At 42.6% G+C, this 144,179-nt stretch overlaps 1 protein-coding gene and 1 pseudogene across 2 annotated transcripts; one reads left to right on the top strand and one right to left on the bottom strand.

Annotated features, from left to right (window-relative positions):
• Positions 1-45,756: 45,756 nt before the first annotated feature.
• Positions 45,757-113,825, top strand: GTF2H2 (general transcription factor II H2). 2 transcript variants are annotated; one of them, XM_086525062.1, is made up of 6 exons: positions 45,757-46,106; positions 111,518-111,725; positions 111,843-111,979; positions 112,059-112,425; positions 112,520-112,556; positions 112,660-113,825. In XM_086525062.1, the coding sequence occupies exons 1-6, from the start codon at positions 45,837-45,839 to the stop codon at positions 112,874-112,876; spliced, it is 1,236 nt and encodes a 411-aa protein (XP_086381188.1). In that variant the 5' UTR covers positions 45,757-45,836; the 3' UTR covers positions 112,877-113,825. The 2 variants fall into 2 exon arrangements, with proteins under 2 accessions (XP_086381188.1, XP_086381187.1); XM_086525061.1 differs by having other exon boundaries at positions 111,518-111,979.
• Positions 113,826-118,688: 4,863 nt separating this feature from the next.
• Positions 118,689-130,828, bottom strand: LOC147445602 (uncharacterized; annotated as a pseudogene).
• Positions 130,829-144,179: the final 13,351 nt, after the last annotated feature.

Here is a 144,179-nt window from a genome sequence, read left to right as displayed (position 1 = left end):
TTACAATGCATATGGGATCTCTATTGGCCACATGGCAGCATGGGACCCATCCCCCTCCAAGAGTTTTCATATGTTCCCCAAAAACCCTAAAAAACAAGTGGAAAAAATATGACTTTTTCCTTAAACTTCAAGCTGCTGCAACTCTTTGCTCACGTGTCCAATGCCCCCAAGTGGTGAAATGCCTCTAGAAGCCAACAAACCTGACTCCAAGGCTAATTCTTGTTGCATCTCAGTTTTTTTGGGATCTCCGTCTAAGGCTGTAAAAAATGAAAAAATCCATATGGTAACTTCTCCCCGACTTTTGGCACCAACTTCTGACTACAGTATCTCAGCCCTCGTGATTCTGTTTGATGAGATGTCAATTCTTTTGGCTAACCCCATACAATGCACATGACATTTAAAAATTGGGTCGAGGCTCAAAATCTCCCAATTGCATGCTTTCCAATGCAAGTAATCTGGCCGATAACTGGTCCCGACTCAATTGGCCATAACTTTTCCTCTAGAGCTCTGATTGACATCCATGAAGATCGGCATGCTGCACAACTTAAGTTCTTCAATATTATCTGCTAATACCAACTCTAGCCATCTACCCCCATCTACCTTGCCCGTTGGGGATGTGCAAAGCTTTCTAACTTTGAACCTCAAGATCTTTCACACCTGGGCTTCATTTGAGGATCCGTTTGGACCAGCTTCTATAGCACTTTGAACACTACATTCTGAGGCACTAACACAACACTTTAGACACTTGGACCTGCCATCCAATTGGCCTTCCTTGGAGCCTTCTTGGCCCAAAAAACCACATTATACATGCATTTCCTTTGGACTCTACCTGCCCAAGCCTTACATACCAACTTAAACCCTTGGTCCCACACTTGTAGGCATCCATAGTCTTGTGTAGCATACTTACTAGCTCGAACCAACTTTGCTTGCATCACCGCAATTTCTAGATAAATGTTTGGGTCATTGCTCAAGTAGAGGTCTTGTTCAAAGGGTCATGGGGTGCCGATGTATCTATGGATGCTAGGAGATGTCATGGCTTGGCTAATATATTACACTCACCATTGTGAGTCTTGCAAAAAAAAAGTCTTCAAGCTCTCCAGTTGCAAGAAGCTTTTCATTTTCTACACCCTTCATGTTTGCATTTTAAATGTTTTTTTTTTGTGGCAAAACTCACAATGGTGAGTAGATTATATTGACATAACCAATAAATTACAAGTTCTAACCATGCTTGTGGCAAGGCATGACATTTCAAAGGATCACAGATACATAGCTAAGAGGGGATCCACCCCATGAAAATGGATGAGCCCACACTTTCACCCATGCAAGTTTGTTAAAGTGACACCCATGGTCTTGTTCTACTCCCCAAAGTTCATCTCTTTTCCAATGGTGAGGATCATCCCCCTGCTTTCTTAGATTGTCTTTGTATACTTAGCTATTTCCATGGAATATTTATCTTATGGTTAATTGTTTATTTTGCAAGAAGTTGCCGTGAAGCACCCTTCGACACGCTGAGGGGAGAAGTATGGGTACAAGCATGGACTTGTGGCTCTTTTGACCTAGCTTCAAAAGAAGGGAGAGGCCGTCAACTGGGAGGCATTACCATGAGGGTGACATCTCCCATCTATGCTTTTTTATAGTTATGGTCATTATTGTATTCATTAAATACAGTTTGAGATGCTTATGCTATGGTCGAGTGACAAACAAGTGAAGCACAAGTTTTCTTTCTTAGCCTTTGCAAAGTTCTCTTGGTTCGACCTAGGTCCTGGTGCAACCCTCTTTTTAAATAGTGGTTTACCCTCCTTATTAAACGGGAATTTTCTATTTCCTTTTAGAAAATGCCATGATACCCTCGTCTCTATGGACTTGGGCTCAGTCTGAGTGGGATTAGTATTGTCAAGCATGTATTATCTTCATAAATTGTGCAAACTTAATTGCTTTCTTCACAGTTTTAGGTGCACTTCTTTTTATTTCTCACTTGAAGTTTCTATCTAACCCCCGTATAAACCCTCTTATTTGTGAAATTTTTCTATCCCTTGATGTTTAAGGATTAATGCTATGTACTCTACAATGTAAGCAAACAAAGGCCTACCCCATTGCATAGCTTTGTCCCATTCCTCTTAGTTTTTTTCTAGTTCATTTTTAGGGAGAAATTCTTTCGCAAAAGTACTCTCAAATTGAGCCCAATCCCTTGGAATCTTTCCTAGTGCCTTCAGACTTATCCACCATTTGTAGGCGCTAACTAGCATACTAGGTCTACTATCATGAAATGCATGTGTGCTACTTAAGACAAGATATCATTTTTCATCACATAAGAATGGAATAGTAGAAGTGAGTTCCCAAATCAAATGTTGGATGTTGAAAAGGTTATCTCATCATTAACTTCCAACATCAAATGACTTTACATAGGTTATAATTTTACAATAAGAGTTAGTGTTGCCAAGTCTAAAGAACTAAGGCTCGGGTTACAAAAAGAGTCAACTATACAAAAGGAATATTGTTGCAGAGTTTGTTAGCAGCGGCTAACACATGCTACACCAATTATGCACCAAGATGTGGATGTGCTATAGTGCACAATCTTTCCTTTTCATTGTATAGGGCCTTGGGCTCATTTAGGAGTTCCAAAGTTGTATAATTTTAGGCTAAAGAGCTCAACTTTATCCCATAGTTGAAGGGTTTGAGGCCCAAAGCTATAAAAGAGCCCTATGCTTAATGACAAGTCATTCTTGGGTGAGTTCCCCTCTTTGTAGAGTGGATGTTCATGAGGCTCATGGGCTTTCCATGCCCATGTAGCTCTTGATTTCTAATAATCAATTACACGTTCTTTCTTATTAGTCTTCTTTGTTTGATTATGTGGAGAGATATTATTAGTGTGATGGTAGATCTCCTAATTCCTTTTTTGAGTTAATCTATTATATCCACACCATTGGCCATGGTGTGTGAGGGCTATGCCTTCCTTCTCTTCATCTCTCTTTACAAGGTGTGCAGTTAGTGTGCGTGCATACATAGTCGCATTGAAGGGTTGTGCCAGAATGGACACACTAATGTGGAGTAGGTATGTTAATTGCATGCTTGTGTAGTTATGTGATTAAGAGTTGTGAAAAGAGTGATTGATGTGAGAGGTTAATTTCAACCACATGATTGTGTGCAAGTGATTAGTAAGTAGGAATGTGTTGTTGATTAGAGGAAGCCCTTTCCATGGCTTCTCTCTATGATGAGTAGAAGGATCCATTGAATCCTCTATGTCTATACATCCTAGGCTCGTGCTTCCATGCCCTAGCCAGGTTGCCAATCCACGATTTGATAATTTTGTGGGTTGCGATTAGGTCGTGCTACAACGCCTCCCTACATTTGGCGCCATTGTCGAGGATCGATAACCTAAGCTAGTGAGCTTAAGATGTGTAGAATAGAGTAATTTCATTACTAATTTCTCGGTTTTGAGTGTGTGTAACTCAATTTTGGTTTAATTTGATGATGTTAATGTTGAGTTATGAATAGCCCAAACCCCCAACTCCACCCCCAATTTCACTAATTTCATGCTAACCCTTGCTAATTTCTCTTCTTTCCATGCTAATTTTACTAATTTCATGCTAATTTTGACTAACCTTGCTAGCCTAACCACTAACATTTGAAGTGTAAAGTATGTGAAATCCCCTTGCAAGAGGTAGAATCATCACTCCAATCAAGTTAATTGTGCTAATTTAAGCCTAAGTGCAATGATGCGACTTCACATGGAGCAAAGGAATAGCTTGAAGTGTAATTACGATGTAAGTGCACTCACTCACTTGTTATGTCAATTTTTGATTGATTAATGAGGTTCAATGTTGTTAATCATTTGCTAAAATTAGGTGTGTAAGTGTAACACAAATTGACCTACACTTTGTACCTAATTTGATACACTTGGAATGAAATTGATAGTCAAATTGTGACTAATGAACTTTGTGTGTATCCAAATAATGCTTAATTCTCATCGAGAATTCATGTGTGTGCATACACCAAAGAGGGAAAAAACTGTCAAAAATTTCAAGTGTGTGCACCTAATCGTGAATGTATGCATACATAAAAATTGATGGAATTGATGATACATGAGTATGCAATCATGTAAATGATGAGTATGTGAGGCTAATTCAATCATTCGATAAGCCTAATTCCAAGACCGCTTGATTTTCAATGATTGATGGTCAATTAGGACACCTAAATGATTTTTTATTATGAAATTTGCATGAAAAGTGTGTGCAATCATTAGGTGTAAGCCTAAATGCATTGCCTATTGAGTCAAATTTGAATTTTTGTGCTTAATTTTTTAGTGCATGCATTGCTTGATTGGATCAAAATAGTGTTATTTTTTAAGAAATTAACCATGCGTGCAATCAATTATGCTTGATCGAGCTTGCAATTTGAGCATTGCAAGGGGGAATTGATGTAATTTTTGCATAAAATTTTGGCCTAAATTTGGGTTTGTGTGCCTACTCAATGGCATATACAATCCAATGCTTGAATGAATAATTGGTAATTTTTACCAATTATGATGATTAATTTGGCCAAAGAATTAATATGTGTAACACAAATTGTCTTGAAAATTGAGTTATGAACATGGAACTATTACATTCATGTGTGTGCAACAAAATCATTGTGTGTGTAATGCACCAAAGAAGGAAAAAATTGCCATCTTGAAGCACACACCTAAAAATACACCCATAAAAGCGTGCACACAATTTTTTGATGACAACATACCCACTTGTAGACCTTGTACCCAATATCAGCAGCCCTTATTGCAAGGCTCACCACGAGCTCATTCACACACACACACAAGCACGCTCGTGATTACTGGCCCCACCTTGCCGTTGTTGCATTCGCTGGCCACTGTGTGAAAACTCCACAAAAAGACACACACACACACACACACACACACTGCTTTGTCGCTTTTGGTGCTTGTCAACTTGACTCGGTGCTGATCGTAGGATCCCACCTACTCACCAAGCCCACCACTTGCCTCAGGCGCTCGATTTTTATGCAACCATTAATGCAAGTCCACACCCACTTTTGGCAGGTTTCACTTTTTGTTGCCGTTTTGTTTGCTTTTGCCTCTGTTTTTAGCTTGCAAACAAAGAACATATACTCCTATCACATGGAGTTTGGCCCACAAAATCAATATTCTTGGAAGTTAGCGGTGGCTTAACCTCTCCGTTATAGCCTTTAGTAGACCCACCATTAAACATACACACCAAATTGTTGTGACCTCAGTAACCAGTACCAGTAACCAGTAAAGGTCAAAACCAAGCGATATGAGACCTTAGGCAGTCACTCAACCCCCTATGCGCCTGGTATTGACCCAACTACAAAGGCGTTCACCAAAGGCATATCAATAGAGGTCATAACCAAGCGATGGGAGGCCTTGGACAGTCTCTAACCCCCCTATTCTCCTGGTCTTGACCCCGCTGCAAAAATGGTGTTCATTTTAAAAAAAAGGTCATAACCAAGCAATGGGAGGCCTTGAACAGTCTTTAAACCCCCTATTCACCTGGTCTTGACCCCACTGCAAAAATAATGTTCATTAAAAGAAAAAGGTCATGACCAAGTGATGGGAAGCCGCCGACAGTCTCTAAACCCCCTATTTGCCTGGTCTTGACCCCGCTGCAAAAATGGTGTTCATTAAAACAAAAAGGTCATAACCAAGCGATGGGAGGCCTTGGACAGTCTCTAAACCCCCTATTCTCTTGGTCTTGACCTGCTGCAAAACTGGCGTTCTTTAAAAGAAAAAGGTCATAACAAAGCAATGGGAGCTCTTGGGTAGTCACTCAACCCCCTATTCGCCTGGTCTTGACCCAGCTGCAAAACTGGCATTCACGAAAGGCGAATCAAAAGAGGTCATAACCAAGAAAAATGAAACCTTGGACAGCCACTCAACCCCCTATTCACCTAGTCTTGACCTAGCTAAAATTGGCGTTCATACTATTTGGTCCCACTTGTTTCTCTGATATAAATGTCACGTGTATGAAGACATTATGAGGACTCCTTTGCATAGTTGAACTTCATTGCACAAAATGTTTTGACTTATGCATGATCTAGTGCTTTGCTTAATTGAAAAATTCTCTTTGCACTAACTGAAAAAACTCTTGGTGATATGTTTGGGCATCTTTTGAGAGTTACATTGCACATGCAATAATGCTTGATCGAGACATTCTATGTACTAAAATTTGGGCTTGGCATTGACTGTGCATTTTAGTGCTTGCTCTATATGAAAACTCCTTGCATAGCACTAAAAGTTGAGATTTTGTGAATGATCATGGGAAAGCTGTAAAATTTTGAGCTTGTGATTGACTGTGAATTCCTTGAGCGCTTATGTTGAATTTTCAAAGGCTTAACAGCACTAATGATTTGAATTGTTTTGAAGCGATGTGGACGAAGTGTGTGATTTCATTGATCCAAGAAGGGGTCATCATTGCAAAAAATTGCAAAATTTGGCTGTTGAGAGCCATTCCAAATTCTTTGGATTAAAAGTTGTATAAATGTAGCTCATAGCTTGGTCAAAAGTTAAAATGTTTCCATTTGAGCTAGTGTTTACCCAAATTTTTTGGGAGCTTTCAAGTACAAATTTGGCTATTAAGAGCCATTCATTTTCATTTCATCAAGTTGCATTCATCTCTAGCTCATAGATTGCTTCTATAAAAAATTGAAAAATTTCATGTGAGCTAGTTGTTAGCAAACTTTTTGAAAAGTTTTTAATTATAAAATTTGGCTATCGAGAGCCACTTCATTTCATTCAAAAGTTGCATTATTTTTAGCTCTTGACTTGTTTTTAACCCCATATTTCATTGAGCTAGAAATTAATCGACTTTTGAATCATGCATGGGAGTTGGTAAAAATTGTCAAATGTGCTTATGTAGAAGCATATTTTATCTCTCATTGTTGTTATGTATGCATAAATTTGCTACTAAAGAGCATCATGTGCATAACCAAAGGCATTTTTTTCCCTTGGATTTTTTCCCTTTGGCAAATTCGGGTATGCAAGACCCTAGCTTTAGGGTTTCAATAATGTTTTTTGTGTGCATTTGGCTTTCAATAATTGGCTCTTGTAACTTTTGTTTACACTAAGCTTCAAAAAGTTTATTTTGCAAATAAAAAAGATCAGGAGACTTCTCTACACAAAGGATGCTTTCTCAAAGATGCACAAAGAGCATGAATAGGTGTAATCCTTCCATGATTTTGCTCTTGTTCGTCTCTTCATTCTCTATGCTTGGATTAAGTAAGACAGGGGTGACTACAGCCTGAGAGTCCACCACCTAACCACCCTTCTTGGCCCTTTGCCCTAGTTGAACTCCCTGTTCCACACCGCTTAGCCCGGCCCTGCCTTATCTAGTCCGGCCTTGCCGGTGTCCTGACATTACTCCCCCCTTAAGAAGAGTTTTCGTCCTCGAAAACAAAAGTGGGAAACTTCTTCTTAAGAACACTAATGTTTTCCCAAGTGTCACCTTCTTCAGGTCGGTCTTTCCACTTGATTAAGGCTTGTTGTTGTACGTGATGACGTGTACGCAACTCATGATAATCAAGAACACGTTCAGGTTCATGCGGTAAGGTAGGAGGTTCAATGTAATCAACCAAAATCTGTTGGTCAATGACATTGTCGTCCCCATGTAACCGCTTTCGTACACGGCTTACATGAAACACCGGATGAAGGCGAGAATGTGAAGGTAGTAATAGTTTGTAGGTACGGTCACCTACTCGCTTGAGTATTTTGAAAGGCCCACAATATCGAGGAGATAATTTAGGTGTCGATCCAATTTTCAGACTTTTTGAATGTTCTGGCACACGTAAAAATACTTCCTCCCCTTCTTCAAAGGTAACTTGCCGACGTTTCTCATCAGCGTATTTCTTATACCGATCTTGTGCTTGCCGAACATTCTGACGAGCAAGTTCAGCATATCCATGTGGTCTTGGAGAAAATCTTTACCCTGTTGGAGTTTTTTAGCTGCCAACCCCACCGTAACTGGTGACCTAGGTTGAAACCCGTACATGAGCATGAAAGGACTAAAACCTGTTGTGACATGCTTAGCACTGTTGTAGGCAAACTCGAGAATAGGTAAGTATCCTTCCCACTCTTACAGTTTTTTGTTGACGTATGCTCTTAGCACATCCTCTCGCACCTAGTTAACTCGTTCCGTTTGACCATCCGTTTCTGGATGATCAGCTGTACTGAGGTTTTAGTTGTGTACCCAATCGTTTAAATACATCTCTCCAAAAGTGGCTATTAAACTTGGGATCATGGTCACTAACAATGTTACTTGGCAAACCATACCATTTGTATAGATTGTCCACAAACAACTTGGCTAGTTCTGGTGTCTTAACCGTTGATTTGGTTGGAATAAACTTACATAGTTTAGTCAACGTGTCTACGACCACCCATACTAAGTCATGACCTCGTATAGTGGTTGGTAAACCTACCATAAAATCCATAGAGATACTTTCCCATTTTCCATTGGGAATCTCCAAAGGATGTAAGAGTCCTCCTGCTTTCAGGCGCTCTGCTTTGTTAACTTGACATTTTTGGCAGTGCAAGATATAAGCTTGAACAAAGCCATGTATACCTGGCCAATAAAACTATCGTCGTACGAGAGTATAAGTTTTTCTAATCCCCGGGTGCCCTACACTTGGACTATCATGACATTCATAAAGAATTTGGCGCCGAATGTCCGTGTCCATCGGTACAAAAACTCTCCCCTTATGGAGTAGGTACCAATTCTCGATGGTGAAATGCTTCCATCGCTGTAGTTCATCACTTGATAAAGGAGAACTAGGTGTGGAGGTTAACTGTGCACTAACATCATTGGAGTGAGAAGGATCCCTCTTTTGAACATGGCTCCATACTTTGGAATATGATTCATCATGCTCATATTTGCCCTTGAGAGAATCTAAAAATTCATTACGAAGTTCCGTGAACAAGAGCGAATTGATCTCTGGCATTCTACTTAGAGCGTCTGCCACTACATTGTATCGGCCTTTGCGATACCTTAGCTTGGTGTCATATTCCTGAAGGATCTCGGTCCACCTGGCTTTTCGACCCTTTATATATGTTTCTTGTGTAAACCATTTGATGCTTTCATGGTCAAACACAATCTTGAATTGAGCACCATACAGATAATGCCGCCATTGTTTTAAGGCCGACACTATTGCATAGAGTTCGCGTTCGTAAGCAGAATAGTTCTACTAAGCTGCATCGAGCTTCTTACTTTCAAATGCAATTGGACGTCCGTCTTGTAACAGGACTGCTCCAATAGCACAATCACTAGCATCCGTTTCCAAAACAAATGGTTTCAAAGGATCTACAATAGCCAATATAGGAGTTGTAGCTAATGCATCCTTGAGTGTATCGAAACTGTGTTGTTGAGCGGATCCCCACTGAAAAGCTTTTCCTTTGCCTTTAAGTTGATCCGTCACATAGGAACAGCAATTTGAGCATAGTTTTTAACGAACCTTCGGTAAAAACCTGCAAATCCTAAAAATATCTGTAATTCTTCTAGATTTTTAGGAGGAGGCCATTTTCTGATGGTATCCACTTTGGATTGATCCATGTATAGGCCATGAGCTGAAATAACATGCCCTAAATAATGAATTTCATCTTTTAGAAAATCACATTTAGACTCCTTGGCATATAACTTGTTTGTACGTAACAACTCAAACACCTGCCTGAGATTTTGTAAGTGCTCTTCTTCAGAAGCACTATAGACTAGGATGTCATCGAGGAAAACAATGACAAATTTGCCCAAATATGGCTTCAAAACACTATCCATAAGTGTCATGAATGTTGCGGGCGCATTGATTAACCCAAAGGGCATCACCAAAAACTCGTGTCCAAACCGTGTTCGGAATGCAGTCTTAGGTATATTGGCAAGCCAAATACGGACTTGGTGATATCCTGACCGCAAGTCGATTTTTGTAAAAATGCGAGCATGAGTTAGCTTATCAAATAACTCATCTACTCTTGGCAATGGGTATTTGTTCTTAATTGTAACCGCATTTAAGCCCCGGTAGTCTACGCACATGCTCATACTGCCGTTCTTTTTCTTCACTAAAAGGATAGGCGAAGCCCATGGTGAAGAACTGGGTTGTATAAACCCTCTGCTAAGGTAGTAAGCAAGCAGACGTTCCACCTCAGCAGCCTCTGAGTAACTCATACGATAAGGTGGTTTACTAATAAGTTTACAACCTGCAGCCACGTCAATGTTATGTTGTACTGATTGTGTCGGCGGTAATCCTGATGGCAAATCATTAGGAAATACATATTGAAATTCCTTTAATAATTTTTGTAATTGACTAGCAATGTTTGCTTGTGTAGAATTAGCAATTGGTGGAATAGAGGATAGAGAATCATGCGACATTGAGGAATGTTCAACAGACTCAATATTAGAAAGAAAATGAGACAGTGAGTAACACAAGAAAACCTGATCTATTTCATTATCAGAAATGAGTTGCATAAGCTCAATGGTACAAATCAGTGGAAGGTATATCCTTTTCTCCTAACAACAACACATGTGCGCCATGGGATTCAAACATCAAGCTGTTGTGCTCATAGCTACGCTTCAGTGATGGTCCTAGGCTATGAAACCACTCCCTACCAAGAACCACATCCGCCCTTTCCATGTTCATAACCTAAGAATCCAAACAAGTAGAGTACCCTTGTACTTCTAATGGAACAGCTCAGCATTGAGTATCCCATATTTTAGTATCATGTCCATTCATCATTGCTATCTTGTAGCAGTGGGTACTCGGAGTTTGAGGCAATTTGAGCTTTTTCACCAATCCATAATTGATGAAATTGTGAGTAGCATCGTCATCTACCAAGATGTGCACCTTGTGCCCTTGCAGATATTCGTGCTTATGTACTAACTCATGTGGTCCAAAGGTTTGTTGCCACATGGAAGCTGTGAGACAGCATTCATGCACCACCTCAATGTGTGTTGCTTCCACTGTGGAGAATTTTGAGGAAGACTCAAGAGGTAGTAGTTGCACCATGTGCACTGCTTTCTCCTTCCCCTGAGCAGCAGTTTTCCCCTTGGGACAATCCTTTTTGCCATGACCTCTTCCTAAACATTGAAAACATAACTTCTCTTATTTGGCTTTATCAAAATCCTCAGGAGAGAGAGGACCCCTGGACCCCTTGGGTTTTTCAGATGCATCTAAATTAGCGACTAGAAATTTTCTTTTATTGTGCCCGTACTGAGTGCGTGCATTACCATGTATACTAGCAGGCACGTTACTATTATGTGTTTTCTTCTCATCAGGGTCATCATGAATATGTGCTTTCACTATGGCTCCCTCAAAGTGTTTTAGGGTCTTGGGTCTTGACATACTTCTTAAGCTCGGGTGTTAGACCTCGTATGAACCCTCGTACTTGTTGAAAGGTATCCAAGCCTTCCAACTTGAGGATAACGTCCCGATAGTGAGAGATATATTCAAGGAGTGATAGGTATTGGCGCATCCAATTCCGATCGGCCTCGTTTGTAGGCAAAAATTCCTTGCTAAACATTGCTTCAAAGGCTGCCCAACTTTGTGGTATGATGTTCTTCTCCTTGAGAGACATCCACCATTTGTAGGCCTTGCCTTCCAGAGTTAAGTTCGTCTACAGAGCTCTGACTGCATCTAGAGTACACCGTAAGGCGTGAATTCCATCCCATTTGCTGAGAAAGATGTTCACTACATCCTTATTGTGGTCTCGTTCTTCGCCCTTAAAGACTGGTGGTTTAAAGTTCTTTAACAAGTCATCCACCTCTTTGGCAGTGAGAGTATGCAATGTATCATTAATTGGGCCTTGCCCTTGTGTGCCAACGTGCTCATGCATGTGGGTGTCAGCAGGACTCTTAGACTGCTGATGCATTAATTGAATTACTAATGTGGAAAGTTTAGTAACATTTTCATTTAAAGCTTTAAAATTTTCATCCATGACTGTCATGCGTGTCTGAAGTACACGAAATTCTTGAATATCGAGCAACTCATAAGTATCTTCTCCTTCCATAGCGTCATGGTTACTCTCCTTGAGAGGATCCGGCCGCTGGCCATCATTGGTAGGATCAAAAGTACTTTTCTCAAAATTGAATGTCATATTGATATCCGAATCCATGGCTACACAGTGTGGTGAAAGAAGTACTCAGAAAATATACTTGATATTGGGAGCACTCGCAAAGTATAGTAGCCGTGCTAACTCCGTCAAAATCGAGAGTAGTCCGTCGTATATGCTTTGAAGATGCCGACGAAAACTTGTAATTGTTTGCTTTGAAACGTCGTTGACAACTGAATCTTCTCGAAGGAAGAAATTGCAATAGATACTCTTCCGAAACTTCAACTCCGTCAAACTTTAACTTCTATCGACTTCTGCAATTTCTGTGATTTTGACAGTTTGCCTAGAATTCCATGGCCCCTTGCCTATGCATGTGTTGGATCTCGGCCGACAACCGTCGAACACCCTAGCTTGTGTACGGTTGTGTGCTTGGGTGGGCACACACCCTAGCTTGAATTTTTTTTAGGAATTGCCCAATGCCAATGGCCTGTGGGCGCCTTGAGTGTGAAAAAACAATGCCCTGTCGATTATGGCGACCAAGGCAGTGCCACGAGGGCGAGGGAGAGAGAGAGGTCCGTTGGTTGCGCTTTGGGCGTCACAGCAGTGACGTAAAATCCTCCCCTCCGAAGCGCGCACCCACCGAGATAAGACACACCGCCTATGGCGGAGGTCGAGGTCTCCTCCCTCCTGGCACAAGCGGCGCTTCTCACACTGTGGGACTTCGTTGTCTCCCTTAGCGGGCAGCTCTTCACGCCCTCAAAGAGAGGAGCATGCAAAAAGCTCCACCCCCTCTTGCCCAAAATAGACCATGCTCTGATACCAATGTAAGACAGGGGTGACTAGAGCCTGAGAGTCCACCACCCAACCACCCTTTATATAGGCATGCCCTTGGCCCTTTGCCCTAGATGGACTCCCCGTTCCACAGCCCGGCCCTGCCTTATCTAGTCCGGCCTTGCCGGTGTCCTGACAGATTAAGTGAAATTTTTCTTCTAAGCTATGGTTTTTTCATGTTCGAGAGCTAGGCATCCTAAAGTTTCAACACTTTGCTTTGTGAACATTAACTCATCAAAAAATTAGGTTTTATATGTGCTAATCATAGGTAATTGGCCTTGACCTTAGATTAATGTAAGATCATTTCTCATTAGTTCTAGACTCTTAGTGATAGTCTTAATACTCCATTCATTTTTAACATGACCTAGGGCTATGATTAGGCTTTAGTCCTTTAGTCCAATTGCCATTAGCATCTCAAGTTGGAAGCAACAAAAAAGTGCTAAAAAATGAATCAATGAGGCAAAAAAGTGTCAAGAAAAAGTAGCAAAAATATTACTAAACACATGAAAAAGAAAATTTATATGTTATGTTGTGTCTATGTGAGGGCTAGTGCCTTATTTGGCACTTGGCTGGCGAGAGGAATCACCTTGGCTCGCTTGGTCAAGGCCCTAAACCGATGCCCTGGGCTGATAGGGGTTAGCCGTCGCCTTGGTAGGCTAGTAGGCTTTTGGAACACCTGCTTGAGGGTTCAAGGAGCCAGGAGTCGCACCTAAACTTGACTTGGGGTGGTAGCCTTGTGATGTGTTTAGATTTTTTCAAAATGAATGACAAAAAACAAAACTTCCATGAGCTTCAAAAAAGCTGTGACAATGTACTAATAGATTAGGAGCTTTTTTTATAGCCCGTAGACATGATAGACTTGAATGATTTATTAAGATTGTTCACATAGCTTTTAGGTTAGTAGGTTTATGAACTTGCATTAGCCTAGGGTCATAATTGATTGCTTCTGGTTCATGCATAAAACTGAAATTTCAAGTGGTTTAATCTTCACTATAGTTTAGGTGTCTTTTTTGCTTTATGTTGTCTAGTTTTTTACTATGATTGACCCATCTTTTTTGTGCTTCATGTTTTATTCATTCTTGGTGGCCTTTGATGCTCATTACTTGTTCTTATGTTTTGCAACTCAACATTTCTTCCATGGACTTGCTTTCTACCATGTCACCATGTCTTGCTTCACCGGCACACGAGGACGTGTGCCAAATTAGGAAGGGGGGAATGTTAGCAACGGCTAACACAGGCTACACCAATTATGCACCAAGCTATGGAGGTGCTATAGTGCACAATATTTCCTATTCATTGTATAGGGCCTTGGGCTCATTTAGGAGTTCCAAAGATTTATAAGTCTAGGCTAAAGAGCTCAACTTTATCCCATAGTTGAAGGGTTTGAGGCCCAAAGCTATAAAAGAGCCCTATGCTTAATGAGAAGTCATTCTTGGGTGAGTTCCCCTCTTTGTAGAGTGGATGTTCATGAGGCTCATGGGCTTTCCATGCCCATGTAGCTCTTGATTTCTAAAAATCAATTACACTTTCTTTCTTATTAGTCTTTTTTGTTTGATTATGTGGAGAGATTGTATTAGTGTGATGGTAGATCTCCTAATCCCTATTTGAGTTAATCTATTCTATCCACACCATTGGCCATGGTGTGTGAGGACTGTGCCTTCCTTCTCTTCATCTCTCTTTACAAGGTGTGCAGTTAGTGTGTGTGCATACATAGTCGCATTGAGGGGTTGTGCCGGAATGGACACACTAATGCAGAGTAGGTATGTTAATTGCATGCTTGTGTAGTTGTGTGATTAAGAGTTGTGAATAGAGTGATTGATGTGAGAGGTTAATTTCAACCACATCATTGTGTGCAAGTGATTAGTAAGTAGGAATGTGTTGTTGATTAGAGGAAGCCCTTTCCATGGCTTCTCTCTATGATGAGTAGAAGGATCCCTTGAATCCTCTATGTCTATACATCCTAGGCTCGTGCTTCCATGCCCTAGTCGGGTTGCCGATCCACGATTTGACAATTTTGTGGGTTGCGATTAGGTCGTGCTACAATGCCTCCCTACATTTGGCGCCGTTGCCGAGGTTCGATAACCTAAGCTAGTGAGCTTAAGATGTGTAGAATAGAGTAATTTCACTACTAATTTCTCGATTTTTGAGTGTGTGTAACTCATTTTTTGGTTTAATTTGATGATGTTGTGCAAGAAATTGATGTTAATGTTGAGTTATGAATACCCCAAACCCCAACTCCACCCCCAATTTCACTAATTTTGTGCTAACCCTTGCTAATTTCTCTTCTTTCCATGCTAATTTTACTAATTTCATGCTATTTTTTACTAATTTTGACTAACCTTGCTAGCCTAACCATTAACATTTGAAGTGTAAAGTATGTGAAATCCCCTTGCAAGAGGTGGAATCATCACTCTAATCAAGTTAATTGTGCTAATTTATGCCTAATTTGATGATTTGAGTGTTTGATTTTGACCTACAAATGGTCAATTTTGGAGCCTATTTGATGGTGCACACACTTGTGTGTACAATGATGCGACTTCGCATGGAGCAAAGGAGTAGCTTGGAGTGTAATTACAATGTAAGTGCACTCACTTGTTATGTCAATTCTTGATTGATTAATGAGGTTCAATGTTGTTAATCATTTGCTAAAATTAGGTGTGTAACACAAATTGACCTACACTTTGTACCTAATTTGATACACTTGGAATGAAATTGATAGTCAAATTGTGACTAATGAACGTTGTGTGTATCCAAATAATACTTAATTCTCATCAAGAATTCATGTGTGTGCATAAAGAGGGCATACTTTCTACTTTTCATGCCAGGGACGAGGGTGCTTGTAGTGAAAAGGCTCTTTGCTCTTGGTCCTTGCTTTCTCATTTCACTCTTCTTCTAGGTCAAATTCCATTTGTTGGCAACAAACCTCAGCTCATCTCAAAGCCTCTAGCTTGTTGCTTTTGATCTGATGCAATTTTTTGATGGCTGCATTAGAAAAGGCATCAAATCGGTATTAAACACATGATCAGCAACATATCCAACCCAATCATCCATTTGCGGCCAAAGAAAAATATGGGGCTTCAAAGTTTTTATAATAAACTATTCTCTCCGCTCATTAGTTTGGTGTTGTAGCTTGGGAGTAATGAGCCAAGCTTGTTCTAGGTTTTTAAACACTTTGTAGAAACTACCATCAATTATAAGTAGTTTTTAGACATTGTACACATGATTGTCCCTCTAAGACAAGTTTAAGTCTTTCAAAAAATAGAGGTTTATTGAGGACTTACCAAGGTTGCAACATGCATTTCTCTTCAAGGAAAAAACGGGCAATCCTTGGCACGTGCAATTTCAAAACAGTCTTGCAAATATTCATGACTTTATGATACATGCTTGTGCTCCATATATACATAGAGCTAAAGGCACTAGTCTAGGAACCTATGGCTGTCCTTGTGACAGACACAAGCTGCATATCCTCTACATTGTATTTTTTCATTTCATATGCATATGCACGGAGCTACTTTCCATAGTCTCTATAACCCACACCAAAAGACCATTGAGATCAGGTAAACAAGCCCAATTTTTATCAGACAGTTGCTTAGGCACCCATATTGGGTCTGGTAGAGGATATCATTTAGTATATGTGACATCGCTAGCTGGGTGAACATAATTAAGATACTCATGAATTCTACGGCATGCTGTGAATAGCACTTGAGTAGCTTTTCAATCTTCATTTTTTGTCTTCTTAACTAACTAGCTTTGGAAACTCGCCATTTTGGTACTTTTTGCCATTGCATGGCTGCATTTATATGAGGCAAGGCAATTTATGGATATTTCTTTTCCTCTACAACAAAACAATGATACCAAGTACCACAGATGTTGCTTGGAATTTCTTCAGTAAGCTGCTATCACCAATATCCTGCATGTCCTCTATGTTGTTAGTCTTCAATGTTTCCCCTAAGGCACTAGTCATTGTCTGCTAAGAAGTTTTCATTGTTTTAGTTGTTGCAGGCATGGCCAAAAACTCATCATCCTCTACTGTTTTGCTACTCACATTACCGACTTCCTCTGTTGTTTTCATGCCTATAGCACCAAAAGCATGTTGCACTTGATGGGATTCCACGTCCACTCCTTCATTCATTGTATCCAATTGACCACCCTTCTCAGTTGAAGGGTTCTCATTTTTAGCCTTTCCCATACCTTTGTTGTCATGCACGCTGCCCACATCATGGCGATCATGTATAATATGCTAACTTTGTATGTGGCTTAACATACCATGCATGCTAACTAACATACTCTCTATACTATATAGCATACACAATATGCTAATTAACATATAACTGAATATGTTATATTTGCTAGATCATATCCTAGTTAGTACAATTTTATGCCAATGTGCATAACCAGTATGCTAACTTGTAGACCCACAATACTAACTAGCCAACCCAATATGCTAACTACCATACCCAATATACTTTCTAGCATACTCCTTTTGCCAATTAGCACACCCAAAATTCTGACTTGCAATCCTAGTGGACTAGGTAGTATACCCAGCTTGCTAATTAGCATACCCAAAAACTTGCAATCCCAGTGTACTAACTAGCCAACCCAATATGTTAACTAGCATACCCAATATGCTAGGTAGCATACTTAGTTTGCTAATTAGCATACCTAATATTCTTATAAGTAGATCCAATGTACTATCTAACCAACCCAATATGCTAATTAGCATACCCAATATTCTCATTAGCATATCGAGTATGTTAACTAGAATACCTAACATTCTAACAAGCATATCTATTGTGTTTACTAGCCAACCATAATGCTTACTAGCATATCTAGTGTACTAGCTGATAGCCTAGTATACTAGCCAACCCTAATGCTTACTAGCATATCCAGTGTACTAGCTGACTAGCGTAATATGCTAATTTATAGATCCAACACTAATGCTTACTAGCATGTACAGTGTACTAGCTGACTAGCCTAGCATGTCCAGTGTACTAGCTGCCTAGCCTTGTATGCTAATTTACAGGTCCAATATGCTAATAAGAATACCATTATGCTAACCCAAATGCTTACTTGCATATCCATTTTAATAGTTAACCAATCCATTATGCTAATTAGCATATCTTGTATGCTAGTCCACGATCCATTATGCTAATTAGCATATCTTGTATGCTAATCCACATAACCAATATGCTAATTAGGATACCAGGTATGCTAACTAGCATACTTGATAATCTTAAAACCAAATTCAGTGTACTCACTAGCCAACCAACCTAGGATGCTAATTAGCATATCCAATATGATAATTAGCACACCTATAATTCTAACAAGCAGAAGTCTAACATTGTCTTGGTGTGTGGTTGTCCACATGTATATCATGAATCTCTAAAGAGCTCTAATTTTGGTAAGCCCCATTCCTAGTCCTTGGTGAGGAGGTATCCACAATGGAGACAAAAAGTACTTTCTACTCTTGATCAATTTATGCAAGGTTGACAAAAAATCACTCCCTAATGGATGCATCAATGCTCTATCGAACACGTTTTCTACCGTTAGACAGACCCTATTTTTCAACTCATCGTCTCCATACAAACTATACAACTTTATGCCTTTGTTAACATCATCAACAATGATATTGTGCATGATTTTTTAGAAGTGTGGCTTGTGTGGTCTTTCAAATAGTACCCAACCAATCCTTGAAAGGTATGCATATTATGTTGTTTCAATCCTCAACACACAATAAATTTGCTCTTGATGGGCTCATTTCACCCCATCTCAAGTACTTCTTGATTTTCTTGTTTATAGCAATAAGGACATCACCCATAGTCCGACAACCTCTCAACTATGCATATACTAGCCATCGTTTCATTTTATGTCGACAAAGTTCAAAGAACTACATCCAAGATGAGGAGGATCAGTGTTGGTAGACAAGATTTTTGAACCCATTAACACGACCTTGGAAGTTTTCCAAGGACTAAAAAGTAGGAAACATTGAATACTAAATGGAATAAGCATCCAACACAAAATAAAAAATGGAACCCATTGGGAATTTAGCAAAGGACGAAACAAAACCTAACCAGATTCTTTAGTTGAAAATGATAAACCTAAATGGATAGTACTAGACAATGAGGAAGGGCTCAATGGAATCCCCTTAGTGGAAGAAGATTGGTCAAATCACATACAAAGAAGAGTTAGAGAGGTAAACAATGAAAGCTTGACTAGCCAATCAAAGAAGTTTGGCTAGACGGACCACCCATGGAGCTAGATGGACAATCTCTATATGGAGATTGGGGACAAGAATGGTCAAGGTTTTCAAAAGCCCAAACACTCAAGACATTACCCTCATACTTGGGAGATAATGAAGAAGCATCACTGGTATGCAAAACTACAAAACTAAATGCGACAAAGTAGACAATAAATGTGGAGAACCTACAGTCTATCTGCAGACTATCATGCCAACAAGATTCAATGCACCATAACATTGGGTGAGTTGTTGAATATCATGCCACATGTATGGAAAGATATGCAAAGCACTTTAGAGAAAATGGTTATAACATGACTAGCGAAAGAGAGATACAAATAGTTGTGCATAGAAAAATCTCGAGATAAACTTGTCAAATCTATTACTATGAACAAGGTGGGAGGTTATTATGAAGGAAATAAAGAAAACATAACTTTTCCTATGTAATATAGCGATGTAACCACCATGGTTGTACTGAATAGTGGGGCAGGCAATGCCACAGCAACAAAAGGAGTCTGGGAAGCCTGGGGAAGACTTGCAATTAGGTAGACAAGAATGAAACCATAATTAGCAGATGGGCACATCAAATGACCCATAGGATTTCTAGAAAACATGATAGTTAGCTCATGCAGGATTAAATACCAACACACATTTGCCATTATAGATATCGAGAAAGATTTGAACTATGAAATCATTTTGAGATGAACTTTCATGAGGCAAATAGAATTGATCCAAGATTGGAAAAATGATTCTTGATACCTGAAACAATCGGATCAATTAAACACATAAATCTAAAAGATCGCTCGTACAAGGATGTCCTATAAATACCAATCCAAGAGCTTGATTTAGAAACACTGACTCGGAATAAATTACCATCATGGTTGAACAAGGACACACCTATTTGGATGTGTGGAGCTTTAGCAAATGGTACTTTACAACATGAGGATCACATCTTGGATCAAGAAGTAAACGATACCAACTATGTACCAAAACCCTTTCGTGAACATTTATTCAATCCATTTGAGTGGAATCAAATATTTGCTACCATAGACGTTTGTGTCAACAAGCCCACAATGACCTTTATTATGTGATGAAGAAGGCTACACCATTTTTCCTATCCAAATGATAAATATTATATAGAATTTTGATCGAGTTGTTTACACGTTTCTTCCTTGTGCAAATTCTTTGTTGCCCAATGCTTCTCCGGGCCTTCTAAAATCGTGTTAAGGAGGACACATGTTGGAGACATGTGTCCTCCTTGTAGATGTATATACATGCTAACATACAATGATTTATGGTTGAAATATGGTGTAATGTATATGGTTTATTGCCTTCCTCTTTTTGCAAAAAAGGTGCCTAGTGGAAAGAGTTTGGAAGGTGTGGACATTGAAGAGGTTGGAGAGACAAGTGATGATAGGTTGTTGGACCTACTCTACCGAGTGAAGCAACTATCAAAGTTTTTCTATGTCAGGGAAATATTTAATGTTCTCTTGAATTTGAGGGCTTTCTTAAAGGCTTCAACAATGAAATTCTTGACTATCAAAAGTTTTTACTAACCTTTCAAAGGAGCACACGGCTGGCAACTTTGTACACTTTAATGATATTTTTACAGCAAGTAATTTAACAAAGATCACAGGCTCCAAACAGTTGGCATTACTCCAAGATGAATGGAAGAAGGTTCATAACCCTTGTGAGTGGCATGGAAAGTAAACTTGCGATTGAAGAAATTGCATTTTTGTTGTTTTTAAGTCTTATTCCAATAGAGGAAGGAGAGTCTAGGCCCCTACAAATCACATCATTTGTGAATGATAAATATGTTAAAGAAACACTTGAAGATTTAGAGAAGAAATAAAGAAGCTCCAAAGCAAAGGGATTTTGGATGTGGTATAGTTCAAGGCAAGGAACATCACCAAGGTAGAGGAATCCACTCATATTATAGAGGAAGAGCTTAATCCCTTGTTGTGCACATCAACCATGTCCACGTACAAGATTAACACTAAGGAGTATCTGCTACTGCATGATATACAAGATCTCTTTGATCTAAGAGAGGAATATTGTCTTTGCTATTTTGGCAAAGTGGGTAGAGCATGATAAAGGCTTTGTGGACTGCAACACACCCTATGCATTGTCATTCCTTGATATATAATTTGAAAAGTTCATTGATTAGTCTCATGCTAGAGAGCACGTACTACATGTTGTTCAAATATATGAAGAGCAAGTGCTTCCCACAGAGGAGGAGCTCCAAAAACTTCAGAAAAGATTGAAGGTTGAGCATATAAGAAAAGAAGTTCCAAGAGAGAGCAAATAGAATAAATAAGCTTTTCCATTGACCTGTGGAAAGAGGACCTTTTTGAAGATGATGAACACCCTAAGGCAAAATAATATTTTTGTGAGTTCATAGTTTAGGCCAATGATACTTTGTTTCCTTTAACTAGTTTGAGATTTTTTTTGCATAGATTAATGTTGTGGACCCTAAAAAGTTTCTGGACTTTGGACTTGAAGAGAGATCAAAGTTTGGTCCACCACATTGGGAAGCTCAATGAGGAGACAACAGCTATCTTCCATAGGAAGTTTTTTCAAACAACTTCGCCTTACTTGCAGTGTTGGCTTTGTCAACTGTGGTAGGTTCACATGCAATACGACATGGAATGGAAAAAAACATACCTCTTGAAAAGAAAGAATCCACTAGAGTTTTTGGATTTATGGGCTCAAGAAGTGCATATTTTGGCACTATGTCTAGTTATGTCCTTGCCTCTTTTGGTGGATATAAAGAAGCAATTACAGGGTTACAAGAAGCATGAGTACTCAAAAGGGGGGAAATGAAAAGCCTGATGTTGGCTCAAGCAATCACAAGTTCCCCATTTGATGTCTTGCCTCTCGCTAGTGGAAGTCATTGTAAAAACCTTTCATTTGTAGATGATCTACTATATGCATCTTTCTTTTTTTGCATACTCCTCTATATAGTTGTAGCAATAGCAAAATTGTCTAAGAATTTTTTAGCTTCTTGTGATCTAGTTCTGTGCCATACTTGTCTAAAAAACCGTTGGAGTACTTCAAGAAATCTTGGAATGAGCTGGATATATTCAAACAACTATTCCAGACTGGTACTTAGAACTAAAAGATGTTAAGTTCAGAAGATTGATTGACTGCTGGCAAGCAACACTGGAATTGAAAGAATTTACACTGGTCCTGAAAGACAAGACACTGAAGAATGAACGGAAATTGGAATTGTATTTCAGACATACCAAGTACAATGGAATGTATTTAGCATACTAAGGCTGGCTTTATCATTACAGGAGAGCAAGTGCACCAAAATGATTACAAAAGTATCATTGGTTTTGGAATAACGACTAACAGGATTCTAGAGAGTCCAAAGCTCTACAAAATGAGTAATAGTTCCTATTTATAGGCTATTAGGCTAGCGTCCCTGACTGACTGTGCACTATTAGTTACTGCGATAACTTTGATGATTACTATTCCTAGAAGCTTCCTCCGCCCACCAGTCCTCCTTATGGGTGGTTCCCGCCTTATACATTCCTTCCCACCTTTCTTGAATTTTGGTATATAGCAAAATTTTCAAACTGTGATTTCCATATTGCTTCCCAATTGCCTTTGGTGTTGTCAATAAGGTTTGCCAATTGCTTGTCGTTTCATTTGTATTTGAAGAGCCAACTATCAATAACGTTTCCTAGTTCCATGTTGCTTTGGGCTCCCTTTTGCAACTAGCCTGTCTCGTCAAGCCTGCACCTTCTGTAGCTCAATAATCTTGTCTTATACCACGCATTCCCTGCATCCATAACCGCCTCCTTGTTAACACCCTCAACCTAAGCAACAATGGACTTCCTTACCCAAAAAACCTTCTTCTTATCAGGTGCCTTCTTCCTCATAAAGGGTAACTAAGATGCTTCAAAAATAGTGATTCCAACATTGCCCTTCTAAATCAATATGAACAGTGCCTCTTGCTCCCAGTTGGTCCTTCCTGGCTGTTGTCATTTCTGCTTCATAAGGTGTCAATGCATCCCAAGTCTTGGTGTCAGCATCATACAGAGTGCGTTTGCCTTTTGTCAGATAAGTTCTAGCCAGTTGTGACAATATGAAGCCGTATGAATCCATCCTTGAGGCAATGGTTGGTTGCACTTGATGCGGGCTTCAAACAAGATCTCTGCCATTTCTTCGAATTGTGGTTCAGAACTTGCCTTATTGGCCAATTACTTCTCTAGAATTTTAGAGGCCTCAATTGTGAGTTGGAGCAACTAATTCATGATGCGAATAAGCCTTTTGATTTGAACCTTCCATTGACCCATTAACATATGAAATCGTCGCAAATCCTCCTGTAGTTCACTGGCTATAGTCTTCTGTTGTGCATCATGAACTACTCGATTCCATGCCATCCATTCTGTGGAGACCTCTTCATTCCATGTGCGGAGTCCATCAACTATCTCTAGATATTTATGTTGATCCATTGGTTTCGTATGAGGTGGGTACAAGGCTAGAAAAAATCGAGATAACTCAGCTTCCTTAACTAGAATGGCATACATCAAGGCGAGAGAATCAGGAACAAACTCCAGGAAATTGAACACTGTTTGATTTTCTTGTTGCATCATTTTCCTTGTCAGCCAAACCAGATGAAACAAGCTTTTGAGACGTGTCTCCTATTCTCTGAGAGACATTCTGGTCTTCAGTCCCTTGCTACTAGCCTCCTTGCACTCTACATCTGAATGAGTACCTCCTTCAATTGACCTTGGATCTCCTTCATGCATTGATCTATCATTGCCAGTGAGGTCCCATTTTGGAATCCTTTCTAATACTTACACACATGCCAGATGATCTAGAAACTGACAAATGGCTTGGTCATGGTAATTGGCTGACTTCCAATCTGCAACCATTCGTCGAGCTCCTACATAAAGCATTTGAAAACGCTCCAAATTTGAGTAAACTGAGTCATCTTCCAGAAATTGGTCAATCTGAAGTCTTTTGGCCCTCCTCGTACTCTTATTGAGTGCTAGTAACTCACTTGATCTAGTGGGGTCTGATTCAGAATCAGTGATGAGTAGTATAGCTTTCCCTTTATGCATAGTTGACGCCCGTGGATCTTTTTGTCCTTTTTGTGGTTGTGAGTTTGTATAATCTTGAGCGGGTGGATCAAACTTCTCTGCTGGATTTCCTATTGTTGAATTTGGAGGTGCATTACCTGTTGATGTCCCCCAAGCTAAAGTCCCAATGTTGTGACCGCCTACCCCATCTTCATTATCATCATCATTTGGCCGCTTTTGATGGTCTTGGCCCTATTCTGTGTCGTCCTCATCTTCTTCATCATTGTCCTCCTTGTTCTTTTGACTTTCAATGAACTCAATGATAGCTTCATTGACCAATGTAGTGGTACACTTTTCTGCTTTCTCTTGGAGTTCAGTCTACACCTTGTCAATGAAGGTTTCCAGATCAGAGAGATTTAGAGTCAAATCCCCATTCTTATCCACAATCTGCACAAGATTGTGGTAGATGTATTTCTCGGAGATTGCCTTTGTTGTCACTTGATGTGTTTTGATCACGTCCTTATAATCGGGCCTTTTTGCTTCCAACAGTGTCTGATAACGATCAACGTCCCTCAAGCATCTTGTTTAGATTCTTGCATGATCATGTTCTCCTGAAGAAGTTTATGAATTTTCTTTTCAAGTGCCTCCTTCTCCCTTGTGTATTGTTGTTCTTGAATTTGGAGAGCTAGATGATCGGCTGCCCAACTGGCCTATTCTTCCTTGAGATTTCCCAGTTTCTCCTGTGCCTATTGCAGCTCTTGTTTCAGTGTCATACTGACACTGGAACTGGAGGTCTGAACCTCCATAATTTGGCCAATGGCATTAACAATGGTGTTCCAACCAGATTGGATTACGGCTGCACAACCTTATGTAATCACCTCCGGATCTGTATGATCTGTTTCATAAGCTATGACTGGAAATGGGTACGGCAGGGCAACTCTATCTGGCTTCTTTATAACTAGTCATCCCTTAAGAGGTGCCTTCTGTAGCCTTTGCAATCCATTGAGCTTAACCACTGCCATAGTATTGTTTGATGGTGTAGAACCGCTGCCTGATGCATGGTTGGCTTCTGGAACTCTTGTAGTCTCAGCTGGTTGGCTAGCACTTGGGATGCCACCAGTCTGCATCTGATTCTTTGATGGCATGTTCTACTCATTGGTCTTCTATGTGGCCACAAGTCTCTAAGTTCGTGCCTTAAATATGTTGATTAAATCCATTGTCTTTAGCTTTTTAGCAACAGAACCAAATTCTGTATCAATAGTAACACGTTTTTCCTTACCCTTACCTCTGTCTCCAAAATGTTGTGGTGGTCCTTCTGCTCTTTGCTCAGTCCCTTGAGAAGCAGTGGTTGTTTCTTCTGAATCTAAAGTAATATTTGTGCCCTAGAAGCTTCACCCTTTCCCAGATCATAGAAACAGTGGTAGGGATTATAAGTTGGCTTGCCCAGTACACAAACTGCCAGACACACCATGCTTTAAACACCATCCTAGATTTGGCCTTGACAGTCTATTTTGTAACGTTGTTCTACAAAAATTGGGAAATATTGATGTTGGCTTTTGGATTTACTATTTTGGCCAATAACATTGCAAAAAAAAAAAAGTATGTCGGGTTGTTTTCCAGGCTGATGGTTTCTGCAATAAACTTGTATACTGCGGTGTGTTCTAGTGATGCCACTAGAATCCCTTGAGCACCATCTTTCCTCTTTTTTGTGGTCTGGTCATCCTCTTGCAAGTACTGACTTACCTCCTCAGCAGTTGTTGGTGTTTCTTTATGGTCATAAGGGAGCTTGAAAATTTGGGCTAAGTCACCAGCAATGAGTTCCACTATATGGCCATGAATGATGACAATGCTCTTCTCAGCCTTGTATGTGGTAAGCACTTGTTGTGTGATCTGTCCATCAAATGGAAGTTTTGCAGCCTCTCTAATCACCTCTAATCCCCACAGTTTGAGCAATCATTGCTCTATTTCTTGGAATACATGCTTTGCGATTCTACTATGTGGAATGAGTCCAAGTGACTCATCAAGACTTTATGTATGAGCAGACATTGTGTCCATAGACTCTGTCATGTAGTGAGACCTAGGCTTTCTACCCATGCAAGACTCGGATGGAGATGTGTCTGTGGAAGAATACTTACTTGTTGTAGAAGTCGTGAAGGAGTCATTGAAGGAGTAGTGTGGGGTGTTGGGTATAGTCAAAGTTGAAGGAGTTCGGTTTGGTGAAGACGAAGCAGGTATTTGCAGGTCGGGTAGAACTTCTGCAGGAGGAGGAGCGAGTTGTGCCAAAGGTCTTGCCATAAATGCTCCACTAGCCGCCCGCCCTTGATCTTTGCGCTCTACTTGTGACATGTTGAACATGGATTGACTTGTTCGTTGAATCATTACTTGAGAGATACACTTTGGGATTTGGTGCAGCTTCCAATGGCGACTGACTGAAGCTTTAAGACATTCAGCTAAAACTTTAAGAAGTTCGTTTTTCTAGAATTGAACTGATTGGATGATGGGTGTTGGGACTATTTCTAAGGCATCTACTAGTATTGGTTCCCTGATACATAGAACAAGTCCAGAAGTTCCCCCTCTGATTCTACTGTTGGTTCTAGTTTTGGTGCTTGCTCCCCTGAAACCCTTTCTGTGCTAGAATAATAGAGCTTGATCTTAGCTCCATTGTACACTCCTCGTAATAGTAGGCCTGACAAATCTTTGAGTCTCACTGTACCGTTTGAAAAGACCCAGTCTACCTCATAGGTCCTGACCACGTGATTTTCAAATTGGGTTTCTTCAGTCCCAGCTTGGACTCGTAAAGTAGAACGAGGTCACCTCTCTAAATTCTCGGACCTTAATCCTACTATCATGCCAATTCTTCCTTCTATGTTGCACCACTTATTGTTCTAGTACAGCCCTTTGTCTAATCTCATCTAGTCATAACAAATCGTCCAATCTTTGCTTGAGGTTTTTGTTGAAATCCATTCCATAATCAAATGCCAATCTTTAGCTTGGAATCACAAATTCCATCAGTACAACTGCTTATGTGCCATATATACTAACTTAAAGGGAGTCATTCGGGTTGTGAATTTGTAAGCAGTCCGGTAGGCCCATAATGTCGTCTGGAGCTCGATATCCCAATGATGTGGCTCTTTGTAATAAACAATTTTGGTGAGAATTTTTTTGATGATCTTATTACTGCTTTTAGCTTGTCCATTGCATTTGGGATAATAAAGTGTGGACTTCCTTTGTTTGATTGAAAACATACTCATGAGTATTTGTATTGTGTCATTAATGAAATGAGTGCCCTGGTCCAACACTATCTCAATGGGACAACCATACCTGCGCATGATATTTTCATAAATAAATGAAGCAATTGATTTAGCAGTATTATCTAGTAAAGCTTTTTCATCCACCCATTTGCTGACATAGCAGGTGGCCATAATGATATACTTGTTCTTTTTTGGGAGTGATATTTTGAATGGCCCCATGAAGTCCAATCCCCATTTCATAAAGATCCCTAGTGGAAGAATTGGAGTTAACCATGTTATATCAGATAATGTGGGTCTACCCATTCTCTGGTAGATATCACAAGTTTTACAAAATGAACACCAGTCATCATTGACTGCCACCATAGTCCTGCCGGAAGAATTTCCTTATAGGTGATGTAGGAGGTCACTTTTTAGTAGATATCACAAGTTTTACAAAATGTTCTAACACCAGTCATCATTGACTGCCACCATAGTCCTGCCTGAAGAATTTCCTTGTGTGATATCTACTAAAAAGTGACCTCCTACATCACCATCATCATGCACCTCAGTGATCACTTGCATTCGTTCTTTCAAGCGTACACATCGTCGAAGTATCTCATCGATTCCCAGTCGGTAAAGAGATTTTGCAATAATAGAAAACTTCAAATTCCTGATGACCATTGCTTTTTCTTTTTCTGGGACCAATCTTCTGGAGATTTCCCTAGCTGCAAGAAGTCATACACTTCTTGCCATTCTGGATCTTGATCCTCTTCAGCCGTACTCTAAAATAATTCAACATCCACTAGTTCATCTCTTACAGATGTATCAAAATACCCTTCAATACTTCTAGGAAAAAAATCGGCTCCACAGTGTGATTTACCAGGTTTATAAAAGATTTTGAATTTAAATTCCATTAAGAACATCATCCACTTGATTAATCTGCCATGTATGATCACCTTTTTGATTAAAAAACAATAGAGCCTTGTGATCAACATAAAAATGGAACATTTTTCCCAACAAATAATGAACGAACTTTGTTGCACCGAACAGTATTCCCAGTGCCTCCCTTTCTATGGTTCAATATCCTTGCTTAGCTGAACTGAATCTGCGACTGGCAAAGTAGACTCATTGCCATTTCCGAAGCGTCAACATGTACATGAAAAATAATATCCCAGTTGGGTTGGTGAAGATTGGCTTCTTGCTGATCGCATCTTTCAAGCATTGAAAGATTTTTTGACATTTTTTAGTCCAGAGGTAAGGCTTTAGCCGCAAACATATGAACAAACCTTCGATAAAAATTAATGCATCCCAAGAATGAACTCAATTCTAAAACTGTGGTTGGTGCTTTGGCTTGCTAAATACTCTTAATTTTATCTTTTGCCATCTCAATGCCATTTGAGATAATGTGTTCCAATAGTTGATCATTCCAAACCATAAACATGGATTTGAATGGATTTAAGCATATTCTCTTTTCTTTGCATCTTGCAAAAACCATCTCCAAAAACAATATATGCAAAAACTCATTGAAGATCTCCATCATACACCTCTGAAAATTTGATGGAGCATTATATCTTCATTTGAAATTTAGAGATCATCCATAAATATGGCCAAAAACTTATGCAAAAACTCATTGAAGATCTCCATCATACACCTCTGAAAATTTGATGGAGCATTATACAGTCAGATTGGCATTACCAAATACATAGATGCTCCCCATTCAGTGATGAAGGTCATTTTTGCTCTGTGTTCTGGTGCAATCTTCAATTGGTTATATCCATTGTAGCCATCCATAAAACTGTACATCTCATGTCCTGTAATTTTGTCTAACATCATATATGTGAACGGCAATGGAAAGGGATATTTAATGCTCTGGGCGTTTAGTTTCCTATAATCCACACATACCTTGAGATTGCCATTCTTCTTCAAAACAAACACTGTAGGGAACAACCAATTGCTACAATAAATCGAATGATCAGATGAGATATGTCAAAATTATAGATCGAATCCACAAATGGTATGAGCAGAGCAAGGCGCTCCGGGTGGCCTTGAAATTTGTGCTCAATGAGGCAGAACAAAAAAGCATCGTGTTTAAATTAAAAATTATCTTGTGAATTTTAGAGGCATGATGAGTCAATGGTGGGGCCAAATTAGTTTGCTGATCCAGTATGAAAATGAATTGTTGCAGTTATTAATAGAGGCCTCCAAGATACGTGAGAAAGAATTAGCCAGTAAAGCCAACTTTGAACCTCGGTTCAAAGATATGGTTGAAGGACCATTCAAAGCCTACATCAAAGCCAACCAACTAGATCCAGTAGGGTGAATCCACACAACCTCCATATCTCATAAGCTGGAATTGATGAGGCTCACTAAGGCAAGAAAACCCTTTACGACCATGATACAAAAACGTGGAATGCTCTCACACCATACAAAGTGGAGATGCTTATAGAGCAAATAGACCATCTAAAAGAACCACTGCTTCTAGTGCTCAAGGTCAAGCTCAACTAGCCTATTGGGAGATCTTGTACTCCTTTGTAATCCAGCACGCAATGCCATTCCAACCGTACTTCTGACTTCATAATTTGAATTTATCGATTCCAATTGTCTTGTTGTCCAACATTTGATTCTACTCTTATAGTTTCTTCATGTTCATATGAAGTTTGCTTCTCTTTGTCCCATATGAACTGATTTGTTCTTTGAAGTTCTAAATTGGAGTTGCTATCGAGTGATTAGCTCATTCAAGACCCAAACTCTAGTGCTCGAACAACTATCAAAACCATCTAAAGGATGTGCTTCTAGGCCAAAAAATGTCAGCAACAGAAGCTTCTCTGAACTCCTTGCAAATTCAAGTTATAACTAAGGGTGAGGCAAAGTACAATTCATAGTTGTTATACTTCTAACAAAGCCAATTTTAGCACAACAAATTTCTCTAAATTGCTTGCAAATTTTGGTAAGCAAAGAGTGAGAATGTTTACTACGTAGAATCCTTGCCACCCAAGCTTAGACATCATATCTTATCAAAGACACAGAATGTAGTGATGCACTCTATTGACTTGTATTGTGCTAGAAAGTTTGGCATTCTTTGGGTATCACAAAAATCACATTGTCCAAAAACACTCATCTTCAGTCATGCAAACTCCCACAGTATTGGATACCCATGAAAATGCCATCAAGCATCAAAAAAGGCTTCTTAGATTTACCAAGTACCACACAAGACACCACACAGAGGCCTTCTTATATATCTTGTTACATCATGTTTGCTTTTGTAGAGAAGTCGAACTACTATCCCTTGAAAATTTAGCAAGCTCATCTTTCTTGGAATGTCAAACAAGGAATCTGATCCAAAGCAACGAGGACCTAGAAGTGTATATTACAGAGTGAATGCTAGTCTCTGACCAAATCGATCGGATCATCGGTATGATCATATAGAAGACTGCATTGCAAAGACAAAATGAAACAATGACAAGCTGGACAATAGACGATGAGGTAACCACAAATTAGCATCAGTTGAAGTCATTGGCTATGCTAAATGAGTTCATTGGTGTTGCCAACTCAAAACTCACTATGGAACAAATGCACATATATAGGCGATTGCTAACTGTCACAAAAGGATTACACAATTTAACGTGTACGCCTAGGAGTGGCAAGACACATTTGATCAGATATTTGACATATAAATACATCATACAAAACAAGAATGCTATACTCATTGCATCGACAACAACAAGATTTAGCAGCATAGCATTCACTCTTCATTAACACTTCAACTAGAACTCTCTATTCATGAGATTGATTACAAATATATCGATATAAAAGAGGCAAATGTAATAGTCATTGATGAGCTCTCCATGCTCACACAAACGACTTTTGATCTTGTTGTTAGTCAATGTAACAAGCCGTACACTACTAGATCCCTTCAATGAAAATGCATCATCTTGCTTGGCAATCTTGCCCAATTACCACTAGTATGCACTCATGCAAGGGGATCTATGTTACAAAGGTCATCTCACAAGATCTATACATTGACTACACACAAATTTCTATAGCATGTCATGCTCCGTAAGACATGCCATGGATCCTGAGTTGCATAATTTTCAGACCATTACACATGAAAGAAAACAGTGTACATGAGATTGACTCCACCTTGGATGCATGTATTGTACATGAGTGAATGTCCTTGACGACATCAACAATTCCACTATGATAATTTGTACTCATTGATGATTAGACATCCAAAACTAAAACACTATTGTGTTAAATAAGTTGTAGAGCCAAAATGAGATTACACAAGCCCTTGCTTATTTTTACAAGTATAGTACAATCCACTACTATATTTGTTGTGTACAGGACTAATCAATGAGATCATAAACAAATTGAACATAGATATAGACATGCCCGATGACCTCATGAATGCAGAGGATGAAAATCGATTGTTAGCTACAAAAACAACCACCAAGCTCTATATCCTTGAAATGTTGCACTATGTCTATGACATTGCCCTCGACAACCTAACGGACATGATGAACGATGATGCAAATGAAGTTCTCTTGAACTTTAAGAAAGAGGTCAATGAGAAAATGCCATCCATCTTTACAAAACATGATTTGAAGATCTTGATCCTTATTCCTACATCAACAACCAAAGCCAACATATAGTTCATTTTCATTTTACCTTCTATCAATTTTGCTTCTGTCATCAAATTTCACATTTCACATTCTGTCTCACACTAGCCTCGTCTTTATTGTACATAATAGGACAAGAACCCAATGTTGCTGCTCAAACACAACCATCCACAACAAGAAGCAATGACTATCGACTACACAGTCTACTTTATCACTTGTTGACCAAACGGGTGCAAGTACATGGGCATCACAAACAAATACAATAGGAGAAAGGCATAACACACTAGAAATCTACCTTCTAAGATGCGTAATGATGTACTGTGCTACCAGCCATTTCATGAAAACCTTATTTTTGAAAAGCTCTCTACTTGTAGAAATTTCCATATCCATGTAACACGTACTCTAGAAAAAAAATTCATCCATAGATTCAATAGCACAAGGAGAGCACAAGCTCCGTTGGATATAGCAATTTGTGAGATCATCTAGTACATTGCAAAAAATACACGTTCTTGAAACAAGAAGAATAGAGATTACTTATTCTTCTACTGTGTATGCCACATTTTAAATTAATGTTCAAAGAATACATTTTCTTTTTCTTTCAATGCTTACCCCTCATTGACTATCTTCTAGTGTTAATTAGGCTGATGCTTTATGAGTAATTTGCTCAATACTTCAAGTCCAATAAAAGTTAAAATCAAGAATACGTTGTCTTCCACATGGCTCACTTAAAATTACTGATGTGATAATCTACTTTTGAATTGAACATCCTTTCAATTTCTACTAGTCTTTACAGTGTGTTTTTTACTATCCACTAAGTTAGCTCTTTATAAACAAGGTGAAAGTCCACTATGGCCTTCATAATGGCTATTGAAAATAATTTTATAATAACTAGCTCGCACGACCCGCCTACGATGGGTCTCGCTCGCTCTTACCAATAGTATACAACAATAAGGTCTTCGGTGGTGGCAGTGCCTCTGACAGTGCCTAGGCATATCCTACATAAGGCCTACATTTGGAGGAGAGAGAGAGAGAGAGAGAGAGAGAGAGAGAGAGAGAGAGAGAGAGAGAGAGAGAGAATAGAATATAAGTTTTCATAGACACGAAGAAAGGACGTATCGTTTTGACAGAAAGGACGCATCGTTCTATCTTGTCTGTCAAAACGATGCGTCCTTTCTTCGTGTCTATGAAAACTTATATTCTATTCCCTCTCTCTCTCTATCTCTCTCTCTCTCTCTCTCTCTCTCTCTCTCTCTCACTCAGTTTCAGCTAGATAGGAAGGCACAAAGAGATGGAGAAGTAATGGTTTGGTCTCATAGGTCATTTTGGCCTCTTGAATATGTTCATATATCATTTCATTTCTCTCATGTGGCAATCAACTTCATGCATCCTACAACATTAAAACTCTCTTCTTCTTCTTCCTCCTCCTCCTCCTCCTCTCTCTCTCTCTCTCTCTCTCTCTCTCTCTCTCTCTCTCTCTCTCTCTCTCTCTCTCTCTCTCTCTCTCTCTCTCTCTCTCTATTCCAGCTTATTTCTAGCTAGTAGCACATCTAGCTTCATTTTATATTTTTTTGGTACCTAGACATGGCATCATATTCACATTAAGAAAAAAAATAGAGTATAGATAGGAAGACACAGAGAGATGAAGAACTAATGGTTTCGTCTCATAGGTCATTCTGGCCTCTTGAATCTGTTAACACTAAAATGGTAAAATAGGACACTTTTATGTCCTTGGATACTTTTCTGTCTTGTTAAGTGACCATTTTTCTTGAATTATTTGTAGAGTATGAAAATGAATTTCCAGGTGATATATATCCACAAAAGTTGCCTTATGAGCTTTAAAAAATTTGATATTTTTTATGGAATATCGATCTCACCATTAACCTTACTCTTGCACAACATTTTTGAACCTAAACTATGTGAAAAAACGGGTCCTGCTTTTGGATTTTTTTCAAAGTTTTGCAATTATACCACTCTAAACTTCATGTTTGTGAGGTTTAAATTGCTAAAGGATAGCCTTCATAGCTCTCAACATGTTTTGATGCTTCTAGAGAGAACTAAGTGTTAAAATTGAAAGTTATGATCAGCTTACAAGAATTGCATAATCCTATTTTTTGGCCAAAATTATCACTTTTATGATTTTTTGGTTGGCTTTCTTAATATCAAATGCAATTTTGATTGTGTAAGTGGCATGTATAGCATAAAGCTAGTCGTCCTTGAGTTTTGGGGGACCTAATAGGCTATAGAGCATAGTATATGATGATGGTTGAGTCTTATTATTGCTGAAAAATATGAGACATTTTAGTGTAGCAAGTATAGCTTTCTCAATATTGCTAGTTTCTTAGGCCAATTGCGTGTATTTTGTAGGTAATAACCATAACTAGTCATAAACCTGAAATTTGGCTAGCTATCGAGTAGTTTCTATGGGATTCTAGGGGTCATAATGATAAACCCAATTTTGTCATGTTTACTGTATTTAGCACTTCATCATTGTCCCCAAGGTTCCACTTAGTAAGGGATCCATTATTCTTTTGACATGCTCCATGGATCCTTTTGAATCCAAAGGCCCAAAGGGAACTAAAAAAACATGTATATAGTGTTTGTGTTGAGCATGACTATAGAAACTTTGATGATAGGTCCGCAGAATGGAAAAAATGCAACTTTTTTGTACCTAGTGAGGCAAAAGCAACCATATGTTTTGATCACCAACCCATTGAAGTTAACGGGGCATTTTATCTCGTGTCCTACAAAAATCCCCACTCTTAATGCACTGGTCCATCAACTTTGGAGGCTTGTTGTGACCAAGAGATGAAAAAGTTTACAAGTTTCTCATTTTTGCCATATGTAGTAGTCCTTGAACTATAAGCTCATGAAATGATTTTTAAAAAATGAGTGGATCTACTATGGTTTTGGAAATTTTTCCAAAACCCTGAAAGGACACTTTTATGTCATGTTAGGTTACCAAACTAGTGTTAATATATCGTTTTATATCTCTTATGTGGTAATCCACTTCAAAATTTGAAGCATCAATAGGAGTCTCTCTCATATGCAGCTCTCTCTCTCTCTCTCTCTCTCTCTCTCTCTCTCTCTCTCTCTCTCTCTCTCTCTCTCTCTCTCTCTCTCTCTCTCTCTCTCTCTCTCTCTCACACACACACACACACACACACACACACACACACACACACACACACACAAAATTCCAGCTCAGTTCTTGCTAGTAGCAGTTCTAGTCTCATTTTTCAATTTTATGGTACCTAGACATGGTATCAGATTCACTAGTTTGTAATGGTTTGGTCTCATAGGTCATTTTGGCCTACGAGACATGGTATTAGATTCACTAATTCGTAATGGTTTGGTCTCATAGGTCATTTTGGCCTCTTAATATACGTTAATATATCATTTGATTTCTCTCCTCCTCCTCTTCTTCTTCTTCTCCTCTAGCTAGAACTAACAAGAGTCTCGCTCGCTCGTTCTCTCTCGTTCTCTCTGGGCAATTCTCTCTCTCTCTCTCTCTCTCTCTCTCTCTCTCTCTCTCTCTATGCCTGGCACAATCACGGGCAAAAAAGTCTCTCTCTCAGTCTCCATTCGCATTACTTGATGTTGCAGGGCACAGTAACATGAGATGTGCAGCCCCATGACGACGCTCACACACACACACACATGTCTGAAGGATTGATGGAAATAATAAAAGTAGAGCTTACATAAGAAGTTACTTGCTTGGTTGGTGCAGAGCTGAGGGAGGTCGAACTGCAGAGGTCTCTCTCAACGTATGAGGGCACACGATCTCCTGCATCATGAATCTGTGTGTGTGTGTGTGTGTGTGTGTGTGTGTGTGCAAGCACTTCCAAGTAGTAACATGAGACGTGCATCAACGTGATGTAGAGCTGAGGTTGATGTAAGTTACCTGCTTCGTTGGTGCAGAGCTGGGGAGGTCGAACTATAGAGGTCGTTGAGGTCCTAGGGATCTCTCTCTCTCTCTCTCTCTCTCTCTCACACACACACACACACACACACACACACACACACACACAGAGCTTTGCTATCGAGGCAGCTCCCTCGTTAGTAGCATCTCTCTCTCTCTCTCTCTCTCTCTCTCTCTCTCTCTCTCTCTCTCTCTCTCTCTCACCCAAATCCGAACTCCGATTTGGGTGATCTATAGCCTCAATCGAAGAGCACGAAGTCCTCTACGCATTGATGTAAAGACAGAAATTTTCAGAGTTATGGAAGGCGTTTCTGTAGCAGCATTTTCGAAGTGAACAGGTTCAACAAAATTGATTCTCGTCTCCTATTTTACATACAATGTCTTCCAGCACTCGCAAGGGTTCTTCTTCTTCAACAAGGTCCACAACCATTGTGGAAAATGATCCAAAATCTCCTAAGTGTGGAGATAGCAACACAATCACCCAACCAACGACATCGGAAACCATGATCATGGCGTACTTGGTATCATTGCAAGAGACCGTAAACAAACAAGGCGAAGACTTACGAGCACTTGCAATGGAGAATGGCACACTAAGGGTACTTGTGGTTGAGAATGAGAATCTCAAGAGGACACTTGAGATGCAAACAACACGTTTGATGCAACTTGAAGAGGAAGTCAAGGAATGTAAACGCTCTCTTGTGGACTTGAATGCTTTAAAGGAGCGGATGAGCAAAGTAGAGCATGACCATGTATTGAAAGAGGAGAAATTTGACACTATGAGCCAGGATGTATGCGACATGAAAAATGTATGCACAAACAAGTCTTGGGCTGATATATGTGGTAGCAATGTGGTTTCTAATTCCTCACTCATGCAAGCTATGGTTCAAACAAAGAATCTTGAGAATGTGGATGTGGAAGAGTTGAAGGAACGGGAGCGACGTTCCAAGAACATTGTTATTCGTGGAATTCCCGAAGAGAAGTTAGAGACACCTCCTTCTCTTGCCATTGTTATTGAAGATTTCTTCAAAACCCACTTTGGCATGTCCGGAGTTATGGTCTATGGAGCACATAGAGTGGGGAAGCAAGGAGCTCCTCGCTCGGGAGAACGGCCAATTGTATGCACCATGCCGGATGAGACCAAGCGAAAGATTATCCTTGATAATAGTTGGATCTATTTGAGGGATACAAAATGTTTTGTATGTGAAGATCGCACTATTAAGCAACAAAATATGCGTCGCAAGGCATATGAGGAAAAGAATAATAAAAACAAGGAGATCTCTCGTGAAGAAAATGTGCCCAAGGAGGAGGCAAGTCTCTCAAGCAAATAGGGATGCGTGACCTATGAGACCGAGTTACAATTGAAAATATGCTTTTGGAATTGTAATGGATACCCATGGAATGCGGGGGTTGGCATTGATGAACTAACAAGCAAAGCCGATGTTGTACTTCTTGTTGAAACTTGGGAGCATGATACACAAAGGATTAACGGCTTGGAGGATTACAATGTACATTCATTGATGTGGTCAAAGAATCTCAAGCAACGAAGAGGACAAGGAGGGTTAGCATGTATGGTTAAGAAAGGATTGGAAGATTTTGTATCAATTGTGAAAGATGACAAGTACAAACGTTATGTATGGCTGAAAATTATGACACCAAAAAGAGCACCCATTTTTGTAGCCGGTTGCTACATTCCTCATCATGATTCTCCCTTTTATGCTTGCATGGATAGAGATCAACCATTTTCTGATTTGGAAGAGGACATTGCTTATTTCAAAGGTAAAGGTGATGTTATTGTATTTGGGGATATGAATGCTCGCACAAAAACATTGCAACATGATACTCAACAATTTGATATGCCATACATTTCAAGGGAGTTGGAGGAAGTTCACTTGTATGATCGTACTTCAATGGATGAGAAAGAGCCGGATCACTATGGAAAGTTACTTTTACACATGTGTAATAGCACGGGTATGCTCATTGCCAATGGTGTATCTTTGTGGAGTGGAACCAATGGATTTACGTGTAGAAGACATAATGGGGATAGTGTGATTGACTATATGCTACTCTCTGAAGCCATCATGTATCGTATAAAGAGTTTTATGTTTGGTCAATGGACCCCGGAATCCGACCATCGCACTTTATGTATTGACCTTTCATGTGGAGAAGCAACTAAGCATGATAATCTCAACCAAAGGAAAGAGAAGTTATCACTATGTATGGATTTCAAACGGGCACCAATGTACATTGAAATGGTTGAGCAAAAATTATGGATGACAAAGCTTCAATGTGATGCACCATTGGAAACTAAATGGGAAGCTTTCAAGAAAGCTATTTGTTCTTGTGCGGAAGAATGCTTTGCCATAAAGCATCTCCATGGTATCAACAAAGATAGATCACGCAAAAGGTGGTTTGATAAAGAATGTCAAGATGCTCGAAAGTCCTTGATAAAGCTTGATGCAACTATGGACAAAGACAACTATCAAAGTCATTTGCATACATACAAGGCATTGATTCAAAAGAAGAGAAGAAGATGGGAAGTAAAGCAACAAGAATTTCAAGTCCAAGAAAAGGCACATGCATATGGAAGATTTTGGAGAAACTTGAGAGGCAAGCGGGTTGAGAATTTTGGTAACTTGAGTCTAGTGGATATGTACACACATTGTAGGCAATTATATGAGCAAGAAAATATTGAAAAAATGCCATTTTATGGTTCACTCCCATGTATGTCGTCTTTTTTTACTATTGAGGATGTATGCGGTGGGCTTGAAAAGTTGGCCACTCGCAAAGCGGGAGATCTTCAAGGTATCAAGCCGGAGATGATCAAATGGACGGGAGATTTTACCCATGAGTGGATGTGTGATATGTTCAACCTTGCACTTCAACATGGTATGCCTTATGATTGGAGTACTAATTAGGTTAAGCCTTTGCATAAAGGAGGGGATGCAAAGAATGTAAGCAACTACCGGACTATAATGATTGGGTCTCTTATGGCAAAGTTGTTTGGGTGCATAATGGAGATGAAATTGAGTGATTGGGCTGAAGAGAATGACAAGCGTGCAAAGGGACAAGCGGGTTTTCGTCGATGCCATAGCACCATTGATCATCTTGTCACTCTTCCTGTTCTCATGGAGGAAAGTCGGTTGAAAGGCAAGCGATTGTATTGTTGTTTTGTGGACTTTAAGAAAGCCTTTGATATGATTCCACGTAACAATTTGTGGAGAAGGATGGAAGAACTCCAAGTGCCAAGTGAGTTTATGCTTGCGGTTTCTCGAATCTATTCGAAGGTGATTTGTCAATTGCGTATGAGAAGAGAAATTTCAGAAATTTTCGTAAGCACTATTGGGGTTAAACAAGGATGTCCATTGTCACCAACTCTCTTTGGTCTATGCATCGATCAATTGGAACAAATGGTACTTGACTTTATGCAAGAAGAAGGCATTGAAGAGGTCACTATTTGCAATGCGGTAATCATGCTTTTGTTGTATGCGGATGATGTAGTGCTTCTAGCACACACTTTAGAAGATGCACAAAAGCTTATGGTTGTCCTTGAGAACTTTTGCTTGCATAGTGGGCTGATTGTAAATGAATCCAAAACAAAGGTTATGCTTGTGAAAACTAACCATAAGGAGAAGCCATGCATTGTGTACAACAACGAGACACTTGAAGTTGTTGAGAGCTTTAAGTACCTTGGCCTTGAGGTTCCATCCAATCACAAGTGGCATGAATGTGCTATGCGTCGCTTGGAAGCGGGAAAGAGAGCATATTATGCATTTGAGAACATGTGTAATGCGGGAAACATCAAGTGTTGGGTTCTCAAGAAGTATCTTTTTGATGCATTGGTGACACCGGTTCTTTTTTATGGAGTTGAAGTGTGGGGCGGGAGCATCTCAAAGTCTACTTGGAAAGAGTTTGAGAATGTCCAAAAGCGTTTTCTTACAAACTTTCTCCAAGTTAAGACACAAACACCATATATGCTCCTACTTCTTGAGTCGGGATCTCTTCCAATTGAGGTTATGGGCATGGAAAGGGTTGTGGAGTACATGATAAAGATGCGTCAAAACCCCTCACATCGACTTCCTACAATTGCATGGGAAGCAAGCAAAAAAGTTCAAAAGACACATAAAAGCAAGATCTTGAGCATGGGATGGATGCAAGACATAAAGAAGTGGTTTGGGAGATGGGATGCATTACACTTTCTACATGATGCTTCAATTGACTCTCAAGTGAATGAAGCTTTTCTACAACGCCAATGTATTACGGCTTGGGAGAAATCCGGTGGGTCACGCTTCATACATTACACCACCTATATTGCCCCCAACTACAAAACCATGTTCTTTGCTGAGAGAGGAAACCGTACTCACACTTACATGCTTGAACCTATTCCCTTGTCCGCGATACGCACTATCGCAGCAATTCGGCTTAGCTCCCATTTCCTTCGATGTGAGATAGGGCGCTGGGGCAATGGAGAAGAGTCAAATCGATTGTGCACATTATGCTCACTGCAAGTTCGAGAGTCTGAGTACCACACACTACTAGAGTGCTCAGCTTTTGATCACATCCGAACTTGCTTCTCTCACATTTTCAGCCATAACTTAGACCTACACACTTTCCTCTCCCAGCCAAAGTGTGGGCTCTCCATTGCGACTCTCATCACTACAATTTTGGAGCATCGAGAGTCACTCATCAGCCATACACATACTACATCACATGTAACTTTGGTCCCATAGGTCATATTTGACCTCCGAGGACGATAATAAAATCTCTCTCTCTCTCTCTCTCTCTCTCTCTCTCTCTCTCTCTCTCTCTCTCTCTCTCTCTCTCTCTCTCTCTCTCTCTGGGTTAAGCCCCTCCACCATGCTTTGGAGGCTTCAAGAAGCGGGCGACTTGGACAAAAACCCTTGCAAGCATTTCTTTCTCCCTCTTTGTAGCAACCGGCTGAGCCCCTCTCTCGTGCTCCGGAGCCTTCAAGAAGCGGACAGCTTTCCATTTTGAAACTCGCACGAAACGGCAGGCGGCTCGTAATTCAAAGGTCAACATCACTTCAATTTCTCTTTCCTTAAGCCGGATAGTAGCCGGATGCAGGAGCGATCGCCATCTGGCAAGGGGAAGACCCGAAATCCCTCCCCGCTTTATAATAGAATAGATAGGTTGCTTTGTGAGAGAGAAAACAAGAAAGTGACACTACATTTTAAAACACTTTTTTTCACAATAGAATATTACATTTTTTGGAAATAAATATATGAATGAATTGTTAAGATTACAGTAAGTTTGTAAATAACCAAATAAATAAATGAAATAAATCTTTATAAAATTCTTAAATCAAAAGACTCTTTATCAATACTTTACATTGTGAGATCAAACTTCTATGAATACACTTTTTTATTCAAAATGGTGAATGCAACTCTAGAAAATATCGTTCAAAAGACAATCATTTATTTTCATTGCAAGACTTTTAAGATCCTTGGAGACACTTGTCAAGCCATAAAATTTGAACGACCTTCACCCATAGTGCACTAAGGCCTTTAGAAGGCTAAAAATATGCTATTACTTCAACTCTGTATAACCTACATTCCCTTCCACATGGCTCACTTAATATTAATATCTTCTCATACCTTGTTACTTGGTGAGCCCAAGGTCCTTTTTCCAAATAAGGCCACCGTATTGAGCCACTTGGATTAATCTTGAGCATAGACTCACTACAACCTCGCGCGAAGAGAAAAAAAAAGCATTGCGATCTTGCTCGAAAAGTAGCAGCGCTGCTTCAAAATCTTTGCTGATAATAGTAGTGCAAGGAGATTCTACTGCAAGGAGATCATCAACACAAGGAGATTCGAGCACAGAGGAGAGCAAGCAAGAGCGTCGGCAAGGTATGTTGTTGTACTGCACTACATCTCTATCTCTCTCTCTCTCTCTCTCTCTCTCTCTCTCTCTCTCTCTCTCTCTCTCTCTCTCTCTCTCTCGGTAGCACGCCCAACAACAAAAACTCAACCATTGAGGCTCGCGTAAATGGAGTCATTGAAGATGGGGAAAGCAATGATGGTGAGGATAGTAGAGACGACTTTGCTCGTGCCGGTGTAGCAAATGACTATGTTGGTTGGGGTTGCGGGGAAGGGGACGACGAAGCGGTTGATGATGGGAGAGAAGATAGAGGCGGAGAGGTAGTATTGGCCAATAGGTTGGTCTGCTGTGAGTATAATGTTAATGGTTTGTGTACTTGGCTTCGATCTCCACGACAGTGAGGGTATGGCCAATGACGCCCACGTACATGTGGAAGTTGTATCTACAATTACAACAATGATGAGTGATCGTGCAGAGCCTGGGAATTGAACCTATGTCGTATTTCATTTTTATGATTGTACTTGCCGTCGACCAGTTGTAGAGAGAGCCCCAGGCTCGCTATTGATGGTAAGAGCATCACGCAACCAGATTATGTGAGCACTCGCCCTATACAATTGGAGTTTAAAGAATGAGGTGCTAGCTAGACACAGATCACACTCAGTTGTCCATCTTGGTCATAGCCAGGGCAGCCGTCTAGATTTGGGCTGGTAAGGTGAGCAACTCCATCGACATAGCCAGTAAGCTATCCTAGACTCTATTGGTGGTGCATGTAAACCACCGACTAGAGAGATCAAGGGTTTTCCTCCCCATGCCTCACGTAAAGGAGTGAGTGAAAAATGCCACCACTAAAGATCTTCGTATGACTATATCAATTTGTGTAGTATGATGGAGTTTTGAAGCTCTCTTTTGCACATCGTAAGAGGCAAGGACTGGAAACGCTCCATGAAGAGGAAGTGAGTCGTGACCTATCACTTACTCTTCTGGTGCAAATGTGGTATAGCTGATGTGATGTGTGCATATACAACAAGCTTTGCAACATTCATGGGTATGCCAGGACCACCACCTACAATGACTCTATTCTTGACATGTTTAGGTTTCGTGATCCTTGTATGTCAGGAAGGCTCTTATGCCTCTCCTTGTCCAAGTCTTGGAGGTTTGTGGTGTCTCCCATCGAATCAAACGATATCAATCACATGTGGAACATCACAAGTTGATCTCAATGATCAATTCAAACATTTCGAGTCAAACGACATCAATCACATGTGGAACATCACAAGTTGATCTCAATGATCAATTCAAACATTGAGGCTTTTCCCTTGTCATGTTTAGGATTTCTGTAGTGCTACTTGTACTCTAATATGGTATTTTTGACAAATTGTACTACATCTCTCAGCCTCTTAGTGAATCCATGCTTTACAAAGCCCTTGTGAGAAAGGCTCCTATGCCTCTCCTCGTCCAAATCCTAGAGCATGCAGATTGTAAGATATGTCCAAAATGGTTTTGACCTCGTGAAACACAGCCTTGGCTTGCATGTGGATGTTTTGCATAATGCCACAAGCCTCAAGGCGCAAGCAAAGATGATTGCATATATGGAGTGTGGATTTATCTTTGCATAAAGTGAAAGCAACCCTATGGATTTTTATCGAGCAGGGCAATTATCGTATTCTAGCAAACGTTGTTTTGATGTTGGCTTGCCCAGGTGCTCGGTGAGATGCCATTTGCATCTGGTGCAACTTACGCTTGTCTACATCACTAGCTGGGCAGATTTGTGAAATATGCTTGTTACATCCTAAAGCACTAATCCATACAAGTTGACCAGAGCACTAACAAGAGACTCGAGTAGCAGTCTTGTTGTGACTTGTCTCAACCAGGTCAATGCCTTGTCAAATAACAAAAGCCTTCAACATGCAAGAATAGGTTATCTCAGGTTAGTCATGGCTGCTTCTGAGCACCATTCCTGATTCTCATGGAGCAGCTGGGTTGAAGCCTTTCCACTTGCATTTTAGACACGTTCTCTAAAATGGGGAGATGTGGAGCTTGGATGATTGACCTTTGAGCGTGAAATAGATTTAGAGAAATGTAATGCTACAACATGTGTTAGTGAGTAACATATATGCAACAGGTTGCTTGGAAGCAGCCGAGATGCAAGGTAGTATGGGCTTCATAAAAACTAGTAAATATGACAACATCCCCGCCACTCTTTGGCTCTATTTTGAAGATGAATGATATCGAGCGGAATGCCACCCGTATTAATGCCCATGAGCGTAACGTAATAGTGGTTCGTCAGCTGTGTGTTTGGACTATTAATGAGCGGACTGAATATGGTGCCTTCCGCTATGGGGACACCGGCCTCAAGATGCTTATTATCATGTGGAGTTAGGAAGCACAATACATAACGCGATTAGTGAGCAAGGAGGCAAGAAGACATAATTGATGACCGAAGAAGCTTACAACACACACACACACACACACACACACACACACACACACACACACATATATATATATATATATATATATATATATATATATATATATATATATATATATATATAGAGAGAGAGAGAGAGAGAGAGAGAGAGAGAGAGAGAGAGAAGGTAATACCAATCAGAGGACATAGAACATAAAGTTACATCTGCGTGTTTTTTGTATGAGTGGCAGGGAGGACATGTATTCAGAGCACTGCATGTTCCAATTGCACAAGTGCGACTCCAGCGCGACAACACTGCAAGGTTCGTTATCTGCATCCAATTTTCCATGCGCTGCGTTTGCTTGCGCAACACATAAACGCTACGGGGCACGACACGTCTTCCGTTTCTTATAAATTTTTGGAGAGACCATAGTGCCAGCTCTCCACCATACTTTTGTATGGCACCTCTGTATGACGTGCACTATATACTTTGCACTTTCAGTCTGTGACATTTCATTGCAAGATGATTTCTTTTTTGTAGCTTGACTCAAATATCGGCCTGTACTAGATTGGACAATCGAAAAGTAGTTGTACAACATTGCAGGTCAGTAAAGCACCTCATTTATTGTTGCAGTTTATTCATGCTTGACCTATTTACTTGTTTTAACTTTTTTCGCATTACTTCCTTTGCTTCGATTTCTTTGGATCTCGTTTCAGATTTATACACTCAATGTCGATGAACATCTGTACATGTTAGTTACACACGCAACTCTTTGCATACGATTGCTAGCCAATGCATGTGATGTATTACAATAGTGAATACACAAGTAGTGAATGCATGTGGTGTATCACAGTAGTGAATTCACCGTTTCTCCCATACTAGATGTCAGTATGAAGTTCTCAAGACCTAGACGATTATAGTCCAAGCATCAATAATCTAGGGAGCAAAATGTAGCCAACTTGAAACTAGCTTATCGTCCATATGCTAGGTCATGGTATACCTCACATATATAGCGATAAACAAGGTTGACAGACACATAAAATAGACACTCTTGCTGTCCTCACTTCTGTATTATTATTGGACTCTTTTTGCCATTGGAGCACCAAAAACAAGACTTAGTAGCAACATTGCATCTACCGTCCATTACCATTTCAAGATACCAAACCACAAATCAACATTATCCCCCTCTCTATTCATGAGATCGATGAGCAATACTTGGACATAAAAGAGGTATATATTATAATTATAGACAAGCTACCAACCATTCGATGAAAAATTTATTTTTGAAATACTTTTTGTTTGCAAGAATTTACATGTAGTAGGTATACTAGAAAAAACATTCATTAGTAGACATAGTCGTACAACCTCACTTGGATATAATCTCAACTGTAACCATCCCTATTATCACTAATAATTGATGCACTTAACTTTGTCTCCTCCCATAAAAATTATAGCATTTTTCAAATGTATATCCCTTACACGCAGTGCCACCCTTGCCAGATCAGTCATGCTCTTGTTCCCTTCAGTGCTAGATGCTAAATGTCAATTTCTATATGTCCTCTTATATTCTATAGATGTTGTATAGAAAGGCCCACCAAGCAGACAGGTTTCATATCCATTGGAACTCTCCAACAACAAATGCGAGGGTTTTTCAGGTAGGAACTTCAATCTATGGCTTCCCGCCGTCCTTACGCCGAAGAGGACGATGCGGATGAAGACAACGATGCAGAAGATGGTGGGCGAGGGCGGGAGGCTTGGGAGCGTGCATACGCAGACGATAGGTCCTGGGAGGCTCTTCAAGAAGATGAGTCGGGTCTCTTGCGACCTTTTGATAAAGCTGAACAGCAGCGGCAACACCGTCGTCGCATCCAGGCGGCTGTGGGTACTCGCATCCAACGAGGCATCATTCGCTACCTCTATCTCGTGATAGATATGTCTCGGGTAAGCATTTGTGGATTATTTTTTCCATCTGTACCACGACAGAGGTTGCGCGCGCACACACACACACACACACACACACACACACAGAGAGAGAGAGAGAGAGAGAGAGAGAGAGAGAGAGAGAGAGAGAGAGAGAGAGAGAGAGAGGAAATGAATTATTGATGTCTTTGAAAGGCCAAAATGACGTATGAGATCAGAAGTTACCAGCAACGGATGGGTGATACAATTAGGTTGTGATAGACTCAATAGAAGGTAAGCCCTTGTAAACTAGGGGGCAAAATTGTCAGACAGGTTGTTGCCACCTCAGCGTTTAATTTCCTCCATGGTGAAGTATGTAGGGGATGCGTCCTCTCTCAAGCAATACCACTCTGTACTCTTTCTGTATACAACACCTGTGTGTGTTTTTGTAGGTCTTGGATGTTTGGAGCAATTCGCTGAAAGAGCACAACTGTTAGTGCTAGGATCCATTCTGTAAACATGACAAATCACATTCATATTTACAACATAAGCTATTGGAAGTGGCAGCGGAAGATGGATGGATTCCCTAAAAACTGCATGACCCGCAAATAAGGGATCAAAAATGGGAAAAAATAACTAGTGTGCCATGATTACTTTGCCCAAAGCAATTCAACTCAATTCATAGTTGTTCATGAGTGTAAGTAATGGTATACTTGCAGTAAAGCACTAAAGAGTGAAGATTTGGGCAAATTTTTGATAGAAAAGTTTGCCTGAGCGGAGTACAAGCGTCAATTGTAGGTTGACACATGTGGGAAAAGTTTGATCAAGTCGAGATTTGCAGAACACCTGAAGAATGATTCGTTTGATGAGATTTACTCGTGATGGCGAGAGGCCATTGATTCTCCTCTCAGATCGTGAGGAAAATTGAAAGACAAACGAGTGCAGAAAAGCGGAATCTGTACTCATAGAAAGAGCTGGATTGAACTCTTGAAAAGAAAAACTAGAGGACCACCATAAGACAAGCATGAGAGTTACAGAGTAGCAGCCGAGCGCAGAAGAACAGGAAAGACGAAAGTAGGACTCGTATCAGATTTTGTGGGGACCGCCTACCTCGATCAGATAAACGAAAGTACCAAACTTTGTAGAGCATGAGGCAAAGTGTGAGACCAGGAAGCCCTCATCTTCTTTGATGGAGAAGCCAAGGGCAACTTCAACCGAATTGGCAGCTCGGTTTGGAATGACGTCCAAGGAAATGGGGCCATAGGCCGAGGCTAGTCTAGCGGCACCTGGACGGGATGTTGCCATTACACTTGTCATTGGCGAGCTACGTTTGCATTGTCAAGTGTATTTAGGACACGAGGACTTTTACATCATGCCTTTGGAAGGGTGTGACGTCCTCCTGCTCGTGCTACATTCAACCGCATGATAGATAGATTTTTCAAAGAGTACCGATTATTTGTGGGCACTTTCTTTGACGACATCACTGTCTTCTCCATGAGTGAGGTAGAGCACACACACCATCTGTTACAAGTTTTTCAGAGAGTGCGACAACATAAACTGATTGTAAATGCGTGCGAGAAGTACACTTTCAAGGACACATCGTCTCAACAGAAAGTGTAAAGATGGACCCGGCAAAAGTTGAGACTATTTGTGATTGATCCATTTTGAAGAATGTTTCATGAAGTTCGAAGCTTGTTGGGTTTCTGCTCCTATCATCGGTGGTTCATTCGTAAATTTACAGAGGTAGCTTCTCCTCTGCATGTGTTGATTCAGAAAAGGGTTCCTTTTACTCGGGGTCAGTTAGAGGTTGTAGCCTTTCAGACTCTCAAGGAAAAGTTGACAACCGGACCACTATTGGCTTTACCAGACTTGCAAAAGCCCTTTGATGCTTACTGTGATGCAGTTTGGAGCAGTCTTGGTGTAAGAAGGCCATGTCATAGCTTACGAGAGCATGATGTTTTCACGTCCTAAACGGATTGCACAGATTTATGAAAGAGCTTTTGACAGCTATCCATGCTCGTACTCAGTGGCGACATTTTCTACTCGGAGCCGACTTTACCGTCTTATCAGAGTTTATGCTATTTTTTGTCGCAGAGGCAGCTTTCGGAAAAGCAGATGAGGTGGGCTAACATCGTGTCACTATTTCATTTCGAGATAGTTCATGTTCAAGGACAAAGAATTTAGTGGCAGATGCGTTGTCTAGAAAGCCCTTGGTTCTGGCTACTGTGATGTATCATCGAAGCTTCGAGGATATGGTAGATCAGTACGCCATAGATCTTGATTTTGCAGATATCTTTTACCGGTTACAAAGTGGAGAGACAGTTGCAGGCTATTCCATACGGGATGACTATTGGATGCGGAAAACGAGTGTGTGTTACAGAACCTTTGAGGGAAAAGGTTTTGACAGAGTGCCATTGTCCACCTTTTTCAACCATCGCAGCATAGATACCACCTTGAAGGGTGTTGATTGTTACATTTATTGGCCGAGGCTCAAAAAGGATATGGACGAGTTGGTTCGCAATTGTTTAGTGTTGCTAATTGGACTATTTTCTTATTTTTAATGATTAATCTCTTTTTTTTAGGATATTTTATTGTGTGCACTAAGAACTGTTAAAAGATTGTAGCTACAAGAACTGCCATCAAGAACGGACAACTCTGATGTGTCATTTGATGGGTGACGGTAAACATCGCGAAGGAGTTTCCGTAAGTTCGGTGGAAAGGGCCGGGTTACGAGTGCCCCTGATGCGTCACATGATGGGTGACGGGTGCATCAGTGAGGGGGCATCCCTTAGGCTAAGGAGGAAATCCGAACTGAGTAAGAAAATAGGCGTAAGAACGCAAGCACAAGAATAAAGATGGGTTCAATGAAGCTTTTTACGAAAAGTAGGAACAATCGCAGGAAGGCAGACGCTTTCCCGCGAGGAATCTATGTTTGCATTGCATTCGTGCATGTGGTTGCATGGAGGGATGCCTGGGAAGTGTTGTGAAATGCATTGGTTTTAACTTATAAGGTTTTATTGAGTTTTTGGGCAGGTTCAGACCAATTTTAAAATATGCTGGCCGCCCACTTAATAAGTGGGCAGCCACTTAGAAGATAAAGCAACGGGAAGGCCCTTCACGGGAAGTACGGCTTCACGCCTAAGTCACTTACAGGAAAGTACGGCTTCACGCCTAAGTCCCTTACGGGAAAGTACGGCTTCGCGCCTAAGTCCCTTACGGGAAGGAACGGCCTTGTGTCCAAGCCCTTTACGGGGAAGCACGACCTTCGGGTCTAAGATTACAGAATGGAGGGGTTTCCTTGGGTTCTCGTGCTTGTATAAGAATTCTCCCTGAATAAAAGAATACTCTTAACGGGGGGGGGGGACCAGCCCATCTTCTGGTCCCCAATACTGTGTCGATCTTCTCCCTTCTCTCATGTTTTCAAAGAATTATAATTTTCAGATTTTCTAAGTGCTCGTGTACGCTCCCGTTTTGTGACAGTGGTATCAGAGCTCGGACTCCTCTCTTTCTCTGCAAAGAAGGACGATTCCGGGAAGAACGGGAAGAACCATGTCGAGCCAAGGGAGAAGCGTTGAAGAGGAGCTTCAACAAGTGCAAGCTTAGCTTGCGGAGTTGCAACAAATTTTACTGTTGCCAGACATCCAAAAGCTTTTGGGCGGAATGAAGAAAACGAATGGAACTGATGCAGTCAAGCATCCAGACAACACTGTTGGCTTGAGATCACAGGAGGCAAGAGAAGAAGAACGTGCCGAGGTGCACAAAGGATCTTCGGATCGTAATGAACGGCCTACTCCAAGGAAAGGCCAGGAAAAAGCGCTCTCTTTGCTAGACGAGAGCAAGGACATCTCTATCTCATCTCCATCTTACTCTCCTGATTATACTTCTACTTCTCGATCATCTCGTCAGAAGGAGGAAGCCGCTACTACTACTACTCTTCATCAACCTAAAGATAAGCCTCGATTCAAGAAGCATGGTCGCAAGTCTCAACATCTCATGAGAGTCTTCAAATCGGGCGACAAGGACATCAAGTTCGAAACCTACAATGGACGGAGAGACATCTCCAAAGTACTGTCCTTCATCAGACAGTTTGAAGTCGCCTTTACCAATGGGCACTTCATAGAAAGATCCAAATTACGCCATGTGGGGATGCACCTCAAGGAAACGGCAAGTAATTGGTGGCTAGCCAAGATTCTGGAAGGTTCTCAGGCCAGAACTTAGGAGAGCTTCAAATCTGAATTTTATGAACAATTTCTTCCACATGACTTCTAGCAGGACATACGGAAGGAATGGGACTGGCTTGCCCAGAAGGAACATGAAAAAGTAACGACCTATGTGGACAAGTATTGGTCTGTTCTTCTGAAGGTCACTCCCTTCATGAAGATTGCCGACGAGGAAAAGAAACGAAAGTTCGAAGCGGGTCTCCAACCGCAGCTTCGAAAGAGTATGAAGGTGTATCCGCATGATACTCTTCAGAGGATGATGGAGTCAGCAATCATTGTTGAGGATTTGCACTCAACTGGGACGCCCAGAAAGATGGAGCGTAGCACTTACTGTGCAAGACAAAGAGGGGTCTACGATGACCAAGGGGGCCAAGGAAGAAAACGTCCTCCATCTAGAGACGATGATCATTCTAAGAAGCCAGAGGGCACTGGCAAGCGAACTAAGTACCTTTCTCCTACTCAACTTCAAACTTTTAGAGAGGAAGGAAGATGCTTCTACTGTGGCGAGAAAGGACATATGAAACCGGATTGCCCGCTAAAGCAGCAACGGCAAGAACAAGCCTCTACGAGGCAAGAGAAAGCAAGGAAGGAACCTGCACCGCCAAGCTCGAACTCAATTCCAGATGTTCAAGGAAACACAGAAACGGAGAAAGGGAAGCGTCAACTTCTGAAGGGTTGGGGATCTTTGAACAACCAGCGAGTATTGATTCTTTATGATCCAGGATCCATGGATAACCTCATCTCCCTGGATACTGCGGAACGATTGTGCCTCACACCGGCTCAGCTTGGCACACCGGTTACATCCGGATCGGCATTCGAGGGGTTGACAACCAATGCAACTCCCGTGCAAGGACAGCTCAATCTTCGGATTGGCAAGTACAAGGACCGCGAATCATTTTTGATGGCACCCATCGAGGGATGTGATATCATCTTGGGTATGCCATGGCACTTTCACATGACACCTATTCCCGATTATGTGGAAAAGACCCTCACTTTTGATCATGGGGGTAAGAAAATAAAGATTCAAGCTGATGTAGGAGATTGGCAGTTCCCAATTGTAAGCCATATCTCCATTAAGAAAGAAATGAAGAAGTGTGTTTCTGCTTACTTGATTTTTGCAAAGGATAAATAGTAGAGACTCTCTCTCTAGGCTGGAAATCAAGCGTCTTCAATTTATTGAAAAGTACAAGGATTGTTTCACGGAAACATTTCCTGATGAACTCCCTCCGGTACGCCCGGAAGATCACCGCATAGATCTCATACCGGGTAGCTGGCCTCCCAATCAACCCCCTTATCGGGTAAGTCTTGCTCAGCAAGAGGAAATTTTGAAGCAAGTCAACGAGCTTCTAGAGAAAGGTTAGTACGGCCAAGTGCTTCACCCTACTGCTCTCCAATTCTACTGGTGCAGAAGAAAGATGGCACGTTTCGAATGTGCATAGACTATAGGTCTTTAAACAAGATCACAATCAAGAATCGCTTTCTGATCCCTCGGATTGATGATATACTTGATAAGTTGCAGGGTGCAAGTGTCTTTAGTCACATAGACTTAAAGAGTGGGTATCATCAGATACTGATCGCCCCTGAGGATGTCCATAAGACTGCTTTCCGCACAACCTTTGGACTATATGAATTTTTGGTAATGCCTTTCGGCTTGACCAATGCTCCTGCGACATTCAATCGCATGATGGACCGCATTTTCAGCCCGTATCGAGCTTTTACGGGAGTATTCTTTGACGACATACTCATCTTCTCTAAGTCAGAAGAGGAACATCGGAAGCACTTGGACTTAGTGTTTCAAGAATTGCGAAAGCATGAGTTGCATGTGAATGCAAAGAAGAGCGAGTTCTTTCTCTCAGAGATACACTATCTCGGCCATATAGTCTCTCACAATCAAGTGAGTATGGATCCTGCCAAGATCCGAGTGGTAGAAGATTGGCCTATTCCCACTACGGTACATGATGTACGTAGCTTTCTGGGATTATGTCCATATTATCGAAGGTTTATCCGAGGATTTGCTCATGTAGCAGGACCACTTCATGACTTGACAAAGAAGAAGATTCCTTTCAGATGGGGATCGAAACAACAAGGAGCTTTTGATCGGCTCAAGTACTTGCTAAGCCATGGACCTATTTTGATAGTGCCTGACTTAAGGAAACCATTTGAGGTTCACTGCGATGCTTCAGGCGATTGCATCGGAGCAGTGTTAAACCAAGAAGGCCATGCAGTGGCCTACGAAAGCAGACGGCTTAAGGATGCAGAGTTGCATGCATCAATCTACGAAAAGGAACTCACGGCTGTGATTCACGCCTTATCCAACTGGAAGCACTATCTTCTAGGAGCGGATTTTGTGATCAGGACTGATCACTAGAGTTTGCGGTATTTTCTTACGCAAAGGAAACTATCTGAGAAGCAGATGAGATGGACAAACTTTTTGTCTATGTTTCACTTCGAGATCCTTCACACGGCTGGGAGTAAGAATGTGGTCGCAGACGCATTGTCTAGGCGGCCAAGGGTGAACGCTATCACTTCGGTGTATCACCAAGAATTAGAAGCGCTACCGGATTTGTATCCGAATGATCCAGACTTCTCCACCATTTGGGAAAAGCTACATCGTGGAGAGAATGAGTTTCCCTATTCCATTCGGGACGGTTGTCTCTACCACCATCAGGCCATATGTGTGGCGGAACCATTAAGAAAGAAGATCATGGATGAAGCACACGCTTCGCCTTATGCGGGTCATCAGGGTATTATCCCTACGACCTTAGCAATGGAAAGATATTTCTTTTGGCCTAGCCTTAAAGCAGACATTGATAAGTATGTCAGGGAATGTTTGGTTTGCCAAAAAGTGAAGTATGATCGGCATAAGACGCCTGGGTTGCTGCAACCTTTACCTGTGCCTAATGAACCTTGGGAGAGTATTGCCATGGACTTCATCATGGACCTCCCTAGAACTCAGACTGGAAATGACGCGATCTAGACCATTGTGGACAGGTTTAGCAAGCAAGCACACTTTATACCAGTCAAGAAAACGATCAAAGCAGATCATATGGCTAGGGTCTTCTTGGCACAGATCTTTAAGCTTCATGGAATGCCTAAGTCAATTGTGAGTGATCGAGATCCTCGCATGACAGGAAATTTTTGGCGTGCCTTGATGGATAATCTTGGTACAAAGCTGAATTTTTCATCTGCCTACCATCCTTAAACGGACGGGTAAAGTGAGATAGCCTTCCACAGTATTGGATATGTTAAAAGCTTATGTGTCAGAGCGGCAATCTGATTGGGAGAAATATTTGCCTCTTGTCGAGTATGCGTATAACAATACCATACACTCATCGACGGGGAAAGCACCTTTTGAGATTCTCTATGGTAAGCCTTTGCTTCCACCCATCCTTTTAACTAAGGATAAGATCTTTGCAGCAGATGAATTTGTCTGGGATTTGGACACCGCCTACAGGCAAGTTAGGAGAGCTATTCTACGCTCTCAGGAAAAGCATAAGAAAGCTATAGACAAGCACAGAAGGAATCTAGACTTAACAGTCGGACAGTTAGTCTTACTCAAGTTTGAGAAGGCAAGACTTAAGAAACAAGCGTCTCATAAGGGGAAGGTGGTAAAACTTTCTACTCGTTATTATGGGCCGTTTAAGATCACTGAGCGAGTAAATGATGTCACGTTCCGATTAGCGCTACCGCCTAATTGGAAGATCCATAATGCTTTCCATGTCAGTTTACTCCGGCCGTATGTGGGACCGCCTCCAAGCCAGCCTAGTGCTGAGGAACCTCCTGAGGTTGAGGAAACGGAAGAAATACTCCAACCGGAGCAGATAGTAAGTCATCAGGAGCGGTCTCTCAAATCCGGAAAGATAACACGGAAGTATTTGGTTAAGTTTAAGAACTATTCGAATCTAGATGCTCGGTGGATGACGCAGGAGGAATTAGCAACTTATCCCGAGATACTGGAGGTATATGTCCAAGCACTACAGTTGAGGTCAACTGTTTAGAAGCCAGAGCGATGTTGCTAATTGGACTATTTTCTTATTTTTAATGATTAATCTCTTTTTTTTAGGATATTTTATTGTGTGCACTAAGAACTGTTAAGAGATTGTAGCTACAGAAACTGCCATCAAGAACGGACAACTCTGATGTGTCATTTGATGGGTGACGGTAAACATCGCGAAGGAGTTTCCGTAAGTTCGGTGGAAAGGGCCAGGTTACGAGTGCCCCTGATGCGTCACATGATGGGTGACGGGTGCATCAATAAGGGGGCATCCCGTAGGCTAAGGAGGAAATCCGAACTGAGTAAGAAAATAGGCGTAAGAACGCAAGCACAAGAATAAAGATGGGTTCAATGAAGCTTTTTACGAAAAGCAGGAACAATCGCGGGAAGGCAGACGCTTTCCCGCGAGGAATCTATGTTTGCATTGCATTCGTGCATGTGGTTGCATCGAGGGACGCCTGGGAAGCGTTGTGAAATGCATTGGTTTTAACTTATAAGGTTTTATTGAGTTTTTGGGCAGGTTCAGACCAATTTTAAAATATGCCGGCCGCTGTAACCGGCCTGTTCAATCCAAAAAGGGCGGTAGACTTTACTTTAAACCTTGATTTAGCTTTCACCCATTATTAGTCGTCTATTTTACCTGTACTTTCAAGACACAACAAAGGGGAGAGGGATACAGGCTGCTAGATTGCACCTGTATGAGTAGACGGACACCAGATTGGCCCCTAACTTAGGCGCCCCTTTCGGTATTTCTTTATTGTTCAAAAGAGGGAATAAACGCTGTGGTTCCCTACAAGCTGCCCCGCACAAACTCGGCTGAATTTCCACTGTTCCAGCCTGATTTCGGCAGCATAACTGTACTAGAACCCTTCACGGTCAGTATTCCCACGCATTGACTGACTTTCCCGACGCCTACGGGCACTTTGCAAAACCTGGCGAGAATCTGCAGCACGCTGAATTCTCTGTTTTCAGCCCTGAAAATGCGCCAGATCGCCTGTACAGCGGTCCCCTTGCGTCCCCGAACCTCCTGGGGGTATTAGGGTCCGTTTAGGGCCAAAACCCTAAACCTGCAAAAATACACAGCAGGCTGTAATTCACTGTTTCGGGCTCCGTTCTGCGTGCCGGTCGCATCCCTAGCAAGTCCTCGAGCTCCCGCACCTGTAGGGCTACTTGCCCTTTGAATCGGACGAGATTTCTGGCGTGAAACCTCTCCGAATTCACCTGTACCTGCGGGGGGATTAGCCGCTAGCTAATCCAGTACCTGTGCAAGAGGCTCTTGCCTCGGCAATCGCGCATGAACCCACACAACTGTACATTGGTCAAATGAAAAGCCCACTAGAGGGGCATAACATACTGCCAAAGGGGAGAGAGAGGGCAGTGCGTAGCGTGCAGGGCATCACTCCTGGCACCGCACTGTGCATAAGAGGGAAAGCAAGCACTCCATAGCTCTTAACCTGTGACAGAGACTTGCAAAATGAGCCTCCCAGCTATAAATCACGTTTTTGCCTTCTCTATAAGTAGTAAACTGGCCTCAAAGTGCCAAGTGTCACTCATTTGTGCGTTTTCCCGCTTTAGACCCTCGGGTCTAAAAATATCTCACCTGCAGCCTCTGTTGACTTGGCCACAGAGTAACAAAATGATCCCCATGTCAAACTGCACGTAATGACGCGAAGACATTTTCAGGTCCCAAAATAGCAGTTCCCTAAATTTTAGGAGATGCTGCCATTATATCTTTCTAGGTCATCCGACCCTCTTTGTACACTGTGGCCACATCCAAAACTGAAATGTAGCCTCTGTAGCAAAGGATTCCACTTTGGCTAGTCAATGACCCCACTTGGCTAACCATAGTCCTTGTCCAACCTTAGTGCTCTCTTGCCCTCAGGCCTGGACTCCCTCTGGACAGTTCCACACTAGCTATGCAATGCAGGGCAGTTAGATTTCCCGAGGGGTGTTTCCAAAAAGTGAAAGTAAATAGATAATAAGAAAGAAATCAACAAAAAGGATAGATAGTAGTCACACGCTGGTGACATACCCCCCTCTTGAAATCTCAAACGTCCTCGTTTGCATCTATGTCGTCCATGCTTACTGTCAACACTGATGTATTCAACACATGTCGACACATATACGACACATACATGCTCATTGTCAACCCTGGTGTATTCAACACCTCGTCGACTCATGTATTGCCTGCGTGTGAACCCTGTCCCAATGACATAGTGGTAGCTTCGCACTCTGCCATTGCTCTGAGTCACTAACTTTCCAATGACAAAATGGTAGCTGCACATTTTGCCACTGTCTTATAGTACACGTTGGATCCCGTAACACTTTCGAGCATACCCAAACCGACAGTTTAAGAATGCAGTTACACATGTACTCTTTAATAGAAGCAATCACTGTATCCTTGACAGACTGACAAGAAATACTCACTTCTATAGCACTAACCAAACTTTTGGACATTCCATAAGAGCAATTGCCAAACTGACAATCTGTACAGCTCTAACATTCATGTAACAGGTATTTCATTTGAGCTCACTTTAAATACCATGTACATCATTTGTTTCAGAAGCCATTGTCACACTGACAATCCATGTAGCTTTGAAACTCAAGGGGTCAAGGTAGGTTGCAAATCGAAGGCTTCCAGGTAAAGTGATAACACAGTTGGTGACTCTGCAAGTTCACCTTCTTCCATCCACTTAGCATCCATTGGTGGATAGTTTCTGAACTTTACCAAGTAACGCCTAGCAACCTTGCCTTTCACTTTCCTTTCTTTGTGTGCCAAAATCTGTTCAGGGACCAAGATCTCGTCAAGTTCCTCGACTTCCGGCTGATCTTCAGCTGGCATATCTTCTGGCACATCACCCACATAGGGTCTGAGAAGACTCACATGAAACGCATTGTGAATCTTCCAACTGTCAGGCAATTTCAGCCTATATGCAACATCACTGATTATGTCGCACACTTGAAAAGGCCCATAGTAACGCATGCTGAGCTTTGGAAACAGTCTTTCCTTGCCCTTCATCTTCTTTAACCTTGCCTTTTCAAACCGTAGAAGCACCCAATCACCAAGTGAATATACCACTTCACGACGGTGACGATCAGCTGCTTTCTTTTGCTTTGCCTGAGTCCTTTCTAAGGCCACTTTGACCTTCTTGTACATTTCATCCATGTCTTGAACATACTTATCTGCTTCAAATATCTTGTCCTTTGTATGCAGTATGGGAGGAACTTTCTTGCCACCTTCAACTATCTCAAAAGGTGCCTTGCCAGTTGATGAATGCACTGTATTATTGTATGCATACTCCACCAATGGCAAATACTGCTCCCACTTTCCTTTATGCTCTGACACATAGCACTTCAGCAGATCTAGGACAGTAGAATTTGCCTCTTCTGATTGCCCATCTGTTTGAGGATGAAATGACGAAGAGAATTTGAGTGTGGTGCCCATATTCTCAAACAAACCTCTCCAGAACAAACTTGTCATGCGTGGATCACGGTCACTAACAATCGACTGTGGCATGCCATGATACTTGAAAATATTGCTCATAAACAAGCGTGCCATCTGATCTGGCTTTATCTTCTTCCTGACAGGAATAAAATGATCCTGTTTGCTGAATCTGCAAATAATGGTCCAAATACCATCGTTTCCTGTCTGCGTTCTCGGAAGATCAAAGATAAAATCCATAGCAATACTTTCCCATGGTTTATCTCGAATAGGTAGTGGTTGCAATAACCCTGGTGCCTTTTGCCTGTCAAACTTGACCTTTTGGCATATTAGGCATTCTCGCACAAAGGCATCCACATCCCTTCTCAATGTAGGCCAATAGAAGAATGTCTCAACCGCTTTCACTGTAGCATCGATACCACGATGCCCTGCATACGGTGGGACATGACTCTCTTCCATAACTTTGCGTCGCAATGGCTTTGTGACACACAATCTGCCATGCATCATCATGAACCCGTCTTTAAGAAGATAGTGTTCATGACGTTGTCCATCCATTAGTTGCTCGAAGACCCTTGCAAAATCTTCATCATTTGCATACTGTTCTCTGATATCATCAAGTTCATGATGATAAGGAATCGACACAGCTGAAATTTGTGGCTTTCTTGACAAGGCATCAGCCACAACGTTCTTCTTGCCTTCCACATGCAGAATCTGAAAATGGAACATGGACAAGATATTTGCCCATCGCATATGCTTCTCAGATAACTTTGTCTGTGTCAAGAAGTATCGCAAGGTCTGATGATCCGTTTGGACAACGAAATCTGCACCTAGCAGGTAGTGTTTCCAACTTAAGAGCGCATGAATCACAGCCAGTAACTCTTTCTCATAGACCTGCATGGTCATCTCTGGCCCTTGCAAAATTCTGCTCTCATAGGCTACTACCCTGCCATCTTGCATTAGCACAGCACCAATGCTACTACCGCAGGCATCACATTGGACCACAAATGACTTCCTAAGATCTGGCAACACAATGACTGGATCCGAAGTCATCTTTTCCTTTAAGAGATTAAAAGCTGAAATCTCTTTTTGTGTCCATCTAAAGGTGACTGCCTTCTTTTGAAGAGCATGTAAAGGTGAAGCAATCTCAGCGAAATTTCGAATAAACCTTCTGTAATAGGAGCATAGTCCCAAAAAGCTTCGGACATCATGCACCGTCTTCAAATTTGGCCATGACTTGATCGCTTCAACTTTTGCAGAATCCATTCTGACACCATCCTTTGAGACAATGTGTCCCAGAAAGTGAATCTCTTCCAGAAAAAACTCACTTTTCTTTGCATTGATGAGCAACCTATGACTGCGTAGCTCTTTGAACACAATGGCCAAGTGATGCCTATGCTCCTCTTCATTCTTTGAGTAGACTATCATGTCATCAAAGAACGTACCAACAAACTGCTGGTGTGGACGGAAAATTCTGTCCATCATCCTATTAAACGTAGCAGGAGCATTTGTGAGACCAAAGGGCATCACTAAAAATTCGTAAAGGCCAAACGTTGTTCTAAAAGCAGTCTTGTGCACATCCTCTGATCTAATGCGGATCTGATGATACCCACTCTTTAGATCTATCCTGCTAAACATAGCTGCTCCTTCTAATTTGTCCATAATATCATCAATTCTAGGTATAGGGAACCTATTCTTGATGGTATTCTTGTTCAGTGCACGGTAGTCGATGCACATACGCCATGAGCCATCTTTTTTCTGCACCAACAATACTGGAGAACAGAATGGAGATGAACTGGGCTGAATCAGCCCTTTTTCTAACAGCTCCTGTACTTGGCCCATTATCTCTTTCTGCTGAGCCGCACTAACCCTGTACGGAGGCTTATTTGGTGGGCTACAGCCTGGCACCAAATCTATCGCATGGTCCTCGGGTCTCTCTGGCGGTAATTGAGACGGTAATGAATCGGAAAAACAGTCACTATACTGTTGTAAAAACATTGACCTTTCTTTATCTAGCACAGATAAATTTGATTCATCACAATCTGACACTTCACGTGCAAAAACCAAGTACGCAGAAAGATGCTTTTTCATTACAGAAGTAATAGCAGAAGCTGATACAGTAGGAATAGACTCCCCTTTAAGCTTTACATCCAGAATGTGAGTCTTTCCCCTGCTCTGTACAGTGATCTTTTTGTTGTAGGCATCCATGATTCCCTGTACACGAAATAACCAAGGAATACCTAACAACACATCACATCCGTCCAGTGGCATGATGTAAAATTCTTCAGCATCTACATAGGACTGGATATGTAGACGCAACTTTCCAATGATGGGTGTCACAGCCTCTGTATGGCCAGGACATGCCAAACCTGCCTCTGCTGTATACCCCATCTCTTCAGGTCTGATTCCCAACTTTGAAGCCAATTCTGGGGAAATAAAGTTGGCTTTGGCACCTGGATCAAAGAAGATAAGCACTGTTTGATCCCTAACCTTTCCCCATGCTCTGCAAAGCTCACTTGCATCTGAATTTGGCTTGTCGCCCACCATATCTGGCACTAGACCAGCCATGGGCTTCTTTCCCTTCCTGTCCTCCTTGTCTTCAGAATCAGCTGGCCTTTTCTTTGTAGGACAGTTGTAAGCAATGTGGCCAGGCTGCTCACATATAAAGCATTTGTTCTCTGTCCTCAGGACCTTCTTTTGCTCTTCTGACTTGCGAGGAAAACGTCTTTTCCATTTCTTTGCTGGTCCTTTTTCTGATTCAGCCGTAGCTTTGTCTTTCCCTGTGTTGGCCGACTCCTGAGTCCCTTTAGGAGCCTCATTGGGAACGTGCTTCTTGGCTGAATTTTTCTTGCCTGATCCTGCCTTGACGCCAGTGTTAAATTCACAATCTTCTCCCTTGAGCAAACCATTGCCAGTGTTTGCTACCTCGATGAGCTGCGTCAAAGTAGTGACTTTGGTCTTTGTGCAGTATTTTCTCAATCCTTTGGGTAGGCCACAACAGTATTTTTCTATCTGTTCTGTCAATGGCACAAACCTATAGGAAGTTACTGGAAGTAGAGCTTTCCAAAACTTCCGATTGTAATCATCCAGATTTCTGCAAGTGGCAGCATTAAGCTGGTGCCATTCTGTCATGACATCTGCTTCGAAATCATCAGATAACCATGCTGCTGCAAAAATCTGCTTGAAGTAAATCCATGTGGACGGAGCTTGCCCTTGAAGCAATAAAGTTGTCCACCATTGTCCCGCATTCCCTGTCAAGAAAGTGGCTGCCTTGCGGACCTTTGAAGCCTCTGTAAAGTTTCCCCCTGCATAGGCCTTATCAAACTGCTGGAGGAATGAAAGAGCCTTCTTCCTGTCATCAAACCCTGTAAAGGTCGTGAATGACACTCCTTTGCCACCTTCTTTGTACGGAGTTGGCCTCTCCAGCGGCGTTAAATTGTCATATGGAAGTGACTGAAACATGGGAACACTATTAAGGTTCATCTGTGTTCCTTGGCCGCTATTAACTTGACCTGGAAATGCCATATTTGGCTGCTGATTTGTAATTCCAGCCATACCAAAACTTGCTTGTGGCATCCCAAATTGTCCCTGAGTGCTTTGAAACCCTGGTTGCATACCCATGACACTGTACATGGGGTTAGGCATCATCGTTTGAGCACCCCCGAACACTGTTCCTGGCGTATAAAACTGATTTCCAGGTGCATGACCAGCCATGCTTTGGAATACGGATCCACCTCCAAAATAGCCAGGGTGTACTGAAGGTGGTGGGAAGACCTGTTGCATAGCCTGTAAGTTGCTTCCCTGCCCATTAGAACCAGCTATAGGCTGCTGAAAGGTGGCGGGCTGAATTGGTACAGCTTGAAAAACTGGCATCTCAGCCACCTGTTCTTGCACCTTAGGCACAGGTTGTGGAGACTGCATGTTCTCCGTCAAGTGTACAGGTGTTTCCATTGACTGTGCGGTATGAATCACCTGTGCTCGAGCCTTAACAGGCTTTTGAATATGATCCAGTGACCCAACTTGCTGAGACGGAACAAGAGGTTGCAGAAAGGCTAAAAACCTTGGGTTCTGCATTACTTGTGTGAACATAGCCACAGCAGTAGCCAACTGGGTCCTGAATATATCATCATCAGTCTGTGGTGGTCTTGAGGACTCACCCACTTCATGTGTCTGTTGACCCTGTGAAGAGGAAACCTCTTCAGTCACATCATCTGGTCTGTCAGCCATAATTACAATTCCCTGTGTCTGGTCTATGATCCCCTGTGTCTTCAAGCCCAAAACTGACCAAGGCTCACTTCTATGGAAAAAAGTGATTTAATCCCGTCGATGGAACCATGTAACCGGCCTGTTCAATCCAAAAAGGGCGGTAGACTTTACTTTAAACCTTGATTTAGCTTTCACCCATTATTAGTCGTCTATTTTACCTGTACTTTCAAGACACAACAAAGGGGAGAGGGATACAGGCTGCTAGATTGCACCTGTATGAGTAGACGGACACCAGATTGGCCCCTAACTTAGGCGCCCCTTTCGGTATTTCTTTATTGTTCAAAAGAGGGAATAAACGCTGTGGTTCCCTACAAGCTGCCCCGCACAAACTCGGCTGAATTTCCACTGTTCCAGCCTGATTTCGGCAGCATAACTGTACTAGAACCCTTCACGGTCAGTATTCCCACGCATTGACTGACTTTCCCGACGCCTACGGGCACTTTGCAAAACCTGGCGAGAATCTGCAGCACGCTGAATTCTCTGTTTTCAGCCCTGAAAATGCGCCAGATCGCCTGTACAGCGGTCCCCTTGCGTCCCCGAACCTCCTGGGGGTATTAGGGTCCGTTTAGGGCCAAAACCCTAAACCTGCAAAAATACACAGCAGGCTGTAATTCACTGTTTCGGGCTCCGTTCTGCGTGCCGGTCGCATCCCTAGCAAGTCCTCGAGCTCCCGCACCTGTAGGGCTACTTGCCCTTTGAATCGGACGAGATTTCTGGCGTGAAACCTCTCCGAATTCACCTGTACCTGCGGGGGGATTAGCCGCTAGCTAATCCAGTACCTGTGCAAGAGGCTCTTGCCTCGGCAATCGCGCATGAACCCACACAACTGTACATTGGTCAAATGAAAAGCCCACTAGAGGGGCATAACATACTGCCAAAGGGGAGAGAGAGGGCAGTGCGTAGCGTGCAGGGCATCACTCCTGGCACCGCACTGTGCATAAGAGGGAAAGCAAGCACTCCATAGCTCTTAACCTGTGACAGAGACTTGCAAAATGAGCCTCCCAGCTATAAATCACGTTTTTGCCTTCTCTATAAGTAGTAAACTGGCCTCAAAGTGCCAAGTGTCACTCATTTGTGCGTTTTCCCGCTTTAGACCCTCGGGTCTAAAAATATCTCACCTGCAGCCTCTGTTGACTTGGCCACAGAGTAACAAAATGATCCCCATGTCAAACTGCACGTAATGACGCGAAGACATTTTCAGGTCCCAAAATAGCAGTTCCCTAAATTTTAGGAGATGCTGCCATTATATCTTTCTAGGTCATCCGACCCTCTTTGTACACTGTGGCCACATCCAAAACTGAAATGTAGCCTCTGTAGCAAAGGATTCCACTTTGGCTAGTCAATGACCCCACTTGGCTAACCATAGTCCTTGTCCAACCTTAGTGCTCTCTTGCCCTCAGGCCTGGACTCCCTCTGGACAGTTCCACACTAGCTATGCAATGCAGGGCAGTTAGATTTCCCGAGGGGTGTTTCCAAAAAGTGAAAGTAAATAGATAATAAGAAAGAAATCAACAAAAAGGATAGATAGTAGTCACACGCTGGTGACAGCCGCCCACTTAATAAGTGGGCAGCCACTTAGAAGATAAAGCAACAAAACCAGCCAGCGAATTCTCTCTCCCTATTTCGGGTAGAACAACGCAAAAAAAAAAAAAAAAAAAAGGCCGCAATCTCTACGTGAGCAGCTTTTCGTGCCGTGGCCAGGGAGCTATAAAAGCACCACATGCCCTCACTCAAAGGGGGTACCAACGTCAGCAAGAGAAGACTCTGCCGCCGCAAGAGATCGCGAGACTACGAAGCACGGAAGTCGCTTTTTCCCGCGCAAGAGCGACAGGTATCTATTGTGGATTCGCCATACGAATTGTTGTCGCGTGTTTGTGTGGTTTGTTTTGCAGGAATCTCCCGTCTTACGGGAAGGCCCTTCACGGGAAGTACGGCTTCACGCCTAAGTCACTTACGGGAAAGTACGGCTTCACACCTAAGTCCCTTACGCGAAAGTACGGCTTCGCGCCTAAGTCCCTTACAGGAAGGAACGGCCTTGTGCCCAAGCCCTTTACGGGGAAGCACGACCTTCGGGTCTAAGATTACAGAACGGAGGGGTTTCCTTGGGTTCTCGTGCTTGTATAAGAATTCTCCCTGAATAAAAGAATACTCTTAACGGGGGGGACCAGCCCATCTTCTGGTCCCCAATAATACTGTGTCGATCTTCTCCCTTCTCTCATGTTTTCAAAGAATTATAATTTTTAGATTTTCTAAGTGCTCGTGTATGCTTCCGTTTTGTGACATTTAGTATGCCAAAAGGTCAAGTTTGACATGCATAAGGCACCAGGACTTCTACAGCCTTTACCCATACCCTCCCTTCCATGGGAAAGCATTGCCATGGATTTTATTTTTGATCTTCCCAAGACTTAAAGTGGGCAGGATGGCATTTGGATAGTCATCAATAGATTCAGGAAGCAGGCTCACTTCATTCCAATAAAGAAGACAATTCAACTCGATCATTTGGCGAAATTGTTTCTCACAAATGTTCCGATTACATGGCATGCCTGAGTTCATTGTTCTGGACAGAGGTCCGCGGTTTACTAGTTTGTTTTGGACGGCAATCTGAGAGAACATTGGCACGGTTACAGTTCTCGTCCTTGTTACATCCGCAGATAGATGGGTAATTTGAGATAGCCATTCTAGTGGTCTTGAAGACACCCATTGAGCCCTTGAATTTGTACAACAGTTTGACGTCGCCTTCATTGGAGGTCGCTTCACAGAACACTTCAGGGTGCGAAGAGCGGCATCTTACTTGAAAAGAACTGCAGACATGGCAGTCTACTCTGTTGTTACGCAAAGAAGCACGTGTGACGTGGTTTAAATTCAAGATAGTTTTCACGTCAACTTGGATATCAGATAAATATGCAAGAGATGTTATTCGCGGCTTGGCATCACTTGAAAATGATTGAGGAAGATACATTGGTTGAACTATTGCCAGAGGTTTTGGTATATTATTTGCCAATGTCTTTGTTTCGGAAGATTACTTTGAGAGACGAGATTGAGCGGTTTTGTTGTGGTTTGCTAAAAGAGACTCGAGACTATTGTCTAAACCAGAAGTTTGACTCTACTCAGAGACTTATTGTAACAGACTTGGACACTCCATGTCAAGAATCTACCGCGACACGACAAGAGTTCACTTCAAAACAGTCCACAAATTGATTTGACACCGGCCTGGCAGAGTTCCGTGCTAAGAGGTATTGGCCCCAAAGATTGGCGCCCCTTTTTGGTATTTCTTTTTGTATTAAATCTGTTGCACAAAGTACAAGGGAGTGGGTGGGTCTCACTCTCAGACTCTGCGTCCAAATGCTCTGAGAAGTGGGAGCCCAAGCCACACTTATAAAGGTTTACAAGGGATGCCAAAAGTAGAGCCCCAAAAGCTGCCAATTAAAAGCATTCCAAAAATAATGCAATTTCTCTCTCAAGCCATTGCTTGGCAAAATAAAGCAACTTAAAAAAAGTGCAATTCCCCCCCAAAAGCTGCTGTAAACTTTGCGTAGAATTCAGCCTTGCAATTGCGTAGAAAAAGCTGCAAAATTTTGTACGATGTTGCCACGTCACCACGTCATCAGCTCCGCAGACTGCGTCGCAAATCCCGGAAATGTCCGTACTGTGCTGCCACGTCAGCCTTTTAGTGGGGCGGGTGTGTGTGTACCGGGCAGCCATGTGTGTATAGGGCAGCCCCGTCACCAGTTTGTGACATCCCCCTCTTGAAAGCATTGTAATCGCCCTTGATTACGCTTGCAAAACAGACAGAGGCCATAAACTCTCTTAGCAGACACTGACTGTTAGTATCGATGCACTAGGAACACACATCTAGCACATTCAAATTCATTCGGATCTCAGACCATGATTAATCAGCAACGTATTTAGCAATCGCATCTAGATCCACTTGGGACCTCATAGATGCCCGATTGACTAATCCTTATTGCAATCACGTCTATCGAGATCTTTCAGACCGAAATGCTGCAGTCATTTCGTCTATCAATTCTTGCACTTAAAAAAGTCAAGAACAAATCAATATCATATTATCGGGAATTCCAGTCCATAAAGTTATACAACAGAATACTGTCAGCCCATAGTATCCCTGAAACTCAAAGAGACATCAGTGACTTTAGTATCAAAAATTGAGGCAATTTGTTGACAAAGGAGCGAAGCGACTCCCCTCTTGTGCATACCCGTTGCACCAGATTCCGCCCAAGCTGAGGTCGGGGTTCCATTTAGAATAGACTATGCTAATCCAAATGCTTCAAGGTAAAGATTCACAATCCGTGGAGTATCTGCCAAGTCCTCCTCCTCCATTCACTTCTCATCCAATGCGGAGTAGGTCTTGAATTTAACTAAGAACCGTCTCATCGCTTTACCTTTTATCTTTCTATCTTTTTGTGCCATTATTTGTTCTGGAATGAGTATTTGCTCGTTTTTCTCCAATTCGGGTTGCTCATTTGGCTCCCCATCATCGGGCACATCGCCTTTAAAAGGCTTTAAGAGACTCACATGGAAAACATTGTGAATTCTCCAAGTATCGGGCAGCTTCAGTCTAAAGGAGATATCATTTATCTTTTTTGAAATCTGGAAAGGTCCATAGTATCTCATGCTAAGCTTTCGAGAAAGCCGCTCCTTTCCCTTTTTTCTTTCTCAGGCGTGCCTTCTCAGAATGTAAGAGCACCCAATCGTTCTCCTTCAATTTCAAATCGCGACGACGTCGAGTTGCTGCCTTTTTTTGAGATTTCTGCAAAGCCTTCCGGACCAAGTCCAAGTTTTTTGTGAATTGGTCGGGCTTCAAAGAAAAATCTTATCTTTCGTGTTAAGGAAGGATGAAACCTTCATAGCAAATTCAATAATCTCAAATTGCACCTTCCCCATCCAAGAGTTCATCATGTTTCTGTAGGCATATTCCACCAAAGGTAAAAACCCTTTTCATGAAGTCTTCAGATTCAAAGAAGAAGACTTCAACAAATCCAATACCACTGAATTAGCAATCTATTATTGCCCATCAGTCTGCGGGTGGAACGATGATGAGAACTGCAACCACTTGCGAATGTTCTCTCAAATAGCCTTCCAAAACAAACTTGTGAATCTGGGGTCTCTATCAGAGACAATCGTCTCATGCATGCCATGTAATCTGAATATCTGGGCAATAAACAATCGTGCCCACGCTGTATTTTCGGGAGATAAAAAATGAAATCCATTGCAATACTTTTCCAGGGGCGGGTGGGTATGGGTAAAGGCTGTAACAATCCCTGTGCTTTATGCCCGTCAAAACTTGACCTTCTGGCATACCAAGCAACTGAGTACAAACTGAGTACAAAATCGTCCACGTCCTTCTTGAGTCTCGGCCAAACAAAAGTTATCTCTCCATACCTTTCAAGATGGTAACAATGCAGCGGTGACCCCCCATTGTGTATTCAATTGAATATAGTTGCAAAAATCTGTATCTGTGGCGTACTGACCGACCATATCCTCGAAGCTTCTATGATGTATCGCGGAAATAGCCCGAACCAACGTCTTCCGGGACAAAGTATCTGCCACCAATTTCTTCTGTCCCTGCACATGGACAATCCGGAAGTAAAAGTGTGACTAGATGTTTGCCCACCGCATTTGCTTTTCCAATAGCTGCTTTTGTGACAAGAAGTAGCTTAAACTCCAACCATCTGTGAAAACCGTAAAATCGGCTCCAAGTAGGTAATGTTGCCTCTGAGTATGAGCATGGATAACCGCCAGAAGCTCTTTCTCACATATCTGTACTGTCGATTCCAGCCTTGAAAACAATCGGCTCTCATAGGCAATGACATGGCCTTCATGCATTAAGACTGCATCCGGACTACGACCACAAGTATCACAATATACTTCAAAACGACTTCTGCAAATCCGGCAAAGTCAAAACTGGTCCTGTAGTCAAATTCTGTTTCAGTTTTTGAAAAGCACTCATCTCTGTGGGTCCCCACGAGAAAAGGACTCCTTTCTGTGTCAACATAGGCAAAGGGATAAGCAACCTCTGCAAACTTTTTGATGAACCGCCGATAGTACGAACATAAGCCCAAGAAGCTTTGAACTTCATGGACATTCTTCAAATTAGGCCAATCACGGATAGTCTCTATCTTGGCCGGGTCCATCTGCACTCCTGCTGTGCTGAGACAGTGTCCCCAAAAAAGTGTATCTCTGGGCTCGGATCACACAGTAAGGTGGCCGGTTCAGTGGTGTGGTTCCAGGTATCAGATCAATGGTATGATCCTCAGGACGAGCTGGTGGCAACTCGCCTGGCAGGCCCTCTGAAAAGCAATCCGCATGAGTGTAGAGAAAAATCGTGGCGTTCTTCATTCAGGTCCCGACCTTCAATCATCGTTCAGTCCTTTCCAGAAAGTAAAGAAATTGAATTTCATCAAGTACAATGTCTGTGCCCTTCATTTGTCAAAGTCGCTTTCTCGGCTCGATAGTTAACCATGGTGTTGTTCTTGTGGTACCAAGGGATTTCGAGCAGGACGTCATAACCTCCCAAGGGAATTACGTAGAAGTCCCCGTGCCGTAAACACCCTGACATTGCAAACAAAGTTTGCCAATGATCGGTGTAATGGCAACATCCCGTCTGGGTGCCGCTAGAACTACCGCTACATGTGGCCTCAGCCTGTCGGACGTAATTCCAAACCGAGCCGCGAATTCAAGTGAAAAGAAGTTGGCCTTGGCTCCTTCATCCAAGAAAAAGAGGGCTTCCTGATCTTTCACTTTGCCCTAAAACCGGCAAAGTTTTGTACTTTCATTCATTTTATTCGGTTCGGGCCCCACGCAATGTGGTACCAGTTATGCTTTCATCTGCCTTTTTTGCCATGTTCCTCAGCTGCTTTCGAACTGTCTGACCTTTCTTCATCCTGTTCATTCGGTGCCTTTTTAGGGCACTTCATGGAGATGTGCCCAGTTTCCCCGCATCCAAAGCACTTCCCCTCTTTGATATAGCTGACCCTCTCTTGAATAGTGAGCTAGGGTTGTCCATCCTTTTCTTTCTTTTCTGGGTTACTCTTTTCTTTCTACTTTCATCGTTAGAAGTATGCTCGGTTCTCTGTGTCATTATCGGGTGAAAGCATGTTAACCTGTCATGCTTTTTCATGTCGCGGACAATGCTAACTAGCACAATTTTGACATATGCTAACTAGTACAATAACTTGAGCTACATCTCCAAGATCTATGGCATATGATATATCAATAGAAAGCACTTGAAACAAGGAATCCAAATGTACAACCTCCGACAAATTTTGATATTATTTGTAAAAAATTTACCGGACGCCCAACTTTTTGAAGATGTGCTAACTTGAAACTGCTAACTAGCACAAAAAGCGCGACAGGTTAACATGCTTTCACCCTATCTCATCTGTGGAGTAAGTCAAATTGCCTGAACGATTGGCAAAACCCTGTTTCGCATGACTCATCAGTTCTTGAATAGAATCCGACTTTTGTTCCAAGCAGTGATCCCGGATCTTTGTAGGAAGTCCCAAGGTAAATCGCTCAATCTGTTCTTTAAACGAGATCTTCTTAAATGAAGAAGCTAGTAGAAAAGGGCTCGAGAATCTCTCGCAATATGCGTTCCCGAGTCAACCATGAAGAAATAAAAAGCCTTTTAAATTTCAGCCATTTAAGTGGCGCTTTCTTGTTCAATAGAAGAGTGGACCACCAAGTTCGAGCATTTCCCATGAAGTAAGAGGTAGCCCTCCGAATCTTGGAGTGCTTTGAGTAATGTCCTCCAGAGAAAGCTATGTCAAACTGTTGTATGAAGGCCAAAGCCTTCGAAGCATCTCGAAATCTAGAAAACGAGTCAAATTTAATTGACTGTCCACCTTCTTTAAACTCTCGGACTTTCTTGCTTTTATCTTCCAGAAAGTCATACTGATTGGCTTTATAAAAATTCTCTTCCTTGCATAAAATCCACTGTCGCCGGAGTCCGAACTATCCGAACACGGGTCCTCTGTAGAACTGTCCGAAACTGGGCAAGATTTAGACTTCTTTGCCTTTTTCTTGCCCTTTCCGAAGCGTTGCTTTTTGCTTCGCTTTTTACTTCGCTTTTTCCCTTTTCTGTCTTCTTCGCTCGAGTCGGAAGAGCTAGAAGAAGTGTCAGAAGAAGAAGAACTAGGTACTCCTTCAAATCGCACACGCTTCTTCTGCTTTCTTGCCGAGGCAAATGTAGATTGACGACCCAAATAACCTGGGAAGTCAGTTCCTTTCTTTTGCTTTTTGTCGTGCTTTTTGGCTTTGTTTTGCACGTCAAAAAGTTGGCTAATTGTGACAAACTGCTGACGTGTCGACCTACTGAAGAACGGAGCTACCGGCCGAGGGGCCTAAACCCTAAGAAGAACAAGTAACAGAAGAAGTGTCACAAAGCGATGACGTGGTTGCGTGAGAGCAAAAACCCTAACCCTAATTTTTACCAGAAACCCTAACTAATGAAACCCTAATTTTGAAAACCCTAACCCATAAACCTGCAAACCCTAAATTTGGAAACCCTAACCCTGAAACTTGCAATCCCTTAATTCTGTTGCCAAAAGCCCTAAAACTGCAGAAACCCTAACCCTAACCCTAAGGGCAAATTTTTGCGTTTTGCACTGGTTGATGACGTGGCAGGCTGTATGGATTTCCGTGATTTACGCTAGCAGCTTTTTGGCTTTGCTTTTGGACTAGATGCTTTTAAGTTTGAAGGCTTTTCACTGTAATTGCTTTTATGGGCAAGGGTCTTTAAATATGAGGTTAGGGCTCATTCTCTGGCATGCTTCCTAGCGAAGGTGCAGAGTCTGGAGTATCGGCTTGTACTGTGTTGATGCAATATAAAGAAATACCGAAAGGGGCACCAAAATTTGGGGCCAATACTCTCTGGGGTGGAATTCCGCCACTCCGTGTCGCGTGTCGTCTATCTCTTTTAGTTCAATTGTTATTGAAGTGCTAAAAGTCTGTTCAGTCTGCTCTTTTCTATTGGCACGTGGTGCTTGTCTTGTGACAGTGGTATCAGAGCATCAGGCGTGTGCTTTTCTGAAAGCATACCGATCCCACAAAAGAGCAGACAAAGCTTTATTTGAGGTATCTTCGCCCTCCAACCCGGACTTATTAGCCACTCCCACCCTTACTTCATCGTGCATCGGGCGAGCTCCCATCTTCACCGCTCATGTCTTACATGGCATAAGCCAATTAAGATAACTTGCAAGAGAAGGATCCAGATTTGTTAAGTCGCTGTTTTTCTCCGAAGTAGTGCCATGCAGATGTTGATGTTAGGTGCAGCGGAATGAATGTTTGTGCTTTGCTCAAGATGAGTGCTCCGAACTGTGCTCAAGGTTCCTTTTAGTTCTTGTGGAAGGGAGAGCCTTCCGTTCTTAATGGAAAGTGCTATGATCACAAACAAAGTGAATGGACACTATGCGTGCAAGTGTATAAGACTGAGAGATAGAGAGAGAAGAGATACGACACCAGAGACGTAAACCCCTCCTCGGAAGGCCCCACTCTTGTCGGTGAGAGTGGTCTACTTAATGATTGCACAAAGTGGTACAATGAGGATGCAATGGACTGATGCAATCTGGGACTATGCCGCCGCCGCCGACGGTGATGACGAGGACGACTCCAGGGCTGAAATCTGTGGTCTTCTAACTGCTGAACTTCGGGACTGTTTCGGTGGCTGAAAATGACTGTTTTGGCTGCGTTTTCGAGGCTGAAAATGGAGGATCTTCGGCAACCAATTGGGGCTGAATCTGATGCTCTGCTATAGGCTGAAAACGCTGCTGTCCTGATGTCGCTAAGGCTGAAAAACCAAAAACGCTGCTGCTTTTGCTGAGCGTTAGTAAAAACGCTGGCTATCCGGGGGAAAGCTGGTGATCATGGGAAAAATGCCAGGTTGAGTATGGCGATGACACAAGGGTTGGAAACGCCAAGGGGAATCGGGTACTGCTGATGCGGGAAACTGCTAGGACAGAAAACGCTAGGTGCTTGAGGGTGTTGGCGATGACGGCAATTGAAAATGCCAAGGGTTCTTGCTGGGTTCTGCTGAGAAGGTGCCTGTTGAGCATGTGCTCTTGCTGCCTCTTCTGCCAGAAAGTGCTAACTTGGGTTTGCTTATATATTAATTGCCCTACCTACTTTTGTTGGAAAGTCACTTAAAAATAATAAGTGAAAAATACCAAAAATAGGAAAAATAGACTAAATGCACTGGAAAATTTCCCTGACTGAATCTGATGGATTCTGAAGGGAATGCTGATGATCATGCTGTGTGCAACCAAAGGATATGCACTTGACTGGACTAAACCCTGTTCATGGCACTCATGCTGTAGCTTGTCCACGGACACATAGGGTTGGATGTGTCACGTGACATCGCCTACCTTTCAAAGTGAGGTACTGGTACCGAACTGTATGGCGTCGAGGGAGACCACCAATAGCATCCGGAATCCTGGAAGGGACTCTTTGCCGGCCCACTCTGATGTGTGGGTCGTGCGGTACTTGAACTTCATAAAGGTCTGCAATGCTTGCTTCTCTGAGCCGCGCCGAAATCGACACAAAGTCTTTTGTGGCTTCTTCAATGCTTCAACTTCGTCGAGAGTCATGCTTCTTTCTTCTTCAAGAATCTCCATGGCTGAAAATTCCTGAACCCATTTCCAACACAAAACCATGAACATACCTATTCCATGTAAAGTGAAGGAAAAAAATCTTGTCTTCGCTAAAGACTGTGTATGCAATGTAGATGAACATAGAGACGGAGTGACAATCCGTTCATCAAACACGCAAACACTGAGATCGAATCTTTCTCTTATGATCTAGAGCAATCCACTTTGGCAATTCACAATGCCCATGCTTGGTGCTCATATTTTTATGTGCTCTTTCTACAACTGTGTCATGCCAAGGAAGAGACATGGAATGTGACTTCCTTACATACATACTTTTTAGCTTTTCATGAAAATCCGCATACATTCGTGCTCATCCATGAGAGAAACGTGCTCAACATACAATATGTCATGCCTAGGAAAAGGGATCATATAACGATGTTGGCTAAAATACAAGAAACCGTCACGAATGAAACACTCGAACAATGCGTGCGTATCAATCATGCGAACACAATACTTCCTGTAAGGGTTCTTTGGACCTAGGCTCGAGAGCCAAGATCGCTTCTTCTTGAATGATCGAATCGTCTTGTGGGGGTTCTTTGGACCTCGACTCGAAAGCCAAGATCGGTTCTTCGTGATTGATCGAATCTACAACGAGATTAGCTTCGCTAGAAAAAGCATCAACTAACACATCATCCTTGTGAACAATCACGTCATCTTCATGCAACTCATCATGCTTGTGAGAAATCACATCTTGATCATGCAAATCATCATGCTCATCATTATCATCCAAATCATCATGCTTATCATTGTCATTCAAATCATCATGCAAATCATGTGTGTCTTGCTTTGGAGAAGGAGAAACTGAGAGAGTCTCCTTTTCTTGAGTCTCTTGCATCTGTGCCGGAACTTGAGAAAAGAGTCGCAAGAATTCTTTCATGTGTTGGTCGGTCTTTCCTTTGACGGCGGCTGCCATTCTTGCTTGGTGTTTGCGCTCCATTTCTGATTTTCTTTCTGCTCTTCTTTCTGCGTGTCTGCGTTCCATTTTTGCTTTTCTTTCTTTGCATTCACGATCAAATTCTGCCATTTTTTCTGCATTTCTTGCTTCGCGTTCTAACTTCCTTTCCATAAACATCTGGTCGAAAGCCTCCATAGGAGTTAGTGCAATCCTTCACGTAGATGGGGAAGGGGGAGGGTCGGAAAAACCTCCTGGTGGGGAAAATTCTTCTTCGCCTCTCTCATGCTGATCACCTCCAAGCGAAGTATCCATTCCGCTTCGAGTGATGACCATTCTGCAATCGTGGGTTCTTGTGATCTTGGGTTCTTAAGTTCACGAGGAACTTGAGTTCTTGAGTTCTTGGGTTCTTGAGGGTCTTGAGGTTCTTGAGGTTTTCTTTCGCTTGCAAATCGCGTTTGAGAAGGATCTTCTCTTCACCCAAGTTCTACTCCTTTCTGCGGGCGCACCCATTGGCGGCCTTGCGCTCACACCAAGGTTGCTTTTTCCCACCTCAGGTCGATTGGCCGGCCTCTAAGTGCACGGTCCGCTCTCAATGAGTGAAAAGAGACACAAGGGGAGGCTGGACAAGCCCTTCTTTCTTGGGATTCCTGTCACTCTTCAACAAAACATGATTAGGAATCGACACGCCCAAGCGAACTTGGGTTCGTGCGACCTCAACAAGCAAAAAAATTCTTGTGGTTCTTGTGGTTCTTTCCTTGAGTGATACAGAACATTGCCAAAGCTCTGATACCAATGTTAGATGCAGCGGAATGAATGTTTGCGCTTTGCTCAAGATGAGTGCTCCGAACTGTGCTCAAGGTTCCTTTTAGTTCTTATGGAAGGGAGAGCCTTCCGTTCTTAATGGAAAGTGCTATGATCACAAACAAAGTGAATGGACACTGTGCGTGCAAGTGTATAAGACTGAGAGATAGAGAGAGAAGAGAGATACGACACCAGAGACGTTGTAAACCCCTCCTTCGAAGGCCCCACTCTCGTCGGCGAGAGTGGTCTACTTAATGATTGCACAAAGTGGTACAATGACGATGCAATGGACTGATGCAATCTGGGACTATGCCGATGACGACGACGACTTTAGGACTGAAATCTGTGGTCTTCTAACTGCTGAATTTCGGTGGCTGAAAATGACTGTTTTGGCTGCATTTTCGATGCTGAAAATGGAGGCTCTTCGGCAACCAATTGGGGCTGAATCTGATGCTCTGCTATAGGCTGAAAACGCTGCTGTCCTGATGTCGCTAAGGCTGAAAAACCAAAAACGCTGCTGCTTCTGCTGAGCGTTAGCAAAAACGCTGGCTATCCGGGGGAAAGCTGGTGATCATGGGAAAAACGCCAGGCTGAGTATGGCGATGATACAAGGGCTGGAAACGCCAAGAGGAATCGGGTACTGTTGATGCGGGAAACTGCTAGGACAGAAAACGCTAGGTGCTTGAGGGTGTTGGCGATGACGGCAATGGAAAATGCCAAGGGTTCTTGCTGGGTTCTGCTGAGAAGGTGCTTGTTGAGCATGTGCTCCTGCTACCTCTTCTGCCAGAAAGTGCTAACTTGGGTTTGCTTATATATTAATTGCCCTACCTACTTTTGTTGGAAAGTCACTTAAAAATAATAAGTGAAAAATACCAAAAATAGAAAAAATAGACTAAATGCACTCGAAAATTCCCTTGACTGAATCTGATGGATTCTGAAGGGAATATTGATGATCATGCTATGCGCAACCAGAGGATATGCATCTACACTAAGTGACTGGGCATGCACGGTCTACGAATAGACTCACAAAAGTGCCAGATCACTTCTAATCTAGACTGACTTGACTGGACTGAACCCTGTTCATGCTGTAGCTTGTCCACGGACACATAGGGTTGGATGTGTCACGTGACAGTTGATGTCTACAACTACCAAGCAGCATACTCCAAGTACTTGCAAGCTTTCAAGAAAAATTTTTCCCGAAGTTATATGGTTTTTGACATCTTCCTTCGGAGTGCAACTTTTGGCAGAGTGGGGTATCCTGAAATGCTTGTCATGGAAACTGTCACGAGGATATGGCAAATGCTAACCTTAGTTGTTGGTTTCTTTCCAATGATTTGTGTTTAATTTTTGAGACCCTCTTTTTGAAGTTGCAAATGGTCGGACATTGTATGGCCAATGTGAATGGTAGTTTCACCCGCAGACGGGAAGTTGGTCGGCACTGGAACTGGTAAAGTGAAAGGATGTCTAGGCTCAGTTCAAGATCATGTAGGTCCCCCGTGGCACTTAGCAAGTTGGTGGATACTAGGAAGTGAACTCAATAAAGGCATAAAGTCAAGGTGGGATCACCAACAGAAAGTATCCAACAGTTGGGCCACATTGCACTTTTGGATGTGGTCCCAATGAGGATAGATCGTCAGATGACCAGTGGGAGCCCAACGGAAGCATCTCCTAAAAATTAGGGAACTTCTATTTTGGGTCGTAAAATGTGTTCGCGTCATTACCTTCGGTATGACCATGGGAACATTTTATTACTCTGCTTCAAAGTTAACTGATGCATAAGTTGAGAGATTTTTAAGCAGGAAGCCCAATGCGGGGAAATTGCATGTATGAGTGGCAAGTGGCACTTTTTGGCCAATTTACCGAGTTTGGGAGAAGAAAACTTGTAACTGACTTTTTGGAGCAGTTTTGGAGGCTGATAACTCTGATTTTCAGCCATTTCTCTCTATTTTTGAGCTTCTCATGACTTTACCTAGGACCAAGGAGCTCATTTTCAGCATTGGAAGGCATCAGATGCGTGTTTACAGAGCTGTTTTGCTGCGTTTTCAGCGATACGCAGGTTTTGGCAGCCATGAAAATCTTCCCCTTTTTGCATCTATTTGTTCACAAATGCATTATAGGTCAAGGGCAGAAGAGGGGGTGTTAGGGAATAAAGGCCTAAGTGCCTTGTACTTACTAACTTATAAGTTAAAAGACTTATAAGTGAGGGGGCCCAAGTGTGAATGGCCCCCTAGTCACTTACTCATATACTCAAAGGTGAAGCCCAAATAATACATAGCGTGGCTTTTCCCAAAAATCCAACGAGCTCTCTCTCTCTCTCACGTTTTCTCTGCGTGTGCTCTTTCTGCGCCAATCTCCCCTTCTCCTTCACTTTCATTGCATAGGACAGCAAGTGGGCTCTCTCTCCTGCTCCCCCACACTTGGTATCAGAGCTTTAGGGTTTCCAAGAGAGCCATCTTCGCAACACAGATCAGAATTCTGTTTTTGCTCGCTGCGGGAAGGATATTCAACCGTTTTCGATCAACTCTGTCGCGAAGGGATCCTCTCACCGTGTAGAATCGACCTCCGGTGACAGTTTCCCCAAAATTAGGGTTTCAAAAACTGGCGAACAGCAGCCTATTTCTGCTGAAATTGACCAATTTCGGGGTCAATTTGATGCAATTTCATTAGGGCAAGTCTCACAGGTCAATCTTACATGTGTTTCCACCAACGAGGTTCTGAAAATTCAGCAAAACAGGTGTTTACAGGTCTGATTCTTGCCCCAAAACAAGGAATTTCAGCAAGCAAATGATGTATACACCTTGTGGAAACCTTTGGTAAGGGTTTGGCAGTGAATGTACGCCGTTTTGGGGTGATTTCGCGTGAAATTTGCTCGCTGTTTTTCTGTAACAGCAAGCTGTTTTTTGCCCGATTGCGCACATTTGGGCGTGTTTAGGTCGGCAAAACAGGGTTTCAGTGTTTGCAATCACTCAGAATGGCTTCTAGCAGTGAAAGTGGCAATTTGTTGCACATTCGCAAGCTTGAAGGTGCCCATAACTTTGCTATATGGAAGAAGCAATGTTATAATGTGATGTTGCAGAAGAAACAGGCGAAACCTATTAAGTTACAGGGTGTGAAACCAGTTGATATGGAGGTTGAAGAATGGGAAGAAGTGGACGAGTTGGCTCGCTCCACGATCATGCTTTCGGTGTCTGACAATTTACTCTTTAATGTAGAGAATGAGCAGACAGCATGGGGCATGTGGAAGCGTTTAGACGAGTTGTATGCACAGCAGAGTGCTGCCAGTAAAGTGTATTGGCTCAAGAAGCTTATGGATCTCCGTATGAAGGAGGGCACGCACATGTCAGTGCACCTCAATGAATTCAATTCTATTTTCAGCCAACTGACAGAGCTGAAATTCACGATTGATGAGGAGTTCAAAGCTACTTTTCTACTATGCACATTGCCCGAGAGTTGGGATGTATTCCGGACAGCTCTTAGTAACTCAAGTGCGTCACTTAAGTATGCAGATGTAGAGAGTTCTCTCTTGATGGAAGAGATGAACAGGAAGAACACCACAGGTGGGTCTTCTAATGCATTGCACTTGAGAGGCAGGTCTCAACAGAGGGAGAAATCTGACAGTAAGGACAGGGCACGCAGCAAATCTCGTAGGAAAGATGTTGTGTGTCATCATTGTGGAAAGAAAGGGCATTATAAACGGGAATGCTATGAATGGAAGAAAGAGAAGAACAAGGGTGCTGAAACTGATGCAAAGGACAAGGGAAATGCCAAGAAGAGCACTGTGTTGATTGAGGAAATCAATGTTGCTAGTAGTTGTGACAGTGACATCAGCACTGATGTACTCAATGCCTCTTCTGTAGATGCACATACCCTTGCTATGGGTTCTGATGCGGACATGCATACTTGGATTCTTGATTCAGGTGCCTCCTTTCATGTAACACCTCATAGGGATTGGTTTACACAGTACTCAGGTGAGGTGCAGGGCACTGTTTATTTGGGAGACAACTATGCATGTGACATTGCAGGTATTGGCAGTGTCCAGTTTTCCTTTGCTGATGGTATGACTTTTGTTTTGCACAAAGTGCGCCATGTGCCACAACTCAAGAAGAGTTTGATTAGTACAGGGCAGCTAGATGATGCAGGCTATCACACCACTTTTGGTGATAGCAAGTGGAAAATTTGTAAAGGGGCCCGGATTGTAGCCAAGGGTTGTAAATCGGACACTTTGTATCCTTTGCATGTATCTAGTGTGCGTGACCATGTTGTCACCGTAACCGAGCAGCCAAGTGTTTCTTTGTGGCATGGCCGGTTGGGACACATGAGTAAAAGAGGAATGGAAACTCTGTCTCGTTGTGGTTATTTGCCGTGTTTGAGGTATGCTGATTTTTCTCATTGTGAGCACTGTATTTATGGTAAGCACAGTCAAACACCGCACAAAAGGTCACTTTCTTTGAAGTCTGACAGGTTAGACTTAGTGCATTCCGATGTATGTGAAATGCCACAGTTGTCCTTAGGGGGAAAGAAATATTTTGTCTCGTTTATCGATGATGCTACACGTAAGGTGTGGGTGTATCCAATACGTGCTAAAAGCGATGTTTTGGATACTTTCAAGAAGTTTCTTGCGTTTGTTGAGAATCAAACTGACAAGAAGCTTAGGTCTTTGCGCTCAGACAATGGGGGGGAGTATGTATCAAAAGCATTTATTGACTTTTGTGCTACTAAAGGTATTAAAAGAGAGCTCACGGCTCCTTTTAATCCCTCTCAGAATGGAGTTGCAGAGAGGTTGAACCGGACTATCCAAGAGAAAGTTCGGAGTATGCTGTCACATGCTGCATTACCTCATGGTTTTTGGGCAGAAGCTGTGCAAACAGCTATTCACTTGATTAATCGCTCACCTAGCAAGGCTTTGGGTGGAAAGGTGTCTGAGGAGGTGTGGTCTGGCAAGCCACCCTCATATGCACATTTAAGAGTGTTTGGTTGTGAGGCCTATGTTCACATCCGGAGTGAACTGCGCACCAAACTAGAATCAAAGTCTCATAAATGCATTTTCCTAGGATATGGTGAGGATGGTGAAATGGGGTACAGATTATGGGATCCCGCATTACGGAAAATCATACGCAGCAATGATGTCATCTTCAATGAGAATTGCATGCACAAACAGCCCACAAAGGTCGAGGAAGTGCGTCGGGTTGTTTTTCGTGAAGATGTTACATATGGACAGCCAAGAAGGCCCAATGTTCAGCAGCCTTTACATGCTGAAAATGGTGCTGAAAATCAGCCATTAGCTGCTGACAATCAGCCCCAACAAGTTGCCATTGATGCACCACAGGTAGAGGAACAGGTTGATGCTCCTAGACCGCCCGTTGTTGCGATGCAACCGGCTGAACAGCCTGCTGTTTTTGATGGTTTACAGGCTGAAAATCCACCTGTTATGGATCATTGGGTGCGTAGGTCTACTCGGGTGACAAGGCCCCCCGATAGATATGAACCGTCTTTGGACTATGTCATGCTTACTGATTGTGGTGAGCCGTCTTGCTATAAAGAGGCTATGCAACGTGAAGACAGTAAGAAATGGTTCAAAGCAATGGTTTCGGAAATGCAGTCTTTGGAGAAAAACCATACATGGGACTTGGTTGATTTGCCTAAAGGGCATAAGGCTCTGCCATGTAAATGGGTTTACAAGACCAAGGTCACATCTGATGCTTCTTCTAAGTACAAGGCACGTTTGGTTGCTAAAGGGTACAAGCAAAAGCATGGTGTGGATTTTGATGAGATTTTTTCTCCTGTTGTAAAGCTTGCCACATTACGTCTTGTTTTAGGCCTGGTTGCTTCTGAAGATATGGAGTTAAAAGCAAATGGATGGCAAAACAGCGTTTTTGCATGGCGATTTGCTTGAGATGATCTATATGATGCAGCCAGAAGGTTTTGTGTCAAAGGGGCAAGAGAAGAAAGTATGTAAACTCTTGAAGAGCTTGTATGGTTTGAAACAGTCTCCCCGTGCATGGTATCACAAGTTTGATACATTCATGAGGTCTCAAGGATACAAAAGAAGTAATTCTGATCACTGTTTGTATATCAAAACGGCAAGTGATGGATCTCTTCTATTGCTCATTTTGTATGTTGATGACATGCTTATTGCGGGTAACAATGTCACGGAGTTGGATGCACTACAGCAAAGCTTAAAGAATCGCTTTGACATGAAGGATCTTGGTAATGCTAATCATATTTTGGGCATGCGTATCTCTCGAGATAGACTCAACAGGCGTCTGTATCTATCTCAACGAGATTATGTTAATAAGGTGCTACATCGTTTTCATATGGATGGGGGAAAGGCACTTGGTACTCCGCTGCCTCCATATGTAAAACTGACTGCACATGACTGCCCAAACACAGATGATATGCGGGCTGAAATGGCCAAGATTCCTTATGCATCAGCCGTTGGCAGTTTGATGTATGCTATGGTTGCTACACGTCCGGACATTGCATTTGCGGTGGGAGTGGTAAGCAGGTACATGAGCAATCCTGGCAAAAAGCATTGGGAAGCAGTGAAGTGTATCTTGAGATACTTGAAAGGCACTAAAGACTTGTGCATTTGTTTTGGGAAGAGTAAGACATCTGTGCATGGCTTTACAGATGCAGATTTTGCTGGACATCCAGATTGCAGGAAGTCTACCTCTGGATATGTGTTTACATTCACAGGAGGTGCAGTTTCTTGGATTTCTAGACTGCAAAAATGTGTTGCTTTGTCTACCACTGAGGCTGAGTATGTGGCTGCCACTGAGGCATGCAAAGAAGCTTTGTGGCTCATGCGTTTGGTAGAAGAGCTTGGCATTAAGTCACTGGTTCCTGTGCTACACTGTGATAGTCAGAGTGCTATTATGCTTGCAAGGAATCCTGTTTTTCATGCCAAGACAAAGCACATAGAGGTGAAGTATCATTTTATCAGGAGTGTGCTTGATGACAAGAGCATTACACTTGTCAAGGTGTACACAGATGACAACCCTGCAGATCTTTTGACCAAGAGTCTTCCAGCAGAGCGGTTTGCATATTGCCGAGATGATGGGTGTTGGATGAGTAAGTGCATGATCAGCTGATGTATTATAGTTAGTTGATTCTTTGATCTCCCAAGGTACATTGCCTTTAGGTGGGAGGTTGTTAGGGAATAAAGGCCTAAGTGCCTTGTACTTACTAACTTATAAGTTAAAAGACTTATAAGTGAGGGGGCCCAAGTGTGAATGGCCCCCTAGTCACTTACTCATATACTCAAAGGTGAAGCCCAAATAATACATAGCGTGGCTTTTCCCAAAAATCCAACGAGCTCTCTCTCTCTCTCACGTTTTCTCTGCGTGTGCTCGTTCTGCGCCAATCTCCCCTTCTCCTTCACTTTCATTGCATAGGACAGCAAGTGGGCTCTCTCTCCTGCTCCCCCACAGGGGGCACTCGATTTATGCTGGGGGGATGCTTCATCGAGAACCTGTCACAGGTTAAGAGCTATGGAGTGCTTTATTTCCCTCTCATGTACAGTGTGGTGCTAGGAGTGATGCCTTGCACGCTACACACTACTCTCTCTCTCCCCTACGTGCAGTTATGTGATGCCCCACAAGAGGGCTCTTCATTTGACTGATGTACAGTTTGTGTGGGTTCATGCTTTTGTGCTGAGGCAAGAGCCTCCTTGAGCAGGGGGTAGCTAGCTTCTACTCCAAAGCAGGTACTGGTGAGGGTCATAACCTCACCGTACAGGTGCAAATTCAGCGCTGTGTATACGCTGTAAATTGACTGTTTTTCAGCCATACGGACGCCAGAACCATTGGGAATAGTGTCCCACTGACAGAGGACAGTTAGGGGACTGTTTGGGGTTGAAAATAGAACAAAAACCAGTAAATACAGCGTGCTGAATTTACTGTTTTTGGGCAGGAATCAGAGGGTTTATGCCAGTGGAAGTGAGTTCTAGCAGGGGAATTGGTTTTGCGCAAGTTTTGGGGCTGTTATGCTACCGAAATTTGGCCAAATCAAGTGGTATCTAGTTGGATATAGACAAAGGATTCCCAGGACTCTACTTTGTAAATTTACCCTCTCAAAGTATAAAGAAATACCGAAAGGGGCGCCAATTTTGGGGCCTACAGGTTGTCGGCGTCTGCTCGGTGCATTCTAGCTTCCGAGCCGTGTGTGCGCTTAAGTGTTAATTCTCGTCGCAGGTTCCCTTTGCAAAGTGCTCTGTGTGTGTGTCTAAAGTAAAGAATTTCGGGTGAAAGCCAACGCCTACCGCCCCACGGGCCGGTTTCAAAAACCCTAGCAGATTATAACTTGAAATTTTCTCGACATCTCTCAGTAGATGTCTCTTCTCGAGTTGATAACTTTGGAGGTTCGGTGTGATTGCTATCTCTTGGGACTACCATCGCCGCCAAAGAAACACTGTCTGTCCAAGAGCTGATGGACCATGCTGTGCTCGGTTACGACCTCATGAAAGGAACCTAACCCTAATTTTTGGTGCAGGTTTCAAGACGGAAAGTCAGGCAACTTTTCGAGCTCGATTGATGTTGAGATTGCTTTTTAAGTTTGAGTTCTGTTTGATCTCGTTTGGTGATCCTGTTTGAGATTTGTTTGAAATGGATGGTATCTGTTTTGAACCTGTTTTGGTGCCGATTTGAAATGTTTTGACTCTGGTTTCAATACTGGTTTCATTGATTGGTGATTTTTACTCCCGGGTGGAGAAGTGAGAAATATCGTTTTGGTATTGTTTGAACCTCTGTACGACGCAGGCCGATGCCTGGGGAGCGTTTCGTTGTGTGCTAGAAAACCTCCGAACGACGCAAGCCGATGCCTGGGGAGCGTTTGGTTGTATGCTTGAACCTCTAAGCGACGCAGACTGCAGTCTGGGGAGCGTTTGGTTGTACAGCCTTATGAGCTCATGGCCCGGACCTTTTTAGGTTATCTGCGGGGAGAGTGACGAGGTTGTCATTGAGTAGCTTCATATCGCAGATCGTTTGTCTCGGGGGAGTGTTCAACGACGCTGTTTGTTGTGTCTTGTAACATGCATATGTAAGCATTTGTGTTGCATTGTGATGTGCCAATTATTGAACATTCCTAATTGGATGAGATTGCTTGGGTATATGTAATTTTAGTGTATCAAGACACCCATGGAAGATCAGTACGGTCTGGGTGTGATGGCGAATTTTACTACGCCGGAATATAAAGAGTTTCGATCTGGACGAAAGGAGAAGCTAACTCCTTGATCAAAAGAGCAGAAAGGAGAAGCTAACTCCTTGATCGAAACAGTCGAAAGGAGAAGCTAACTCCTTGATCAAAAGAGCAGAAAGGAGAAGCTAACTCCTTAATAAAAAGAGCAAACTTATTGTCCCTCGGAAATTTTTTGAGCTAACTTGAGTTGTTTTGCAGATATGTTGTAATCAAGGACGATTACTCTCTTTCAAGAAGGGGAGATGCGACCTACTGAAGAATGGGGCTACCGATCGAGGGGCCTAAACCCTAAGAAGAACAAGTAGCAGAAGAAGTGTCACAAAGTCATGACGTGGTTGCCCGAGAGCAGAAACCCTAACCCTAATTTTTGCCAGAAACCCTAACTGTTGAAACTCTAATTGCAAAAACGCTAACCCTAAAACTTGCAAACCCTAATTCTAGAAAACCTAACCCTAAAACTTGCAAACCCTAATTTTGCTGCAAGAACCCTAAAACTGCAGAAGTCCTAACCCTAACCCTAAGGTAAAATTTCCGCATTTTGCGTTGGCTGAAGATGTGGCAGGCTTTACGGATTTCCGTGATTTACGCTGGCAGCTTTTTGGCTTTGCTTTTGGACGAGATGCTTTTAAGTTTGAAGGCTTTTCATTGTAATTGCTTTTTAGGCCAAGGGCCTTTAAATATGAGGTTAGGGCTCATTCTCCGGCATGCTTCCTAGCGAAGGTGCAGAGTCTGGAGTAGCGGCTTGTACTGTGTTGATGCAATATAAAGAAATACCGAAAGGGGTGCCAAGGTTCCAATACTCTCTAGGGTGGTTCCCGCCACTCCGTGTCGCGTGTTGTCTCTCTCTTTCAGTTCAGTTGTTATTGAAGTGCTAAAAGTCTGTTCAGTCTGCTCTTTTCTATTGGCACGTGGTGCCCGTCTTGTGACACTAATCCGTGCATCAACCACCTCTTCCAATTCTTGCTCTGTAAACATCCTCGGAGTAGGAGGTTGTTTGAGCGTCGGTTTGAGAGGTGGCTCCGTGGTTTGTGCCACTGTGAGGTGCACCTCGTCGAAGGAGGTCTGGGTGAAAAATTTTGCAAGTTCAGGGTCTTTCGCAAAATTCATCATGAACTTTGTCGCCTCATCGACCAATCTCCGATGTTCCATCTCTCCAAGCTCCGCCTAAGTAGGCCAAGGCGGGCCGTACTCGCGTGAATCTTCTTCGTGATCTCTTCCCGCATCTCCGGATGCAGAGGAAGTCGACTGTCCTTTGCTTGAATCCATAAGTGCCGTGTAAAAAGGATCGGATTTCCCGGTAGAAGAGAAACCGACCCTTTGATACCACTGTAATAGACTTGGACACTCCAAGTCAAGAATCTACCGCGACACGATAGGAATTCACTTCAAAACAGTTCACAAATTGATTCAACACCGGCCCGGCAGAGCTCTGTGCCAAGAGGTATTGGCCCCAAAGACTGGCGTCCCTTTTCGGTATTTCTTTTTGTATTAAATTTGTTGCACAAAGTACAAGGGAGTGGGTGGATCTCACTCTTAGACTCTGTGTCCAAATGCTCTGAGAAGTGGGAGCCCAAGCCATACTTATAAAGGTTTACAAGGGATGCCAAAAGCAGAGCCCTAAAAGCTGGCAATTAAAAGCATTCCAAAAATAAAGCAATTTCTCTCTCAAGCCATTGCTTGGCAAAATAAAGCAGCTGAAAAATAGTGCAGAATTAGGGTTTGCAGGTTTTAGGGTTAGGGTTTTTAGAATTAGGGTTTCAACAATTAGGGTTTTTGGCAAAAATTAGGGTTAGGGTTTCTGCTCTCGGGCAACCACGTCATCACTTTGTGACACTTCTTCTGATACTTGTTCTTCTTAATGTTTAGGCCCCTCAGTCGGTAGCTCCGTTCTTCAGTAGGTCGACACGTCAGCAGTTTGTTACAGTGTTCCTAGTGAATCGGTACTAACAGTCAGTGTTTGCTAAGACAATTTATGGCCTCTGTCTGTTTTGCAGGCGTAATCGAGGGCGATTACAATGCTTTCAAGAGGGGGGTATGTTACAAAGTGATGATGTGGCTGCCCGCTTTGCAAAAAACCCTAGCCCTAACTGCTGAAAATAAAAAACCCGAATTTGTTGAAACCCTAACCCTAACTGCAGAAAATCAAAAACCCTAATTTGCTGGGAAACCCTAACCCTAATTTACTGACGTGGTGGACTGACACGTGGCAGTTGTACGGATTCAACGTTTTACTGCGTTAATTGCGCCAGCTTTTGATCATTGCTTTTTCTACACAATGCAGCCAGAGAGAGAGAAAGCCTCTTGCTTTATTTTCATTAAAGCATAAAGAGAGAGAGAAAGAACCTTCAGCTTTATTTTCAAGTGCTTTTCATTTGAAGCTTTTGGGACAGCTTTTGGGGCTCTTCTTTTAGCATCCCTTGGACTCTTTAAATAAGCAGGCAGGGTCTCACAACTTAGAGTATCTCGACGCAGAGTCTGAGTGTGAGCGCCTGCCCGCACTCTTGTACTTTGAACTCAGATTAATACAAAAAGAAATACCGAAAGGGGCGCCAATCTTTGGGCCCAATATCTCTAGGCACGGAACTCCGTCGGGCCAGTGTCGAATAAAATTGTGAATTGTGAACTGTTTTGAAGTGGTTATTTGGTGCTGTCGCGGTAGATTCTTGACTTGGAGTGTCCAAGTCTGTTACAGATTGACTAATTCTTATTGGTATCATGTCCATCTCATATGGAATCCCAAGACCAAAATGTTGTAGCCATTTCGTCTTTCAAACATGCACTCAGACACACCTCACATGAAAGAGCACACGTAAATCAAATTCATTTCGGGAATTCCCATGTCGAAGTACTTCTTTTATAAAGTCATCCAGCAGAATACTGTCAGCCCATCAGTATCTCTGAAATCCAAAGGAAAATCATCGACTTTATTCCATCTGGGCAACCTGTGACAAAGGAGCGGAGTGATTCTCCTCTTGTGCAGTCCCGTCTGCACCAGATTCAACCCTGTTCATCTTTGGGATCTTTCGAAATACTCGAAGCTAGACCGAAAGCCTCAAGGTAAAGTTCCAAATCTGAGGAGTTGAAACCGGCCTGTACTTTCAAAAAGGGCGGTAGACTTCAGACTTAAACCTTATTTGCTTTCACCCATTTAATTTGTCGCCCACTTTACCTGTACTTTCAAGACACAACAAAGGGGAGGGATACAGGCTGCTAGATTGCACCTGTATGAGTAGACCGACACCAGATTGGCCCCTAACTTAGGCGCCCCTTTCGGTATTTCTTTATTGTTTAAAAGAGGGAATAAACGCTGTGGTTCTTTACAAGCTGTCCTGCACAAACTTGGCTGAATTTCAACTGTTCCGGCCCGATTTCGGCAGCATAATTGTACTAGGACCCTTCACAGTCAGTATTCCCACGCATTGAATGACTTTCCCGACGCATACCGGCACTTTGCAAAACCTGGCGAGAATCTGCAGCACGCTGAATTCTCTGTTTTCAGCCCCGAAAATGCGCGAGATCACCTGTACAGTGGTCCCCTTGCGTCCCCGAACCTCCTGGGGGTATTAGGGTCCGTTTAGGGCCAAAACCCTAAACCTGCAAAAATACACAGCAGGCTGTAATTTACTGTTTCGGGCTCCGTTTCGCGTGCCGGTCGCATCCGTAGCAAGTCCTCGAGCTCCCGCACTTGTAGGGCTACTTGCCCTTTGAATCGGACGAGATTTTTGGCGTGAAACCTCTCCGAATTCACCTGTACCTGTGGGGGATTAGCCGCTAGCTAATCCAGTACCTGTGCAAGAGGCTCTTGCCTCGGCAATCGCGCATGAATCCACACAACTGTACATTGGTCAATTGAAAAGTCCACTAGAGGGGCATAACATACTGCCATAGGGGAGAGAGAGGGCAGTGCGTAGCGTGCAGGGCATCACTCCTGGCACCGCACTGTACATAGGAGGGAAAGGAAGCACTCCATAGCTCTTATCCTGTGACAAAAACTGCAAATCAGCCTCCTCTCTCATTTTGCTCACAGAGTGACACCTCGCCCAGTTTCCGATTTTGGCCAACGGGGCTAAAAATACCTCAACTGTGCGTCAGTTGACTTGGCAGGAGAGCAATAAAATGTTCCTCTTGTCATTCCGGAGGTAATGACGCAAACACATTTTTAGGTCCCAAAATAGCAGTTCCCTAAATTTTAGGAGATGCTGCCATTGTATCTTTCTAGGTCATCTGACCCCCTTTGTACACTGCAGCCACACCCAAAACTGAAATGTAGCCTCTGTAGCAAAGGATTCCACTTTGGCTAGTCAATGACCCTACTTTGGCTAACCATAGTCCTTGTCCAACCTTAGTGCTCTCTTGCCCTCAGGCCTGGACTCCTCTGAACAGTTCCACGCTAGCTATGCAATGCAGGGCAGTTAGATTTCCCGAGGGGTGTTTCCAAAAAGTGAAAGTAAATAAATAATAAGAAAGAAATCAACAAAAAGGATAGATAGTAGTCACACGTTGGTGACATACCCCCCTCTTGAAATCTCAAACGTCCTCGTTTGCATCTATGTCGTACATGCTCACAGTCAACACTGATGTATTCAACACCTGTCAACACCTGTACGACACATACATGCTCATTGTCAACCCTGGTGTATTCAACACCTCGTCGACACATGTATTGCCTGCGTGTGAACCCTGTCCCAATGACATAGTGGTAGCTTCGCACTCTGCCATTGCTTTGAGTCACTAACTTTCCAATGACAAAATGGTAGCCACACATTTTGCCACTGTCTTATAGTACACGTTGGATCCCGTAATACTTTCGAGCATACCCAAACCGACAGTTTAAGAATGCAGTTACACATGTACTCTTTAATAGAAGCAATTACTGTATCCTTGACAAACTGACAAGAAATACTCACTTTTATAGCACTAACTAAACTTTTGGACATTCCATAAGAGCAATTGCCAAACTGACAATCTGTACAGCTCTAACATTCATGTAACAGGTATTTCATTTGAGCTCACTTTAAATACCATGTACATCATTTGTTTCAGAAGCCATTGTCACACTGACAATCCATGTAGCTTTGAAACTCAAGGGGTCAAGGTAGGTTGCAAATCGAAGGCTTCAAGGTAAAGTGATAACACAGTTGGTGACTCTGCAAGTTCACCTTCTTCCATGCACTTAGCATCCATTGGTGGATAGTTTCTGAACTTTACCAAGTAACGCCTAGCAACCTTGCCTTTCACTTTTCTTTCTTTATGTGCCAAAATCTGTTCAGGGACCAAGATCTCGTCAAGTTCCTCGACTTCCGGCTGATCTTAAGCTGGCATATCCTCTGGCACATCACCCACATAGGGTTTGAGAAGACTCACATGAAACGCATTGTGAATCTTCCAACTGTCAGGCAATTTCAGCCTATATGCAACATCACTGATTATGTCGCACACTTGAAAAGGCCCATAGTAATGCATGCTGAGCTTTGGAAACAGTCTTTCCTTGCCCTTCATCTTCTTTAACCTTGCCTTTTCAAAGCGTAAAAGCACCCAATCACCAAGTGAAAATACCACTTCACGACGGTGACGATCAACTGCTTTCTTTTGCTTTGCCTGTGTCTTTTCTAAAGCCACTTTGACCTTCTTGTACATTTCATCCATGTCCTGAACATACTTATCTGCTTCAAATATCTTGTCCTTTGTATGTAGTATGGGAGGAACTTTCTTGCCACCTTCAACTATCTCAAAAGGTGCCTTGCCAGTTGATGAATGCACTGTATTATTGTATGCATATTCCACCAATGGCAAATATTGCTCCCACTTTCCTTTATGCTCTGACACGTAGCACTTCAGCAGATCTAGGACAATAGAATTTACCTCTTCTGACTGCCCATCTGTTTGAGGATGAAATGACGAAGAGAATTTGAGCGTTGTGCCCATATTCTCAAACAAGCCTCTCCAGAACAAACTTGTCATGCGTGGATCACGGTCGCTAACAATCGACTGTGGCATGCCATGATACTTGAAAATATTGCTCATAAACAAGCGTGCCATCTGATCTGGCTTTATCTTCTTCTTGACAGGAATAAAATGAGCCTGCTTGCTGAATCTGCAAATGATGGTCCAAATACCATCATTTCCTGTCTGCGTTCTCGGAAGATCAAAGATAAAATTCATAGCAATACTTTCCCATGGTTTATCTGGAATAGGTAGTGGTTGCAATAACCCTGGTGCCTTTTGCCTGTCAAACTTGACCTTCTGGCAAATTAGGCATTCTCGCACAAAGGAATCCACATCTCTTCTCAATGTAGGCCAATAGAAGAATGTCTCAACTGCTTTAACTGTAGCATCGATACCACGATGCCCTGCATACGGTGGGACATGACTCTCTTCCATAACTTTGTGTCGCAATGGCTTTGTGACACACAATCTGCCATGCATCATCATGAACCCATCTTTGAGAAGATAGTGTTCATGACGTTGTCCATCCATTAGTTGCTCGAAGACCCTTGCAAAATCTTCATCATTTGCATACTGTTCTCTAATATCATCAAGTTCATGATGATAAGGAATTGACACAGCTGAAATTTGTGGCTTCCTTGACAAGGCATCAGCCACAACGTTCTTCTTGCCTTCCACATGCACAATCTGAAAATGGAACATGGACAAGATATTTGCCCATTGCATATGCTTCTCAGATAACTTTGTCTGTGTCAAGAAGTATCGCAAGGTCTGATGGTCCATTTGGACAACGAAATCTGCACCTAGTAGGTAGTGTTTCCAACTTAAGAGCGCATGAATCACAGCCAGTAACTCTTTCTCATAGACGTGCATGGTCATCTCTGGCCCTTGCAAAATTTTGCTCTCATAGGCTACTACCCTGCCATCTTGCATTAGCACTGCACCAATGCTACTACCACAGGCATCACACTGGACCACAAATGACTTCCTAAGATCTGGCAACACAATGACTGGATCTGAAGTCATCTTTTCCTTTAAGAGATTAAAAGCTGAAATCTCTTTCTGTGTCCATCTAAAGGTGACTGCCTTCTTTTGAAGAGCATGTAAAGGTGAAGCAATCTCAACGAAATTTCGGATAAACCTTCTGTAATAGGAGCATAGTCCCAAGAAGCTTCGGACATCATGCACCATCTTCAAATCTGGCCATGACTTGATCGCTTCAACTTTTGCAAGATCCATTCTGACACCATCCTTTGAGACAATGTGTCCCAGAAAGTGGATCTCTGCCAGAAAAAATTCACTTTTCTTTGCATTGATGAGCAACCTATGACTGCGTAGCTCTTTGAACACAATGGCCAAGTGATGCCTATGCTCCTCTTCATTCTTTGGGTAGACTATCATGTCATCAAAGAATGTACCAACAAACTGCTGGTGTGGACGGAAAATTCTGTCCATCATCCTATTGAGCGTAGTAGGAGCATTTGTGAGACCAAAGGGCATCACTAAAAATTCGTAAAGGCCAAACGTTGTTCTAAAAGCAATCTTGTGCACATCCTTTGATCTAATGCGGATCTGATGGTACCCACTCTTTAGATCTATCCTGCTAAACATAGCTGTTCCTTCTAATTTGTCCATAATATCATCAATTCTAGGTATAGGGAACCTATTCTTGATGGTATTCTTGTTCAGTGCACGGTAGTCGATGCACATACGCCATGAGCCATCCTTTTTCTGCACCAACAACATTGGAGAACATAATGGAGATTAACTGGGCTGAATCAGCCCCTTTTCTAACAGCTCCTGTACTTGGCCCATTATCTCTTTCTGCTGAGCCGCACTAACCGTGTACGGAGGCTTATTTGGTCGGCTACTGCCTGGCACCAAATCTATCGCATGGTCCTCGGGTCTCTCTGGCGGTAATTGAGACGGTAATGAATCGGAAAAACAGTCACTATACTGTTGTAAAAACATTGACCTTTCTTTATCTAGCATAGATAAATTTGATTCATCACAATCTGACACTTCATGTGCAAAAACCAAGTACGCAGAAAGATGCTTTTTCATTACAGAAGTAATAGCAAAAGCTGATACAGTGGGAATAGACTCCCCTTTAAGCTTTACATCCAGAATGTGAGTCTTTCCCCTGCTCTGTACAGTGATCCTTTTGTTGTAGGCATCCATGATTCCCTGTACACGAAACAACCAAGGAATACCTAGCAACACATCACATCCGTCCAGTGGCATGATGTAAAATTCTTCAGCATCTACATAGGACTGGATATGTAGGCGCAACTTTCCAATGATGGGTGTCATAGCCTCTGTATGGCCAGGACATGCCAAACCTGCCTCTGCTGTATACCCCATCTCTTCAGGTCTGATTCCCAACTTTGAAGCCAATTCTGGGGAAATGAAGTTGGCTTTGGCACCTGGATCAAAGAAGATAAGCACTGTTTGATCTCTGACCTTTCCCCATGCTCTGCAAAGCTCACTTGCATTTGAATTTGGCTTGCCGCCCACCATATCTGACACTAGACCAGCCATGGGCTTCTTTCCTTTCCTGTCCTCCTTGTCTTCAGAATCAGCTGGCCTTTTCTTTGTAGGACAATTGTAAGCAATATGGCCAGGCTGCTCACAGATGAAGCATTTGTTCTCTGACCTCAGGACCTTTTGCTCTTCCGACTTGCGAGAAAAACGTCTTTTCCATTTCTTCGCTGGTCCCTTTTGTGATTTGGCCGTAGCTTTGTCTTTCCCTGCATTGGCTGGCTCCTGAGTCACTTTAGGAACCTCCTTGGGAACATACTTCTTCGTTGAATTTTTCTTGGCTGATCCTTCCTTGACGCCAGTATTGAATTCACAATCTTCTCCCTTGAGCAAACCATTGCCAGTGTTTGCTACTTCAATGAGCCGCGTCAAAGTAGTGACTTTGGTCTTCGTGCAGTATTTTCTCAATCCTTTGGGTAGGCCACAACAATATTTTTCAATCTGTTCTGTCAATGGCACAAACCTATAGGAAGTTACTGGAAGTAGAGCTTTCCAAAACTTCCGATTGTAATCATCCAGATTCTTGCAAGTAGCAGCATTAAGCTGGTGCCATTCTGTCATGACATCTGCTTCATAGTCATCAGATAACCATGCTGCTGCAAAAATCTGCTTGAAGTAAATCCATGTGGATGGAGCTTGCCCTTGAAGCAATAAAGTTGTCCACCATTGTTCCGCATTCCCTGTCAAGAAAGTGGCTGCCTTGCGGACCTTTGAAGCCTCTGTAAAGTTTCCCCCTGCATAGGCCTCGTCAAACTGCTGGAGGAATGAGAGAGCCTTCTTTCTGTCATCAAACCCTGTAAAGGTCGTGAAAGTCACACCTTTGCCACCTTCTTTGTATGGAGTTGGCCTCTCCAACGGCGTTAAGTTGTCATAGGGAAGTGACTGAAACATGGGAACACTGTTAGGGTTCATTTGTGTTCCCTGACCGCAATTAAGTTGACCTGGAAATGCCATATTTGGCTGCTGATTTGTAATTCCAGCCATACCAAAATTTGCCGGTGGCATCCGAAATTGGCCCTGAGTGCTTTGAAACCCTGGTAGCATGCCCGTGACACCATACATGGGGTTAGGCATCATCGTTTGAGCACCCCCAAACACTGTTCCTGGCGTGTAAAACTGATTTCCAGGTGCATGACCAGCCATGCTCTGGAATACCGATCCACCTCCAAAATAGCCAGGGTGTACTGAAGGTGGTGGGAAGACTTGTTGCATAGCTTGTAGGTTGCTTCCCTGCCCATTAGAACCAGCTATAGGCTGCTAAAAAGTGGCTGGTTGAACTGGTACATCTTGAAAGACTCGCATCTCAACCACCTGTTCTTGCACCTTAGGCACAGGTTGTGGAGACTGCATGTTCTCCGTCAAGTGTACAGGTGTTTCCATTGACTGTGCAGTATGAGTCACCTGTGCTCGAGCCTTAACAGGCTTTTGAATATGATCCAGTGACCCAACTTGAATATGATCCAGTGACCCAACTTGCTGAGACGGAACAGGAGGTTGCAGAAAGGCTAAAAACCTCGGGTTCTGCATTACTTGTGTGAACATAGCCACAACAGTAGCCAACTGGGTCCTGAATATATCATCATCCGTCTGTGGTGGTCTTGAAAACTCACCCACTTCATGTGTCTGTTGACCTTGTGAAGAGGAAACCTCTTCAGTCACATCATCTGGTCTGTCAGCCATAATTGCTATCTCTTGTGTCTGGTCTATGATTCCCTGTGTCTTCAAGCCCAACCTGACCAAGGCTCACTTCTATGGAAAAAAGTGATTTAATCCTGTCAATGGAACCATGAAACCGGCCTGTACTTTCAAAAAGGGGGGTAGACTTCAGACTTAAACCTTATTTGCTTTCACCCATTTAATTTGTCGCCCACTTTACCTGTACTTTCAAGACACAACAAAGGGGAGAGGGATACAGGCTGCTAGATTGCACCTGTATGAGTAGACCGACACCAGATTGGCCCCTAACTTAGGCGCCCCTTTCGGTATTTCTTTATTGTTTAAAAGAGGGAATAAACACTGTGGTTCCCTACAAGCTGCCCCGCACAAACTTGGCTGAATTTCAACTGTTCCAGCCCGATTTCGGCAGCATAACTGTACTAGGACCCTTCACAGTCAGTATTCCCACGCATTGAATGACTTTCCCGACGCATACGAGCACCTTGCAAAACCTGGCGAGAATCTGCAGCACGCTGAATTCTCTGTTTTCAGCCCCGAAAATGCGCCAGATCACCTGTACAACGGTCTCCTCGCGTCCCCGAACCTCCTGGGGGTATTAGGGTCCGTTTAGGGCCAAAACCCTAAACCTGCAAAAATACACAGCAGGCTGTAATTTACTGTTTCGGGCTCCGTTTCGCGTGCCGGTCGCATCCGTAGCAAGTCCTCGAGCTCCCGCACTTGTAGGGCTACTTGCCCTTTGAATCGGACGAGATTTTTGGCGTGAAACCTCTCCGAATTCACCTGTACCTGCGGGGGATTAGCCGCTAGCTAATCGAGTACCTGTGCAAGAGGCTCTTGCCTCGGCAATCGCGCATGAATCCACACAACTGTACATTGGTCAATTGAAAAGTCCATTAGAGGGGCATAACATACTGCCATAGGGGAGAGAGAGGGCAGTGCGTAGCGTGCAGGGAATCACTCCTGGCACCGCACTGTACATAGGAGGGAAAGGAAGCACTCCATAGCCCTTATCCTGTGACAAAATTTGCAAATCAGCCTCCTCTCTCATTTTAGGCGCCCCTTCTCTGGCAGGAGTAGCAGAATTGCTCACAAAGTGACACCTCGCCCAGTTTCCGATTTTGGCCAACGGGGCTAAAAATATCTCAACTGTGCGTCAATTGACTTGGCAGCAGAGCAATAAAATGTTCCTCTTGTCATTTCGGAGGTAATGACGCGAACACATTTTCAAGTCCCAAAATAGCAGTTCCCTAAATTTTAAGAGATGCTGCCATTGTATCTTTCTAGGTCATCTGACCCCCTTTGTACATTGCAGCCACACCCAAAACTGAAATGTAGCCTTTGTAGCAAAGGATTCCACTTTGGCTAGTCAATGACCCCACTTTGGCTAACCATAGTCCTTGTCCAACCTTAGTGCTCTCTTGCCCTCAGGCCTGGACTCCTCTGAACAGTTCCACACTAGCTATGCAATGCAAGGCTGTTAGATTTCCCGAGGGGTGTTTCCAAAAAGTGAAAGTAAATAAATAATAAGAAAGAAATCAACAAAAAGGATAGATAGTAGTCACACGTTGGTGACAGGACTATTTGCTAGGTCCTCCTTCTCCATCCACTTCGCATCCAATGCCGGATAGTTCTTGACTAAGAACCGCCGTTCACTTTACCTTTCTCTTTCCTTTCCTTGTGAGCCGGTATCTGTTCCAGAACGCTCTCTTCCACTTCACGTTGCTCCTCATACCCCCTGTAGATTGGCACCTCACCCTTGAAAGGTTTCAAAAGACTGACATGAAAAGCATTGTAAATTTTCCAAGTATCAGGTAACTTCAGTCTGAAGGATACATCATTTATCTTTTCTTAAATGTGGAAAGGGCCATAATATCGCATACTTAGTGTCACGAGGACGTGGCAGTTATTAACCATGTCACAAGGATGTGGCTATTGCTAACCTTGGTTGTTGGTTTCTTTCCAATGGGGTTTATTTTATTTGTTTTGAGACCCTCTTTTTGAAGTAGCAAACGGTCGGACATTGCATGGCCAATGTGAACGGTAGTTTCACCCGCAGATGGGTAGTGGTCGGCACTGGAATTCGTATGGTAAGAGGATGTCTAGGCTCATAGCAAGATCATATAGGTCCCCCCGTCGCACTTAGCAAGTGGGTGGATACTAGGAAGTGAACTCAATTAAGGCGTAAAGTCAAGGTGGGACTACCAACAAAAAGTATCCGACAGTTGGGCCACATTGCACTTTTGGATGCGGTCCCAATGAGGATAGATGGTCAGAAGACCAGTGGGAGCCCAACGGAAGCATCTCCTAAAATTTAGGGAACTGCTATTTTGGGCCGCGAAATGTGTTCGCGTCATTACCTCCAGTATGACTAGGGGAACACTTTATAACTCTGCCGCGAAGTCAACTGACGCGTCGGTTGGGATATTTTTAAGCGGCGAACCCGAAACGGGAAAATGCTTGTAAATGCGCCAAGTGTCACATTTTCATGCACTTGCCTCTTCCAGAAAATTGGGCGCTGAATTTTTAAGCTGGGAAGGCCTCATTATGCAGTCTGTCACAGGTTAAGAGCTATGGAGTGCTTCCTTTCCCTCTTATGTACAGTGCGGTGCCAGGAGTGATGCCCTGCACGCTACGCACTGCCCTCTCTCTCCCCTACGAGCAGTATGTTATGCCCCACTAGTGGGCTTTTCATTTGACCAATGTACAGTTATGTGGGTTCATGCGCGATTGCCGAGGCAAGAGCCTCTTGCATAGGTATTGGATTAGCTAGCGGCTAATCCCCTGCAGGTACAGGTGAATTCGGAGAGGTTTCACGCCGGAAATCTCGTCCGATTCAAAGGGCAAGTAGCCCTACAGGTGCGGGAGCTCGAGGTCTTGCTACGGATGCGACCGGCACGCGAAACGGAGCCCAAAACAGGGAATTACAGCCTGCTGTGTATTTTTGCAGGTTTAGGGTTTCGGCCCTAAACGGACCCTAATACCCCCAGGAGGTTCAGGGACGCAAGGGGACCGTTGTACAGGTGAACTGGCGCATTTTTGGGGCAGAAAACAGAGAATTCAGCGTGCTGCAGATTCTCGCCAGGTTTTGCAAAGTGTCCGTATGCGTCGGGAAAGTCACCTATTGTGTGGGGATACTGACTGTGAAGCGTCCTAGTATAGTTATGCTACCAAAATCGGGCCAGAACAGGTGTTTCTTAGCCTAGATTGTGCGGGGCAGCTTGTGGGAGATCACAGGTTTTATTCCCTTTCATAAAGAATAAAGAAATACCGAAAGGGGCGCCAATTTTGGGGCCTACAGGTTGTCTGTGTCTGCTCGGAGCATTCTAGCTTCCGAGCCGTGTGTGTGATTAAGTGTTAATTCCCGCTACAGGTCTCCTTTGCGAAGTGCTCTGTGTTTGTCTAAAGTAAAGAATTACGCGTGAAAGCCAACGCCTACCGCCCTACGGGCCGGTTTCATGGTTCCATTGCCGGGATATCAATTACTTTTTTCTCAAAGAGTCAGCCTGGATTGTTCAGGGTAAAGACACACAGTGTAGGAACATGGGGATTACACTATGGCCGACAAGGGGAAGGGAATTATGGAAGAGGGTTCCTCTTCAAAGGACAGGTAGGAGATTCCTATGGTTTTTGAGATTGAAGAGAGCTCACGGCCACGTCAGTCTATACCTTCTGTTAACGTGAATGCCCCTCGAGTAGTACAGGGCTTTATGACAGGGCAACTTGAGGATGATGCGTTCAAGACTCAGTTAGTTGTCGCGGTGAATGTCTTTTCGCAGTTGGTGCAGAATCCGAGGTTTATGGAATTCTTGCAAGCGCCACCAGTGCAACAGCAAAATAGGCAACCTACGCCGCGTACGGAGCTTGTTGATGCTCAAGCCCAGGTACTTCATGTGACGCATGAGGAAAGGGAACACTCGCATGTTGCGGAGTCGGGGGCTCCAAATCAGGTTCCTCCCGTGCTTGAACAGGTGGCTAGAACGCCTATTCCACAGGTTATGCCAGTTCAGCCTGCCACCTTTCAGAGCCAGCATGCTGTCTTGAATGGACAGGGAGCTGGATACTAGGCTATGCACTCAGTTTTTCCACCACCCACGGTACATCCTGGGTATTTCGGGGGTGGATCAGTGTTCCAAAGTATGGCTGGTTATGCGCCTGGAAGTCAGCCGTACATGCCAGGAACAGTGTTCGGGGGTATGCAAGGCATCATGCCAAACCCCATGTATGGTAGTATCGGCATGCAGCAAGGTTTCCACTGTAACCAAGGCCAGTTTGGGGTGCCACAGGGTCATTTTGGCATGGCTGGTTTTTCTGGACAGCAGCCAGATATCGTACCTCTGACGCAAAATGTGAATGGCCAACACGTGCCGATCATGCCTACTACAGTGCCCATGTTGCAGACCATTCCGTATGACAATTTGGGGGCACTAGAGAAGCCGAAGGCTTACAAAGAAGGTGGTGCAGCGGTAAAGTTCAGTACCTTCAGTGGTTTCGAGGATAAGACAAAGGCCCTCACTTTCCTCCAGCAGTTTGACACAGCTTATGCGGGAGGGAATTTTACAGAGGCCTCGAAGGTGAGGAAAGCTGCCACTTTCTTAAAGGACAATGCGCTTACATGGTGGACGACATTGTTAATGCAAGGACAGGCACCCGCCACTTGGGTTTACTTCAAGCTAATGTTTGCATCTGCTTGGCTATCAAATGAATTTGAAGCCGACGTCTTGACAGATTGGCACCAGCTTACTTCAGCTTCGTGCAAGAGCTTGCTGGAGTACAATAGGAGGTTTTGTAAAGCGTTACTCTCAGTGACCTCCTATAGATTTGTGCCACTGACAGAGCAGATAGAGAAGTACTGTTGTGGGCTGCCTAAAGGGCTTCGTGATTACTGTACAAAGAACAGAGTGGCTACCCTTACTCAGCTTATGGAAGTTGCGAACATTGGTCTTGCCTTGTTGAAAGGAGAGGAGCTATGAAGCTGGGCATCGAGCTGAAGAGATGGGGTACATAGCAGAGGCAGGGTTGGCACGTCCTGGCTACTCAGAGTGTGTTACTCCCATCATTGGAAAACTGCGTCTGCATATTTAGTCGTATGTGGACACTGAAGAGTTTTACATCATGCCGCTGGAAGGTTGTGACTCCCTGTTGGGGATCCTGTGGATGTTCCGAGTGCATGGAGTCTTGGATGCCTACAACAAAAAGATCACTGTACAGCATAGGGGCAAAACTCACATCTTGGATGTAAAGCTTAAAGGAGAGTCAGTCCCTATTGTATCTGCTTCTGCTATCACTTCTGTAATAAAGAATCATCTTTCTGTGTACTTAATTTTTGCACGTGATGTCTCAGATAGCGATCAGTCAAATTTATCTGTGTTAGATAAAGAAAGGTCAGCATTTTTGCAAAAGTTTAGTGACTGTTTTTCTGATTCATTACCGTCGCAATTGCCGCCAGAGAGACCTGAGGACCATCGGATAGATTTGGTGCCAAGGTGTAGCCCACCAAATAGACCTCCCTACAGGGTTAGTGCGGCGCAGCAGAAAGAGATTATGGGCCAGGTTGAGGAGTTATTAGAGAAGGGGCTGATTCAGCCTAGTTCTTCACCCTTTTGCTCCCCAGTGCTCCTAGTGTAGAAGAAGGATGGCTCATGGCGCATGTGTATTGATTACCGTGCGTTGAATAAGAATACCATCAAGAATAGGTTCCCTATTCCTAGAATTGATGATATTCTCGATCGTTTAGAGGGTGCTGCAATTTTCAGCAGGATAGACCTTAAGAGTGGGTACCATCAGATTTGTATAAGGCTAGAGGATGTGCACAAGACTGCGTTCAGAACGACATTTGGTCTTTATGAGTTTCTAGTGATGCCGTTTGGGCTAACAAATGCTCCTGCCACGTTCAACAGAATGATGGACCGGATTTTCCGCTCGCATCAACAGTTTGTTGGAACGTTCTTCGATGACATGATAGTGTATTCAAAGAATGAAGAGGAGCATAGGCGTCACTTGACCATTGTGTTCAAAGAGCTGCGCAGTCACATGTTACTTGTCAATCCTAAGAAAAGTGAATTCTTCCTCGAAGAGATCCACTTTCTGGGCCACATAGTCTCAAAGGATGGTGTTAGAATGGATCCCGCAAAGGTCGAAGCTATCAAGACATGGCCAGACTTGAAGACTGTGCACGAGGTCAGAAGCTTCTTGGGATTGTGTTCCTACTATAGAAGGTTTATCAGAAATTTTGCAGAGATAGCATCGCCTCTTCACGCATTGCAAAAGAAAGAGGTCACTTTCAGATGGACCCAAAAAGAGATTTCAGCTTTTAGTCTCTTAAAGGAAAAGTTGACTTCAGATCCAGTTATTGTTTTGCAAGATCTCAGGAAGTCATTTGTGGTCCAGTGTGACGCGTGTGGCAGTAGCATCGGAGCAGTGCTAATGCAAGACGGACGGGTAGTAGCTTATGAAAGCCGAATTTTGTAAGGGCCAGAGAGGACTATGCAAGTCTATGAGAAAGAGCTCTTGGTCGTGATTCATGCGCTTTCTAGTTGGAAGCACTACCTCTTAGGTGCTGATTTTGTTGTCCAAACAGATCACCAGACCTTGCGATACTTCTTGACACAGTCAAAGTTATCTGAAAAGCATATGCGATGGGCAAACATTCTTTCCATGTTCCACTTCCAGATTATGCATGTGGAAGGCAAGAAGAATGTTGTGGTTAATGCGTTATCAAGAAAGCCACAAATTTCAGCTGTGTCAATTCCTTATCATCATGAGTTAGATGACATGAAGGAACAGTAAACTGCTGATGAAGATTTTGCAAAGATCTTTGAACAGTTACAAGAGGGGCAACATCACGAGCACTACCTCCTCAGAGATGGTTTTATGATGATGCATGGCAAACTTTGTGTCACTAGGCCACTGCGACATAAGGTCATGGTAGAGAGTCATGTCCCACCATATGTAGGGCATCGTGGCATTGATGCGACAGTTAAAGCGGTAGAGACATTCTTCTATTGGCCTACCTTGAGGAGAGATTTGGATGCCTTTGTGCGAGCATGCATAGTTTGCCAAAAGGTCAAGTTTGACAGGCAAAAGGCACCAGGGTTGTTACAACCACTGCCGATTCCGGATAAGCCATGGGAAAGCATTGCTATGGACTTTATCTTTGATCTTCCAAGGACGCCAACAGGGAATGATGGTATATGGACCATTATCTGCAGGTTCAGCAAGCACAGCCCATTTTATCCTTGTCAGGAAGAAGATAAAATCTGATCAAATGGCACGCTTGTTCATGTACAATGTGTTTAAGTACCATGGTATGCCAAATCGATTATCAGTGATCGTGATCCTCGCATGATCAGTTTGTTTTGGAGAGGATTGTTTGAGAACATGGACACTACGCTCAAATTCTCGTCTTCGTTTCATCCACAAACTGATGGACAGTGAGAAGAGGCTAATTCTACTGTCTTAGATCTGCTGAAATACTATGTGTCAGATAATAAGGGCAAGTGGGAACAATATTTGCCTATGCTTGAGTATGCGTACAATAATACGGTACATTCGTCTACTGGCAAAGCACCTTTTGAGATTGTTGAAGGCGGCAAAAAGGTTCCTCCCATTTTGCATACAAAGGACAAGATCTTTGAGACAGATCGATATGTTGAGAACATGGATGAGATGTATAAGAAAATTAAAGTTGCCTTGGAGAAGACTCGGGCAAAGCAGAAAAAGGCTGCTGATCGTCACCGTCATGAATTGCTGTTATCACCTGGTGATTGGGTTCTCTTAAGGTTCGAAAAGGCAAGGTTAAAGAAGATGAAGGGCAAGGAACGGCTGTTTCCTAAGCTCAGAATGCGTTACTATGGGCCTTTTCAAGTCGTTGACAAGATCAGCGATGTGGCTTACAGGCTGAAATTGCCTGATGCATGGAAGATTCATAATGCGTTTCACGTGAGTCTTCTAAGACCCTTCGTGGGTGATGTGCCAGAAGATATGCCAGTCGAGGATCAGCCAGAAGTTGAGGAACTTGATGAGATCCTGGTACCTGAGCAAGTTTTGGCACATAAGGACAGAAAAGTTAAAGGACAAGTTGCAAGATGCTATTCAAGAACTATCCGCCTATGGATGCAAAGTAGATGGAAGAGCATGAACTGTCAGAGTCACCAAATGTATTGCAGCTTTACCTTGAAGCCTTTGGGTTACAACCTACTTATGCCCCAACCCAACGTGTGCAAAGCAGCGGTAATGATAGAGCTAGTACATCAAATGTACATATGAATTCAGTGCCATAGATGGAAATGACAAAAGTATGATGGTCTCATTAAGTCATTTGTATCTATGTATGTTACGACCTTTCTTGCGGATACATGCGATGATAAAAGAGTGTTGATGGCACAAGATCATCAATGGCAGTGTATTTATGGTATGCAATCGAGGACGTTTGCGATTTTAAGAGGGGGGTATGTCACGCGGACGTGGCAGTTATTAACCATGTCACAAGGATGTGGCTACTGCTAACCTTGGTTGTTGGTTTCTTTCCAATGGGGTTTATTTTATTTGTTTTGAGACCCTCTTTTTGAAGTAGCAAACGGTCGGACATTGCATGGCCAATGTGAACGGTAGTTTCACCCGCAGATGGGTAGTGGTCGGCACTGGAATTCGTATGGTAAGAGGATGTCTAGGCTCAGAGCAAGATCATATAGGTCCCCCCGTCGCACTTAGCAAGTGGGTGGATACTAGGAAGTGAACTCAATTAAGGCGTAAAGTCAAGGTGGGACTACCAACAAAAAGTATCCGACAGTTGGGCCACATTGCACTTTTGAATGCGGTCCCAATGAGGATAGATGGTCAGAAGACCAGTGGGAGCCCAACGGAAGCATCTCCTAAAATTTAGGGAACTGCTATTTTGGGCCGTGAAATGTGTTCGCGTCATTACCTCCGGTATGACTAGGGGAACACTTTATAACTCTGCCGCGAAGTCAACTGACCCGTCGGACAGAAAACAGAGAATTCAGCGTGCTGCAGATTCTCGCCAGGTTTTGCAAAGTGTCCGTATGCGTCGGGAAAGTCACCTATTGCGTGGGGATACTGACTGTGAAGCGTCCTAGTACAGTTATGTTGCCGAAATCGGGCCAAAACAGGTGTTTCTTAGCCTAGATTGTGCGGGGCAGCTTGTGGGAGATCACAGGTTTTATTCCCTTTCATAAAGAATAAAGAAATACCGAAAGGGGCGCCAATTTTGGGGCCTCCCATTTTGCATACAAAGGACAAGATCTTTGAGGCAGATCGATATGTTGAGAACATGGATGAGATGTATAAGAAAATTAAAGTTGCCTTGGAGAAGACTCAGGCAAAGCAAAAAAATCACCTGGTGATTGGGTTCTGTTAAGGTTCGAAAAGGCAAGGTTAAAGAAGATGAAGGGCAAGGAACGGCTGTTTCCTAAGCTCAGAATGCGTTACTATGGGCCTTTTCAAGTGCTTGACAAGATCAACGATGTGGCTTACAGGCTGAAATTGCCTGATGCATGGAAGATTCATAATGCGTTTCACGTGAGTCTTCTAAGACCCTTCGTGGGTGATGTGCCAGAAGATATGCCAGTCGAGGATCAGCCAGAAGTTGAGGAACTTGATGAGATCCTGGTACCTGAGCAAGTTTTGGCACATAAGGACAGAAAAGTTAAAGGACAAGTTGCAAGATGCTATTCAAGAACTATCCGCCTATGGATGCAAAGTAGATGGAAGAGCATGAACTGTCAGAGTCACCAAATGTATTGCAGCTTTACCTTGAAGCCTTTGGGTTACAGCCTACTTATGCCCCAACCCAACGTGTGCAAAGCAGCGGTAATGATAGAGCTAGTACATCAAATGTACATATGAATTCAGTGCCATAGATGGAAATGGCGAAAGTATGATGGTCTCATTAAGTCATTTGTATCTATGTATGTTACGACCTTTCTTGCGGATACATGCGATGATAAAAGAGTGTTGATAGCACAAGATCATCAATGGCAGTGTATTTATGGTATGCAATCGAGGACGTTTGCGATTTCAAGAGGGGGGTATGTCACGAGGACGTGGCAGTTATTAACCATGTCACAAGGATGTGGCTACTGCTAACCTTGGTTGTTGGTTTCTTTCCAATGGGGTTTATTTTATTTGTTTTGAGACCCTCTTTTTGAAGTAGCAAACGGTCGGACATTGCATGGCCAATGTGAACGGTAGTTTCACCCGCAGATGGGTAGTGGTCGGCACTGGAATTCGTATGGTAAGAGGATGTCTAGGCTCAGAGCAAGATCATATAGGTCCCCCCGTCGCACTTAGCAAGTGGGTGGATACTAGGAAGTGAACTCAATTAAGGCGTAAAGTCAAGGTGGGACTACCAACAAAAAGCATCCGAAAGTTGGGCCACATTGCACTTTTGGATGCGGTCCCAATGAGGATAGATGGTCAGAAGACCAGTGGGAGCCCAACGGAAGCATCTCCTAAAATTTAGGGAACTGCTATTTTGGGCCGTGAAATGTGTTCGCGTCATTACCTCCGGTATGATTAGGGGAACACTTTATAACTCTGCCGCGAAGTCAACTGACGCGTCGGACATAAAACAGAGAAACCCACGGTACATTCGACGCACGCCAATTTTGGGGCCTACAGGTTGTCAGTGTCTGCTCAGAGCATTCTAGCTTCCGAGCCGTGTGTGTGATTAAGTGTACAAGTCTCCTTTGCGAAGTGCTCTATGTGTGTGTCTAAAGTAAAGAATTACGGGTGAAAGCTAACGCCTACCGCCCTACGGGCCGGTTTCACTTAGCTTTGGAAAAAGCCACTCCTTTTCCTTCTGTTTCGTTAGGCGTGCCTTCTCAAACCGTAAGAGCACACAATTATCTTCCTTTAGCTACAAGTCGCGTCGATTCTTATCGGCTGCCTTCTTATGCCGTGCTTCTGACTTCTCACGAGCCTCGTGCACTTGGCAAAAGCAGTATCCAAATCTAGATCATACTAATCTGCTCAAAAATCTTATCATGGGTCTAGGCAATTCTCTAATCTACCAATTGATTCCCTATTCGTTTCTTTCCTTGTGCCCTAGTACCTATGGGTAGCTTTGCTAGCTTCCCCTGTCCATTGGCACATCAATCTCAATAACGACGCACTATCATCCGATCCCCTTTCTTCTCTGAAATCCTCTGATGAACTTGCATATGGTTCCCTTAGTTCATCGGAACCTTCAAATGTGCTACCATCTCATTCTCCAGAATCCTGTGATGAGTTGTCATCTGGTTCCCTCTTCATTGGCAGACTCTTGCCCGGTTGAGGTGGATACTATCATGTCTGGATGATAAGTCGATGAGTCGTCGTGCATTCCAAGTCGTTGCTTAGCATGTTCCATAAGTGTCACAAACTGATGACGTGGCTGCCCTGTACACACATGGCTGCCCGGTACACACACCCGCCTCGTTGAAATGTTGATGTGGCAGCACAGTATGGACATTTCCGTGATTTGCGGCGCGTACGGAATTTTGCAGCTTTTTCTACGCAATTGCAAGGCAAGTACTTAACATTCTTCTTTGTTAAGTCATGTAATGGTCCTGCTATTTGAGAGAATTTTGCTATGAAGCATCTTTAGTATGCACACATACTAATAAAGCTTCGTAACTCATGTAGAGTCTTTGGATTAGGCCATGCTTTTATTACCTCCACGTTGATGGATCCATACGGATACCATCTTGAAAGATAGTATGACCTACGTATTGAATCTCTTGAAGGAAAAATTCACTCTCCTTTTGATTGATAAAAAGCTTGTTTTCCCTCAAAGATTGAAAAATTACCTCTCTACGCAAAGTTTAAAGCAGCTTTTGAACCCTAAAACCTGCAAACCCTAATTCTGCTATCAAAACCCTAAAACTGTAGAAACCTTAACCCTAACCCTAAGGACATATTTCCACGTTTTGCGTTGGCTGATGACGTGACAGGCTGTACGGATTTCCGTGATTTACGTTGGCAGTTTTTGGCATTGCTTTTTGGACCAGAAGCTTTTGAGTTTTAAAAGCTTTTTACTGTAACTGCTTTTCAGGCCAAGGGCCTTTAAATATGAGGTTAGGGCTCATTCTCTAGCATGCTTCTTGGCGAAGGTGCAGAGTCTGGAGTACCGGCTTGTACTGTGTTGATGCAATATAAAGAAATACCGAAAGGGGCGCCAAGGTTTGGGGCCAATACTCTCTGGGGTGGAATTTCGCCGTTCCGTGTCTCGTGTCGTCTCTCTCTTTCAATTCAATTGTTATTGAAGTGCTAAGAGTCCGTTCAGTCTGCTCTTTTCTATTGGCACGTGGTGCCTGTCTTGTGACAATGGTATCAGAGCATTAGGCGTGTGCTTTTCTGAAAGCATACCGGTCCCACAAAAGAGCAGACAGAGCTTTATTTGAGGTATCTTCGCCCTCCAACCTGGACTTATTAGCCACTCCCACCCTTACTTCATTGCGCATCGGGCGCGCTCCCGTCTTCACCACTCATGTCTTATAGGGCATAAGCCAATTAAGATCACTTGCAAGAGAAGGATTCAGATTTGTTTCAAGTCACTGTTTTTCTCTGAAGCAGTGCCATGCAGATGTTGATGTCTACAACTACCAAGTAGCATACTCCAAGTACTTGGCAAGCTTTCAAGAAAAGAAAAAAAAAAAAATTGCCCGAAGTCATATGGTTTCTGACAACTTCCTTCGGAGTGCAACTTCTGGCAGAGTGGGGTATTCTAAAATGCTTGCCATGGAAACCCTAGCAGATTATATCTTGAAATTTCTCGACATCTCTCAGTAGATGTCTCTTCTCGAGTTGATAACCTTGGAGGTTCGGTGTGATTGCTATCTCTTGCGACTACCATCGCCGCCAAAGAAACACTGTCTGTCCAAGAGCCGATGGACCATGTTGTGCTCGGCTACGACCTTATGGAATGAATTTAACCCTAATTTTGGTGCAGGTTTAAGGATGGAAAGTTAGTCGACTTTTCGAGCTCGACTGATGTAGTTTAAGTTTGAAATCTGTTTGAGAACTTGTTTGGCGATCCTGTTTGAAATTTGTTTGAAATGGATGGTACCTGTTTTGAACCTGTTTTGGTGTCGATTTGAATTGTTTGACTCTGGTTTGATACTGGTTTCAATGATTGGTGATTTTACTCCCGGGTGGAGAAGTGAGAAATAGTGTTTTGGTATTGTTTGAACCTCGGAACGACGCAGGCCGATGCCTGGGGAGCGTTTCGTTGTATGCTAGAAAACCTCCGAACGACGTAGGCCGATGCCTGGGGATCGTTTGGTTGTATGCTTGAACCTCCAAGCGATGCAGTTTGCGGTCTGGGGAGCGTTTGGTTGTACAGTCCTCTGAGCTCATGGCCCGGACCTTTTTAGGTTATTTGCGGGGGGTGTGACGAGGAAGTCGTTGAGTAGCTTCATACCGCAGACCGTTTGTCTCGGGGGAGTGCTCAGCGGCGCTGTTTGTTGTTTCTTGTAACATGCATATGTAAGCATTTCTTTTGCATCGTGATGTGCCAATTACTGAATTTTCCTAATTGGATGAGATTGCCTGGGTATGTAATTTTAATGCATCAAGACACCCGTGGAAGATCAGTACGGTCTGGGTGTGATGGCTAATTTTACTACGCCGGAATATCAAGAGTTCTGATCTGGATGAAAGGAGAAGCTAACTCCTTGATCAAAACAACCGAAAGGAGAAGCTAACTCCTTGATCAAAACAACAGAAAGGAGAAGCTAACTCCTTGATCAAAACAACCGAAAGGAGAAGCGAACTCCTTGATCAAAAGAGTTAGCTTCTACTTTCTTGCTGTTTTGATTAAGGAGTTAGCTTCTCCTTTCTGCTCCTTAATAAAAAGAGCAAACTGATTGTCCCTTGGAATGTCCCTCGGAAATTTTTGAGCTAACTTGAGTTGTTTTGCAGATATGCTATAATCGAGGACGATTACTCTCTTTCAAGAAGGGGAGATGTAACAAACTGTTGACGTGTCGACCTACTGAAGAACGGAGCTACCGGCCGAGGGGCCTAAACCCTAAGAAGAACAAGTAGCAGAAGAAGTGTCACAAAGTCATGACGTGGTTGCCCGAGAGCAGAAACCCTAATCCTAATTTTTACAAGAAACCCTAACTGTTGAAACCCTAATTTTGGAAACTCTAACCCTAAAACTTGCAAACCCTAATTCTAGAAAACCTAACCCTAAAACCTGCAAACCCTAATTTTGTTGCAAGAAACCCTAAAACTGTAGAAATCCTAACCCTAACCCTAAGGGAAAATTTTCACGTTTTGCGTTGGCTGATGACGTGGCAGGCTGTACGGATTTCCGTGATTTACGCTGGCAGCTTTTTGGCTTTGCTTTTGGACGAGATGCTTTTAAGTTTGAAGGCTTTTCATTGTAATTGCTTTTTAGGCCAAGGGCCTTTAAATATGAGGTTAGGGCTCATTCTCTGGCATGCTTCCTAGCGAAGGTGCAGAGTCTGGAGTACCGGCTTATATTGTGTTGATGCAATATAAGGAAATACCGAAAGGGGCGCCAAGGTTTGGAGCCAATACTCTCTGGGGTGGAATTCCGCCGCTCCGTGTCTCGTGTGATCTCTCTCTTTCAGTTCAGTTGTTATTGAAGTGCTAAAAGTATGTTCAGTCTGCTATTTTCTATTGGCACGTGGTGCCCGTCTTGTGACAAACACACATCTAGCACATGTATGAATCGACAGTCACATCACATGACATCACAGGACATCACTCGACATCACGGGACATTCAACATTCATTCGGATCTTAGACCATGATTTACCGGCAATGTAGCTAGCAATCGCATCTAGATCCAGTCGGGACCTCATAGATGCCCGATTGACTAACCCCTATTGCAACCATGTCTATTCAAGATCATTTAGACCAAAATGCTACAGTCATTTCGTCTATCAGTTCCTGCACTTAAGCAAGTCAAGGACAAGTCAGTTTGATATTTCTTCATAAAGTCATCCAACAGAATACTGTTAGCTCTCAGTATCACATCAGTGACTCTAGTTATTCAAAAATCGAGGCATCTCTTGACAAAGGAGCGGAGTAACTCTCCTCTTGTGCAAACCCACTGCACCAGATCTCTGGCCAAGCTGAATTCAGGGTTCCATTTGGAGTAGACTATGCTAACCAAAAGCTTAAAGGTAAAGATTCACATTCTGAGGAATATCTGCTAGGTCTTCCTCCTCCATTCGCTTCACATCCAATAGGAAGTAGGTCTTGAATTTAACCAAGAACCGTTCGTTCGCTTTACCTTTTTTCTTGATTTCTGTGCCGATTTCTGTTCTGAAACAAGTTTTCGTCCAATTCGAGTTGTTCATCATCAAGCACATGGCCTTCAAAAGGCTTCAAGAGACTCACATGAAAAGCATTGTGAATCCTCCAAGTATTATGGCAGCTTCAATTATCTTTTCGGAAAACTTGGAAAGGTCCACACTATGTCATGCTAAGCTTTCAAAGAAGCCGCTCCTTTCTCTTTTGTTTTCTTTCTCGGTCGTGCCTTCCCATAATGTAAGAGCACCTAATCCTTCATTTCAAATTGCGACAATGGCGATCTGTTGCCTTTTTTTGTCTTTCTGGAAATTTCTGCAAAGCCTTCCGGACCAAGTCCCTTGTGAACTGGTCGGCTTCAAAGAAAAATCTTATCTTTCGCGCTAAGGAAGGGTAGAACCTTCGTAGCAAATTGAGAAATCTCAAATGGCATCTTCCCCATTAAAGAGTCAAACGTGTTTTTGTAGGCATATTCAACCGAAGGTAAAAACCTTTCCCAAGTAGTCTTTTGATCCAACAAAGAAGACTTCAACAGATCCAGTACCACTGAATTAGCAATCTTTGATTGCCCGTCAGCCTGCGGGTGGAATGATGACGAGAACTGCAACCGCGTGCCTATGTTCTCCCAGATAGCCGTCCAAAAGAAACTCGTGAACCTGGGGTCCCTGTCGGAGACAATTGTCTCAGGCATGCCATGTAATTTGATGACCTGGGTAATAAACAATCGTGCCCACGTTGTGTTCTCGAGAGATGAAATCCATTGTAAAACTTTCCCAGGGGCAGGTGGGTATGGGCAAAGGCTGTAAAAATCCCTGTGCTTTATGCCTATCAAACTTGACCTTCTAGCATACCAAGCAACTACGCACAAACTCGTCCACATCCTTCTTGAGTCTCGGCCAAAAAAAGTATCTCTCTACCCCTTTCAAGGTGGTAGCAATGCCGCGGTGACCCGTTATACGCGTTTTGACAGATGTTATTACACTACGGTGGGTATTTGGTATGACGAGCATGTAGTTCTAGGTTAGAGGAATCCTATGTGCGAGACCGCGCGTCAATCGGATTCCTAGGTGGGCGGATGTGCGACAATTGCACCCAGATTTGGACCCCCCTGGACCCATTTTTAGAATAAATCATTTTATGATTTATTTTATTTGTTGGAAAAGTTGGTGGATAGTTGCCCTACCTGAAGCCTAATAAGTCTTTAACCAGTGATATGCACATGGAGTGGGCAGCTTGCGTGTGTGGGCAGCATATCCAGCCCTGTGTTTCTCTTTAGGACATATCCAGCATTGCATATCCAGCGTGTGGTGATGTCTAAAAGTGATGACGTGGAACAACGGCAACAAAAAGAGAACAAGGCAAGATCGAGGATGTGGCAGTTGCTTCGGCCAAATGCTGACGTGGTGACCAGCATGCTTACGTGGCAGCATGTATGGACACTAGTGAGATGGCAGACAGCCCATAAGTGCTTTTTTTGGAATGCAACATGGCTTGCTGCTTTTAGCAGCATGAGTTTCTTTGAAGCTGCTTTGTGGTCGCCAAAAGCAACCACAGGGCCTGTAAGTACGAGCCATACATGCCATTTGTGGGCTCACAGAGCAGTTGTACACACTTTTGCTTGAAAATAAAAAACCACCAGGGGTGCCTATTAGGGGCCATGGCTATGAGAGAAATTTGGTGCTATCGTATCAGTTGTCATCACCGCTTGTGTTTTCAATTGCAATTGGTTTCACTTGTATGGAAAGTATTTTCAGTAATGCAAACTGTGATTCGAGTGCATGAGAACCCTCTGATATTTTTCCTTGTAATGTGTTATATAGAACAGTCCTATGAAACCATAGTTGCTTGAAACTTGGTTTGGAGGGTTTCTACCCCCCTCCAAATGTTCCGCCCTTGCCTCCCATTTCTCGTTTCCCAAAAACGTGTTTCTTGTTTCTTAGGGATTTATTTTTTACTTTTCTACATTTGAGGGCCAAGATCGTATGGGTTGTCTATGATTGGGCTTGTGCTTGATTTTTTTTTGCCGAAAACACGATTGGAACATATTGCTGCGCGAGCACTTTGCAAAGGTTTTGCTCTCTCTCTCTCTCTCTCTCTCTCTCTCTCTCTCTCTCTGCTTGAGTCCCCCCTCCTCCCGTCTCTCCTCTCTCATGGAGTTGAAATCTACCAGACACACGTGGATGGTGCAAGCGTAATACGCTTTGAGTTTTGATGTGACTTGTGATAATTCGTTGTTGTGGACAAAGTCGAGCGGGGCAAATTAGATGAGATTTAGCTTTCTTAGGGCTTTGGATGGTCCATTGTATAAAATGGTCAGGCAGTATTAATTGTCTGTTTTTTTTTGTTCGTGTAAGGTAAAAGGTGCAACAGCAGATGGGTCGAGCATTTTGTACCCCTTATATCTCTGATAACAATAGCTCATCATTTGGCACACCTATAGTAGTTTCTTTACTTGCCTGCACGTTTGGTTAGTGCTGTGATAATATTTTCCGCCTTCTATTTGTGCCCATTTGCTATGTGTGCTTTTGCCTAGGCAGCAGCTGAGATGGATTTCCGCCCCAACAATATTGCTGTAGTTGCAAATGCAGTAGAGTCTTTCATTCGGGAGTTTTTTGATCAAAACCCATTAAGCCACTTAGGTTTAATAATTATTCGCAATGGTTTGGCGCAAAGGCTAACTGAGCTGAGTGGGAGCCCTGAAGCACACATCAAGGCATTACGCAACAACATGGAGTGCGGAGGTGACTCCTCTCTTCAAAATGCTTTGGACCTTGCAAGGGGAGTCCTCACCCAGATCCCCTCTTATGGCTACAGGGAGGTACTCATTGTTTACTCTGCTTTGAGCACCTGTGACCCAGGGGACATTATGGACACGCTTGCACATTGCAAAATGGCAAAGATAAGATGCTCTTTGGTGGGCTTATCTGCTGAAATCTACATTTGCAAACTTCTCTGTGAACGAACAGGAGGCATATATTCGGTGGCGCTGAATGAGGTATATATTTATGCAGTATCATTAATTGAGACTATGCATGTCAATGCAGTTGTTAATTGAATATGATAATGCGGGTCAGAATCACTTGAAGGAGCTCATATTGGAGCATGCCCCTCCGCCGCCAGCGCTTGCAGAGTCTGCCATTGCAAGCCTTGTTCGAATGGGTTTTCCTGAGAGAAGCTCAGAAGAAGCTGTTGCTCTGTGTGCATGTCATAAAGAGGTCAAAATTGGCAGTTGCTACACATGCCCACAATGCAGGGCTCGAGTTTGTGAATTGCCAACAGAATGCAATATTTGTGAGTTGACACTGGTGTCATCTCCCCATTTGGCAAGGTCATATCACCATCTATTTCCTGTTGCATCATTTGAGGAAGTCGTGCCAACTGTTGCACCATCTAGGCTCCCAAAGAGCTGCTTTGGATGCCAGCAAGACCTTCCCGTTGGAGGTCTGTTCAGTGTTTAATGTTAGTCTTCCCCCAAGTAGAGTGAAGAGAAAGTAAGCGTTGGTTGTTTAATCAGCTTGCTTGTTTTGGTCTGCAGGAAGCAAGGTGACGGGTGTGCGAGTGGTTTGCCCCAGGTGCAAGCAACATTTTTGTTTTGATTGTGATGTTTATATCCACGAAAGTCTGCATAACTGTCCTGGGTGTGAAAGCATCCCTGATTATGGATCATTTGTCCAGCAATGAAGAAACTTCAGATTCTGAAGGGCAGCTGGTAGGTATGGTGCTTGATTTTTACCGAGCTGCTGCACCACTAATGTGGTTGCATTCACGAGCTCATGCAGAAAGATGCTGGCAAAAACTTTGGCCTGTGTTGATATGGGTGGAGGCTGTCAGCTCTGAGGATGAAGTGCCGGTACAAGGTTATACGTTTGTGTATTGTCTTCACCTTTTCTGATTCATGGGCCTCATTTGCAATGGTGGGTTTGCAAGACTATGTAGCAAATCTATTTGCCCTGATGCTTCCCATGGTGAAGTAAGCCTAACCCTTGAGGTTTTGATCTTATCGAGGGGTTTGCTTTTAGTCATGTTTGGCAATTGCTTCCGGACCTTGTAATGATTACATGCAGCATGCGCATGTGGCAACAGTTGTCTGGTTCTTGCATTGTCGGCACTTCGAGTTTTGAACTTTTCTCAAGCTTCAACCTTGCAGTAGTTTGCAGTACATCTAAATGAGAGTGGGCCATGTTAATCTGCTGTACATACATCCTTGTGCACCACTTTTTGATTTTTTGGGATGACCTTTGTCAAGTCATCTATATCATTGGGACCATTGGAGCATGTACGACATGCACGGATAGGTGCCTAGAGCACATTGCGTATGCAGAGTTTAGGGGTGGAGTCCAAACGGGGTTTGAGGACGGACACAGGGTGCGTACCCCGGCACATAAGTGTGGTCATGTCCCGACAAGTGTGAATGGACAATGCCTAGTTTATTTATGCATGGGACTCCTATGGTTGGGTGGACAGTTCTAGGTAGTGCTCCTATGTAGAGAGCTCCTCTTAGAGAGCTCACATGAGTCGTAAGATGCCTATGTTACACCCTTGGTGCCACAATGACAAAGCAAAGGCTTTCCAATTTTTGGTTATGTGCATGCACATGGATTGACATCAGAATCAAGCGCTGGTATGTGCCCTTTACTGTTGTGATGTCTCAAAAACTTTTGAAAGGGTGTAAATTTTCATTGAAGCTCATGCCAATTTTTTGGCCCGTGTGTGAAAGAATGGGCGTGACAAGACGCTGTGATCTCTCTTTGCATGAGTCACTGTAGTTCTAATATATAATTATCGAATGATTCTACAAACTATCACAAGCTTTTTATTGATAGAAACAAGGAAATTGTGCATGTCGGTTTTACTTCTTAATTGAAATGCTATTATATGGCTTCGGGACTGATATATAGCCAAAGGGTGAATGAATTGCATTTTTGTGTATTTCTTTATTGAACATGAAAGTAAGTAGACATGAAACCTTGAACTTTGAGCTGGTCCCCTGCCCCCAATTGTACCTAGCTAGGGCTATTGAAAGCACTTCAACTATTTTATTGAAGAGTTAAGGAGGGAAGGACTGAATTGAAGCTTAGTTAAGTGATAAGTTAGTTTAGTCTCCTCTCAATCCAGCCATGTAACAGGTGGTCTAAATTTTGCAGTCAATGGCCAATAATTGTAGAAGGGTAAATGGTTAGAGATCTTCCAATGAGATATTGGGCGGTTCCACAATATCAGCTCTGTTGTTACCTATGTAGCTATTCAATGTTCTGTTTTTAAGCCAATTTGTCACATGTGTTTGTGTATTTGCAAGCTAAGTCCTTGCCCACATTTTGGAGCAATCTAACGGACTCGACTCTAATGCTCGACTTATTTGTTGTACTTGGTTGGAATAATAAATTACTAAATGGTTAATTAGTAAACTGTTTGCATTACTAACAAGTGGTTTAATGCTTATGTCCACTCCAAAGACCGATTGGCGCCTAGCCTCACCTGAGCAGCTCTCCAATGAAGTGAGAACGATGCTCATCAAAGGACGTAGAAAGTCTTTTCATGATTGTCAGACCATTTGTGTGATGTAACTTGGTCCTTGTAGTGTCTTTGAAAGGCTTTGGGATTTCTTGTAAGAAACTGCAAGTGGTTAGTGAGTGATGCCAACCAAGTCTTGAGAGTTACCTAGTTTTGTGTAAAAAGAGTTTGCTATTGAAGTGTATAGGAATCCTATTAGTATTGCTACCATTCGAATAGCTGTCCTTTGTTAGATGTGCCCGGGTGACTAAATGACTGGTTTCTCAAGTGTATATAAGAGTTCTCAGGTTCAAAAAGCTTATTAAATGTATGGGTCATTATGTCCATTTGTGTACTCGTATATCAAAGTACAACTTCACTAAGGAGTTGTTCTTTAAGCTCAAAAGGCATTTTCAATAGGATGTTAGGGTCTAAGATCTCCCTCCTTTCTTTAAAGCAATTATTAGCAATTGCCATCCGCGCACTCTTGGATCTTGCAAGAGCACTACTTGCAAACCTTTTTTTATTGGAAGTTATTTGCACATTGTGTCGAATAATTGCCTATTATAGTCGAATAATTATGCAAATGCTCTTCAATTAAATGAAAAACACATTTGTTGGGAAGGGTACAAGTGTGGTGTGGTGCATTATGCACATATCAGATATGCCTCACCCAAGAAGAGTGGTGAATGTAGGAAAACGTTGTAGAGGACTGTTGAATAAAGACAAAAGGTTTCAAGATCGATAGCATTTAGTTTAATTGCATGAAGTCAAAGGAAACCTTAAGTACCTCCCAGTCCCACTAATCGAGTGAGATCTCCCACCCTCCTGAAAATAACACTTGAACATTCACATGGGCATGCGCACATACATATGAAAAGATCAGATGTTAACTTGTAGCAATCCAAAACATTTTCACCTCCTTTCTTAAGTTCAAGCACTTTCTCAAGAAAACATGACCATATGGTTGATATTGTAGTCACAAGTTTGCAAATGATACACCGTTGTTTTATCAAATGGATGCTCAATAGTATTTGAGCAATATTTTCATATCTGATACAAAGAGTTTTCAAAGATTGATATATTGTGATGTATTTTTTAATTGATGAATATGTTTCTAGCAAACAACTTGTTAGTTGTGATATGAGCGATTGAGTTTTATGAATCAAAAGTATATGCTTTGTTTATCTACGAGGGCATTTTCTTATGGCTTGTACACATTATTCTAAAAATTATTGACTTTAAGTCTGGTTAAAGATGTAGCATACTAAAAAAGATAGAGTTCAAAACCAGTGGTGCACTGAAGAGTATTTGTACTTATTTTCAAGACAAAGCTCCTTCTGAAACAAGTGCAACAATCTCTTTTATTCCATGTGGAAAAAACATAACTGAAAGGTATGGGCACGCATGATAGGCATTGTTTATGTAGATTTTATGAAGAAAAATATGCATGTTATTTTAGTTACATAAAGCATCTACTTGTAGAAAGAAATAATACTAAAGATACCTTATAGAAGAAAATCTCATGATTATAAATTTGTAGAGTTTTGATGTGAAAAGCTTTCTTAGATTCTTATTGTTTAAAGTAGCAGTCATAATAAGGAAATACAAGAGGAATAAATAAACAATTTATGAGGTGTTATGCATAATCTCTATATTTTTCTTTCCGTTCGAGCTTAATCTTATTCTTCACTCTTTGTTTCAAATGCTACAAATCACTTCTCTATCATCTTCATTCTTCATTGCTTTTTTGGAAAAATCAAGAAAGCCACAAGAAAGTACTGAATTTGTTATTGTTTCAAACACCCTTGACAGGGAATGCATACCACTTGGAGTAACAAAAAGCTCTTGGATATTACTTCAATCAAGAAAAAGAAAGAGAAAAAGCTCAAATTAGTTTTTGGCTTTATGGAAAGGAGAAGTGTTTAGACTACAAAAGAAGTGTCAACAAAGTTCTTGTTCAACATGTATATATGCATAATGAACCAACTCGAAGTGAATGACCAATCTATCTTCCAATAAGTAGACTAACTTGTAAGTTCTTTTGATATGTTTTATGGCATTATTATGTAGTAAAAGCTTTCATTTTTGCTTTGTTTCTATTTGAAGACGTTTATCTTAGCTCTTTTGAACCCTATAGTCTTTGTCAATTGGCCATCTTTCCTTCGAAAACAAACTCTTTGATGTAAGGTATATCTTAGAACCATGATCCACAAGTGCAATCAATGGCTCCTCAAAATTTCCCAATGTGTCCTTTAGTAATGACTTCTTGGGATAGAATTTGTACTTTCATTGAAGTGAACATGCTTAACATTGCGTGACATATTGTAGATATTAATTGAGCCCTTCCAACTCATCTTCCTTGAATTCCTATGCATATCTTGCCTATTATCTCAATTCATTTGAATTATGTGACTTTCTCTACTTTTGCCTCTACTTCATCCAGTGTCTGTTGTTCCTTCTTCACAATATCGATATATTTTTCATGAAATACACCCTTTGCTATGCACAAAAGTTCCGCTAGAGTAGTCTCCACCTTGCTATTAGGAATTCTCTATTAAAAAAAAAAAGATATGTTACCTATATATCTAATTTTGGTTTGTATGCATGCCCTCTAGGTCTTCCTTTGTTTCTTATTCTGCTAAGCATTGTCCATATCAACCCCCAAATCTATGAAGTTTAAGAGTTTGACTTATTTCTTTTCATGCGAACCTTTTAATTGTTTCAATTGAGCCTTTTCAACAAGGTGTCTCAAAATAACAAAGCATAAAAAGTATTCATGTAAGAAATAATCACTTTGTAATGAATGCTTTTGAGTATAGGATTTTGGATTCTTAATGCGAAAAAAAAAACATTGTAGTCACAAGTGTGGTTGGTTCTTGCGCTATAGTATGAGAGGACTTCTCAACCGCATACGGTCAGGAAGATGAAATAAAAAAGATAAAGACTACAATTTAAATTGAGAAAGACATATACAAAAGAGCACAAATTTAAAAAAATTGGAGAGGTTTTTCATTTTAGATGCCATTGTAAGATTATAGGTGGCTTGACTTGCTTTGATTTAGACCAAGGCATTGCCAAGCATGATTTTTTTTCTCAAAAACCCCTAATTAACAATATCATTCTGAATTCTTTTGCACATCATCATCTTACAAGTACAACATGCCTTCACGAATGAAAGTGTAGGTGGCTTCGTTTGGAGAGATGTGCCACCCTACCCCTGTTTGACACTTTGCATAGATGTTGACCAGACAATGCTAAGCACTACATTTTTTTCCAACAACCCCTAACTAGTAATATCATTGTGAATTATTTTTCCCAGATGAGCGTCTTGCATAGTGCCACACACCTTCAAGTTGCATGCATAGAGGATTGCAATTGGAGAGATTCCCTTGGTTCCCATTTCCTAAAAACGGCCCAGAGCTTCTTGGACCTAGCCCTGACAATTAGTGCACTTCAAGAGACAACATCACGGGCAAGCAGCTCCTTTAGCACTTTTTGTGCTTTCTAAAGTAGACCACATTTGGCATACATGTCGACCAAGGCAGTGCCAACCACCATTTTTTTCATCATCCCCCCTGACTATCAATATCTTTGTGAAATTTTTTATATGTATCAGTGTCTTAAGTGGTGCCATACGCCTTCAAAATGCAAGCCTAAGTGATTGCATTTAGAGATATTTCCTTGCTTTGCATCCACTGAAAACAACTCAGAGTTTCCTGGCCTTGCTGCTATTTTGCATATCCTGCAATCAATGAAGTTCAAGAGACAACATGCAAGACATGTATCTCCTCAAGCACTTTCTATGCTTTCTCAAGTACACGGAATTTTGCATATATGTCGACCAAGGCATTGCCAAGCACGACATCTTTATTCAACATCCCCTAGCTACTAATATCATTGTGAATTATTTTGCCCATATCAATGTCTTGCGTATAGTGCCACATGACTTCAAGATCCAAGCATAGGCAATGCATCTAGAGAGATGCCCTCACTTTGCATCATATGAAAACAAACCACAGCTTCCTTGCCTTGTCTTTGTTGGGCATATCCCACAATCAAAACATTCCAAGAGAGGGTATCTTGGACATGCAGCTCCTCAAGCACTTTTTATGCTTTCTAACATAGATGACATTTGGCATACATGTTGACCAAGGCATAGCCAAGCATGATGTTTCCTTTCAACATCCCCTGAATAACAATATGATCTTGAATTATTTGCCCATATTAGTGGCTTGCATAATGCCACAAGCCTTCAAGATGAAAGCATAGATGATTTCATCTATGTTTTCTTTCAACAACGCCTGACTAGCAATATCATCGCAAAGTCTTTTGCCTGTATAAGCATCTTGAGTGGTGCCAATGTAAGTGATTGCATTTGAAGAGATGCCCTCACTTTGCGTCTGCTTAAAACAACTTAAAGTTTCCCGGCCTTGCCATTGTTTTGCATATGCAGCAATAGATGAAGTCCAATAGACAACATCTGTGACAACACACTGTGATTGGCAATACACAAAATTAGATTGACAATGCTCAATTTTGACTATGTTACAAACTTTGGCTACGAGGGTGTTGAGGTTCCTCAGTTGCATAGAAGACCATATTGTGATACAAAACCTAGGAAAAAGAAATTGCAAAAATTCCTTGGCTCCCGGTTGTAAAATGACTCTGTCTCCAGCTACACGGAAGCTGTGCAGGTTGAGAGATCCTACATTTGAATGTGAAAGGGCGGTGGTAATGCATGTGCTAGTCTCCACCCAACCGTGCTATGTTATAGCCTCCCCCTAGCATACACACTATCCGACTGTGCCGGTGGCCTTGCCCATAGGACCCATGTCCTTACATTACCCCTCCCTTGGAGAATCGTTTTCGTCCTAAAAAACAAACGTAGGAAAATGTTTCTTAAGTGTGGAGACATTCTCCCATGTAGAACCTTCTTCAGGTCTATCTAGCCATTTTTGCAACATCTGCGTCTGACATGATGTCTGGTGTGAAGCTCATGAGAATCCAAAATCTTTTCGGGCTCATGAGGAATGCTTGGCGGTGCGATAAGGTCAACCAACACACCTGTGTCAATGACATTATCATTCTGCCCTAGCTGTTTTCGTAAACGGCTATTATGAAAAACAGGATGAACTTGTGAGTGCTCTGGAAGAGCTAACCTATAGGCCGCTTGACCTATACGTTTGAGAATGGTAAATGGTCCACAAAAGCGTGGTGAAAGTTTAGCCACTTTTCCCGTCTTCAGACTTTCTGAATGCTCCGAAACTTTGAGGGAAACCTTGTCTTCTTCTTCGAAAGTAGTAAGACGTTGATGCTCACCTGCGTACTTCTTATATCAATCTTGAGCTTGCTTAACATTCTGTTGAGAAACTCGAAGGTTGTTTAAATGGTCTTGGAGAAAATCCTTCGCTTGTTGTGTCTTCTCCTTAGCCAACCCCACCGTAACGGGTGATCTAGGTTGAAATCCATACAAAAGCATAAATGGACTAAACCCTGTAGTCACATGCTTTGAACTATTATAAGAAAATTTCAATATAGGTAAGTAGTCTTCCCAATTGGTTTGCTTCTTGCTAACGTATGCTCGTAGCATATTCTCTAGCACTTGATTAACTCTTTCGGTTTGACCATCCGTTTTTGGATGATCAATCGTACTTAGATTAAGTTTAGTTTCCAACTTTTGGAACACAGCTCTCCAGAAGTGATTATCAAACTTTCGGTCTCTGTCACTAATGATACTAGCTGGAAGACCGTAGAGTTTATATATATGCTCTACAAATAGCCGTGCTAATTTCGGTGTCTTAACCGTAGTCTTAGTGGGAATGAGTCGACCCATATTTGTGAGATGGTCTACAATTACCCAAATGCCATAATGGCCACGATTTGTAGTAGGTAGTCCTACTACAAAATCCATAGAGATACTCTCCCACTTACCTTGTGGAATCTCTAAAGGATGTAAAAGGCCACCTACCTTTAGGTGCTCTGCTTTATTAACTTGGCACTATTGGCAATTTAGTATGTACTCCTGAAAATCATGATGTAAGCCCGACCAATAAAATTACCGTCGAACTAAGGCATACGTCTTACGGATACCTGGATAACCAGCACTTGGACTATCGTGACACTGAAATAAGATTTGGCACCTAGTGTCTGAGTCCTTTGGCACACATACTCTACCTTTGTGGAGTAAGTAGCCATCATCAATGGAAAAATTCTTCCATCACTTAAGCTCTTTCTGAGTAGGGGTGGAGCTCTATGTGTTGGAGTTTCTATCTGCGCGTGTAGAGACATGTTGATCTGGCTGTTCAGAGACATGTGAGTGTGAGGGATCCCTTTTTAAAACTGCACTCCACACTTTAGCATATGATTGATCTTGTGCACACCTGCCACGTAATGACTCCAAAAATCCACTCTTTAGTTCCGTGAAAGCAAGTAAATTAATTTGAGGCATTCGACTTAGTGCATCCGCTACTACATTATATCGCCCCTTGCGATATCGTAGTTTACAATCATAATCTTGAAGGATTTTTGTCCATCTAGCTTTACGGCCCTTCAAGTCTGTTTGAGGAGTAAACCATTTGATACTCTCATGGTCAAAAACTACTTCAAAATCGGCACCATATTAATAGTGTCACCACTTTCGTAAAGCGTGAATTATGGCATAGAGCTCTCTCTCATAAACAGAATAATTATGTTGAGCTCTATCTAACTTTTCACTTTTCAAAGGCTATAGGTCTTCCCTCCTGGAGAAGTACCTCACCAATGGCTTTATCACTAGCATCAGTCTCTACCACAAACGGCTTAAGTGGGTCGACGATTGCTAGGATGGGAGCAGTGGCTATAGCTACCTTGAGCTGTTCGAAACTGCGTTCTTGGGCTTCTTCCCAAGAAAAGGTCTTACCTTTTGCTTTAAGTTGATCCGTCATAGAAACACTGATTTTGGCATAGTCACGGATATACTGTCGATAAAATCCAACCATGCCTAAAAATATTTGAAGCTTCTCAACCGTGTTGGGATGTGTTCATCGAAGAATGGAAGCGACCTTGTCATTGTCCATCTTGATGTTAGAATAAGAGATCACATGACCGAGGTAATGTATCTCTATTTTAAAGAAATCGCACTTGCTTTGCTTAGCATACAGCGTGTGAGCTCGTAGCTGTTCAAACACTAATTGTAAGTGTGTGTTCATCTTTAGTCTTACTGTAAATGAGAATATCATCAAGGAAAACCACAACAAATTTTCCAAGATAGGGACGTAAGACACTATCCATGAGTGTCATAAATGTAGCTGGAGCATTGGTTAGACCAAAAGGCATAACCAAAAATTCAAAATGCCCGAACCATGTTCTAAAGGCAGTTTTGGAGATATCTTGCAGTAGGATACGTACCTGCTGGTATCCTGAACGAAGATCTATCTTTGTATAGTATCTTGTCCCGTGGAGTTGATCAAATAACTCATCCACTCGAGGCAGAGGATACTTCTCCTTGATGGTTATCGCATTTAATCCGCGATAGTCTATGCACATGTGCATAGTACCATCTTTCTTTTTTACCAATAGAATTGGTGATGTCCAAGGCGAAGTGTTAGGTCTAATAAAACCACGAGCGAGGTAGTCAGCCAACTGACTCTCAACCTCCTTGGCTTCTTTAGCACTCATACGATAATGTGGTTTTTAGTGCCTGGCAAGACATCTATGCCATGTTGCACATCACGTGTAGGGGGTAAACCCGGTGGTAAATCACTTGAGAACACATCACTTTACTCTGTGAGTAAGTGAGTCAACTTTTGCCGTGCAAAAGGAGAAAGTAAACTAGAGTTATGCTGGGATGGAGAATCTTGTAATTCCTGTAATGTTTGTTTTACAACAGTTGCACATTGCTCTATAGAATTAAAATTGAGAGCACTTTGGTCCTTAGATTTGTTAGCACTTTGTTTATCAGTAGAATTCATTGCACTTTGCATACCAGTACTAGAATTCACCGCACTTCGCTCTTGATAATTCACGAGACTTGGAGACAAGTAGTAACACAAAAAGACTTCATCTATTAAATTTTCTTTCTGCAAAATAGAAAGCTCGGCTGTACATATAAGAGGTGCAGATGGTATATTTTCTCACCAAGCAAAAGCACATGTTTACCATTGGCCATAAAGGATAAGGAGTCATGTTCATAACTAGTGTGCAATGTGTTTCTTAAACCATGCAACCACTCCCGTCCTAAAACTACATCAGCACGGTTCATGTTCATAACTTGAAAGTCAAGGGTCATCGTATGATCTTGAAAAATAAGCTCAACCCCTTGAACTACCGTGTCCCATACTTCTTTATCATTCCCAGACATCTGCTCCACCACATACTTGTGAGAGCAGGGAGTCTGTGTAAGCTTCAATTTCTTGACTAGCTTATAATTCAAGAAGATATGAGTTGCACCATCATCCACTAATATACAAACACGGTGTCCGTTAATAGTTCCATGCATGCGAATCAAATCATGGGGGCCAAAGGTGGGCTGCCACATTGAAGCAGACACACAACACTTGTGCTTTTCTTCCATATGAAGAACCTCTATAGCACAATATTTAGGAGATGAATCTAATGTGAGGCGTTGCACCGTGTGCATGGCCTTTTCTTTGCCTTGCAAAAGAGGACAATCTTTCTTGTTATGTTGGTCCAAAAGACATCTAAAACACAAATTGTGTTTCTTTACACGCTCAAAATCAGCAGTGCTGAGAGACCCACGCAGAGTATCTCGTGATTGCTTAGGCTTCTTAGCCTTTTGTGGGTGTGGAGAGGTAGATTGTCTCTTATTCCTCTTGGAACGTGTGGGAGATCTACCTCGCCATTGGCTCTTAGCTACATTGCTCTTAGCAAAAGTATTCTAAGAGTAGGGAACATTTCCTTTCCTCTCTTGGTCATCATCATATCTTTGTGCATGACTAATGACTTCTTCCAAAGTTTTTGGATGTCGGTTCTTGACATGAAGACGATAGTCTTTGTCAAGACCCCTATTAAAACCCCGTATCTTTTGGAATTCATCTAGACCTTTTAGTTTTAATATGATTTCCCGATACTTTGAAAGGTACTGTGTGAGAGAGAGGCCAGACATGCGGCATGCATCCCATGCTAACCAATTCTTATCTTCTTCATTGGAGTCCAAAAAATCTTTGGAGAAAGAAGCTTGAAATGCAGCCCAAGACGGAGGACGAGCATCTATTGGAAATGTCATCCACCACTTATAGGCCTTGCCTTTAAGAGATAGACTTGTTTCCACAACCGTCTTTATATCCGGGGAGTGTCTCAATCTATGAATATCACTCCATTTGTGTAAGAACGTATTGACCGCATCCTTGTTGCGATCACGCTCTTCCCCGTGAAACTTAGGAATGGTGATATTCTTAAGTAATGCATTGCTACCTTCTGCATCTTCTGCAACACTTGTCTCTTGGACACCTTGAGTCGTGCAAGCTTGGTTTCCTTGAACCGTGCCACTTGTGGCTCCTTGAGTTGTCTGTGAATTCATAAATTTCACAAGTAACTCTATAAGATTGGTAACATTTGCATTGAGTGCAAAGAGGTTTTCTTTCAAGTACGCTTGTGGCTCCTTGAGTTGTCTTTGAATTCATAAATTTCACCAAGTAACTCTGTAAGATTGGTAATATTTTCATTGAGTGCAGAGAGGTTTCTTTCAAGTACGCTTTGGTGATGTTCCAAAGTCTTGAAAGAAGCCATATCTACAAGCCCATGATCTCCTAGATCATCATCATCATGCATATTAGTGTCAGCAGCACCCGTGGTGCCCTGATTTTGATCTATGTGCTCAAAATCAAACGTGTGTGTAGGTGGGATATCCTCACTGGCCATGGTAAACATACACTAATGCAAAGAGAGAAAAAGAAATGACAACTTGTATCTTGAGAAATTGAAATCTTTGTGATTTGTATGCTCCGTGATTTGCGTTGCATGCGAACCTCGCCTTGCGGGAATTTGAGCGCTTCACTTGTCGTTCCTTGTAAGAACACCTTTGATGATTCTTCACAAAAACCCGTCGTTTTTGTGAAGTCTTTTCTTCACTTTGAAGTTACCTCCTTGAGGAAAAAAGAAGAGAGAGAGAGAGAGAGAGAGAGAGAGAGAGAGAGAGAGAGAGATAAGAAGAAGAAGAAGAAGACAAAGAAGAATGAGAAGAAGATAATTTTAACATCCTAGGAAACTATCCAAGGAGACCTTAAAGATCTATCCAACGAAAAGAGTTAAACTCAAGACCTATTATTCAACCTCATGGGCCACTGTTCACAAAAATCCAATCTTTATAGTATTTTTAAAGGAGAAAATTTGAGAATGCACAGGCTAGTTTGGAGGGTCACTTTGAGGAAAAAAGGCTAAATTTTACGGCTAGTTTGGGGTCACCTTGATGAAATTGGCTAAAATTTGGAGGATTTTATTGTAAAAACAGGTAAAAGCCCTAGAATTTTCACTTTAAACTAGGAGATTTCCAATGATCTCCTTTATTCCATTGTTTTTTTAAAAAGTTTAGGTGAACACTAGGCTACGGGACATATATAGACTAGAGAGATAGATAGAGAGAAGTGTGACACAAAAGAGTGGTGAAAAAGAGAGAGATGGCTTCTAAAAGAGGACATATGTTGCTCCCTCCCCACTCCCTAGCTAGAATTGTTGGAGAGAGTGTGGGACGCATTTCTAACCTCACCATTCTATCTTATTACAGTATTAGCGAGAATCACGATTAATTTGTTAAACCATGGGATGAAGCTGACTCGACTAGTGCATAGAGGCTACAAGAGGTTGTCAATCTCTTGGAAAACAACTAACAACTCGCATCTAACTCAAGTTACACTCAAGTGACTGAAATCACCAAAAGCCAATCACTCATCGGCAAGCAAATTACATTCGTTACAGCATCAAATGACATCCAAACGTAACAAAACTTCTAGGACAAGTTTATAAGACCTAAGCACACATGCCTATGGTCTTAAACTCCACTTTAGGTCAAGTTCCAAAATCGCGATTATTAACAGCAGTGGATTTTTGACCTAGTCGTTTTCGACCCAGAATGCATCTAAATGCTTAGCAATGATGCCCCAATATCCCACCTATGCTTAGTTTTCGAATTAAAAGTGTAAATTCCTAGTTATGATGAAATTAGGCCGCGGGTCGGCGACGCCAAAAGCTACGAAATACTGTGAATGCTTATGTCAATGCGTAGAGCTCTTACCTGCGGTTGCAATGCAACAAACACATTCGCAATGTGACAATTGGAGAGGGAGTAGGAAGTGCGAGAAGGAGAGGAGTGAGCGCCGTTAGCTCACGCTGTGTATCTCTTATCCAAAACTTATAAAAAACTTACAAAAATTGGCTTTTATACCTTAGCCAAGGTTTTTGGGTGGTCAAAAGTAATAATCTGGAGTTCTACCAAAGCTGGGAATTGAATGGCTGATACAATCTGGAAGCTTGTAGCGCCAGCTCATTAATTACAAAGTTTACCAAGAAAATAGGAGTTACAATATTCCCGATTTACCAAAAAAATAATAATTGTTTTACAAGGAGAACTCCGAAAAATGGTGTCCGCATTAGCTTGCTGCTAACATTCCTCCTCTCCTCGCCTGTTTTGTCCCTTGACACAGCTTTATGGGCTAAAGTAATCTTCGGGTTGACGGCGGACGAGGCGGTCCTTCAGTGCTTCCAGTGCCTTTTTGTATCTGATTTTGCGTTCTTTGTCTCGCACTTGCAAAAATTGCATGGTGACTCTATTTTTTAGTTCCACTGCCGAGTATCCACAAATCTTGCTGTGAGGTTGCTTATCATCACTGGCGCAGATATCTTCGTTTGCCAGGTGAAGAAGCCAGTGTAAAATGCCTCCTCAAAAGCTAGCATATTGTGCGAGGGCAGAAACATGCATCGGGCATAAAATCCATAAAGAACTTCTTTTGAGGGTTGCCCACTTAGATCATAGCAGAGGCCTTTGTTTCTTTCCAAAAATGAGAGCCATGGGGCTCCTGTCTGCTCAGGATCATTGAGACTTGTATGCATGTGAGTAGCATTTGACAGATTTTATATAACATGGCACAAGAGAGATCTGACAGACTTTTGAAGAATGTCATGGCGTCCGTTAGGGTTTTCACCATGTATTCTTCTATTGCTTGGCCTCTCTCTGGAGCTGGCAGCCTAGGAAAATTTAGCCATGTTGGCCTCTTCTTCTGCAGTGCTTCGTGTGCTTTCCACATCCTTACTCGCGGTATCGGACAAAATGTGGGATCTTTCTGTGTGGCCGCAGGTGCTCTTGTGAACAGAATCAAATATCTTGGATTCTTGTTCAGCCAGCTTAGCCTCCACTTCGATGGTCTTGATCTGCGCCATCTTCTTGAATATCCTTGTATAATCTTTCCTTTACCTGTAAGAGTTCTACCTTGATAAGAGGGTATGGCAGGGATTGTTGGTGCCATTGAGCATTGATTTGATTGTGAGTGAATAGAGTGACGTTGACTGAGTGTAAAACTCTCAACTCCCAATCCATAGCTGCCTTCCACTGCTCATCTACCTCTAAGGCGGTCTTCTCCTTCAGTGCATCTTCTTCAGCCTTTGACAGCTGGACCATTGGCACTTTGTCTTCCTCTGTGATTTGGACCTGAAAATCTTCTCCATCACTCGGCTCGTCGATAGACTGTGTCTCGAATTCAGCAAATGAGACCGAGGGAATTTCCACTTGGGGCGGCTCTGAAGTGCCTGTCTCTTCCTGTATATCTAGCTTTCCCTCTTTGAGGAGTTGATTCATTCTTTTTAATTCTGCAATTAACTTTAAGGAGATCCTCCTCTCTTTGGATCCGCATGAGTGCCAGGTCCCTGCGTTGTGACTGTTCCTGCTTCAACTCTAGTTCTAAATCTCTGTTTTTCTTTTCAAGAGCCTTGTACACTTCATTTGTTCCCTTGATAGAGGCCACGGCTGGATTTTCTCTTAATTGCCGCAAGAAAGTGGCCTGATCATTAACTCGTTGTTCAGAATGCTGCAGAGATGCGTTTGCTACATCTAATTGTACATGAATCTTCTGAGCTGATAGAGAGGTGGTAAGAAGTTCATTTGTCACTTCTGTCAGCTGCTCATCTTTCACTTTGCAGGCATCATATAACTTAGTCAGGAGGTCACCAAGCTCCTCCATTTCCTTCTGTTGTTGGTCTCGTCCTATTTGATGATGTTCTGCCTCTGTTTTCAGTTCTTGTACCTGTCTTTGGAGATCAATGATTGTAACCATTCTGTCGTTGAGCTCGCCTTGAAGAGCATCGATGACCATTTCTAATGCTTTGGCTTTAGTACTGCGGTTAAAGGCTGCTGAGCGAAGGTTCTCCGTCATGATTTGCATCTGCCTTGCATACTCGTTTACTTGTAGAATGACTTCATCATTGGACTGCCACTCCTCCTGTCTTGCAAGTGATGTGCCGACAGCCTCTTGTGTTGCTTCTTGCTGTGTTGTTATTGCTGGTGTTTCTATAGAGATGGTTGCTTTTCCTTGGCCATCCTGAGGTTTTGAAAGCTCGACAGTTGTTGGTTGAGTGGAAATTACTGTTGTGGTCTCAATCCTTTCCGTTTTCACGGTTGCAGACCTTTCTATCTTCTCAGTCTCGGTTTCTTCCTCATGTGTTGTGGTTTGCTCTTTTTCTGTATCTTCCTTCTTTCCGTTTCATCCGTCGACTTGTGAGCTTCCTCGGCTGTCTGCTCTGGTTCTGGTTCAACTTCCTTGTCTTCATGTTGTTCGGTGTGGTTAGCTTGCTGTGTAGCTTCCGTTTGGTGGGTGAATTCAGAATCTTTTTCCTTGTCGGTCTCCGCTTCTTCATTGGTCTCTTGGCTTGGTGGAGATGATAGTGGAGTAGGCATGGGCTGGTCTTGTTGTTCCGGTGGTGGCGGTGAGGTGGGTTGAAGAGATGCCTGGCGTTGCTCTTGAGTAGCTGCTTCCTCAGCTTTCTTTGCCGCTTCTTCTGCCTCTTTCAGCTTCAAGGCCTCGGCCTCTTGGTATATCCTTTCTAAATAGTCTTTGGGATCTTCGACCTCTTTTCTTGAATGGTGTTTCATTCGAAGTCCTTTCAAGCCGATGGGTACCTACTTTTCCGAGTCTTTTCCCTGTGCTTGCCTAGTACGCTGATACGCCTATTTTTCTCTTTCAAATCTTGCTTATTTTTGCACTGGCTCCTCTTGGTGGGCAGCCACAACTTTCCTCTTCATCTCTTCCCTCCTAGCTCTTTTTTCTTCGTTGTCAGAGCTTTCACTTCTATGCTGCTCTGATGAGCTGTCATCTGATTCATCACCTGATTTAAATGATCTTTTACCTGATCTTGTAGATCTTTGAGAGGGTTGAGCTACCAAGATCCATGTGTTCTGATCCGAGACATGCGGTAGGTTGTCGGCCATGCCGATGGCATGCTAGGCTACTCTGGCCAATACTTCCGGTGCGCCCAAGTATGTTATCTTATCCTCCTCCTTGGTGGACTTCAATGTTGTCAACACATATTGCGCATGGTCCACAGGTTGTCTGGTGGTTGATTTCGGAACTTGTGTAAAAGTGGTGGCCATAGCGTGATTTGGTGTCATGTACCTTGGTGGCCTTTTCGCCAGAAATGGAAATGTTATGGTACAGACGGGCTGACTCTTCCACCTGCTTGTGGATGAGATCGGCAAATGTAGCTGCAGCTGTTTCCTTTGTAAATGTGCCCGCTATTTTCCTATCTCTTGCCCTCATGGTCATCCCTTCAGTGGGCAATCTGAGTGCCTCTGCCACTATTTCCTTTGTAATTACAACCTCGACCTTGTTTCCTTGGTTGTCTAAGATTTGGATAGTTCCGTCTTCCATGATGGTGGACAGAAGCTCGTAAGCTTTCTGAAAGTCTACTTCACAGTGCTCTTGTTCATAGAAGTGTCGGAGTCCCAACCTGCGGTTACCCTCTTTGGTTTCCGGCTTTGCAGCTACATCATAGACCTCTTTAGGCAAGAGCTGCAACTCTACCGGATGCTCTTCTTCACTCTTAAACCTTCCACTGAAGACCATGGTATGGTGTTCTTCCAATTGTTCATTAGAAAGGTAGGATGCTTTTGCAGCTTTGACCGACTCGGGGTCCAATTGATACGGAGGCAGTTCTTGCAGTTTCTCCTTTTGGTTTAACTTCTTCTTGGCCTTCTCCGTGGCTTGCATTGCTCCTGTTCAGTGAGTAGAGTGCAAAGTTAGCAGAGTTGTCAGATTTTTCTCTGGAATGTCCTTTTAGACTGAAATGCTGATAATCTGGTCCAAATTGCTTCAAATCAATTTTTGAACAAGCAAAGATGCATAAAATCATGCAAGAAAAAAAATTGTATGGTCAAAACAAAATTTTGCAACCAAAGTAAATAATTGCGATTATTTACAACTGGAACATTTTTCACTTTTTTTCAAACTTGGCTTTATAGGATTGAAGTATAGTTCTCCCATACACTTCTCTACACTCTCTACCAAGCTTCCATATTGGCGAAGAACTTGCGACAACCATTGCTTGCTACAAGCTTCAAGCAACAACTCTTCACTTGGGTAGTGCTTTGGGCTAAAAATCTTGCAAGTCTCGAAGATTGGCGTGTCTTCTTGCATCCTTGTAGTCAAATTCTCCACGACTTTTATGACTAATTCTTTACCTAGATGCATGCAATCCTCAAAAGATCCACCTCTGCTGCTTCCCTCAATTTTGTCAAACCTTAACACGTGAACATGCATATCTCCACCTGCATTAAAAAAAGTGATCTGGCCACCTTTTGTTTACTAAACAAACTGTTTCAAATACTTTGTTCCACAATCAACCGAGTCTCTCAAGAATTTCTTCTTCAAGTTTTGTAACGCCGCATCAACAAACCCTGATATGTTAGCAATATCCACAAGATTTGATTGAAATTGACAACTTAAAAAATTCAACTCTGAACATACGTCTGCTAATAAATGTATGTAAAACTGGTTTGCATAAAGGACAAGCTCATCATAGAGGCTTGGCTTCTCTTTTCCAAACTCCAAAAGCAAAGCCGGCATAACTTTTACCATGCGTTCCATCACATGTCCACATGAAAGCCACCTCACAGAGTGGATACAAAGCATGGCTAACTCCAACAAATTTAATGCTCCCTCAATAAGCTTGAAATCGTCTATCCTCTTTCTTCCTGATGCATGAAGCCAAGTGTAGATACTTATACAAAGCTTGTCCAAATGCACAATTCTGGAAATGAGTCAACAACTTGACTTGCCGCAAGATTTTCACGATGGGCGAGACAATGCACAAGGAGGAGATGGGAGACATCTGCTCTCATTTTAGCAATGAGTCCACGTCTTTGACCCACCATAACTGAACACCCGTTCCAAGTGATACAAGTTTATGGATAGATAGCCCCATCTCCTTTAGCAATTTCACAAGAGCATCATATTTAGCTTCTGCTCCACCATCATTTAGTTTTTATAAGCTTGACAAATGTAGCATGATTTTCACCTTTACCCCCATTTTTCAAATAACTGACATAAACAATGAGATGACCCTCTTTCCCCCTATCTGTACTATCATCTACCATGATTGAGTACCAAGGACTTGCTTGAATTTCTCCACATAAAGCATTCCAAAGCACGTCCTTGATTGTTTGTATGAATTCCATACTAGCCGTTCGATTCAAATAAGTACCATAATCTAAATGGCGAGGCATATTTGGAAACCCTTGCTCAATCTGATGAAGGCAAAGCTTCTCAAAGAGCTCCATAGGCCCAACACACTTCACGACGAAGTAAATTTGCCACATTATTGTGATCACACGTATTTTCTCCTTGTCTTCAAATGTTGCGACATACTCGGGAAGAGGAATGCATACCCTCTTTTCCTTGTTTGCCCACTTCAAGGCAGCTAGCTTATGCTCATCTGAAGCATTATACTCATTTAGAGCAGGAAGCTAGAGTGTCGATGAACCTTTATTTGTAAAAGGGGTTTTTTGTTTGCAATAGACACACCACTCACACTTTACTCTAACTTGTCCCACAACTACCACTAGATATGCCCATTTGTGCTCAAACTTCCAAGCTGGCCTCCATTTTCTTAGGCTTTTAGCTTTAGGAATTGGTTCCGAGCTGGTTGTATCTTGCACTTTTTGGGCTTCGTCGTTATCATCTTGTCCTATCTCTGGGCCTTCTCCAAAAAGCTCCTCTATGACTCGAGCTTTTTGCTTTTGAATCTCCTTCTCTTTTCTCTTGCTTTTTCCTTCCATAGCTTTATAAAATCTTGAAAGGTCTACCTGCTTCTTCTTCTTATCGCTTTCCATATTCAAATGAATCTACACTAATAATGCATAGCTGTCATTGTACTCATTCAAGATGCAAGCAAGTTTTAAAATTAACTTTCATAATATAGAAAAGAGCACAGATAGCATGAACACAATACGCTTCAAAAGTAAGTTCACATACCAAGGTCCAAGCAAGGAATAAGCACTCTGGTCTCAAGTAAAATATAGCTCCTCAAGTAAACATATAGCTGGATTCCAGTCTCTCAAATAAAACATAATGAATGAGATTTCTTTGTATGAGAACTGCAAGGCAAAAATGGTACATCAATAGTTCGTCCAAGAAATTTAGCATCTCTCTCTCTCTCTCTCTCTCTCTCTCTCTCTCTCTCTCCATTTTTTTTTTGCCTTTTTCATTTTTTCTTAGTTCTGGACCAGTATATACTTTTCACAGATTTTCAACTGGTTTTGTGTCTGCTCAGTTGTACACAGCATTAATTAAGGTCTTTAGGCAAGTGATGTCAGCTTTATAGATAAAGTAATATGTCATCATGCAAGAGACCATACTATACCATGTAGTTGAATGCATGCATGATACTCTCGAGTCTCACTCCTCCATTAAGCTATGCGAAACTTTGAAAAACCGAAACATGCACATGCTACTTTTGAAACTGTGAAATGCAATTAATAAATGGTAGTCTTTGAAGTGACTAAATTGTTGAAAACAAACAAAAGACATCCCTTCTCCAACCTTTTCACAAGCCAAAACAATATGAGCACCTATGGCATGCTGCTATTGAAAGTAACACCGGTTGATTGCTCTACTCGCAAGAAGGAAGAAAATGTCCTTATATACCTTAGACATCATCTACATCATAGCCTCCAAATTGCAATGCATATACTTGAATGAAAATTTGAGAAAATAAATGGCGAGATTTGTGTAGGACAGATAGATTGCAGAAACAAATCCCTACCATCTCTTAGAAAAAAAAACATGTGTGATGTCGATGCAAAATCAGAACTTAGGTTCATAGAATCATAGAAGCTGCATGCAAACCTCAAGGTTGTCTCGACTTTCGCAATTTTATTAAAGTTGCTTACCTTTGGGCTTATGCTATAAATCAAACCTGGACTCCCAGGCTCCAATGTCCATTTAACCTTGGAAGGGCATTTTAAAAAGTGGCCCTTCCCGGGGAAGACCAAGAGAATGCCATCCCTTCCTTAGTGAAGGGCTCCTCCACCAAAGTGGCCTTCGGTGGGAAGGTCTCCAAAAATTTTGCCAGGAAAATGCAGCGCTAGGGGTAAAGGAAGGGTTTCAATTTTCAGGCCTAGAGAGAATGTGTGTGTAATATGTATGTGTACATGGGACAGACTCGGACAGATGTGTGTCTATTTCTAGTTCTGCGTATGAATGTAGCGCATTTTCTCTAGCTTGTGAATCGTGATGAGCGCCAGTACCAATCGGGGCGCACTGCTCAGCATTAACCAGCCTCGGGGACACTTCAAAACCTTCGTCTAGTGCCGACACCATGATCTCAAGCAAAGCATGCGCAGCAAGCACTTCAAAGTTCAACATCTCCAAAAGTCTCTGGTTCTATCTAGTCCTCATCACCAACGTTAGCGAAAATGGCATTGTCATTTAGATGATGATGCATCAGACTCGAGGCATGATGATGGTGATTACTGATTAGTGCTTATCAGATGAAGAGCCAGGGCCCAGCAACGTGGCAAATGATTTTTTTTTGACACGTTATTACCACCATAAGTGGCCACTACTTTGATCCACCAATCACAAAAAACTTTTGCTTTAGGAAATTGAAAAACCAACTCCATATTTTCATTAAGAAAGAGGACACACCACTATGGCCTTAGCCCTTTGGGCAGGCCAAAAAAGCCCTTACCTATACTATAACGCTGCTAAGCAGAGAGCCAACCAAGTAAAAACGGTTTACAAAGAATAGAGAACAAAGAACTACCCTAACCTCCACCAAATATTCCTCTCGACACGATCGCAAAGAAGAGAAACTTCCCTGGGTTAGCAATATGAAATTTGGTTTTTGTTCTATATTTTTTGATGTAGTTGCTAATGTCTTGGGAATATGTATACTTGTCTACCCCCAATTGGTATACACCAAGTGCTTTGTGGTCCTAGATGTTGCCGTTTCATGGTGTTTTATGCAGGTATACGTTTCTAGTTTAGAAATGTTTCACGCAACACAATTTCAAGGATCTATATATATGTCAATGTCTTGCTAGCGTAGGTGATTGCCTGTGGAGAGAGCACTCACCTTCATCCAGTAAAACTGACCTAGAGCTTCGTCATTGTACCCATGCTAAAATACCTTGCAATAATATTTAATAATTCAAGTGTGGCTAGATATCACGTGTGGAAAACAACATAAACCTCTACCATGTGCAAAGTGGACATACCCTGCCATAATCCTACTCATACTACTCGGTCTACTTCCAATTTTCATTAGATAGAATCTTCCCAAGATGCTTTAGCATCTCCACGATTTAAAACCAATCCTAATGGGTAAGATTTGACCTCGTCACATGGAGATATATAAATCGTCACATGGAGATATATAAAGCTCAACCTTAACCACTAAGCTACATGCGTTCGCTGCCCTTTGAGCTCCCTTTAAGCATTAAAAAAAAACAATTAAAACCCATTTGTCACAAACCATTTGTCTCTGAGCATCCTCTCGCAACATTTGAATCTTGGCTCAGATACTTCTCCCCTATCACCTGCAGTGATGGGCCATTACCAGGTGGTCGCACTTGAAGGGCCGTTCACGGGGACACAATGCTACCATTCAAAGGCTTTGCCCACATTTCAAGGACAATGGTGCTGCAAACTTGAAATTTGCCAGCTAGCTGCCATGTTGGAAGATCAATTGGCTCCCCGTTCGCAGAGGCAAAACCCAGAGGCTTACAGTTGGCCGTCGAGAGAGAGAGAGAGAGAGAGAGAGAGAGAGAGAGAGAGAGAGAGAGAGAGAGAGAGAGAGAGAGAGAGAGAGAGAGAGAGAGAGAACATGGGAGGAAAAGAGAGGGGAGCAAGAGCGGGAGCGGGAGAGGTTCCTTGACGTCCAATCCTTCTTCTAGAATGCTCCTTGCATTAGCTTGTGCCGCGTGGCACATGGCAATGCAAGGCTCTTTAGTTAATTAGTTCTTATGAGAAGCTTAATAACACTAAGTTTAATCTTACTATCTTATCTTACTATACTCTCGTCCATGGTGTTGGGATCGATGCCCACACAATTTGGAACCATTCTTGTTTTCATCTTGTCTTTTCTTCCACGTTCCTCAGCTGCTCTTGAACTCTCAAGCCTTTCGTCATCCTTGTCATTATGTTCTTTCTGTGCCTTTTTAGGGCACTTCGCGGAGATATATCCATGTTCCCCGCATCCAAAGCACTTTCTCTCCCTGATGAAGCGAGCTCTCTCCTGAGGAGTAAGCTTGGGTCGTGCATCCTTCTTTTTTGGGTTGCTCTTTCTCTTTCTACTTTCATTCGTTGAAGTCTATTCGGCTCGTTGTGTCATGACCTCATCGGTGGGGTAGGTCAGACTGCCAGAGTGAATGGCAAAACCCTGTATCGCATGACTCATCAACTCCTGAATAGAAGCTGACTTCTGTTCCAAGTAGAGATCTCGGATCTCTGTAGGTAGACCCAAGGTAAACCACTCAATTTGTTCTCTGAATGAGATCTTCTTGAATGAAGAGGCGGATAGAAAAGAACTCCAGAATCTCTCGCAATAAGCGTCCACTGTATCTCTCTTGGTCATCCGAAGATGGTTCCAAGTAGCTCGTATACCGCGTTCATACTCTTTAGTCAGCCAAGAAGAAATAAAAAGCTTCTTAAATTTCAGCCATTTAACTAACGCAGTCTTGTTTAAGAGAAGCGTGGACCACCAAGTTCGAGCATTCCCCTTAAAATAAGAGACAGCTCTTCGAATCTTGGAGTGCTCTGAGTAGCGTCCTCCCGCGAAAGCGATGTCAAACTGCTGTATAAAAGACAAAGCCTTCGAAGCATCTTTATATCCCGAAAATGTGTCAAATTTAATTGACTCTCGGACTTTCTTGCTTTTGTCTTCCAGAAAGTCATACTGGTTGGCTTTATAAAAATTCGTCTTATTTGCATAAAAGTTGCCGTCATCAGAGTCTAAACTGTCTGTAGACGAGTCCTCTGTAGAACTGTCACTCACTGGGCGAGAATTTAGACTTCTTTGCCTTTTTCTTGCCCTTTCCGAAGTGTTGTTTCTTGCTTCACTTTTTGCCTTTTCTGTCTTCTTCGCTTGAGTCAGAAGAGCTAGAAGAGCTGTCAGAAGAAGAATAAGAAGAAGAAGAAGAACTGGGTACTCCTTCAAATCGAACACGCTTCTTTTGTTTCTTTGCCTTATCAAATGTCGACTGACGACCCAAATAACCCGGGGAGTCAGTGCCTTTCTTTTGCTTTTTGCCGCACTTTTTAGCTTTGTTCTGCGCGTCAAAAAGCTGAGCAACCCATGCATCAACCACCTCTTCTAATTCCTTCTCTGAATATTTCTTGTGAGTAGAAGGTTTCTTGCGAGCGGGTTTCGGGGGTGGTGTTGTGGTTTTCTGCCATTGCTCGTGCACTTCCTGAAAAGGAGTCTTGCTCATATATTTTGCAAATGTTGGGTCCTTCGCAAAATTGAGCATCATCTTTGTTGCATCGCCGAACAATTGACGACACTCCATCTCTTGTCGCTCCGCCTAACTAGGCAGAGGCGGGCCATACTCTCTATCGGAATCTTCGTTGTGATCCCTTGCCACATCTCCGAATGCATAGGGAGTCGAATGATCCTTGCGTGAAGCCATAGGTGCCGAGGATTTTTATTTTTTATTTTTTGGGATCGGATTTCTCATAGAAGAGTGTGCTCTAATACACTGTAACAGACTTGGACACTCCAAGTCAAGAATTGACTGCGACAGCACCAAATAGCCACTTCAAAACAATTCACAGTTCACAATAGATTTGCACTGGCCCGGTGGAGTTCCGTGCCTAGAGATATTGGCCCCAAAGACTGGCGCCCCTTTCGGTATTTCTTTTTGTATTAACCCGAGTTCAAAGTACAAGAGTGGTTGGGTCTCACTCTCAGACTCTGCGTCCAGATGCTCTGCAGAGTGGGAGCCCAAACCACATATTTATTTACAAGGGTTACCAAAAGAAGAGCCCCAAAAGCTTAAAGTCAAAATCTCTCTCTCTTTCCTGGGCTTTTTAATAATGAAGCAATTTCTTAACTTTTAATAAAATAAAGCAATCCCAGCGTAGCCAAAAGCTGCCGTAAGAAAATCTCCACGCAAAAGCAAAAACTGCCGTAGAACAGCCTCCGCAATTTTCAGCGCTATTTTCGGGATCTGCCCCTACTGCCTTTAGGGTTAGGGTTAGGTTAGGGCAGCATTAGGGTTAGGGTTTTTGAGAGCATTTAGGTTTTCTGTAGATTAGGATTTTTGGCCATTAGGGTTAGGGTTTCAACAGTACAACCATGTCATCACTTTGTGACAGAGGGCTACCTCTTACTTCAAGGGAAATGCTCGAGCTTGGTGGTCCATGCTTCTATTGAATAAGACAACGCTAGTTAAATGGCTGAAATTTAAAAGGCTTTTTATTTCTTCTTGGTTGACTCGGAGTACGAACACGACATATGAACTGCTTGGAACCATCTTCGGATGACCAAGAAAGATACATTGGACGCGTATTGCGAGAGATTCTGGAGCTCTTTTCTACCAGCCTCTTCATTTAAGAAGATCTCGTTCAAAGAACAGATTGAGCGGTTTACCTTGGGACTTCCTACAGAGATCCGAGATCATTGCTTAAACAAAAGTCAGATTCCATTCACGAACTGATGAGTCATGCAAAACGCGGTTTTGCCATTCATTCAGGCAGTTTGACCTACCCCACAGACGAAATCATGACGCAAAGGACTGAAAAAACTGTGAACAATGAAAGTAGAAAGATGAAGAGCAACCGAGAGAAGGAAGAAAAGGATGCACGACCCAAGCTCACTCTTCGAGAGAGAGCTCTCTACATCAAAGAGAGGAAGTGCTTTGGATGCGGAGAAATTGGGCATATCTCCGTGAAGTGCCCTAAAAAGGCACCGAAAGAACAAAACGACAAGGATGAAGATAGGCATGAGGGTTCGAAAGCAGCTGAGGAACGTGGACGAAAAGGCAAGATGAAAGCAGAACCGGTTCTAGATTGCATGGGTACTGATCCAAGCACGATTGACGAGAGTACACAACTTTGCCGAGCATGAGGCAAAGTGAAAGACCAAGAAGCCTTGATTTTCTTTGATGGAGGAGCCAAGGCCAACTTCATTTCACCTGAATTGGTGGTGCGGCTCGAGATCACACCCGATCGGATGGGACCATTAGAGCAGAGGCAGTTCTAGCGGCACTTGGTAGGGAAGTAGCCATTACACCTGTCATTGGCAAACTTCAGTTGCATTGTCAGGGGTATTTGGGGCATGAGGACTTCTACATAATGCCCTTGGAAGGTTGTGATGTCCTCTTGGGAATTCCCTGGTACCATAAGAACAACGCCGTGGTTGACTATCGGGCGAGAAAAGCGACTTTGACTACAGAGAAGGGCCGAACTATTGTACTTGATGTAAAACTTAAGGGCGAGTCTATCCCTATTGTATCAGCTTCGGTCGTTTCAAAATTAATGAAACCCAGTCTGTTTGTTTACTCGATCTTTTTGAGAGAGTTGAATAATGAGAATAGGACAAATATGTTAGAACTTGATAAAGAACGCCAAGATTTTCTCCACACTCATGGTGATTTCTTTTCAGAGGGCCTGCCAGGCGAGTTACTACCCGCTCGTCCTGAGGATCATACCATTAATCTGATACCTGAAAACACACCACCGAACCGGCCACCTTACCGTGTGAGCCGAGCCCAGAACGAAGAAATTGTGAACCAAGTGAAAGACCTCTTGGAAAAGTGTCTTGTCCAGCCTAGTACTTCACCGTACTGCTCTCCAGTGTTGTTGGTTTTGAAGAAAGATGGATCTTGGTGAATGTGCATCGATTATAGAGCTCTCAACAAAATCACCATCAAGAACAGATTTCTGATTCCTAGGATCGATGATAATCTTTACCGACTACAGGGATCCTCGTGTTTTAGCAAGATCAATTTAAAGAGCGGATATCATCAGATCATCGTGAGATGTCTACAAGACAGCTTTTCAGATGACTTTTGGGTTATTTGAGTTTTTGGTGATGCCTTTTGGCCTAACCAATGCTCCGACGACATTTAACCAGATGAATTTTTTGAGAGTACTGACTATTTGTTGGCACTTTCTTTGACGACATCATTGTTTTTTCCAAGGATGAGGCAGAACATAGAGAACGTCTTTCAGGCATTACGAGATCACAAGTTGGTGATTAATGCGAAGAAAAGTGATATTTCCTACCCGAGATACACTTTCTGGGACACATCGTCTCAACAATAGGAGTGAAGATGGACCGGGCCAAGATAGAGACTATCCGTGATTGGCCCGATTTGAAGAATGTCCATGAAGTTAGAAGCTTATTGGGCTTGTGTTTGTAGGACAGGTGGTTCATTAGAAAGTTTGCAGAGGACACTTCCCCTTTGCATATCTTGACACAGAAAGGAGTCCCTTTCTCGTGGGGACCCATAGAGGTGACTAGTCGCCTTGAAGACATTGAAAAAGAAATTGACTACAAGACCTGTTTTGACTTTGCCGGTCTTGCAGAAGTCATTTGAAGTATATTGTGATGCTTGTGGTCGTAGTCTAGGTGCGGTCTTAATGCAAGAAGGCCATGTCATTGCCTACGAAAGCCGACTGTTCTCAAGGATGGAATTGATAGCACAAATATATGAGAAAGAGCTTTTGGCGGTTATCAATGCTCTTACTCAGTGGCGACATTACCTACTCGGAGGCGAATTTGTTCGGTCTTCACAGATCACCAAAGTTACGCTACTCCTTGTCACAGAAGCAGCTATCGAAAAAGCAGATGCGGTGGGTGAACGTCTTGTCACAGTTTCACTTCCAGATTGTCCATGTGTAGGGATAGAATAATTTGGTGGCTATTTCCGTGATACATCATAGGAGCTTCGAGGATATGGTCGATCAGCATGCCACAGATACAGATTTTGCAGATATTTTCACTCAAATACGGAATGGAGAGATATTAGCAAAATATTCCATTCGGGATGGCTACTTCATGAGGAAAACCATGTTGTGTGTTACACAGCCGTTGAGGGAAAAGGTTATGACCGAATGCCACTGTCTACCTTTTACGTGTTATCGCGGAATTGCTACCACCTTGAAAGGTGTGGAGAGATACTTCTTTTGGCCGGGACTCAAGAAGGATGTGGACGATTTTGTACGCAGTTGCTTGGTATGCCAGGTCAAGTTTGACAGGCATAAAGCACATGGATTGTTATAGCCTTTACCCATACCCACCCGCCCCTGGGAAAGTATTGCAATGGATTTCATTTTTGATCTCTTGAGAGCACAGAGTGGTCACGATGGTATCTGGACTGTCATTGGTAGATTTAGCAAGCAAGCTCATTTCATTCCAGTGAAGAAAACAGTCAAGCCGGATCACTTAGCTGGATTGTTTGTGGCCCAGATCTTTAGATTACATGGCATGCCTAAGACAATTGTCTCCGACAGGGACCCCAGATTCACGAGTTTGTTTTGGAAGGTTATTTGGGAGAACATTGGCACGCGGTTGCAGTTCTTGTCATCTTTCCACCCACAGACTGACGGGCAATCAAAGCTTGCCAATTCAATGGTACTAGATTTATTGAAGTATTACATCTCAGATCAAAATGCTCAATGGGAAAAGTAATTACCTTTAGTGGAATTTGCCTACAATAACACGATACACTCTTCGACGGGGAAGGCGCCATTTGAGATTATTGAAGGTGCTACGAAGGTTTCACCCTTCCTAAGCACAAAAGATAAGATTTTTGAAGCCGATGAGTCTTTGCAGAAATATCAAGAAAGATAGAAAAAGGCAGCAGATCGCCATCGTCACGATTTGACATTGAAGGAGAACGATTGGGTGCTCTTACGTTTTGAGAAGGCACGCCTGAGAAAGAAAAAGGGAAAAGAGGCTTTTTCCAAAGCTTAGTATGTGATACTATGGACCTTTTCAGATTTCCGAAAAGATAAATGATGTCTCCTTTAGAGTGAAGCTGCCCGACACTTGGAGAATTCACAATGCTTTTCATGTGAGTCTCCTGAAGCCTATTAAAGGCAATGTGCCCAAAGATGGGGAGCCTGATGAGCAACCTGAAGTGGGAGGAAACGAGGAGATCCTTGTTACAAAACAGATATTGCACATAAAGACAGAAAGATTAAGGGTAAAGTGATAAGTCGGTTCTTGGTTAAATTCAAGAACTATCCTGCATTGGATACGAAGTGGATGGAGGAGGAGGACCTAGCAGATACTCAGATTGTGAATCTTTACCTTGAAGCATTTGGATTAGCATAGTCTATTCTAAATGGGACCCCGAACTCAGCTTGGGCGGAATCTGGTGCAGGAGGTATGCACAAGAGGGGAGTCGCTCCACTCCTTTGTCAATAGATTGCCTCGATTTTTGATACTAAAGTCACTGATATCTCTTTGAGTTTCAGGGATACTGTGAGCTGACAGTATTCTGTTGTATGACTTTATGAACTAGAATTCCTGATAATATGATATTAATTTCTTCTTGACTTGTTTGAGTGCAGGAACTGATAGACGAAATGACTGCAGCATTTCGGTCTGAAAGATCTCGATAGACGTGATTGCAATATGGATAAGTTAATCGGGCATCTTTGAGGCCGAGTGGATCTAGATGTGATTGCTAAACACGTTGCCGATAAATCATGGTATGAGATCCGAGTGAATTTTTGAATGTGATTTGTCATGTGATGTCCTATGATGTCCAGTGATGTCCTATGATATGGTACATGTGCTAGATATGTGTTCCTAGTGCGTCGGTACTAACAATCAGTGTCTGCTAAGACAGTTCATGGCCTCTGTCTGTTTTGTAGGCGTAATCAAGGGCGACTACAATACTTTCAAGAGGGGATTATGTCACAAACTGGTGACATGGTTGCCCAGTACACACACACACCCGCCCTGCATTGTTGACATGGCAGGCGCCGTACAGACAGCTCTGCAGATTGCGCCAAAAAATGTGAAAGTTGTACGGGCAGCATCATGACATGGCAGCAACGTATGTAGAAAAGAAGATTTTGCTCTACGCAATGACTAAAAAGCTTTTCAATAAATTGCTTAATTTTAAAAGCTTTTGAAAGACTTGTTTTATTTGTAAGCCTATTTTTAATGGGCAGCTTTTGGGGCTCTGCTTTTAGCAACCCTTGTAACTCTTTATAAGTGTAGTTGGGCTCCCACTTCTCAGAGCATCTGGACGTAGAGTTTGGGAGTGAGACCCAACCACTTTGTGCAACAGATTAATACAAAAAGAAATACAAAAAGGGGCGCCAGTCTTTGGGGCCAATATCTCTAGGCACGGAACTCCGTCGGGCCGGGTCAAATCAATTATGAACTGTGAACTATTTTGAAGTGAATTCCTGTCGTGCTGTGGTAGAATCTTCACTTGGAGTGTCCAAGTTTGTTAAAATCTACAACTCTAATACCATGTCAGAGCCGTAGATGAAGACGCAATGTCGACAAGAACTGGCCTTTGATTTGGTCGGTGACTTTGATCTGCTTCGCTTCCAATAAGATGCTCCAACACTAGAGAGCAATTGCAATGTTGTGGCAAATGTGTAGAGGAGAGATTACTAGGGTAGAAAGAGACAAGATACCTGTGTGTGTGTGTGTGTGTGTGTGTGTGTGTGTGTGAGAGAGAGAGAGAGAGAGAGAGAGAGAGAGAGAGAGAGAGAGAGAGAGAGAGAGAGAGAGAGAGAGAATAGGAGAATGACACCCGATGGGTTCCCAACCCACCCTCTCAAGGGCCCCGCACACCAATGCCGATGTGCTATTTGCTTTTGATTGCGTAAATGGAATGTACACACATGCAATACCTCAAGTGCAGACTTTACTGGCTCGATTGGGAATGTTGCCGCGGTAACTCTTCAAGATGAAGCACCTCCGAGGCTGATTTGAAACACCTTCGGATCCGTCTCGATGAGGGGTTGCTGGAGGCCACCAAGGGTTAGATTTGGGGCTGATTAGTGCTCTTGATGTGAGAGGGCCAAAGGACTGAAAGCTGGTTGCAAAAATGCAGATCTGGCACGCAAGACGTAACATATCTGTCAGTGAAAACAAGACTAAAAATGCAGCTGGTGATGGATCAATTAATGGGCAATGATGTGACAAATTGATGCGGCGAGGGAATGGCCGAGAGAGAGGCTCAATGGTTGCAAATCTGTCCAAGGGGCTATAGATAGGGCTAGCGTTAGCACAAGTACACCACATTTGGCATACATGTCGACCAAGGCATTGCTTGGGCTGGCTTCAAAAACACAGATATGGCACGCAAGATGCAGAAGATCTTTCGCAGGAAACATGGCTGAAAACGCAGTTGATGATGGATCAGTTGATGGGCAGCAATGTGAGCACTTGATGCGGCAAGGGAATGGCCAAGAGAGAGGCTCGATGGCTGCAAATCTGTCCAAGGGGTTGCAGATAGGGCTAGTGTTAGTAAAAGTACACCACATTTGGCAAACATGTCGACCAAGGCATTGCCAAGCATGACGTTTTCTTCAACAGCCTGTGAGTGACAATATCATGGTGAATTCTTTTGCCCATATTAGTGTCTTGCGTAGTCCACATGCCTTCAAAATGCAAGCATAGGTAATTGTATCTGGAGAGATTCCCTCACTTTGCATCCCTAAAAAACACCTCAGAGCTTCCTGGGCATGCCCATGTTGGACATATCCACAATCAAAACAAGCCAACAGAGGGCATTCCGAACATGCAGCTCCTCAAGATTATTATTTTTTGCTTTCAGAGTAGGAAACATTTGGTGTACATGTTGCCCAGGGTATCGGCAAGCACGTTGTTCTCTTTCAATAGCCCCAGATTGACTATGATTGTGAATTGTTTTGCCCATATAGATGTCTTGCGTAATGCCACATGCCTTCAGGAGGGAGGCATGGGTGATTCCGTCTATAATTTCTTTTAGCAGCTTGTGACTAACAATATTAACAATGGATTCTTTTGCCCAGATCAACATCTTGAGTGGTGCCACACGCCTTCAAGATGCAAGCATAAATGATTTCATCTAGAGAATTGCCCTCGCATCTGCTGAAAACAGCCTAGAGCTTCTTGGCCTTGCCATTGTTTGTCATATCTTGCAATCAATGAATTCCAACAAACAACATTCTAGATAGGTAGTTCCTTAAGCACTTTCTATGATTTCTGAAGTATACCACATTTGGCATACATGTTGACCAAGGAAGTCCCAAGCACTACGT

This window comes from Adiantum capillus-veneris, chromosome 12, assembly GCF_014529385.1.
Source record: "Adiantum capillus-veneris isolate H3 chromosome 12, ASM1452938v2, whole genome shotgun sequence".
NCBI lineage: Eukaryota > Viridiplantae > Streptophyta > Polypodiopsida > Polypodiales > Pteridaceae > Adiantum > Adiantum capillus-veneris.
This window is presented reverse-complemented; position numbering and strand designations above follow the sequence as displayed.

Excerpts from the sequence above, each read along its gene's own strand:
- GTF2H2 (XM_086525061.1), top strand. The coding sequence starts at position 45,837 with ATGGCTTCCCGCCGTCCTTACGCCGAAGAGGACGATGCGGATGAAGAC. Across the intron at positions 46,107-111,517 it reads TCGTGATAGATATGTCTCGG|GCAGCAGCTGAGATGGATTT; the intron begins GTAAGCATTTGT and ends GCTTTTGCCTAG. Across the intron at positions 112,426-112,519 it reads GCAAGACCTTCCCGTTGGAG|GAAGCAAGGTGACGGGTGTG; the intron begins GTCTGTTCAGTG and ends TTTGGTCTGCAG.